General features: G+C 50.6%; 1 protein-coding gene across 2 annotated transcripts; it reads right to left on the reverse strand.

The window, feature by feature from the left end:
• Nucleotides 1–20681: 20681 nt before the first annotated feature.
• Nucleotides 20682–100887, reverse strand: RTN4R (reticulon 4 receptor). Of its 2 annotated transcripts, none has more exons than XM_075769536.1 (2): nucleotides 100168–100887; nucleotides 20682–22726 (listed from the first exon to the last, which is right to left on the reverse strand). In XM_075769536.1, the coding sequence occupies exons 1-2, from the start codon at nucleotides 100187–100189 to the stop codon at nucleotides 21297–21299; spliced, it is 1452 nt and encodes a 483-aa protein (XP_075625651.1). In that variant the 5' UTR covers nucleotides 100190–100887; the 3' UTR covers nucleotides 20682–21296. The 2 variants fall into 2 exon arrangements, with proteins under 2 accessions (XP_075625651.1, XP_075625653.1); XM_075769538.1 differs by having other exon boundaries at nucleotides 100164–100653.
• Between the last annotated feature and the right edge of the window lie 42473 nt (nucleotides 100888–143360).

The raw sequence follows: 143360 nt of genomic DNA on the forward strand, positions 1-143360 counted from the left end.
TTATCATTCATTAAATGATTTGAGAACTCAACAGAAACATTTTGATGCACTGTCTACTTAGCAGTGTTACTTCTATGGCTGTATTCTGAGGACAACCCTAATATCCTACCTTTCACATAGCAACCCTTTCCTTAAAATGGATGGGGAAAAAAAATCCTTTACTGGGTAACTACCATTTTTCCTCATTGTTTGCCTGATTTTCTAAACTGCATAGCAGCTCTGAAGAGCACAGACTGTGCAACAATCACCTAAAATTCATGTGCTTTCATTTTTGACAGGAACTTGGGATTGTCAGTAAATAGGTAAAAAAACCACCCCGATTTAATACCTTGCAACTTTCTAGACTTAGGAAGGACAATATTCAGCTGCATTTACTAAGCAGCACAAATTAGCTCCCTCAGTGAGAATCTCTCATGCTCAGCATGGAAAACATCAGTTCCTTTCAGAGGGGAAACACCTACCTCTGCAACTCTTAATTGCAACTGTTAATTGTTGGGCTGGAAGTGCTGGCTGGCTACAAACGGGAGCTGTAGATGATAAAGGCAAGATGAAAAGAGAACAAAGACAGCATCCAAGTGCAAAGCCTGTGTGCTTTGGGGGGCAAAGCCATGGGGATGGGCAGCCTGGGGACACAGCAGAAGGGTCAGTCCGAGGAGAATTTGGAAACGCAGCAGGTTACGTGTAGAAGAGCTGAGTTTGGAGACAGAGGGTAGAGTCGGCTGGGGGGTGAGCCCAAAGCATCCATGGGGATGTGCTCCTTGGACTCCATGGTGCATCCGTGCTTTCTCCTCTTCTCGCACCTTCAAGCTGCAAGCCAAGTCTGGGATCAGCTGCACAAAAGGGTCTCATGTGAAGGCGAGGAAGGAGAAGTTTGTGGTCGAACCCAGCTGGCTCAAATGCCGGGAGGAACGGTGTGGGGTATGCACGGAGGTGCAGGCTCAGCTCTGGCAGAACCACCTGCGCTGCATGGGTTACGCTCAGGCCACCCTTCCAAGGGTTTAATCACACTGGGGGAGATAAATGTGTTTTAATGATGAAAGCTGCGGTGCCAGGGCAGGCTTTTACTGAAAAGAAAGGATGCCATAGCAATTATCTCAGATGCCTATCAGAGAACCTACAGCTCTTTGCCACATTGTACAGGTGTTGGGAATAAATTTAACTTGGTTTGTCTCCATCTCTAGTCTGAGAAAAATCTTCCAAAATGGCACAGGGAAATAAGAACACTAAAACTGTTACGAAAACCAAGCAGGTCTCTGACTGGCTTTTTTCAATTAAAGGAAGAAAAGAAATCTCTTTAAAATTACTTTCATATGAAGATTTCATTTTACCACACAGAGTTTGTGATTTTTGCCTCTCATTTGATCTTTGTCCAGTTCAAAAACATGGGCAAGTGGAGGAGACCTTCTCATTTTTAAAAGGCAAAGCTTTGTTTTTAATTATTCATGATTTCATAGAGAAAGCTACCCTTGGAAAAGGTTTGATTTTTGTCAGGTGGCATGAGCTGGGAAGTCAATATCCACATGGGAGAAGTTGCATTTTCTCCATTCTCACATGTTTTTCGGTGGCCAAACAGAAGAAAAATCCACATACTCAAGTAAATGCACTTTCAAAGTCTTGTAAAGTTTTGTTTCTCAAAACATTTTGCTTAAAAATAGAAGCAGGGAATGAAAAAAGTAATTGAAAATTAGTGTCACTCCTTCAAAAGCAATTTCCTTCAAAGAAACACTTTCCTGAATAAAAAAAGATACTTATTTTTGGAATTTTTTTCATGCTACTCCAATTAACACCATATAGACACATACTCTTGTTTCTGAGTATAGGACAAATCTAGCCAAATCCACACAAATTGTTTTTATCACATTCCTATGGCATTGGATATGGATCTTTTCTGTCCTCTAGCACGTCTAATGTCACTACTTAAAAAATCCCAATGGCACTTTTCCTGGGTGAAGCATATTTATAACCCACCTCAACACAGAAGATATATTCTTCTTTAGACATTTGCTGATACCACTACTTTTCTTGGCATGCTTAGCAGAAATACCTTTAACAGCTCCTGCCATGAATCTGTCCCCCTCCCCCTTATCTTTCCTTCCCACACCACACCGAGGACTTATCTGGACAATGGTTTTACCATGCAGCCCCAGAGGCACAGCTGGAGGAAGTCTTGGTCCTTACACCACCAGATGGTATTTGCAGTTTGACCTTGGGTTTCTCCATACTAACTTTGGCATCTGGATACTTTTATCTTAAAATAGGTACTAAGATGGTTCATATGGTTGTCCTCTGGAAGTCCCTGGTGCTCTGGCTTGCTCTGCAAGGAGCAGCTCAGATTTGGGTAGCTACCTTTAATTTCTCAGCTCATCAGTAGCACTGTAAGGATATCAGTGCTCCATTGCCCATACATATCTAAGTGTGGGATGTGAAGAGGGAACGGTCACTCTCTGGACAGTTCCACCAGGGACTTCTGCATCGGAGTGAACATCATACACACAGCCCCTCCTGGGATTTGGTTTGTGCCAGAATTCAAAGCAGCTTTTCTTGCTCCACAAAAGCATGATCAAAGCTTCCCTCCCTTGAGCTGATCCCAGCAATATTCCTCATCAAAAAGCAAGGGGGAAAAAACATATTTGCCTGTGGTTGTCTTCTAAATAAATCCCCCTATCTCAGGAGGGTCGGGGCTGCTGTCTCACCCCCAATCAGCCTTGTTGCTGCCAGTAAGATTCTTCTTTTCTCTCCATCACCTTTAGAAAAAAATCCCCCTATTGTAGGAATTTGAGATGTTTACATCTGCTTATCTTCTTTCTGATCTCAGGATTCGTATAACATTTCAGCTCCCTCTTTAGCTGTATCATTAGTTCTGCACAGGTCACTGAGAAAAGCCTTCTTGCAGAGCTTTGCCTCTGCTGCCAGCCCAGCACCAGTGCCCCAGTGAGAGCATTCCCACCTTCCTCTCCTCTAGCCTCAGCTCCCTTTATTTATCTTGATAGCTTGCAAAAGGTCTCACATGATTGTTTTATTAAGCAACCCACATGGCAGTGGCTGTAGCCAGACCCTGTTCCTCCTGCACCTCTGTACGTAAGGAAGGTTACATTGCCTCCGAGGTCTGCATGGAAAGTTCCTGTAAAACATGATGTTTCTACTAAAGTTTCTCTTTCAGAGGCACTTGCACCATTTCCTTTCCAGGCAGCCACCTGGCACCTGCCTGTGCTGAAAACCTGCATTCATGACAGTAAATGGCAGTTTCTTTCCATCCATGTGCTCATCAGGCAGAGTGGAGATCCAACTCTAACCCCACAGCTAAGCAAGTTGTGCCTGATGGTAAATAAACTCCCTCATGGGACATTTATGATCTCCCCCAGAGCAGAAGCAGGTTTAAAACACACCTGCAAAATTTCAGGGGACCCCGATGCGCTGGTACACAGCTTCAGCCAGTGATGTTCTTGCTCAAGTGTAAAATTAAAATTATCTAAATGCAAGAGATCCAAGACAAAATAGAGTGTCCAAAAGCCTCCGAGGCTACTTCTCTAACTGCCATGATGGGTGCAACCAAACAGAGACCGAAGCTCTGACTCCAGTGGGTGTTGTGGTCCTTGACCCCACTCTCCAACCCGAAAGCTGGGTTGTGTTAGCTGCTGACCTCCTCCCATGGGTCATTGTCTCGTCATTCTCCACCCAGGAAAAAAAAAAAAAAAAAAATTGTCTTAGGGATTTGCATACAAAGTCATACCTTTATTGTCTCAGGGAAGTTACCCATGACATGGTTGTTTCCTTATGCACTTGTAAGACCACACTATATGTGGCCTGATTTTTATGTTCACTCAACCTATTTACCATTGTGTTAGACAGATGAGGTGGGAGACCACTTCAGGGTAGGAACCGACATTTCAATTCACCAGGAAGCTTCATAGAACCATAGAATCATTTTGGTTGAAAAAGACCTTTAAGATCATCAAGTCTAGTCTGCATCTACACCGTCATGCTGGACCATTCCCAACTCCTGCTTGTCCTCATTGATCCCATACACTTCAGTCCTACCATGATACACACTTGGGAAGAAAAGTCAAATGCAGCTGAAAAGCTTCTGTACATTTGACTTCTATCTCTTTGCCCCTTGAGGTCCTGGCATACCAGATCTGGGTCCTACAGCGGGGACTGTGTGTCAAACCCAGAGCCAGGACCAGTGCCCATGGCAGCCTGAAGTTGAGTGTGGTGTCTGGGACAGCCTGTCCTGGTGCCTCCAGGACCAGTGGAAGCACTCCACCGTGGTCCCACACAAGGCAGGTCTGTGTGGGGTACCCTGGGCACTGCCCTCTGCCTTGTCCCAGAACATCGACTGTCATATAGCCCATCACCAAACACCCCTTCCACAGCCATCTGGCAAGAATTTGGGGATTGAAGTCACTCTATGATGCCTGCCTAAGGAGGGCTGCATAGCCCAAACAGTAAGGGGCACACAGTGTTGTCCAAAGCAGAGAGGTGCTAGTGAGGCTGCAATGTCCCAGCTCAGCAAGTGTTCAGGTCTACCTGCTTACAGCACATGACCATTTGCTGTCCTGGGTTTGGCTGGGATAGAGTTAATTTTCTTCCTAGTAGGAGGTATAGCACTGTGATTTGGATTTAGGATGAGAATAATGTTGATAACACACTGATGTTTTAGCTGTTGCTGAGCAGTGTTTACACCAAATCAAGGACTTTTTGTCCTCTCATCCTCTCCCGCCAGCGAGGAGGCTGGGGGCGCACAAGAAGCTGGGAGGGGACACGGCCAGGGCAGCTGACACAGACTGAACAAAGGGATATTCCATACCATATGACGTCATACTGAGTATATAACTTGGGGGAAGTTGGTTGGGGGCGCAACCATGGCTCAGGAACTAGCTGGGCATCAGTCAGCAGAGGGAGAGCAATTGTGCTGTGCATCGCTTGTTTTGTATATTTTTGTATTTTTATCATCATCATCGTCATCATCATCATTGTCGTCATCATCATCTTCCTTTTCTGTTCTATTAAACTTTATCTCAACCCACTAGTTTTGCCCTTTTTTTTGATTCTCTCCCCCATCCCACTGCGGGGGGCAGTGAGCGAATGGCTGTGTGGTTGTTTTAGCTGCCTGCCGGGTTAAACCACGACACCTGTCCACCAGTAACAGCAGTTGTGATGCTCAGGGAGATGGCAGTAATCCCACAGCATCAATATTCCTTGGGACTCACTGAGCAGAGTATCAAAGGAAGAGCATCTTTCTACCAGCCCCATCAGTGTCTCATACCAAAGTTAAAATTGCCTTCTCTACCCTGTCCTTGATCCTTTTAAATCCTACCCCAATTTGCTAGCCGGGGAATGATGGCCAGCACGCTCACCTTCTGCAGATCCTTGTCAGAGCTGGTGCCTTCAACAGCTCACGTCTGCCTTGCACCAAAACAGCTAACAGTCATCTGCCTGTGCGAAAACACATTTTAATTGAGCATCCCTGCTCACCCAGGAATTTAGCTAAGTCTGTAAAGCTGCTTGCTTTTATCTGTATGTGCCATTCTGCTAGTCTTGATGTTATCTGCAAATTTTAGATTTATTTTTAGATAATTGATAGAAATATTGAAAAGTACAAAGGCTTCACTGTTTCCTTGAGATCCCGACAGAAATGTCCCCATTCAGTGACTGTTCTGTGTTGATTACTAGTATTTTGTAGTCTGTTGTCACTTCCCAACCCATTTAACATGGATTAGGTAATGCCCAATGCTAATGTTTAAAAACAGAATATGATGTCAGATGCCTTGCAAAAGCCTTTTATGAGTTATATCTGTCAGCTCCATGCTGAGGGAGACTTCAGTGCCATGAAGCCCAGCTATTTTGTGTGTGTCCTGCTTTATTCACGCCATACACAATGGTCCTTGAACCTCACGACCAAGCAGCGCAGAAGCAAAATTCAGACTTCAGGGTCCAAACAGGAATTCGCTCTGCCCTGAGGACTGGCCCTGCTGAAGCAGAGCTCCTGTATTCCCAGTCACTGCTCTTGAAGGAAGTCTCGTGGTACTCCAGCAGTAGCACAACCTTTCTGCAAGATTTTGACCTGCTCCTGCTGCTTTTTTCAGCACGCCCCTATGATGCTATCAGCACAGTGAATGGGTTAGTCATAGGGGGAGGGGAAAGGCGCTCTGCAGGGACCATGCTCAGCAGGTCTGCTGTTGCCCTGCTCCCCAAAGTCATCCTGGCTCTGACCCCGAGAACGTTGCAGCATCAAGCGATGCCTGATGCATCCCTGCATCCCTCTGGCCCTGTCGTGCCCTGCCTGGTCCCTTCCCACCGCGCAGCTCCACTCTCGCTGTCCTGCCCACCTACCAGCGTGGGGGGATGAAGGCAGCTCTGATGGTTTCCCTCTGGCAGCCTTGTCTGGGCTCATTGCAATTAATTCTTCCTCCTGTCCACTGGCTCTTTAAAGGTGTAAACACTGGGCTGTACGAGTGCTTGGCCGCAGTCCAGAGGAGCTCGATGTGTCAGGATGCAATAGGCACTTGCAGTGGGGATTTTTATTTTTTTATTTATCATCAAGCTCAGCTACAAACAAACCTTTAATTAATTCCTCCACAAAGTTCTGCTGAGCTCATGGCCTCCAATTCTTCTGGGAGGCTAATTAACCTGATCTTCTCCCTCCATGCTCCTTTCTCAAGATTGTCAGTTTTTACTTGTTAAATCTTAATGCCTTTCACTGGTGTAACAATCTGCTCTTGTTCACCAGACGCCTCTCGCCCCCAGTGCACAGGCTACATTTCTTTTTTGCCTATATGAGCTCATACTACAGCTGCTTGAAAAACAGCACAGCTCACACTTCTTTGCAGGAAAAATTGACTTTTTGCAAAATTTCCCCTTAGCACTGGAAAAGGAAACCGCCCAGGAATTTCAGTTTTCCACTAAAATTTTCAGTTTTCAAAAACTGTTGAGTTTTTTTGTGAAAGCTAAAGTGCTGTGGAATATGTTCCTGTTTCAATGTTTTCAGCAAAAACTTGAGGAAAAAGAAACCAAACTGATATCTGCACAGATACAGATGTACGCAGGCGTTTTGGGCAAAAGCCCATTTTTCGGGGGGGCACTCGGCTCCATCGTGATCAAAAGTCCATTGATTTCAGGCATGAGGCACCCAGGCTGTTTTCGACATGCGTCTCCAGCCTTGAAAAACATTCCCTGAAGCTGAAAAAGAGAAGCTCATAAAAGTAATTGAGATGTTTTGGAGACTCTGCTTTTAGTCTTCTTGTGCCTCAGTTCCCTGAGATTGATGTAGGAGCACTGAGCTTTCCATCCTGTCCCGGGGAGTGATACTGGGTGCAAAAATGCTTGCAAACCTTCAAGACACTGATGTGCACCATGAGCCTGTGGCCATGGAAATGCTGCAGGCAGAGGTGTGGGGTCCAAGTGCAGAGGAATGAACTGGCACCCCAGAACCGAGGAGTCAAGTGTGGGGCATGGCATCGCTGTGGGATATGGGTGTGAGACCCATGTCTGAACCTCGTGGGAAAGCCACAGCCACTTGGTTCTGTACAGAAGCAAGGTTAGGACAAGGTGCTGCAGCACTCCCCAAGTATAGGTGGGCTTGTTTAGCCATGACTCGCTGAGATCACCCTCTGCAGCAAAGCATACCGGCATTTTCCGTGGGGAAAAACATTGCCTGATGCTGCAGCCTAAGGACAATGACCGCTACCTAGAAGGGATAACATACAGCGTGAGAAGGAGCAGGGGGATGCCCTGGACCTTTCTTCACCTGCAGCATCTCTCTCCCCTGGGTGGCCTCTGGTGATACTGCTGTCCTGAGGGACAGAAGCAAAGGAGGAACCAGACCTGCGTCCCTTGTCCTCAGCAGAGCTCCCAGGGCTGCGGGAGAGGAATTGGCCTCCGCCTGACTCTCTCAGGGACCAGTGCCTAAGTGCAGGCTGCTATTTCCAAGCTTTTGCTTCCACTGGAGAAACCTGAAATAGAATCCATTTAACAGGGGGGTTTTTTGGTTTTGTTTTGTTTTTTTGGTTGAACACAGAGTTTTCCTCTTTTCAGTCCTCTTGAGGAAAAAAAAAAAAGTGGAAAAACACTGACATTTCTGTTGGGTCCAAACTCTTCTGGCCACTTAATGCCTCAATGATTATTTGCATGTTGGTGTCATTTATACCACTGTCATTAGAGATGGCTGGGAAATGCTGCCTGTTAGCTAAATGTTTGGGAAGGAAAAGAATAGAAATATCACAATTTGGACTTTTTTTCCTTTATTTTTCTTTTTTTCTTTTTCTTTTTCTTTCTTTTTTGTTTTTTTGTTTTTTGTTTTTTTTTTTTTTTAACCTGTGTGGCATCCTCAAAGCAGTGAAATCAGAGAAATTTTGTTCGCTAAAAGCGAGGAGGTTGGGAGCGAATTTCTATCAGTTTGCTGATAAGCCTGAGAAGCCAAATCCCATATGTGTTTTGAGTAGATTAGAGGGTAGCAGCCCCAAATTCTGCTCTCCAAATGCCCTGCTCTCCAAGCACCTGGAAAGCGCTGCCTACAGTGGCGTTAAAATAAGCTCCCTATTTTACAAAGGTCTTGAAAACATTCGGGACTGGCTGAGAAGCACTCAGATACCATAGCAATGAGCACCAGGCCATTTATAGTGCTATATTCAGAGCAGGGCTGGGTGGAACTGTCCACACATTAGACGGTGCCTGTGGACATCATCCAAAGGTGTGCTTGCAAGGAGTCTGCAGCCAGACTGCATCAGGAGGCAGCCCTGGTCTTCCTTCTTCTGTAGCATTTGATTGAGCATCACCCTATCACAAGGTTGCTCTTCAAGTCAGGTTTTCCAGCTACAGCTGTCCATCCAAAATTGACTCGGACCTGCTAAATTCCACTGTTAGTGAAACATGAGTCTAAATGCAACGAAGAAACAGGATGTAAGTCAGTATCAGTTTTCAGCCTTATTTGGGAAAGATGCTGATTGTTGCTCAGTTAAGGATTTAAATTCTCTGCATATTATCTGATGAGCCTCAGATGAAAATGCAGCATTTTGTGTCCAAATTTCACTTCTGCTATCACCGTTTAAGGCCACCTGTGGCATTTTACTCACTCAGAGCCTCCATTTCTCCCATGAGTCATGAGACTATAGGGCTTAGCCATCCCTAGAGGGACTGAAGTCTGGAAGAGAACTACTGCACAGGAGCTCTGCCTCTCTTCATAACTCTTGTGACACAGGGGCTAATGACTCTTAACCTCTCTGCTTTGGCTAGGTTTTGCTGTTGCAGGTTGTGGCAAAGGATGGAAAAGGTCCCAGGAGTCCTAACGTAACAGCCTGCCAGCCCAGCAGCATGGTCCTGGGTCTCAGGGTACAAATACCTTTCCACGGACTGGTCCCCATTTCCTGGTGAACCTCCTATGGCCAGCATAGCACCTGGAATTTGTCCTCCCAGGTAGCCTGCATCCCCTCCCAAAAGAGGAGACAACACCTCTGAGTGCAGGTGCCCAGATCTCAAGTGGGCTAACACAAGGCAAAACAACCTGGAGGAGGGAAGAGGGGGAGAACAGACTTAAAATAAAATTGTTGGGGAAAGCAAAAAAAAAAAAAGAAAAAAAAACAACAAAAACCCCACCACACACCCTCTCAAACCCTCATGCTTTGAAAATGTGTGAGTTTCTCTGAGGCTGCAGAGATGACAAAGAAGGAGCTCCAGGGAATGGGTATAGGGAGGGGACCTCCATGGAAATGAGAAAGCCCCATATAACAGCACCGCTTTGCAAAGGCCCTGCAGGGGTGGAGAGGGATGCCAGTTATGCCATCACAGCGTATTAGTGCGCTTTGTTTCTATATTATTATCCTCCTGTTGCTAGAGCCATTAAAAACTGTCCTCTAAATAGCTCGGCATGGTGATTTACTAATTGAGTTAACTTGGCTGCAGTGGCTCTGGTGCTGAAGGATGTGGTTTGTGATTAGATAAGACCATTGCCCCTTTCAGAATGAACAACCCATTAAGAGGTTTTTCTAGGTCATGCTAGACTGCTCAGCACAGCACTCTGCCAAGCCCTGCACAGCCCAGGGCCCGTGGCCCCAACCCAAGACAGACAGTCATTACACCTAATGAAGGTCTGTGCTTTCCTTCCCCTGGAGGAGGCACGGAGCCTGAGGAAAAAAAACCAGGAGCATCATCAAGCTGGAATCAGTCTCTTCTGCCTCAAAGTCCAGGGAAGGCCAGCTCAGGCTGCTTGGACTTGCCAGGTCCTGCTGCACACGCTCCCAGGGGAGACATGTACTCAGATCTCCCCACAAAATGAAACCCTGCTTGTAGACCTCAGTTCAGAGCACAACAACGCTGTGGCATGATGGTCTTTCAGGGCAAACCCCACTGGTCCCTCCCCTGCATTTTTCTTGCTGTTTCTGCCCCAGATCTACCAACACCATGCTGACCCTGGCCAAACCACTTGCTCCAGGAGCTGGGTCAGAATCTTCCTCACTAGGATACGTCTCAGATGCATCTCCCAAGCTGTTGTGAGCCAGCACAGATTCACACCAGGCAGGACCTGGCAGCTCCAGTCTGTCTCAGTTGTGCAGCAGTTGGTGCACAGAGCTCCTGGGCTGCCCGCAGGAGAGTTGACAGATTTGATGGATGTCATTGCTCTTCCACAGTGTTAGGTGAGCTTGTTCTTGAGTTCATATGTAGGCCAGCCTCCTTGGTTGTCCACACCAGTCAGCACTGGTGAGCATTTAGCTCAGCTTTCTTGAGTCTTCCCTTGGCAGGAAGACACAAGGCTGCATGGGGCTCAATCGCAGCAACCAGTAGTGCAACCTAGAGGCAAGTTGTGTGATGCTGAGGTCCCACCAAACTTCAAGAGCTGCACCACTCCATAGAAAGAGTCAGCCCAAAAGGAAAATAAGATGGCAGCATGCAGGTATGTTCATGTAGGTCTGCCCCAGTGTTTCTCAGACCCTTGTGTCCTCCAGCTCAGACTGACAAAGAGTTTGAGGCAAACCCTACATTTCTAACATCACAGAACTCAATACAAAGGGATTATTCTTCTCTCAGTAGTGCTGAGGCTTCCACCTTTGCCTGCACCACTATCGCAAAGGAGTGGCCAAGGGAACTGCAAGGGACTGGCACGGGGGAAAGCAAAGCTGGAAAAGAGCTGGGGACAAACCACGAGGAAAGACCACTGCAGCCAGGGTCCTGGAGCCACCATTCCACCAAAGAGCTTTCAGCTGTGGAGATGCATTCTAGAAGACCTCCCAACGTGAGCAGCTCCTGTGTCACACCTGTCTATGCCTGCATTGCTCCATAGTGGCAGCAGCAGCTGAATCTGCCCAGCTCAAAGCACAGAGGGGAGCTGCAGCACATCAGAGGAGACAAAGCTGCTCTCCTTGCAGCTCAAGCACCAACCAAGCGGGAGTACTGGCACATGAAATAAAACCCCATTTAACAAGAAGCCTGAAAGTTTTTTAAAAGTGAACTCATCTCGGATGGAGCCTGGTTCCCCCCTGTCAGCCAAGAGCTTCAATTGGCAGCCAGACGAGCACCTGTCAGGGCTGGGCTGGAGTCATTAGCAAGATCAGAGTCCTGGCAGAACAGCGGGAGGCTGGACTAGATGACCTAATTTGCGTCCCTTCTAGCGCAAAAAAATCTGTGATGTATTTTTAATGAAGCACACACAATAAGCTGCTAACATAATGTTAGAGGCTCACTTCAAAGCTCAAATAGGCAGGGAAATCAAGGTAAAAGTTTCTGAATTCATCATTATTATGTGTCACTCATCTTCACTATGACAACCCCTGGGCACACGAGATGCCTCCTTTCCAGTCTTTGGTACATGGTTTGGAGCCCATCCTCATTTTTTTCAAGCAAACCAGAAAGAACTTGGAATGTATAAAGCTTGACTAGACACCCCTTATACATATATGCATTGTTCCAGCTCCACAAAAGGTTTTGCAAGCAGCAAAATTTAGTGACTCTGGAGAAGGCTGGGGTCAGATCTTAGACCCAGGCCACCTGGGTTGCCTTTTGTTCTGCTGTCCCCTTCTCATCATATAGCTGGTGTCTGTAAGGTTTACGATTTCGTGAGATGTGTCAGGGAGCAGCGAGAGCAGGGCTGCTCCCTCAGGGAAAGCAAGCCAGGAGCTGAGCGAGATCCCACGGCTGGAAGGGGCCCCACCAGCCACAGCCTGTCCCACAGGACCTGAGTGAGGAAACAAGGCCAAAAGATGGTGGTCAGGTCCAGCCAAGAGTCCACATCATGGCAATATCACAGCAATGAGGCATGTCCAAGGTGATGCCAGGAAGGTAAAGATCAGGTCCAGTCAATCCACAGGTCAGGACCAGGTCCAGTGATCACCAAGCAGGTAAGTAGTGAAGTGACAGGTCCAAGGTCAAGCCATGAAATCAGCCCATAGTTGGGGTTCAGAGCAGGAGGGCTCCGTAGCCAGGCAGAGACGTGACCATGGCCAAGCTGTAGACCAGTGCTCCTCCAGCATGGCTCCAACAAGGACTGATGGCACCAGACTGAACATAAATAGAGCTCCTGGGCTCGTGGTTTGGGTGGAGATCCCAAACAAGGCTGGTCAGGACCATTAGGACCTATTAGTTAACTCGGGTTCCTGGCAAGGTGTACGAGCTGCACCAGTGATATAGAAACACACAGTGGAAAATGGGATGTCCATGTGTCACAGTTTTCTCCTTCCCAGAACTATTAGGCCACTCTGGCAGGAGAAAATGGATTTTTTTCCCACAAACACTCATTCCTTCTGGGATGGCCCCTGTTTCACCTGATGGTTGGAAATAATCTCTTAGGTTATTTAAAGACCAAAACTTTGGTGGAAATCATAGAATCATAGAATGGTTTGGGTTGGAAGGCACCTTAAAGATCATCTAGTTCCAACCCCCCTGCTGCGGGCAGGGACACCCTCCACTAGACCACGTTGCCCAAAGCCTCATCCAACCTGGTCTTAAACAGTTCCAATAAGTAATATATTCCAAGGGTGGAAACAAATCAGAAGCTGAATGCTCCTCTGACTGCACCTAAGTATTCTGGACCTCTCCAGGTTACAAAAGTTGGCCAAGAACAATCTGATCAAAGACCAAAGCACCTCTGAGGTCCAACCAAACCAAGACCACCACAAGAACTTACCCATGTAGAGTCCGGAGCACCTTGGTATTGAACCCATCTGGTCAGCCGCCGTTGCTGGAAACACTCCCAAAAGTGACACACAACCTCAAAGCATACACAGTAAACACCCCAGTGTACTTTCCACACCCACCCCTAACTCAGAGAAATTAGGTGTGCATAGGAATGCATTCCCAGACCTCCTTGTTTGGGAGACTTCAAGTTGCTTTCCCTTCAACACCCTTCATCCCTACCAGCCTCACCCCCACAGTCCCAGCAAGGTCAGTCTGGCAGCAAAGGAGGAGCACTGAGGAGCAAAAAAAATGCATTTAGCAAAATACAGAATTTAATAGTCTTGCTTGGAAACCATGTTAAAATTTCAACTTTTACTGCCCAAAGCAAATGGGAACATTTAGTCCCGGTGTCTTGAAGTCAACTTGAAATTCACGTGCATGTCTGACATCGCCGGGTGAGGAGCGTGCCTGTTACCCAGCCTTGCTGCATCTTGTTTGAGCTCAGTCTCTAATTGTCATGCAGAAAGGGACTGAGCCTTCCAGGTAACCTGGTGTTAATTTCACTGTGGGGTGGAGGGGAAGATGGAGACAGCTAATGAATGAGCAAAAGTGATTGATTCCTGTCTCAGTGTCAGGACACTGAACGGCTGTTTGTCAAGGAACAAGAAAATGTCACTGGGATTTGTAAGCGCTTGTAACTATTACATAAAGCACTTTGACTAAGAATCGCATAAGATAACTTTCCGAGACTGCTGCTTTGAGAGTGTGTTAATACAACCACTGGCTCTTCTTGACATTTCTGCAAACAACTTATAAATATTCTATGGGAGCGGCTGCTCGTGCTGCCGCTGTTGTTGCGGTTTGAATGGAAATACCGGGGGAGAAAAGAGCAGCTCTGCCCTTATTTAGCAAGCATGCAGCTAAATAAGAGTCCTCAGTCAGCCCACTCCAGGGCTTTGCTCCAGTGAAAACACAAAGCAGTCAAGCATCCTGCCCTTCTCCTGCTGAAGGAGAAGCTTGGACGTGTGTGAAGACCCAGCACAGTCTCCTACTGCCAGCCCCTCCGCACCACGCTGGGCGCTGGGAAAGAGGTTAAATGACTCGCCTGAGGTCTCACATTGTGTTTGTGACACTGCTGGGAATTGCAGCTCAGCCAGAGCTGTCTCTGTTGCTTTACCCCAAAGCTCAGAGGAACACAGAGTTCCTCAAGCAGGGCAAGCCAGTGGCGGGGAGGCTGATGTCTGGGGGGGGCAGGTCCATGTGTATTTGGGGACCGTCTGTGATATGTGCTGTGAAAGAAACATGCCATGCCACTCCTCCCAGACATTCACACACTAGTGCATAAGGTGCCTTCTGCTCGTGGGCAGCAGGGAGGATCCCCGGCCCGTTGGGGCGATGGGAGGGAACACGCAGCAGACAGGGTGAGAGATGCTGCTGTGCTCCTGGGCCACGTCAGCTGTCCATGCCATGAAGCTCCTGGTCCTTCTCTAGAGGTGCTAGATCAAACTGCACTGGAGAGGATTGTGCAGAAAGCAGAGCAGGATCTTACAGCTCAGGCAGCAGCAGACACACATGCAGTGAGTTGCAGGAGTGCTGGTTTACACTGACCACAACCAGCGAATAGGTGCAGCTTCACTGTTGTAAAATGTTAGCTACCCACTCACGTGGAAAAGTCCAGCACTCTCTCCTCATACCAGAGTTCTGCAGTCATTCCCTTTCTGCTCTAAAACCAAGCGATAATACTAAAAACCAGCCACAGAACAACAAATGCAAGTAGGAGCCAGCCACAACCACAGCACCAGAAAGGAGCTGAGCCATGAGCAAACCACTGCCAGCAGACTCGACCCACAAATAAACCACTGCAGATGGACCCTGACACAAGTAAACCATTGCAGATGGAGCCACCCACAGCCGAAACGCTGCGAAGAAGCCCAGCCTGTGACTCATCCCAGCTAGCGCGCCTGTGTTGGTGCCATGTGGAGTGCGGCAGCCTATCAAAAGCTGTGATTTCATCCCAAAAGATGTTACTGTTTTTATGCTTGATGACAGCTGGGCCTTTTTGGAACCTGCTGACCTAGAACAAGTCTCTCAAACTGTACTGAAGGTGGGTCATATCAAGATTTGAAGTGCCTCGTTGTTTAGTGAGTGGGCAGTATATACCTTTATTTTCATCGTGCCTCTCTTTGCCAAGTCTCCATTATCCCTATTTATAGATGCCCTGGGAAGCGATTCCATTAAGTCTCACCTGCCTCAGCATTTCCCCATGCGGTGCCCTAGTTACGGCACAAATCAAGGGGTCTCTAATTAGTGTTTCTGTCCCTAGCCGGATTCAAATATTTGGACTTGGCTTTATAGGGAAGGTCTCTGCATAATTTCACAGATTCCTTGCCCTCACCATGGTTGTACTCAGAGTTCATGCTACCTCCAGAGCTTCCCATCAGCAACTGGAACACCATGGTCCAATATCACCCCTAAGAAACCTTTGCCTCTCTTGCCTGCTCTCTGTTTTCCTGCCTACTCCCATCTCTCAATGACTCTGGGGTTTTTTTTTCATCCTTTTCTGATTTTGAGAAGGAGGCAGAACAACAATAGCTCTTCTCCCTCACCATCTAATGATAGGGAACTAATCCAGAAACACAGCTTCAAATTAGAAAACCTCCCAGCCTTTTTTATTTTTATGCATCGTGTTTGTTTGTAGCAAAACTCAACAGCTCAGATAATCTTCTCTGTGTCAGAGCAGAGACAATTGGAAAGACCACTTGCTCACAAGGTTTAGGAGATCCTGTTCAGGAGCAGAGATCTCAGCCCGGTGGAGTCACAGGCAGCTGGGCATTTACCCCATGATCTTCTATGAGCTACGGAGGAAGGATGGGGCAGAGATGCCATCTGCCCACAGCCAGGGTTACCGCAGGTACTTGTCCTCACAGACAGGTAACTGCAGGCACTACTGACACAGGTTTGTCCCTGACACAGCATTGACAGCTCTCAGCGCTGTCCTGGGTCATGTGAGATTTGGTGTTTCTCTGATGGTTCCCCGACTCAGAGGAGGAGTGGGGAGACTTCAGCCTCAGGTGAGAGAAGCTTGGAAACGTGGTCTCCAAAACTGGTGTGCAGCTAAGCAGAACTCAGAGGAGCTTCATTAAGCAGCCCCATGTATTTAAGCTGATTTCAGTTTGGAGACCTGAGTAATATTTTTCTAGCTGTTGGAGAGTCACAGAGCTGCTGTCTGGAGAAGCAGCTTGGAAATGGGAGTCCCCTGTCCCAGGGGAAGGGCAGGAGAGGCAAAGGCAACTTGCATATCCTCTCACATCCAGTAAAAGAGGGGCAAGAGGGGAGGAAAGCAGCTGTCACAAACACATTTGAGGCAACTGTACACTCCTAAAGTCTGAAGCCAAGAGAGACCGCTAGCTCTGCCTGAGCTTGTCTCCCTCAGGGCATTGCACTTCTAGATCCCCTGCATGCAGCAAAATGACTGATCCTGAAACACCATTGGGAAGGCAATCTGCTACCTGCAGCGGGCAGAGAACAAAGCTAACGAGGTCCAGTGCTTGGCCATGGTTAGCTTTGGTCTTGTCCTGCCCCAGCCTCTCCTGCCCATCTGATGGTGTGTTTCCAGCAAGGCTGATTCAGCAGCTGTAGCAACGAGGTTTAGACCCAGCCCTGTGAGGGACTTCCAATGCACAGACCCAGACTGTTCACCTTTTGAAGGCTTGGAGGGGCCCTCACAGGGAAAGTGAGGAATCCTCAGGAGAGCGCAGCTTACACTAGAACTGCTTGAGCTACATGTGCCAGAGCATCTCAGTCCTTTCCAATCAACATCTAGGATTTCTTATGAATCCGGGTGTTAGTTGGGTTTCTCTCACATTGCATTACCCCTCTCTTCCTCCCTGGCTTTGATTGAAAAGATCTTGCTGATGGAAGTGGCGTCGAAGCCACAGCATCCCTGTATAAAGTTTTGATCTCAGTGAATCACAGTTATCCATTAAAAAATAAAAAGAAAGCTTTCAAAACCAGTTTGATGATATTACTTTTACATAAAACGTGTCCATGCCAGATGTTGCAACTTGGCAGCATGGTAGACAGAGATGGGGACCTCTGGAGTGAGGCTCACCGTAGCTGTGCCAGGCACCTCATTTAGGATGGGACAACACGCTTTTGGACTCTGCCTCCCCATCCATAGGCAGAGGTACAGTCCCATCTCCCTGCCCTCTGCAGAGTTTGGGAAGATGGAGGGAGGGGGCAGAGGATGAGTACACTTCACATGTTACCATGACAAGGAGGGGTATAATCACCTCCTTGGCTAGCTTGGAGCCTGGCGGTGCTTACAGCTGGACCTGAAAACCTGGAAAAATTGTTTCCATTTTGGTACTACTGTGTGGACAAGTGTGGATCCGGGGAGGCAAATGCTGTCATTGAAGCAAGCATGAACACAATGTCTTTCCACCACTGCTTGAAGGTCTGTGTTGTTACTGCATCTTCAGTAGTGGGCACTGCATTACCAAGGGTCTGCATGTTGACAACGCGTAGGGGACACTAGGTGCTGAGTTGTGCAGCTCCGTGCTCTGTGATAGGGAGTCCATTCTTCCCAGGACAGCCTGGACTGCATCCCTCATCCATCCAGAGCCCTTCTGGCTTCGCGCTGTTTGCTTGGTTTATTTGATTTCACTCCTGGCATCAAGTACGTGAGCAGAAAATTGACCGTGACTTGCACAGCGAGAAAGGGAGAGAGAGAAAGTTTCATGAGATGGGGAACAGTCAACAATGTCCTGAGCCCTGCTGGGTAAATCCCATTTAACTCAGTGACATCTGAGTGTAAAATAGGTCTAGGAATATCTGGAAGATTTGTGCCAACCCCAGCAAAGCACAAAGCAGAAGTGAAACAGCCTTCCTTTGAAGTCCTTAAACTCTCCCTACCCTCATCAATACCAGAGCTCTCCCTTTGCCTCTTCCAACCTCCTACAGGTGTTCCTGCTGTCCACTGCATCCCCTTTGTCAATAATTTGTCATTCAAATGGCCTTCTAATGCCTGTAAACACAGAAATTGGCATCTGGACAGCAGGAAATCTAGGAAATTAGCACAAGGGACTCTTCTGGGCTTGTGGCCAATATATAGTCCTAGGAGCCACTGAAAGCACAGCAGAGTCAAGCTCTAGAAAGCAGGAAGAGTGTCACTGGGTTGGCATAAAGCAACTCCTAGACCGTTCAGGATAAGTGACAGTAATGCGCTAGTCTGCTTTGTGTTAACCAAGGGGATCATCAAAGCCAAACTCCCTGTGATGCTGATTTGGGCACGGACAAGCCCAGATCTCAGCTCTGTTCAGGGTCCATTTAGTTGCTGTGGGGAAATGCCATGACATGCAGCTGTTGTCTTTTTTTTTTTTTTTTTTTCCTTTTTCTCAGTTTCGTCCTGGTTTTTGCCACGTCATCTGGTTTCTTCATGCCCATACAGCTGTGGGCACTGGTCCAAGCATTTTGACCACAAGACTCACCAACCACTGTACAAGGGAGACACGCGGTGTGCCCTGAGACTATGACCAAAATGGGAATTTCCACAGCAGCCCATCACAGCATCCAGCAATTCTCCTTCTGTCTTTTCTATGGGCTTTGGAGTGGTGCTGGTGCTGACCCCATGGCCAAGTCAGGATGAGCTGCTCTCTGCTACTGTGCTTCAGCTTCAGGTTTGAAGCCCTCAAGAGTTTCAGTGATGCTTTTGGATGAGTGGGAGAGGACAGGGCCTGCTTTGGGCATGCAGGACCTTGGAAAATCCTTCAAGACTGGCATACAGGGGACAGATCCTAGCAAGTGTAGCAGAAAGCAGCTGGTAATGAACTGATCACTCACCTGTGTGTGGGGATAAGTATGCACACAAACTGGACATGCATCAGGATTGTCAAGGCTGTCTAGCTTACCAAGGCACTTAGGAATCCCAGCACTGACTTCTTGTTTCATCCTTTGGGCAGGACAATGTATTTGCACCAAAACATGCCTGGTTCCTCTGCAGAGGCTGATGCTGGTCATAGAGCTGGGATGGCAGCAGTCAGTTCTGCTGGGATCCCAGGGCTGTACTGCACAGCATCTCCTGCCCAGCAATACAGCTGGTACCGACAGCTCAGTCCCCATCTCACTGCCACGAGTGAGCTGTCCACTCATACGGGTCTATGCCACATCTTTTTGGCAGCCCCAGTGACGGGTTTGGAGGAGACAGGTCACAAATGCAACTGTTTAGGCATTGCCCTCCCCATGATTCACACAGGTGGAAACTGGCTGTGGTAGAAGTAGAAAGTACCTAGCTACCCCCCATGAAGTTGTTGCAGGTGGGACTCACATGCAGCCATGCTGGCTGCCCAACTTGCAGCATCACAGTCTCTCTGGGACGTGAGCTATCCGAGCATCCTCCCCTGCTTCTTCCCATCGTCACTGTTCCCTTCTCATGAACCATCAAGCCTAGAGCAAGGCTGGCACTAAGTCGTGGCCCTGCTGATGTCCTTCACTCCTGGCTTGCAATGGTCCCTCCCTCCTCCACGTACGGTTGTTCTGTGAAGCTCAGCACCAGTCCCAGTGCTGTGAACCCCAATGGTGGCCAGTGCAGCCTGGAGACCCTCAGCCTGCCTTGCACACATAGTCCTCTAGAACATGTCCCCAGGACCTTGGTACACCCATGACACTGCTCTTGCTCTTCTCTGGCCCACAATACATGCTACCTGCATATGACAGGCTGGTATTGCATGCATAGACCTCAATAGTCTCCCTGAAGAGAGGAACACAGAAGAAAATCTATAGTTTGATAAGAAAAAACAACCTCTTGGGAAACTCTGCACAACCCTGCCATAACCTGGAGTACATGCAGAGTGCACGGGGGGGCTGTCTGCAGTACAAGGAGTACACAGTTAGATCTAGGCACGTGCTTTATGGCCTACCGTGTACTGTGGGGGGACCCAGACATCAATGGTTTTATTTTTGTAGCATCCCAAGGTCAAAGATGGGGGTCATACAGAAGATGAAGTCAATTGCACAGTGACTCCATGAAACCCGGGTGGCACAGCCAGGAATGGACACCAGCCCTCCAGCACAGCCAGAGCTGCAAGGCCAGGAGCTGTCTTTGGGGAGATATGCCCTCTTTCATAAATCCAAGCCTGAGTGCTGATTCACTCTGGAACTACCTTCTGGTTCATTAATCACAGAGCTGAGCCTAGTTATCTGTGCCTATTAAAAGAAAAATGACCCTGCCTGACTTCTTGGGACTGCTTACTAACGTTCCTCTACCTGCAACCTGGAGTCCTCCGCTCCGATGGGCTGGGCTAATATTTCCTGCTATTCTGAGCATCCTGAAATATGAATGATGTTGGGCAAATGCGTAGAACAGTTTGAAGGGAAACAGGAGCATTAGCAGAGCATGTCTCATGCAAGGAAACCCTTTGTTGGCACCAGTTAAGGATTGCATAACCATGTCGAGTATGTCTTATTTATTACTGCCGTGCTAAATGCTCAACCTGCCTTCAGATCACGGATTACTCAACATCCTTTTAATTTTTCAGCTTTTTAGCTGGTTAGCGTACTTCACCCCTTGCAGATGACAACCATTTAGGAAAAAGAAATCTTTATTTTATATTTTTTTGTATACTTGTACACAAGTAAAATAAAATGCATATCTATATATACTGCAATCTTGTGAAGGAAAAGGTAGCATTCTTTAACAAATGCTGCCCGTAAACATGGTGTGATGGAATGAATACGGAAAAACTGCAATATTCATAAACATAGGATTAAAACAGCATCAAATTCATTACCTCTGCAAATGGGAACCTGCAATATTGTTCAGTGTGATGTCAAGTTACAAACAGATTTTAGACATTCTTTTCGGAGCATTTCTTACACTTTTTTTTTTCTTTTTTCTGTAAATAAACCTTATTTCTTTACCATCTGCTGTAGCAAAAGCTGCTTTGTGGGCAAGTGCAGTTCCGAAGACCAAAGGTATAATTCACAGGTTTCAGGACAAATAAATTATGTACATCTTGGTGTTTGTCTTTTTTGTTTTGTTTTGTTTTGTTTTTTTGTTTTTATAAAGGCATCCAGTTAACTTTTGTGTAACAAAGCTTTCTCAGGGTGGATGGTAGTTTTGCTTTTGTTTGCAACATTTATGGAGGTCAGCAAAAGTCTAGTATTAAAGTGTCATCAACCCAGGAAAAGAGTTAATTTTAGCAGAATAACAGTAAGCTCCACACCAAGGGGGGGATCAAAAGGCTTAGGCTGAGCTGTAACGTGGAGCTGTTTCCTTGCTGGGTGAGGCGGCACTGGGCCTTTGATTTGTTCTTTTTGGAGCAGCCCTGCCTCTTTTTGGTTGGGACTGTGGAAGGTTCAATAGGCTCTAGAAATTCTGGTTTCAACTTGGTCAATGGAGGGTCTACAATGCTGGGGAAGGTCCCAAAGGGGGAATCATTTATCTGCTTGTTGCTGCCGTTTTTGGAAGGGTCCGTCTCAACGTACTTGGTTTTGGACATGTTCTCCTTATCCTTGAGAGGGTTGTTGGAGGATGGCCGGCTGCTGTGGGAGGAAGGACCTGCCTTGCCTTTAGCTTCATAAATAAAAGACTTATCTATTTCTGGCTGGCAGCACTTCGAGGAGCCATCGTGGGAACCAAGAGGTGGGACCCCGGTTGGCAGTTTACCAGATCTGGTCTTAGTGCTAAAAACGCTTGTTCGTATCTGGTTGAAGGAGTCGACACATCCTTCCAAGTCGGCGCTCTGCAGCCTTTTGAGGTCTCTCCCTGCCAAGCGGGGGGGAAGGTGGCACTCCAGCTCTGAAGATGATCCTTTAAACTGCTTAAACCAATTCCAGAGAGACCGAGCCTGGCAGTCACAGATCCACTGGTTGCCATTCAAGCGCAGGTACTGGAGGGACACCAGGGGAGCCATGGTTTCCCCCGTGAGGACGGTCAGGTTGTTGTTAAACAGATACAAGGTCATCACTTTCCCAAGGTCATGAAAAGACCGGCGGTGAACCAGACTGACCCTGTTCTGGTGCAGAAGCAGCCGGTCGAGGTTGATTAGCCCTCGAAAGACGTTCTCTGACAAGCTCTTGATTTTGTTACCATGCAAAAACAGGTAGGTGAGGTTTGCGAGATCTATGAAGGTGTCATCCAGCAGGTTCTGAAGATTATTATCCTGAAGGTAGAGATATTGCAAGGAGAACAACCCTCGAAAAAGCCCTGTAGAGAGTTCCAGGAGCCCACAGCGATCCAGGTGTAAGGTGTGGAGGTGAACAAGACCCCGGAAAGTGACAGGGTTGATAGATTTCAGGTTCGTGTTGTCGCTGAGATCTAACTCCTCCAGTTTGTTGAGCCCATAGAAGGCTCCAGGCTCAATGAGGCTGATGTTGTTGGAGTGGATCCAAAGAATTGTCATGTTGCGGCAGGAGGTGAAGCTGGTGGACCTCACAAGGGTTATCTTGTTGTTGTGCAAGAAGATGCGCTGGCTCTGGATGGGTATCTCAGTGGGGATTGCTGTCAGTCCTTGCTGCTGACAACTTATTGTAATCTTCGGCTCACTGTAGCATACACACGCCCCGGGGCAAGACTCCACTTCTGACTGGATGTTCAAGCAAAGCACCAAAATCAGCAGTTTGCTTCCTAAAGGATGACAAAAATAGTATGCAAATTAGCCAGGGTCATGGGAGAGCGCTTTTCTTTGCAACTAAGAGATGAGCCTGAAAATCACCCTTCTAAGTGCGTTGCCACTAACCACAAACAACATGTGCCAGGGGAGCCAAACGATTAAAATGCAGAATTAAAAATGCTCTACCACACAACACAATAGCTAAAATCAATATACCCTTGTAGTGACAAAGTCTGAGAAACTCCTCAGCCGTTCACACTTGGGAGGCCTCTGACTGTGGTGTTGAAAGAGAATTATTGTCATCGTGTATTTGCATCGTGGGTCCTGGATGCACATCTAACATCAGCCCTGTTCCAAAGAGCTTACCTCTGAGCAAAGGGGATGTCTTCTGGGGGACCATTTTTCTCTGCCATGGGCACATTTAGATGGGAAAGCATCTGCCCAGCTGTGGCTGATGCCTGCAGCCACGGGGTTGTACTAGGCAGCTCTGCGTCCCATTCCAGCAGTGCCACCAGCTCCTTGCTTTTCAGGATCATTGAACAACTCTCCAAAACAAGCAGGTGTGCCCAGATTGCTCTCAAAATGTAAGATGGAAATGTGGGTTTTGTGAATTTCCATCAACAATTTTGGACTGATCTGGTCTGCCTGTAAGAAATAACTGTGAGAGATTCCCAGAAAAACTTACAGTTCAGACCTGCCTGTATAGGTCTCAGGGCCAAAAGCATCCTTTCGTTCTCTTGGTCAAACCTTTACGCCACATATTCTTGCTTCCCTTCCTCTATCCCCTTTTTTTTCCTTTGAATCTGTGCAGCCATCGAGGAACAGGAGAAACCAGCACATTTTTGCACAGAGGCCAGTGTTGTTTCTGGAGGAAATCACGTGCAATGCTTGATTCAGGGATTCCTCAAAGTTTGCAAGGCAGAAGTAGATTTAATGTATTCCAAGCATGCAGGCAGCCCACCAGGGTTGCTCCTGAGAGGAACATTTTTTCATGGTGATGACCACTCATTTCCCCAGGAGCTGGGCTGCAGAGGAATCACAAGGAAGCATTTTGGTTTACCAAATTCACCAGCCCCAGCTGGGATGCTGGACAGGGGCTGGAGGATGGGCAGCGATGGGCAGAGGCTGTGCAGCCATCATCATCTTCTGAAAGGGGACCTGGGGGGGAAGGTCAGCGTGAACCTCCGGCTGAGTGACCTGCAGAGAGACCTGCTGTTTCCTACCCATGGTGGGGAAGGCGGGGAAGAGAGGCAGTTTCAGCAGTGCTTTACCAGCAATTAGCAGCAAGCAATTAGATTGCTTCCTCTAAACCGCATACGGGAGATAAAATGAATGGGCAGGAACTGTATCAGTGGGAGGCTCCGTTTGTGAAATAGCACGTGCAAGCAGGGACACGTGTGTCTCCTTCCCAGCTCATCACAGCACCTCTGGCAAAAAGACACATTCCTCCCCATCGCTGGGGATCTCCAGCCCGGGGACAAACAGCAGCTTTCCCTCTTCGCTGTTGTGGGAGGATTTTTTTCTTCCTTGAAAGACTGAATGTTGATGCCTCATTACACCTTAAGGTAAAATAGCAAAGTTCAAAAAGTCAGGTAGAAAAGGACAATGATGCAGAACAGGAGAAACTGGGGAGACTGGAGAGAGCCTGGTCGCATCCAGCCAAGCGTGCACGGTGAAGCACGCTGGCTCCCACGGGGCCAAATCCTGGAGACAGCGGCTGCATCTCACAGAAAAGCCTGAAAGGCGAATGCATTGCTAACGAAATCACACCATCTCTGCATCGAAGTAGCAACTTCAAACTCCAACAAGAAAGGATTAAATCATACGGAAATCTCACCAAACTGTTCACTGAAGCAATAACAAACGTATTGGAGAAGCCAAGGCGGGAAAGTCACTTTTCTGCAATAACAGGCTGGAATCCCAGGCCTGAGTTTCAGTCCAGTCAAAATAATTCACCATGTGCAGCTAATAAATCTGTGCTGATCCAACAGTCCAATATAGGTGGGAGACTCCTATATATCATAGTTCACATAGGAGAAAAAAATAACAGCTCAGGATGCAGAGATAATTTGAGCCTGATATTATTAGCTGCTCAGCATCCCTGGAAGGCGGTGTGTTGAGTACAGTATTATGACACATTCTGGCTGGCTTGTCATGTTTTGACATATCACGTCCCATTGTATGGAGGCAAAGTAAGACGAGACAACTGAAATCTCCTGCTGGAGACATGTCACACCAAGAGGAGCCTCCTGGGAAATTAAAACAGTGCTGGCAACTCTCTGACCAGCACAATTCCTTCTCCAGCTGATAATGAAAACCTGTGGCCAGAGAAATAGGACTTTCTGGAGCCTCTTTCTTCAGTTTCATGATTCAGACGATGGGGTCCGGGGTGGCACTGGAGCAATGGGATTCACCTTGCTACACAACACCACCCGCTCCAGCAAAACAGCTCTCAGACTGCAGACAGGGGTGCAGGCTCCACAGCTCTTCCCAGCTGCTCCTCCCTGCCTTGGCAATACCGCAGGGGCTACAGCCTACTCAGGGAAAATCCAACCACAACCAGATGCATCCCACACGCCTTATAAATATGTGACACGCTCACAGCGGAGTGAATGCAAAGGACCATTCCTATGGGAGAGGAATCACGATGACAACACTGCTCTTCCAGCCCCAGCCAGAGAAGGCAAGTGCATAATAAATATCTGTATACACAGGGAGAGAAAGAGAGAACATGGAGCAGCCAGCAGAGAACGAACAAGCCATGCATATGAATACCACCCTGCCCTGTGCTACCCCATCCTGACAGCCATGCTCCTGCACCCTCTGGGCCACTTGATTGCTTGTGCCCCGAGCGTGCACCACCAGCCCTTTGCTATGGACAGAGCTGTGGGGCTGGGCAGCAAGGTCCTGTCCCAGCTCCTGGGCGCGTGCAGAGCTGGAGGCACGCTACGGCTTCTCCCCAGCACAGAGAAGCAGAAGGGAAGGGGCAAATCCTGGTCCACTCTGAACCACGGCTTTTTCTTCTCCTGCTGACAATGCCTCTGAGGCTGCTGGGAGCTGTGAGTCAGTGGCACTGATAGCCAGCTGCCAGTGGAGCAGCATAGGGAAATTAATTACAGGCAGGGCTAGCCTGTGTGCTTTAATTAGGGACCTGGTGTTCATGAGCTGCTCAGATTAGCTCCTTCCACCGGAGACAGTTACTGTCAATCATCCCTCAAAGCCTTTTTCCAGTTAGTTTCCTGCCGTGCAGCTCAACCATGTCCTGAGTGATCCATGACAAAGCTCAGCACTCAGCAGTTGTCAGAAGGTCCTGGCCAGCACAGTGGGTGCAGTCTACAGCCAGCCTTGGGAAGTCAAGGTGACCCTTTCTTCCTGAGCCAGACCGGAGGGACCATGCCTTGGCCTTCCCCTGCTCCTCCAACGGGCTTCTCCATCATTGGTGTTCAACCAGTAACTGTGCCTGGTGCTCAGCATGTCCCAGACCACAGTGGTCACCAAGTACAATGAGCCATCCAGAACTTGCACCAGAATAGTTTCATCCATCCAATTCCAGGCCAATATTACCTTCTTTTTTCTGACCAAGTGACCACTTTAGGACAGGGGTGAGCACAAGGCAGGGGCCTGGGACAGGAAGGTTGCTAAGACCTGGCATCAAGCGATGTTAATGCAGCCACACAGTTTTAGGATGGTTTGAAGCACAGCAGAGCTTGTTCCTTTCTGCCTGGAATTACCATATTTTCAGGTAATCTCCTACTCCAGCCCAAGCCCTGCAAGACCAAGACAGGCCAACAGTATCACTGCCCTGTGCCCCCAGGCTGGAGCCCAGCAGTTGGAAGAAGGCACCTGTTCTGGGGCCCAATGTCATGACGCAAAGTGCAGACCCAAGCCCCTTTATGCTGAGCTGAGCACTGCAGCATGGTGAGGAGCATTGAGCTGAGCACCACAGCGTGGTGTGGAGCATTGGGCAGCTCGGTGCTGCCCTGAGCAGAAAGGTCAAAGCTCTGGTTGAGCGCAGATGACAAGAATCCAGATGACCTGGGCAGAAAGAGCCCAGCTACTCCACAGTCTGGCTGGCACTGGCAAACGCCATCGTTTGTTTTCCTGGAGTCCTGGGTTCATCTCTGGCTGTACGGTCCTTCCTTTTCCAGGAAAAACACGCCCTGCGCTTAGGCCAGAAGTACAGGAGATATTCACTGGTGTCACAGGGAGGAGGGAGGTCAGAAGTCCACTGTGTGCCCGTTCCCAGAAATACATGCCAAGCCCAGCTCCCAATGGGGAACTACAGCATCCTTCCCTTGACCTGCCAAATAAATCCATCCTGCGTACACAGCGTGCTCCCACCACCGCTGACGCTGGAGCCTCCACCACCTGCAGGACTCAACCTTAGTGCCCATCCCTGAGAAAAAGGTCTTGGCGTGACATCCATTCCCTCTTCTCTTAGACAAAAGCCATTCCTACCCCTTCCAGAACGTGATTAAAACTTAGCTGGATAGTTCCAGTCAAAAGCAAAAGATGACAGAAAATCCAGTACCTGGAACCTTCAGTCCCTCCAAGACTTTGGCTTTGAGTTTAGCACTTGTTCCTCCAGAGCTTTCTTAAAAGCCAGAAACCTCCTTCAGTCAAACTGCCGCACTTCCCCTTTGCCATCTCAGAAGTGTTATGACTCATGGAACTGGGAAGCAATTAAAGTGGGTCCATTATCTGTCTTTCCGCTAGTCCCCTGTGCGATCGCATTGTCAAACATGGCAATTAGAAAGAAAAGGCTCCCGGGGCCTCTAATAGATGCTTTGCAAACTTTTTAAGAGGCCAAAGCAAAATGCAATTTTCTGTAGTTTGCAGAGCCGTGGCCTTTCTCTGCCGCTCTGCACTTGTCTCTATTGATTTGGAGATATTATAATGCGGCTTTCCTACAGTGGAGGGTCAATAATCATTTGAATTCTCTCCTGGTTGGACATAAAGGGAGTACTTTACAACACAAAGCCTTTTGCTGATGCACACGGCATTTTGCCTTTGTTTATAGGGAGACACTATAGCTGCCTAATTCCCTGTTCTGAACGGATGTTGTTTGAAATTCTGCTCATGGCTTTGAAAGACAGTCTGCAAAGCAGCTTCAGTGTCTCCTGCTTTGTCCTGTGGCCAACAGTGTGTCTGTGCGTGTGAGTGCATGTGTGCCAAAAGGGAGAGGGCAACACTTTTATGCATTTCCAGTCAAAGGTGAATTGAGAGGTGAATGAGGAAGGAGGATTGGTTTGGACTGGTCTCATGCCAGGCTGGAGTTTCCCTCCCTTCTGCTGCCTCCTCCTTCCCTCTGCTGCGGAGAGGAAGGACGGTTCACGATGGTGCAGCTGGAGTGGCTTTAGGGTGAGAAGGAGAGGAGAGGAGTGATGCTCTGCCACCACACAAGCACCTGGGAGAAGCAACCAGTGTTACAGCTCTGGGAACTGCGGACCAACCCGGGGTGGGTGCGAACAGAGCAGGTCTCAGCACACATGCCCGCTGCCGTGCAGCATCCCCAGGCAGCCGCCTGGCAGCCAGCTGCAGCAGAAAATTTTGGGGCTTCTGCAGGTCCTGTGGCATATCTGCAGCTCTGTGGGGATGTTGGGGTGTCAAGCACCCCTCTCAATGGGGTGACTGGAGCAAGCTGACCGCAGCTCTGTGTCTGCTCCAGGGCACTGAATTTGTCCCCAGGCTCGGCTGACCAGGTCAGGTCCATCTCCAAGGGCTGGAGCTCAGAGTCCCAGCTCACACCAAAACACCTACGCCTTGTTCCAGCGCTGAATCCCAGCTGCCTAAAAATAGACGACGAATTCCCTTTTAGACACTCTTGAGGGCCTGAGACGCCAACAGGAACACCAGCAGATTTGACACAGCTCCTGTAGGAGACCTGTGCTCTTCCAGCAGCTGGAGCTGCGTGTGATATAAACGGCAGCAGGCAGCAATGTTTAGGCACCTGAACCCCACCCCTAACTTCTATAGGTACAGTCCCTGATCCCACATGCTCTGGGACTGCATCCACATCCATTACCTTTGGGACTGTGGTGCTTTTCACTCCCTTTGGCAGTACAGCCTCAGTCCTGCTCTTTGGTATATCCAGCTGCTACCCTGAATGAGACAGGATTTCAACAGAAAAAATACCATATGCGGTCAGAAATGAAAGGTCATTTCCGTAATGCATCCAGGCAGGGGATGGAGGCAATAGATGTGCCATTTCCTAACTTCTAGGTGTTCATCTTTTCCACCTAAATCATACTCCCTTAATGTGATTTTTGGACTTAATATCGCAGGGATATTTTTAAGGGAAGAAGGTAAAAGCGAGTTATATCATGTGCAATTCTTAGAATCCATCCTCAGAAATCTCCAGAGGGGTTTGAATGCTGATTTTTCAGCACCGCTTAGGGCTGAGCTACATGACTCATTACGTGAGCTGAGTGCAGCACAAACCTTAACCAGGGCAGCTCCATCCGTTCACAGGCATGTGCCAAAGCAACTCCTGGACACCTGACGGTGCTCCCCATCCCTGCCAGGGGCTCTCCAAAGCTCCCAGCATTTTGGCAGCAGCCTCAGTTTAGCCTAACAACATTTGGGCAAGGTTATTATACTTTTGGTGGTTTGCCAGCATTTCCCTCAGCAACATCAGGGAGAGAAAGGAAAAGGTGATAGTTAACAGTTTATATTTCAGCCAATTTGAATACGAATTTGATGAGGAGCTGAAAAAAAAAAGTCTTTTCTCTAGCCAGAGGGTTTTCCTTCTGCTGAATTTCAAAGGCTTGCTGCAAGCCATGGAGGTGTGACAGAGTCTCAAAGAAAAGGTCATGAGAAACCTTCATAGTGGAAAATATCAAGGGATTTAAATGCAGGAGTCATTAGGTTGCTGTATAACAATAACACTAATATCAATTATTATAGTCTAGTAATGCTCTGTGAGGCCAGGAAATGAGAAAGAGAAAATCCCTCATTATAATACAAGAATGTGAGAAGAGCTGCATGGAGTCAGACAAGGGCCCATTTGGGCTGGTCTGACACAGTGGGCAGGAGCAGATGCGGATGGAAAGGCAGTACTAAATGGTGTGAGCACTGCCCCGGCATCCTCTCCAAGCCCCGGGCAAACAGTGGCCCAGGGCCTGCCTGAGGCAGAATTTCCCTGTCTCCTTAACAGACCGTGAAACCTTCTTTCCTCTCTCTCAGGTCCAAGCCCTAGGTCACTGTACAAATGCTGCTCCGGACATTTTTGCTGTACTTCTCTGCATCATTTCCAGGTCCTCCGCACCGTAGGGGTGGGAGGACAATACTTGGGATGCAACTACAGCATGGACGTATGCAGAGGTTTAGGTGCCCTGCTCTGTCCCTTACAGCTCCTTCGCTCTGCCTGCCATCGTTCAGCATCAAGCTGAGCTTTTCAGAGAGCCCTCCACAAAGTCCCCAAGATCACTTTGCAATAGCTCATTTAGAGCCCATCATTGTGTTTGTTTAGGTAAGGGTCTGGGCTGTTTGCCAGTGTACATTACTTTGTATTTATAAATGCTGAATTGCATCTGCCATCTAGTCTGTGGTTATGAATTTTACCGTGAAACCCCTTGCTGCAACAAATCATGTGCCCAAATATCCACTTTCCTTCAAGTAGAAATATTATCATAGTTCACAGTTGTGCCCAAATCTTAAAATGTAAGCTGACTGTAAGCAGTGACATCTTCCTGATCCAGCAGCCAAGCTCCAGCAGTAGTTCACGGAAATAAGGACTTGGTAAGCCCTACGTATCAACACATGTTAAAGATGTTCCTTAAAATGGTTTAAATAAAAAAGAGGAAAAATCTTTGCTTGCATCTTTGATATGAGATTATTCTCTTTGACACTAAAAAGTTGATCTAGTTATCATGGTTTCCTATGGATAGGCATAGGAAAATCCTATGGATATCCTAGGCCATGCTTCAATGAGTGCTCTTGCCAGCTCTGCTCTGCCACCTCACCTGGTGGGACTCAGTCTCTGCCAATTCCATCAGCAGAGGCAGAATTTTCAGCTGTTCTCGTGTAAGATAAATATGTGTGTTTTCCATCTGTCCTGCTTCCAACTATCTATTGCATATCTGGAAGGGAAAAGCTTATGACCTTAAAGTAAAAACAGGGAGAATTTCTGTGGATTTCTTACATGGGTTTATACCATTCAGTCCCGGGCCTGATACTGTTCAACCCTCGTCCTTGCCATGCAGATAGTGTGGGTCCCAGATGCTGCTGGCCCATCCAAACCCTCCCACTATTCCCTTTTTCCTCCTTTGAGGCGAGCTGGTTTCCCCACTGTACACAGAAGCGCGTCCCCTTTCCGAACGTGACCATGAATGGTTGCTTAACACTGGAATCACCGTGGCCACGTTCAGCTCTCCCGAAGACGTAATGCAAAGTCTTGGCGTTGCCTTGCTCCTGGCCTTCTCTAGTGTCCCCCCCACCAGCGTGACACCACAAAAGTCCCTGCACCAGAGCTTTCCCCAGGCCAGTCTCATCGTCAGCCTCTGTACTCAGCGGTGCACAGGGGGTTTGCAGGGATCTGGCTCTGAGCAGGTGAGTTTGACATGATAATGGTGCCAGTTAACAAATACGATAGCTGGAGGAGAGGCAAAAATCTCATGCAGACATCCAACGGAGAGGACAGTCTGTGACAAAGGCAGAGGTCCAAGACAAATATCTGATGTGGAAGTCGGATTGAGAGGCAAGAGGTCTGGGCAGAAAATGCCCGGTGCCTGCAACAAGCATGTGGAGCACCGGTGGCACCCTGGGGAAAAATGAGCGTGAAGGGGGGAAAAGGAAGAGGATGGGCAGGAAAGCTGTAGGCTTGCTGCAGGACAGCCAGCAGAACAAAGGTAGACAGACGTCCATGGCAGCCTGCAGGTACAAGGTGAAGTCTCCAAATCCACCTGTCGTGAATTCATCTTGGACAACCACTCTGAATAACTTGTCATCCTAATTCACTACAACGAGCTGCAATGGTGCACTTACTGCAAAGCTGAGCTTGGCCAGACTGAGCACAGTGAGCTGAAGTGGGCTCCTTCCTCACAACCTGGGAGAGATGTCACACCTGCATTCTTTCCAAGTCTCGGCCACCAATGGCCATGGTATTATCATAGCTATCCCTTTTGCAAAGTGTCATATGACTAAAATCCATACCCAGCCCAGCAAATCCTAGCAGATCCCAGGCTGTCTAAGCAGGCAGACCAAAAGAAGCTGTGACCGGTCCCCAGCACAGTGGGTGATGGCATCACAAGTGGTCACGATCCTCGTTTCCATCTTATCCAGATGGGATGCATCCAGCACACCCCATGAACAGGATGATCTATGATATTGCCACCAGTCAGTCCTCATACTGTGAAGAATGAAGTAAGAAAATATGCATTGTGAATGACAACTAGCTCCTACAGAAGTTAGTTTTGTCCGTGCCATATTTGTAAAAAATCAGGGAAAAACAGGTGTCAAAGGAAGTAAATTCTGGTTCCTGAGATGACTTAGATCTCCTGTGGAGCCCAAAGTATCTCAGGAATGCTTCAAAACATTATTACTAAGAAGCAGTTTCCTGCATACCCAGAGCTGGCACTGGTGAAAGCACTGTGTGCGAGTGACTCACGGAAAGGAGAGGTAAAGCTCCAGATGGCATTTACACCTGCTCTCCCCCAGCCATCTGGGACTGCACCCCACCTGGCAGCTGCAAATCCCACCCCCACATCTTCAGCACTGGAAGTGCCCCATTGCACTAGGCAGCATTTTTCTTGGTTTTCCACTAAAATGACACTTAGCTTTTGCTTACAGACCCAGCATCTGCAGATAATGTGGAGTGGAGGAATGAAGTCTAGGAAAGAACCTGGAAGGAAAAGTTGTTCCAGAAATTTCCCATGGCCTTCACCTTGCAGCTGAAGAAGCAGCTTGGGAGCTGACGCCCCAAGCAACACAAGTAGGATGGGGAGAGGGAGAGCGTTTCAATTTCAAGTTTAGACGCAACCACTTTTTCAAAGAACAGCTAGAAATGAAAACATGAGAGCAGACACGGGTGACTGAAGATCTTACTTGTCTACCCTGCTCACAACTCGTTGCTCTCCTTCCTGAGCCTGGATGATCAGAGCTCTCCACACCACCCCATGAGCTGTCACCTTGAACAGTGGCGTAGCAGAGCCATGCGATGAAATGTAAGGTCTGTGCCATGAAGCTGCCTTACAGGAAGCTCTGTGGGGCAGAGGCAGGACATTTCTCAGCACTCCCTGGACACCTGGCCCCTCCATCCGCACGGTGGGACAGAAGCCCAGTCTAGCCACGCTCCCCCCTCTGCCTCCTTTCCCCCGTCTCTCTTGGCATCCCTCCCAGCTCCCTGGCACGCATCCCCGCTACATTCACATGGCTCGTTCCTTCATTCCCAGATAAAAGCTGGGACTGATTTTTAATAAGTGTGCAAATTCAACTGCCGCTGTCTTTATCGGGTGTCGGCTTTGTCTCCTTTGCAGTTTCAGCATTAGACATGCTTGCCTGCCCTTCTGCAGCTCTCTCATCCACTCTCACCAGATAAGAAACACGGCACCCACAACTCTATAAACATATTTCTCTGAGATGTGCAGACTCTGCGTGGCCAAGCTAAACAAGAATACAATAGGATGCTAATGATACACCTTCCCGTTTGCGTGGAAATCGGGAAGGGAGCGACAGGGAAAGGATCCCAGCCTGCAGCCGAGACAGGGCTTGCGCCTCACCGAAGGTGCCTGGCTGAGCTGCCCACATCTCTTACAGCAGACATCTGCCCTGAGACCCCACAGTATACCACCAAGAATCTGCACCAGATTTCCATGCTGAAATCTCTCAGTTCCACTTCCAGCCTTTGGGTCTCATTACAGGAGATTACACATCTTCCTGCTTTTTAATCAAGGTGGATATAAACTCCCTATTCAGACTTCGGCTTCCCCCTCTTTATCCAGAGATCATGTTCATCCATTTCACCACTACAGGGCATTAAATGTTCATAATCACCTGTTACCCAATACGGCCCTTAAATCAATTTTAGAGTCGCTGCCCTCGAGCAGGCAGTCTCCCAGCCTGACGGAGTGGCCTTACATTCTGCGCTCGGAGATGGATGGCCGAGCATTTAGTTGTATTAAAATTCATGTTGTTTCACTGTTGCCAGTCTACCAAGCAATTGCAATTGCTCTGCATTAGAGACTTGCCTTCATCATTATTTATCAAGGAAAAATTTGAGTCCGCTGCAAACTTTGCGGGCAACTAATTTATATATATTTTCCAGATCATTCATGAAAATAGTGAAATACACCAGGGTGAAAGCTGAATCCTGCAAAGCTACCATGCAAGCAGCTTGTTCGGCAATGATCCTCCAAAAACAATCGCATTTTGAGAGCTTTTAGCTGCCTGTTTCTTAATCCATTTAATAACTGTCCATTGATTCAATAGAGAGTATATTTTCAACCAAGTAAATCAAGTGTCTGACATAAGTCTAAATATATTATGAAAATCCAACTGCACGAGCAGACACTGTGGGTTTTTTTCGTCCACTTCTAATACACCAGGACGTCAGTCCATGCCTGGGGCTTGTTGGTGTTGTGGCAATATGATTAATAAATAATAGTGACAGCAATGTCTTTAAAAGCAATATCAGAAAAAATTGACAACTCGACTGGGTTTAAGAATACTTTCTGGGAAATCTACCAGTTGAAATTAATGGTATTTCTATGCCTCTGATCTTTAGCTGTGTTAACATCTCCTCTTTCTCCCGCAGCACTGAGATCGAACCGAGCAGCCTCTCCTTACCTCCCGGGCTTTCCCCCTCGCTGCTTTAAGCCAGCGGTGGGCACTGGCCTTCCCTGCCTCTGGGACTCCCCTGGCTTTCTGATATTTATAAGGAATTAGAACTGGGACCTTGTCAGCTAATTTTGACAGTGTTTCCATGCACAGTTCTTAGGAAAAGGCTTGCACATCCATCCACGGCTGGGTTACTGTCACTCTCCATATGGATGGATCCACTCCTGATGGATGGTGTCACTTCAGCTGGGCATCCCTCTCCGGAGATGCTGCTCACAGCCTCCACAGGCAAGTTGCTTAAGCACTCAGGATCATTTCAGAGAAAATAAAAGATTTCCTTAGCAGTGACTCCCCGAGACTTGTTTTTCTCCAGGACCGGGTATACATGTCGCTCTACCACCGCCCTGTCAAACCAATAACCTTTCCTTACTCTTCCACAGTCTGTCATTGCTGTCCCACTGCTGGCCTCATCTGAGAAAGGGCTGTTGTAGCAACACATTTTGTTTCAGCCCCTGAAGCATATTACTTAATTAAAAGAACCAAACCATGAAGCTTATTGAAGGCAATCTTCATCCTATAGCCAGGACCTGCAAAACTCCACGGGGACACAGACCCTGCAGTTCAGTCACTCCATGCAGAGCGGTTTTAGTGCAGCAGGACTAATTTCCCCTAATACTAAGTGGCTATTAATATTTCATGATACTAAGTGAACTTTTTTTCTATTATTTCATTTGTCATCTTTATTTGTTTAATTCACCTCCTTCAGCACTGCAAGGGAGATCAAGGACCAACTGCTGATTTGGGGGAAATATGAATCATGTCATCAAAAGAATTAACTGAAGTGAAAAAAAGGAAGAAATTGGTCAAATTATGAATAGAAATTACATCAGAATCACAAAAATGCACCTGGGAAGCTCAATCCTGCAGGATACCCCTGAGGTCAAGAGCAAAGTGCCAAAATGGCACCTGATAGGAAGGCGAAGCAGAATTTACAAGCAGAATTATCTCATCTCTTACAGCCTGGAAAAAGCTCATCTCAGCATATTCACTGCTACTTTCTTCAGGATTTCTCACACTTGATGCAAGCCAAGGAAAGAGAAGAGTAAATCTTGTGGATTTGAAGACAGAAAAAAAAAAAAAAAGACTCCTCATTTTCCCCTGCTCTCTTTCCCCTGCCAAAGTGGAGGCAAACTCTCCTTTCTCTGGGGACGTAGCTTGTGCAAGGACAAGGAAAGCAAACCCCACCGCTTCCAGCGGGCACTATCCAGACAACACATTTCAAAAAAGTGTGCTTTGTGCCAGCCTTGGCATACAAACCTCATCAGTACTCTCACCTCCCAAAACCAAAACTCCACAAAAACTGCCCAGAAAACCACCTCAGCCCAGCAAACCCCCTCCAGCCTTGCGTGGGGAATCAGGCCAGGGATCTCACGCAGAGAAACCACGAAAACTTCAGAGTAAATCTAGGAATTTCAGATTGCCTTTTTCTTCTGGTGCCTCTGTCTCTGCCTTCCCTCCCCTAGGTATCTTTCCAGAGATGTAGCGTTAAGCAAACTCGGACAATCTCACCTTGATTACAGAAAGTCAGAAAAGCTCCTGCATTACTGCTTACATCCTCACAAAAACCTACTTGCACCCTGGATTTGGATGCTGCCGTTTCTGCTTCACCAACCTTGGGCTTGCCTTGCTATTTTCCTTCTAAGATGTTATTTGGGGTGACACCCTCTTCACCCCCACCTCTTGCTGAGAAAACAGTCCAAAACAGCTTCCCTTGTTGGACAGCTTGGTCAAACCAGCACCATGCAGTAGTACCATGTAACAAGCAGCAGCATCCTGACGCACCAAGCACCCAGAAAAGCACACAGAGCAATCAGGCTGGCAACAAAGGAAATTGTGGGCAAATTCCACACTGACTGATAAAATGTCACCTCGGGGAAGGGTGTCTTCCCAGTGCTTCGAGGACCAAGCCTGTGCTGTTTCCAAAGGGGGGCAATCTCTCCTTGGCTTTGCACCACTTTTATCCTGGTCTTTGCTGAGGTGTATATGCAGCGTCTCCTGCCTGCATCCCTCTCCTAGTCACCACCACAGAGTAGCCTTTCTTCTTCACACTGCCACAAACCTAAGTCTTCCTCTGCCCTGCGCAAAGCCTTGCGCTTCCCTTCGCTCACCGTTTTGTACTTCTGCAGGGTCTGGCTGTGGGGGAGGTCTGTGTCCTGCCCCAGAGCCGTCCGCGCTCCCCGTGCCTCCAGCCGTGTGTTCACGGCTGCTGGGTTCACGTAGGTCTTGCATCGATGAAATACCTTCTGGATCCTTATTCTTCCCAGGTGACAGCATCCTTTGCTGAAGTCACCATGTGTCCCACATCCTTAAGATAATGCTTTCTGAATCCCTAAATCCCCTTTATTATCAAAATATTCCGGCTCTTTTCCCAGCAGTCTAGAGGTCACCTTTTCCATTCCCAAAAGTATGATGTGACATTTGCTAATGTTAAAATCCAGCAGCTATTTCTTTCTCCTCTCCTCTGACTGAGTTTAAATCCTGCTGAAGGTGACGCATGCCTCTTAGCCCTTGTGTTAGTTGCCAGTGCCCAGAGGCTATTATCAAGGAACGGGCTAATCCCAGATTTGGAAGGTCCCTCTGGGGTTTCCTGTGATGGGGTAGGGGGTGGGGGTGTCTGATGACTGAGTTTGTTCAAAATCGCTGCCTGCATTGAAATCAAACAAGTTCAATGTCCTCCTGTTCATCTTCTCTTGATTCTGGCCAGTTCGCACAATGCAGCATCCCCTCATCTCCGGCTGGCTGGAGAGCAGCAAGGTGAGTGAAACAGCAACAGTGGCTGGTGCTGGGACATGGGTAGCTCTTACAGTGGAAAACCTCCCCTAAACCTGTCAGCACTGAAAATACAACTGCAACAGCACTTCTCAAACTCATCTTGGCTGCCTGCGAAGCCAATGGCACATGAACTTTCTTCCCACTTACCAGCGTGAGGGTGCACGCTTCTATCTCCAGGTGTCGATGGACCTCAGCATGCAGGGGTTTGCTTGGCCAACTGAGTATGGAGAGGCTTGCAGGTGTGCCTGTTGCTGTAAAACCATTTCACCAGTAAGCCCAATGTGGTGAGAAACCTGGTTGCTGTATCCCCCCAGTGCCTGACTTTGAGGCAGAGACCTGCACCTTCATCTCCAGTTGGCCGGGCAAGGCAGGCAGATGGGACAACACACGCTACAGCATCAACCCACTCCCTCCTGACGCGTTACGGGAAACAGCAATTCGTGCTTGAACTGGAGGGATAACTACAGCTGGCTGAAAGACCCCAGCTGAAGCTTAATGTTAACTGGTTGGTATATCGAGAGGAGGACGTATGCTGTGATAGGCCATTGGGACCACGATTAGACCCAGACTCATTAGGTGCTCTCATTAATAATCTAGATGAGAATGGGAGAAAATAGCAGGTTAATTAAATTTGCCCCTACTGAGCTGCAGAAGCTTTCAGCATTAGTGGGGATAGATGAATGACAGGGAGGGTTGTGGGAAAAAATGGCAGATTGATATAGGCTAGAAAAATGCAGCTACTTCTGGGGAAAATGATCAGCCTTCCAACTAATCAGTGTGAAGGGGAGAGGCTATAGATAAAAGAGCCATATCTGAGGAGCTGCCAGAGAGCTGCACGATGATGACTGATAATGAGTGAAGGGAAGGTGGTTTACTTGGGAGTGAATTTTTGCTCTCTGCTTGCATTGCCAAATGTTAGTTCTTGCCTGGGGCTCCTAGAGACTATCGGAAAGAATACAATTGTTATTATTGATCGCCGTTACAACAGCTCTTAGGTTCTGATGTTCTTGCTTAACCAAAACACCAAGAAACTTATGGAAGTGGCGAGAAAAAGAGCATTATCCACAGGTGAACTTGGAGGACCAGCTCTGTGCACAGGTTGAAATGTCTTAATTGTGTGTCCTAAGGGCTGCAGAGTCCTGGAAATATACAGGTGGAAGCCGTGTAGCACAGTAAATTTACTGAGCTGAAGGAGGAGCAACTGTCCTGCCATAGCAAGGCTCATCAACAAGCAGATATGAAAGGCCACAGGGGAAAACATGTTGTCCCTGCTCTCTGTTTCAAATCTGAACCTCAGAAAGGAGCTGTGCAATGGCAGGCTACCCCATGTAGTCAGGTTGGTACCCACATGAAGACAGAGCTGCAGAGAGCCAGTGAACCAAACACGCGCCAGGTCAACAGTAGGCAGCTTGTTTGCAAAGAGCTGGGAAAAGAATAAAACCAGAACGTTTTGGACAAAATAGTCCCAGCGCAATTTCTGCATTAGATGATTGGAACAGAGCATCTGGATGTAAAGCCATCGCTCAGACCAGCACCACAGGTCAATGTTATTGGGCCTCTTTTTTGACATCCTTATGCAAGGGAAGGGAAGGACATCTGGTGCTCCACAAAAATAAATTTTTCAGGAGGAAATGTTTGGAGAAAAAGTGACATCAAAATATCACCTTTTAGAGGTATAAATGCTCCCAGGCGATGGCAGATGATAACAGAAGTCCCCCCCTCTAGCTCTGTACCACACATGAGTCAGAACTTCACCGAAATCCGCCAACTTATACCAGCTGCAGTCTGAGTGGTTGGTGAAATAACAGCAATGAAAGTCAGGTCCTGTGACACACAAGAAATTTCTCTCCAGAGGGGAAGCAAATATAAGACAAAACTCCTTGAGAAAGAGGGAGACTAAGTGTACTTAAAACCATTTCTAAAGGGAGTAACTTCAAAAAAGAGGCAGAAGATATTCAAGGCAAATGTGGAAGTCTGACTACTTAAAACAGCTACTGAAGAACAGAGACAAGGCAACATGGTAATTTCTGGGAAAAAAAAAAAAAAGAAAGTTAAGGCTTGACAGTAGCATTAATGCACAAAACCAAAGCAATTTCTCTAATGCTGGCAAAATAATTTCTGCATGTCGAGAGGAGCAGACCCACAGCTTCCAGAACCACGGGAGCCCGCACGCCTTGAGGGGAGTTCAGCCATTCCTGATAATCACAACAATGTGAGGGAAGCCCATGGCTGAAAGACATTTACAAAAGACTGAGAAAAAACTCTAAATAAGAAAGAAAATTAAAAAGCACTTGCAATAAGGGACACGTAAGGTTTCTGCTAAGATGCCTGTAAACATTGGTGCATCTGAGACTTGCACGGCCTTGCAGAAATTAATAAATGGGTGATGTAGGGTACTGATTAAAAAAACCCCCTGTATATATAAATAAATGGCTGTCAGCTACAGACCACTCATTTGAATACAGATTGCATATCCACTGATCAGATCACATCCAGACACAAGCAGTTCAGCAGAGGAGACAAATGAAATACAAGAAGCATGAAATCAGCATTTTTAACTTATGAGCTAGTAATAAACTACCAAATCCAACAGAAAAAACCCTCAGGATAATAGGGATACACCAACAGGCTTCAGTTTAGTTCCGTGTTGGTGGATATGAAAGATACTGAGAACATGGGGTACTTTAAACATACTGAATTGGCTTTGATGGAGAGGAAGATCACACCCAGCCTTCCTCACCAGTGACGTATCCTCTAAAGGGGCACATCATCACCTCTGGCTCTTCTGCATTTGCTTCACCCACCCTTCTTGTAATAGGTCAGCTGGACCTCTGTAAATGTACCATCAATCACCCTGTCTCTGTGGACTATCTGAAATAACACACAAAGTTGAGGAAAGGAATCATAGCTTTGTCTAAGATCATTAAGAACATTTCAAATCATATTTGCATGAAATTTGAACTAATGAATGCACCGACATGAGATCAAGAAGGACCAGCCTTTAAGAGAAATGGTCTCAGCTGAACTTCAGATGAAGTCACTGACCCGTTATCTCCAAAAGAAAGTACAAATAGTTTGACATTTTAGAGTATAGCCTCTCCAGTGACTCCGACATTAGAAAAAGAAAACAACTTTAGACTACAAGAAGAGTTTGCATCAGCTGCAGAAATCCAGACTGACTGGAAACAACCAGGTCAGGTGCCATCCCAGTCACATTCACAGCACTGGTACGCCAGTCTGGACTCTGGAAGAACTGAGTGAGAGAAGGTGGCCAAGTACAACACTTTCCAAGCAAAAGCAGATGTTATGGACTGCCTAGCTAAGTAAAAATGAAGAAGTAAATTGAGATAGTCTTGCATATAAAGAGTACTATATATTTTTAGACACCTTTAACAACAGTGAGTTAATGGACAGAGCACGAGAGATCCTAGGAAAATGGAAAGACTATTTAAAAGGGTGGAAAGCAAAGCCCCTGTGTATAAATTGTGATGTTAACAACCAGGAATACGCCTCTTAAGACGATCAGCTGAAGCTCTCGTTACAGTGTCACCAGATGATGCTTTTCACACAGACTGGCCAGGCTCTGAAAACTGGTGAGCTCCCACAGCAAAGTGGTGGCCGTGCGTATCTGCCCAGGGAGAAGAGCCATTCCTCAGTAACTACTCAGGGCTGGTCCAAGGCACGTGTATCCCGGGAGCAGAGCTGTCAGATCCCACGTGCAGGCTAAAAATCATCAGTTTCTAGCAAAAGGCACCAGTGGCATCAATTCATGCTGATGATGTAGGAGCATCACAGCACAAGGAGAGGCTCCTTCATGAGTGCCCTATGTAACTTGAACATGTGTACCTGCCCCTCACTGGCAAATTCACAAGCTTAAAGCTATAGTTGTGCATCACTAAGCAGTATCTCAATGGTTGGTGGGAGACTCCAGAGGAAGGGGGGCAACTTTAGGCATCTGAACTCTCCAGATCATGACCACATCCAAGTGGATTCGAGAGGAACCGATAAGTACGCTGAAGGGCTGGATCAGTAACCTTAGCCGGAAGGACTGAGAAATGAAATATGTTGAGCATGGGTCTGCCATGACAAATACAACAAAAGCTTGCAAAGAATGAGGCAGGAGATGAACCTGAGACTGGGACAGAGAGCAGAAGAGAGAAGGTCTATTTCAGTCCGTGCTCAGAGGACTGCTTTTGTATTTGACATGACACATCTGGGAACTGAAAATCAGAAATGCTCCACTGAGGAAGGATGAGGAAAAAGGGCTCCCTCCCCTGCTGTGTGCTCAGGCAATAAGCTCATGCTGTCCTCTGCTTGCTCCCTCAGGATCCTTGCGCTGCTGGCTGCATCTGGACTCCGAAGGGAAACTGCAGAGCACCGTTCCCCCCACCCAAATTAGTACATCACTCGGGGGTGGCCGTTGAAAGCCGGGAAGCCAGACAGCATGGACCACGGGGCTTTCTGACTCAGTCTTGGCTCCTTAATCTCTCTTTCAACCCCTGATGGCAGAAGCACAGGCAGGCTTCACCCTCAAGCTACCATGAATTCAAAGTTGGATTTCATTCCTTGCTGGCCTGATTTTCAGAGGTATTCCAGCCCCACAGCTTCAGGTGGGTGCTAGTGGAATTTACAGAGGTGATGAAGCTCGTTTATGACAGGCTGCACTTGCAGTCAGAGCTGCAGGGGAGAGGAGCATCCTGCACGAGAACGCCTCAAATACCCCGCAGCAGCCTGGGTGCTGCAGCCCCGCATGTCACTGTGCCGTGGGAACATACCCTCCCTCACCCAGGACTGAAGAAAGTTATGAGATTCACTAACTTCAGGACTTTTCATGCTCACTGAATACCTAAGAGGCTCTAGGAATGCAGCACATGGATGCTACATCCCCTAAACAGTGAGGATAGCTGCTCTACTCTGTTATACAGCAGGATCGTATGGCTCAGCACACTGCAGGCGGGGGAGCTGGTGCTGGTAGAGTGACCAGGGCCAGAGAAATATCTTCAAGGTTAGGCACCAAATATGCCAGGCTTTGTGTTGAGAAATAATTAAGAAACGCTTGAGTGAAAAGATGTCAGGCCCCAGAGAGAGGGAGGTCATCAAGGGTTTGACATCCTTTTCTAAAAGACATCGTTTCCCAAAGAGCTGCCACACAACTGTGCACTACGGCTGCTACAGCAACCTCTGCCCCAAGCCGAACGCCAGTCCTTGCTCCACTTTCTGCACCCAAAACCACCCCAGCCTCACGCAGAAGCCAAAACTGCTCTCATCTGCAGGTAAAATATTTTGGGGGAGGGATGACATTTTATTACGACTCCCTTGACACTAACATTACAGACAAAACCAGAGGGAACTCTGAAATGCTTTTAAACTAGAAGAATTCAAAGGAGGAAGTCAAAATATTACTTGTGGTTTCCTTGACAGAATGTGACCCCGACGATGACTTCCTTGAGTGAGATTATAGAGCTGTCACTCACTGCCACCGCAAAACACGGAAATTAGCAGATCAGGCTGATGATGAATGTCTTGTCATGACGTTAAACGTAGACTGCTTTGATCCCATTGCCCCCCTCACTCGTACGGCTTAGGAAAGGCAAGCGGGGGGACACGAGGGGCAGGAGTCCCACCTGAGCCCCACGTCAAAGGGGCCACACATCTGTGTGGCCACTCATGTGCTGCAGATCTTGCTAACTTTCAGGATTTTATCACCTATCTTAAGATATTTAGCTAATTTTTTGAAATCCCAGCTTCTGGATTCAGGAGTTCACCACAGCTTGCTTTCTAATGCTATTTTTTTTTTTTTTTCTGGCAAAGACGATGAAAATGCTAACTCTTCTATCTCCCCAAACCTCAGAAAGAAGGAGGTGAATTAAATGTCCCAAAATGCGTGCTCTCTGAGAATTTCCTTTCCTCTTCAAAGCTGAGGTTTGTAGCTGCTGTTTGCAAACATGGTGGATGAGGAAAGGCTCAGCAACTGGCTCACAAATCACAGCACCCCCCCGAAGAGAGTGACACCTCTTTCTTGAGCAACAGGGTGCCATTTTCCATCATCTTCTGATTTTAGCTGTCCTCCCTGTGGCTCCAAGCAGCATAGTGTGGAAAGAGCTCGCGAAGGTCTGAAAACCAGCCGAAGCCCGAGTACACGCTGTCCTCAGACTGCAAAGCAGTTAGCAAAAGCGAGTTCGAAAAATGGGAGCAGAACGCACAGGGATCGTATTGAAGAGGATGGTTAGAAAGGACAGCGGGGAGGGAGGAAGACGCTGACAACCCACCAGCGCAGACTCTGCTCAAGGAAGCGCGGCACAGGCATTGCTTAGTCCGACCTGTGGGATTTGATTTAAAGGGCTGTGCCTTCTGGAGTCCAGATGACCAATAAGTGCTCGTCGCTTTTAAGAAAGCCCTTGTGCCTTGCAATAATTCACGGCTGATTGGCTACATTTCCTTAAAAGAGCTCATTTAGAGTTGATTTAAGCACTCCTGGGGAGGGCAGGCATGCAGGAGGGGGTGCGGTGATTTACGGACCTGGTGTCCGTGCAGAAGCAGCAGAGGCTGTCCTGCCTGCAGCAGCGATGCTGGGCACTGGCTGGAGGGTTACTGTGGAGAATGTGAGGGCCAGGGACCCCCCAGAAAGGGTCCTGGAGATGATCCATGGCAGCCATAAATCTTAACAAAATCCTGTTTCCCACTCTTTAAGGGCCAGCTCCGATGCAAGCATGGATTTGCTGTGTATCAGAGATCCCAGAGATTAGAAGATGTTTGCAGTTGCATTTCACTATTCTAATTTGGGGGAGGGGATCTGATCAGTCTGGGCTACAGACTCAGATACAATTCAGCTGAGAAAGTGCAGGTGTTTAGAAAGAGAATCATCATGCTCTGGACTCCATGGACTGTAAAGAGTGCAAAGATGACTTGCTTAGATGTAGACATTCAGGTTTGGTCAAATAAATGTCACTGCACAACCACGTCAGATGTACATACCCATATTGGGCTGATCCGTTGGTGTTTGGTTTTTTATTAAGTGGCATCTCCTGTAAGGGCCTTCAGTGAGAACTTACGTGAACCCTGAGCGTAGTAGGTTTTGCTTCGCTAGATGCCTTGCTGCTTTACAGACCCCGCTCTCTGATGTCTCCTGGCTCTGCAGATAGCTGCTCGGCTGTGGACAGCCTTGGAAGCAGAGGCAGGGGCTCAGTAATGTGTGTAGGCAAACCCCCGATTGCTTCCTCTGTTCCTGATGGTCGCACGGCATCTCTGCTGAGCATCATGCCCGTGACAGAGATGTCTGAGAATGACTGAGAGGTAAGTGCTCTCCAGGACTGTCCTGCTCTTCATTCTCACCCACAGCCTGTTGAGGAGCACAGTCATCCCCAGGAGCTGGCTGGCGGGTCCCTGCAAAGCTCTGTCTGCTGACAAGAAGTAGAAAAGCAGGAATAATCCAACAGAAAACAAACTTTTAACCACATATATCCTCGTTCTGTAAGTGTGCTGCCTCTCTTAAGCACTCTGGCTTATATTTCTATACATTGCTATCTGGAAGGACTGGAAAAGAAGAAGAATAGAGAATAGGAATAGCAAGGAAGAAAAACATCAGTTTAGAAATGAGCAGAACAGGGAGCTTTCTGCTGTGCTTCCCTCCCTGCGTCGAGTCCCCCTCTCCATCACCACCCTCCCAAATTGAGAGCAAGGCCAGCCAAGCAGCAAGTTACTCCACGCTTGCCCCAGCGAGGTGCAGAAGAGGACCAGTGCCTCTCTTGTGTTCATTGTTTCCAATCCAGGAGCCTTATCTCGGATTCCTCCCTGGATGAGGACTGGAGAGTTGTCATAACTGGGACTGGTTTCCATAGCAAACCCCGTGTTTTCAGATGGAGAGGCTCAGCCTGGCATTCACTAGCGCTGAAAAGAAAAGCATTTATTCCCCCATAAGCATGAAGGACAGGGAGAAGTCTAATGCCACGTGTGGTTTATATTTTATGAGCTTCTTCAAAGCAGAAATAGCCTGCTAGTGAGTGCCTGCTGGCAGCTTTTCTCTCTCTAACTCGATACATGAGTTGAAGCCTTTGCGATTCAGAGCTGAGCCTTGCTCCCTATTTATCGGTTTGTTGGTTTCACGCAGTATCTGAGGGTCAGCGGTGGGCCACGCTGTGCACAGAGGGAGGATATGCTGCTCTTGGTCCACGGGCATTGCCGAGAACCAGAGACAGAAACCAGCACAAGGGCAAAACTGACTTGACGGCACCGTGACCTCAACAGCAGGCATGGGAGGACGAGATAGAGGGCCAGCCAGTGGACATGAGATGGAGATGACCAAGAGTGCTGCGTCCAGTGCAGGCAGGAAAACAGAAAGCAAGGGCCAGGGACACATGGAATTAAAAGCCAGATTCTGGAAAGCACCTGGGCAGGGGTTGGATATTGCCAAGGCCAAAAAAGATGAGAGCCCATGGATTAAGAAGGGTGAGGCACCCTCACCATCAGAGCTATTCTCAGCCCTGCTCTGTACCACCATCCCTGATGGTAGTCATGCTCCATGCTCCCAGGGAAGCCAAGACTGGAACATCGATGCTTTACCATCTTAGAACAACCTTCAAAGTAGCACAGGGGCCACACTCACCCTCCAGCATCTCTGCTTCTCATGCAAAGCGGCTTGCACAGGCACGTGCCCATGTTTTGGGCTCTGACTGCACGGCTGCGTGGAAAATGGTGGAAAGGATACTTCCCACATCCAGCTCCCCATGCACGAGTCCCTGCAATACTGTGCTGGTTTTGGCTGGGATAGAGTTAATTTTCTTCATAGTAGCTAGTAAGGGGCTGTGTTTTGGATTTGTGCTGGAAACAGTGATACCACAGGGATGTTGTAGTTACTGCTGAGCAGTGCTTACACAGAGCCAAGGGCTGTTCTGCTCCTCACACCTCCCACCAGCGAGTGGGCTGGGGGTGCACAAGAGAGGAGACACAGCCAGGACAGCTGACCCCAATGACCAAAGGGATATCCTATACCATATGAGGTCATGCTCAGCACATAAGGGGCTGGGTGAAGAGGAAGGAAGAGGGAGGATGTTTGGAGTGATGGCGTTTGTCTTCCCAAGTCATCGTTACACATGACAGAGCCCTGCTTTCCTGGGGATGGCCGAACACCTGCCTGCCCATGGGAAGTGGGGAATGAATTCCTTGTCTTGCTTTGCTTGTGTGCACGGCTTTTGCTTTAGTTATTAAGCTGTCTTTATCTCAACCCAAGTGTTCCCTCACTTTTACCCTTCTGATTCTCTCCCCCATCCCGCTGTGGGGGGGATAAGCGAGCAGCTGCGTGGGGCTTCGTTACCAGCTGGGGTTAAACCACGACAGATACATAAGCACTAGAACAGCATACGGCATTTCTTAGAGCTAATCAGTGTTGTAGATCCATTGATTTGTGGTTCTGCTGTGTGAATCCAAATGGGTGAGTTATTTCATCTTTTTTCCACAGCCATCATGACTATAAACCACTTTAAAAATTAAACCTATGCTCCCAGAAGCCAGAGTTTTCAACAAAGAGATGGTGTTACAGAAGGCTGGGAGGGAAAACTTGTTTAGTCGACAAAGGAGAGTGAGAGATAGAGACTGCCAAGGCCATAAAGGGTTACAGAAAGCAGGAGAAATTATTTCTCCTCCTCTATGAGTAGGGATCACAGCTCACTCACACAAGCTGTGTACAGCCAGTCACCGTGGTGTCATCTGCAAGGCTTTGGGGACTGGGAAGAGCTAGAGGGTGAGGGGGGCATCTTTGCCTGCACAGGGGCCAGACCCCTGCTCCCAGGGGCACATAGGAATCAATCCATTTCTGGACTGGTCCTTGGCATGCTGGACTGAAGAGCACCCCAGGAGAAGAGGGATCACCCACCCAGCCCTGACCCAGAGCAGTGAGGGTGTTCGCCCATAGTGACAATCCTTCGGCAGAAGCTCTTCGGCAGGACTTGTGCAAATGTCCCTGTCCTCCGGAATGAGTTATCACGTCTATGCAGAGCAGACAGTGCAGACATTTATTCCTCCTCCAGATGGAGAGATCTGCATTTGCAGTGGACATTAAATTCGTAGCAAAGAAAAAAAGAAAAACCGTGCTGCAGACATAAACCTCCTTCACTCAGCCGGAGAGCACAGAGCGCTTGTGGGGCTGTAGAAGGGACATTGTCAGGCCCATAAGAGACAGGAGGGGACAAAGGGGTTGTCCCCGCAGTGGTCTCACTTTTCTCATAGCAACACTAAGGGGAGAAGAAGCATTTAGCTCTTCCTGCACCTGACATCCTTGTGCAGAAAATGCACCAAAGCATTTGTAAATGTGCTGGCAAGCATCGCCTCAAACCCCCCATTGCTTTTTCCTGGCTACGAAATGAACATCTTCAGTCACAGATCGGGGCTGAGCATTTTGCAGGTAGAAGGGAACACTGTTTCCCAGCTTGGTGGGGGCAGCTCGCAGTGCAGCCCCGTGCCCAGCTGCATTTTGGGAATGGTCTGCTTCCTCCTTTCCTCTGCCCTGTGACATTCCCTTTCCCATGGGAGGTGAGAACGGCCTGTCCTTCAGCCCCATGCCCAAGCCCTTTTCCATGGCTGGGAACAGATCCCCATGCCCTGGTGCAGGAGGAGACTTCCAAACCCATTTACAAATGCCCGTTGATTAAGCAAAGGCGATAAAGGAGGGAAGATGCTCTTTTATGTATTAATTACATGTCAACTCATTTGCTTTGGAACTACACCGGGAGCACATGAAGAATTACTGCATTAATTAGAGGGTAAATGACCCCTAACTCATAACAGTGGTCTCCCAGCTTTGGCAGCCATTTGTTAATAGCAATGAAAAGCACCAGATTTCATTACAGAACATAACAATGAGAGACCATGCTTTCAGGGCTTCAGCATTCCCCTGCCAGAGCACAGGGAAGGTATTTGTCCCATTGAAATCAGCAAGAGCTGCTGTCTATAACGCTCCTAGCATCTAATGCGTTTGATTTTAGGACCAAGATCTTTTTCCTCCAGCTGAAATGTCTGTAGCGTGCCGTCAATGCAGCACATCAGAGCAATGACCAGGGGCAGCTTTCACTCCTCTGCGGCTCTTCCCAAGCCAGAGACCCAGCAGCCTGTGCATTCTTAATTGACAGAATTAGGAAGCTTATTTGAAGAATACTTGAGTCCTCAGAGTCTAATTTCCTGCTGTATAAATAATACATCAGCAACAGCAGTCTCCAGGAAAAAAAAAAAAAGAAAAACAACCAAAAAAAACCCCACCCCACCCTAAGAAGCCCAGATGAATATTCTAGCTTCCATCACACTGTGAAAATCCTTTGCAGAGGTTTTTCACAATAGCCCCCAACTGCATTGTACCATTTCTCGCCTCGTCTGATTTAACGAAGGGGATAGGAGCTGAAAATTACACACGCGGGCCTCGCCGCTGCAGGCGCGATCACACCTTTTGATGAGCACAGCGGCTCTCCGGAATAAATGCTCCAGCCTCCCAGTACGCAGCCTTCAGCTGTATATCCAGTGAAGCCCACCACCAGCATCGCCAGGAGCACCCCCAGCCCCGCTCAGCGGGCTGCAAAAGGGCCCACGATAGCAAAGCACCATGAATCTCCCACCTGATGCCAACCCCAGTGCTCCCAGTTCAGCCCCCACCGCTGCCTTTCCCTCCCGTGGCAGCCTCAGGGCTGGCACAGCTTCAGGAGATCGAGCAGCAAGTGCTTATGTTATTAAAAGCCATGTCGCTGTACATACATATTCACGCGTGGGGAGAGGATGAGAACTGCACAGGCATCTGTAATTTTGGCAGATCGCAACTTTTGAGGGCTGAATTTGCAACTGCAAACTCCCTCACCAAGTCCGGGTCCAGGGCGAAACGTCAGTCTGGCGTATCAGACTGGAAAGCGCAGCTCTGGTCTTGCCGGACAACTCCTTGCCCCAGCGTCATCCCATGCTCGCGTTTTGCATCCTCAGACCATTTTGCACCACTGTTTAGCGAAGCTGCAGCTGACACCTGGACTGACTCTGATTTACTCAGCACTGGGACCTCTACATTTTGATTTCATTCTTGCTTCATCCCCACTCCACTCTACAGACGTTGCTGAGAGATGCAGGGAAAGCAGCTGCATCCTTGCCCATCTTTGCTGGGCAGTGCTGAGCTCCTGTGCTGTGGATGCTGCCAGCAGGGACCCATCACAGGTGTGGGACGAGGAGCTGCAGCATTTGGCTGTTCAGGGGTTTGCCTGCCACAGCCATGCTGTCTGCAGGGCTCCCACAGACCGAGAAGCAAACAGGCCTCCAAAAGGCTAAAAGGAATTGAGAAGGAGAGCTGCAGGACTTCATCGGAAGTGTTTCTGCAGCACAAATATTTGTATTCCTCTGATGTGGGATTTACAAGCACACACTCGACTCAGGCAGGGAGAGCCTGCAAATATGAGCAAGGTCTCTATGTACTTACCACTTGCTCCTGCCTTCATCTGTCTCTCCGGCTTTCTCTCTTGTGCTACCTGTTATTTTTTGTGCGCCTGAACCAGGGAAATGTGGTTTCTGGCAAGCGAGCCAGTTAAGGGGTGCTCTCACTAGAGGCAAAGCAGGAGAGCTCGGGGTGCCCAGCCACAGTGTAATTGCTCACAGCCTGTCCCTTTGCTTCCCCACAGCACTCGGGGCTGGAGAGGTACTGCAGCCTGTCCCACACAAAGCCATAACGTCCCACGCAGGGGTACGTGGGCAAGCGCACAGGGACAGAGGTGCCAGGCACCCCGAGCCCCTGCTGAGGATGCACCCGGATGCATGGAGCCCCGGCTGTAGGCTGAGGCTGCCCTGCCACAGGCAGCTCCGCAGGAATCTCTGCTGCCTGCACAGGCATTTCCTTCAGCTCGCCCTCGACAGGCAGCCCCGTAGTTTCAAGGGAGATCCCTTGTTCTCACCTGACGGGCAGAGTAAAAGGAAGGGCTGTGGCAAATGGAGCTGTTCCTTTCCCCACGCTCTGCCTCAGAGGACCACAGCACCGTCTCCGCCTTGGAGAGATGAAATCTGGAGCAAACGCAGCAGACAAAGGGGCCCGTTTGAAACAGTGCTGCCGATAAATAATTCATGGGAGAGAAGTGGTGAGTCTCAGGGGAGCCAGCGCGGGGATCTGTGAATCTGGATGAGTTTGCAGTGCTTTAATTATGCAAATTGACAAATGTCTCTAGACTGAGAAATTCTGCTAGTCCTGCAAAAGAGCAAGAGCTGGAAAATGGCAAGAATTTCCCAAGGCCGTGTGCTTAGCCAGCTGCCAGCCACAGCTGGCAGGGTGAATCTCACCGAGGCCTCTCCGGAGCTAGCTGTGCTCTGCTAAAGGGCAGCCAGCAGGATCCCGTGCAGCGGGTAGAGTACAGTGCCTTGAGAGGCAAATTCGCTGATGGTACAGAACTGGGAGGAGTGGCCGATACAGCAGGAGGCTGCGCTGCCATTCAGCCAGACCTGGACAGGCTGGAGAGTTGGGTGGAGAGGAACCCAATGAAAATCAACACGGGCAAGTGTAGGGTCCTGCACCCAGGGAGGAATAACCCCAACACCAGTACAGGTTGGGGGTGACCTGATGGGAAGCAGCGCTGCAGAGAAGGACCTGGGAGTCCTGGTCCATGACCAGCAGTGTGCCCTCATGGCCAAGAAGGCCAATGGTGTGCTGGGGTGCATTGAGGAGAGCATGGCCAGCAGGTTGAGGGAGGTTCTCCTCCCCCTCTACTCTGCCCTGGTGAGGCCACACCTGGAGTTCTGTGTCCAGGTCTGGGCTCCCCAGTTCCAGACAGACAGGGAACTACTGGAGAGAGTCCAGCGGAGGGCTGTGAGGATGAGGAGGGGGCTGGAGCATTTCTCAGATGAGGAAAGGCTGAGAGAGCTGGGGCTGGTTAGCCTGGAGAAGAGAAGACTGAGAGGGGATCTGATCAAGGCTTATCAATGTCTAAAGTGTGGGGGTCTAGAGGATGGGGCCAGACTCTTCTCAGTGGTGCCCAGTGACAGGACAAGGGGCAACAGGCACAAACTGGAACACAGGAAGTTCTCTCTCAACACGAGGAAAAACTTCTTCCCTCTGCGGGTGACGGAGCCCTGGGACAGGCTGCCCAGAGAGGTCGTGGAGTCTCCTTCTCTGGAGAGATTCCAAACCTGCCTGGACACCATCCTGTGCCACCTGCTCTGGGTGATCCTGCTTTGGCAGGGGATTGGGCTAGATGATCTCCAGAGGTCCCTTCCAACCCCCACCAGTCTGTGATTCTGTGAATCTGTGAGAGGTGCAACTGCTCTATGTAGCCGTGGCCTCAGCACTAACCCCTCTCTTGCACCAGCACCCTTTGCTCCTGGGATGAGCCAGCTCAGGGAGTGAGAATGAATAGCCAGCTCAGGGCTGTTGTGGGATCACAGATTATGAGTTTACATCAGGTAACTTCAGCAAGGACAGCTGCGGATCCCCCAAAGACCCTTCCTACTGATTAGCTCAGCTGTGATAAAGGCGAAGGGTTTTGCGGGGAGATGCGGTCTCTGCCACCCCTAAACACATGGGTGGGAATGTGGGACACTGTCTTCTGCATGTCTCAGAAATTGGTGCTTGGTCCTCTGTTGCAGTCTTGTGGCCGCAGCCCAGGCGCTGGCCCCAGGCTCCCCCGTGCTGGCCACAAGCCCTGCATCAGAACACCCAAAGGGCAGAAGACCTGCAGTCGCCTGCTGAGGGATGCTCACTCATGCCCGGGCGGATACAGGGGCTATCCATCGTGGCTTGATGAATCAAAGCCTTTGCCTTTGTAAGAGACTTTTGTCACACGGAGCTTTCGGAATGCCAAGCCTTCCTTGGCCTGGCCACAGGCCAGGCAGAAATAGGGCAGAAGGAAGACGAATCTAGGGCACCGGGGGCTGGCAAGCTCCTCAGCAGCAGCTAGCCCACGTGGGGTGTGTGGAAATCAGCTCCATTACAGAGCAGGCATCCCCTGGGACCCCAGACACTGCCTCCTCGTTCCCGTTCACGACACACTGTTTGTCACCAGAGCAGATAATTTGGTGCCTGATCCGGCCTCGTTAGGATGGAAAGCAGGACTGGGTGTGGGCTGCTGAGAGCAGGACGGTCGCAGTGAATCCCATCAGGGAGAAGGTCATCTTGGGCTTTTGGCCATCGAGAGGAGGGACCCGAGGCCATGGATGCTGTTGTCCCCACTCCCCCCATGGCTCTGGATGGTCAGGGCTGTAGAGATGAGGGGCTGGGTGGGACTCAGCACCCTCCTCCTCTGCTGCAGGCTGGACAGTTACAGACTCCAACTTCCCTCTGCAAACCACTGACCAGATAGTTATAATTTTCCCACTGCATTAACAGTTGCTGGTTTCATTTCTGAAAACTGACTTTTCTTCTGTTTTGATGAAAAATACTTGATTTGCTCTAAAAATATGCAGTCCTCTGTTACCCAAACCCAGACACTTTCACTGAAAAATTAACACTGCTTCTGAATTATTTTTGTGCTTGTCTCTTTGGAAGAGGGTGGGAGAAGAAAGGAAGGGAACTGTATCATTGAAAAAAATGGGAAAATGTCAACGCAAACAATATTTTATGCAAAAATGCCCGGTTTGATTGAAAATCTATTTTCTCACAAAATAAATTTTTCATGAAAACTGTGTCAGAGCCAAATCCAAACAGGGACAACTTGGAGCAGAGACAAGCCACCTCGTTCCACTGATGTTGATTTATGCCAGGCTGCCTGGAAGCAGGAGCTGGTGGCAGCTGTCTTGACCTGTCAGGGGCAGAAAGAAGTGGTTGAACCTCCCAATCCCAAGACAAAGCAGGGAGCCACGTGGCTCTGGTTTTTGCTCAGGTTCTTCCCAGCACTGTGGCAGCCACAGCATCATGTTGCTGGCTGTCCTGCTGCAAAACCATCCTCTCCTCTTGCATTTTTGGCAGCATGGTGGTGGGGCAGGATGAAGGTAATGGTTGAGGTGAAATGCAAGGTCTATTCAGGGATGATCTGCTGTGCTACAACCCAAGCTGACACAGCTCAAAGCAGGAACAGTGGGGCACAGCCCAGCACCACGTGGTCCCCAGGAGCCCGTTGATTCTCAGGTTCTCCATCCCCAGGAGAGATGGGAAAGGTGGTACCCCAGAAGTACCATACTCCGCTCTAGGGCTGCAGAACAACTCATACCAGGTTTGTCCCTTTCCCAATGCACCCATCACTCTGTGGATGGAAAAAGCTGCTTGTGACTGCCAGCCCCCAGGGCTGCATCAGTAGCATGTGACACATCCCGGTCTGCAAATGCCTGCAGAGATGTTCAATCCAAGCAGGATGAGCGACTGGTCCCTCAAAGGACTCGGGATATTCTGGCACCAGCTCTGTGCTGGAGGCAGGATGCTGGCAGCTGGATGACGGGGCACCCAGATCCCCCCTGTTCCTCAGGCAGTCTCCTTCAGGGGCTGGCCAAGTGAGGTGCTGGTATGGTAAAAGACTCATCACTCACTGCAGGCTGGGAGCTCACAGCAGTCACCAGGTCAGAAGCTGGTGTCTTGCAGGCGTGGGGTTTGCCAGCTGTCTGCCCTGCGCATTGCACGGGTGGCTCCGTGTCAGGAACAGACCCGGGCAAAAGCACACACCTCCCTGCACCCCGGGCGCAGTCACTGGAGCCGCTGCTCATGTGGGCAACAAGGAATGAAGACCAAGAACTACATATGAGAAACGTGTTCTGGCCACAATCCCCTTCCTGGCGAACAGCTCCCATGTGCAGTGGGTTATCCCCTGCACCGCCAAGCAAGGGTTTGGATATCGCACTGCACCAACAGCCCCAGGAGAGCTTGCAGCATGCAGTAGCCTTGGTTGTATTTGGGTAATTCTTGGGTGGATATTTGGGTATGTTTTCAGGTCTCTGCACTCCCATTCATCTGCCACAGTCATCAGCTCTGGGAACAAGTCACCTCCAGCCACTCTTCCAGCTGTCCTTGCTGTGGCAGTTGTGCTCCAAGATCAGAGCTGAGACACATGTGCCCACGTGCAGAGAGCAGCAGAGAGCACAAAGGGGCCATGAGCTTCTCACCATGGTACGTCCAGGCCCAGACCTGCCGTAAGAGCACGGTATGGTCCTACTGCAGAGCCAGCATTTGTCAGACACACCAGCTCCTTTGCCCTGAAACCAGATAGAGCTGCAGAGCTCCCGGCTGGCTTGAGCCGTGCTTCTGATGCATTGCAGGAGCAGGTCCATGCTGGTAGCCACGTTTGGGACCACCGAAGCCTTTGCAGGGTTGCACTGGAAGCTGTGGCTCTGGCAGCACAGCCGGTGAGTCCGTTCCCCTCCTCCTCCCTGGGGAAGAGACCGTGACGATCTCTGCCAGGTCCTTGGGTGAGCGCAGCCTTATTTTGCAGTTCTCTTTTTGGGCAGCTTGGCCAGCTGGAGAGAAAGAGCTTCGTCTGACCTTGAGTGAGGATCAGAGGCTGGTGCAAACTTGCCTTATTCGGCACAGCCTAAAGAGGCGAAGGCCCCATTATTTTCTGCCTCAGCACTGGAGACAGACAGCAGCGTCTTAAAACAGGATTCTCTCATCAATCATTTATTGGATTTATGCAGCTTCACTTAGGAACCTGATTTATATTTCCTCTCAATTTACTGCATTTGAATTGTTTGCAAATAGGCACGTGAATCATCGGTTGGAGCAGAAAAAAAGCTATTTTCAAGCTTCATTTAGGCCATTCGAAGCATTAATTTTTAGTTGCAAAGGCTATTTTTTGCTAAATTGGTTTTTAGATCTTGTCTTCCTTGTGCTGGGTTATAAATTTAGTGCTGCTGGAGCAAAAATGATCAGAATTGGATTTTTCAACCTTCTGAGGCAGGTGCAAGGGCCCCATTCTGTGCTGGGTTGCACTGCGGCACCAGAGAAGATAATTTGGCTCTTGCTGTTGAGACAGAAATACCCGTTCCCCCCCCTCCCCAGCACAATTTAGCACAAGATCTTGAGGACAAAGTGAAGCCCTGTACACACCCTCCTGTCTTTCTTTGGCATCAGGGTTGGATTTTTCCTTCAAGCATATTCCGAATCCTTAAGCGACCCTCCAAGGCCATCTTTGGTCTTGGAAAATCACCTTTGAATCTAGCACGGGAAAAGCCTTCAACTCAGCTCTTTTAAAGGTGAACTTGTTTCAGGGCCACAGCATCCCAGCAGCATGTGTGGGTGTTTGGTGGATGATGTTTTATTTAAACACAAAGGCATGAGATTCCAGCTCATTTCAAACAAATCCTTTGGTGGGAAAATATGCACATATTTTTGACACAAATCTGTCCGCGGCTCCATTAATTCTCTGCCAAAGTGCTTTACCTGCTGGAGCAGATGATAATTCAGCAGTGTAAACAGAGTCTTTTAATTTCATTTTGGGATCACGAATGGAAACAAACTGATTAACAAAAGCAGGGTAAACAATGGTTCTGTCTCCTCCTGTTAGTATTAATATTCACCTAGTATTGATGCTGTTCTCCCAGGAGGCTGTGTCAACACAGCGAGCTGGGTGCTGCGGTGCCCGCGCGTTGTGCTGAGCCAGTCACATCCAAGGACAAGGTTTGGTGCCAGGAAGATGGCTTTTGCAGCATGCACGCAGGGAGACTGCCTTCTCCACGGCGAGGTACACCAGCCGAGAGGGGAATGCATCCCCTGGGCTTCTGCTGCCTTCCAGGGAGCTCCATCCCCCTGCGGCTGCCCCACCATCCCCGGGATCTACATCCTTGCATCCCGGTGCTAACGCTGCAAGGGAGGGACTCGGAGGTGGGACGTGAAGCTGCCTGGCAGGTGAGCCTTCAGCCATCCCAAGGGTTTTGCTCAAGGGCAATGGGAAGGGATAAACCCGAGTCCCTGACAGCAGCCCAGGGTGGCAACCCCAGCCTACACGCTGACACACACGCTCTGTAATGCTCCGGCAAGGCAGAAAGCAAGCAGTGTTTGGGAGGTGCCATAACACGTATAAATGTGTCAGTAATCTGCTGTAAATTATTTAAGCACGAGCATGGGGGAGTGCAAAAATGTTATCACGGCTTGAGCAAGGGCAGAGGGAGGTGTTCAGAGCTCTTGGTCGGGACACCTCCACCCACGTTCCAGACCCAGGAGGGACCGTGCACCCATCATCCACAGAAGCACAGGGAAGAGTTTGCTCTCTCCATGGGTCGGGACTGGGGACAGCGGTACATCACAGCTGCTCCCTCTCCACACCACCTAATACAACAAACATATGTTCAAGCAATAAAAAAATAACCAAGATGTGACTCCTGCCTGGACAGCAATCCACCACAGCCAGCTAGCTGGAATTTGGACCATGCTGAGATGAACAAAGGGGTGGCAGACAGCTTGTGGTAAATGTACCACTGGCTCCTGGGGAAGGGGAAGGGCTGCAGGACAAGCTACAGAGATCTCCATTGGAAAGTGACACCTCAGGAACCCTGAAGGAAGGAAGTACTCATACCCAGCCTGGTGTGTTTGGGGACAAGAAGGAGAACAGAAAGAAAACCCTGCAGGTCTTGTAGGAGGTGGTAGCTCCTTACAAGAGATCAAGGAGGTGAGAGGAAGGGACAACATCTATACCAGACTTTGCTGGGCCTGGGAGTTAAGAAGGTGATGTCTAGACCAAGAACTCACTGAGATTAAGGTTCCAGAGAGATCTTAGAGCCCCTTCCAGTCCCTGCAGGGGCTCCAGGAAAGCTGGAGAGGGGCTGGTGCCAAGGGCAGGGAGTGACAGGCCAAGGGGAATGGCCTGAAGCTGCAGGAGGGGAGATGGAGATGGGATGGGAGGCAGAAATCCTTCCCTGTGAGGGTGCTGAGGCCCTGGCAGAGGTTGCCCAGAGAAGCTGTGGCTGCCCCTGGCTCCCTGGCAGTGTTGAAGGCCAGGCTGGATGGGGCTTTGGGCAACCTGGGCTGGTGGAGGGTGTCCCTGCCCATGGCAGGGGTGGGACTGGGTGGGCTGTGGGGTCCCTGCCCACCCAAACCAGTCTGCGATTCTGTGATTACTCATACAGATACCTGTATACATAGCCTGAAGCCCATGACACTTTGGAGCCAAATAACAGATTTCACTGGCTGTTGCAGACCACTTACTTCATCCTGGGGCACTCCAAGATGTTGGAGGTGTCAAGGTATTTGCTGACCTGGGTCAGAAACCTGTGAGAGATTCCTGCTCAAACTGTGGCAAGTCAAGGTCAGGGGGGACAACACATTGCTGCTGGAGGGGGTGGAAGTAAATTCAGGGTGAGTGCTGAAGTACAGAGCTGTACGGCAACACCAGAGCTTTGCAGCAAGGGGACTACGAAACCATGAAAAATAAGGTAATTTAGAAATTGTGTAATAACACTGTAACCACCTGTGTGCTAGTTTGTTGCAATTTAATTTGAATTCCAGGGTTGTCATAAATATTAAATAAACAATGATTTCTGAAATACTCTTATTGCAAGTTCTTTGTGAAGTAGTGAAAAGGTTCCTGTTGCAAGAAGTACTGATAAGGAGAGGGAAAACCCAGCTCAAACTGTGAGAGGACACCAAGGACCTCCTATAGTGTGTAATCTGCAAACTGTTAGAATATGTTCTTATGCAGTTCAATTACCTCTTGCAAGAAGAGGTAAACGGGTTGAAAATCAGCACTTGAGGGTCCCTTTTTGTTCATCAAAGAGATTTCTTCTCAAATCACCTTAAGAGCATTTCGTTAGCGGGCCTGCAGATGCTCAAGGGCTAGCGGAAAGACCCCAATATAAGGAAGCTCCAACAGTAGTAGAATAAAAAGATCCTTGAGATGATGCCTGTGATGTGGATGGAAACAACTCCAGAGTCCCCAGGACATCGTTGGATCCTGCATTTGAGCTCCCTGGTTCCCCCTGCCAAGGGCACACCGGAGCAGTCAGCCAGCCCAGACAGGTCCCTGGTGTCTCCACTCTCATTTTGCCCAGGAGGATATGCTGGGAGGGGGGTTGTGGTGGAGCAGAGGCCAGAGAGCCATCCAGATGGAGAACTGGGAGTGGAGCTCGGTTTGCAGGTTGGCTTTACCTACGTGTTATGTCCTGTTAGCTTCTTGTAATGGGTTCATGAAGGTTGTCACTAGGAGGATCTCTCTGACTTTGATGACATCAGCCAAGCTTACTTTTACTCTTTTAACCCTGTGAAGAGGTAGGCGTGATCTCCAGGCCAGGCTGGCACACGCAGGATAGCGGTTCCATGGTGAGAGCATCTTGCTAAAGGCACGTGGTGGTCCAGCCAGAGCGACTCCCACCCCAGCACACACAGTGAGAGGCTGGAACGCTGGGACTGATGCTTGTCACCACCCTGCGAGGGGCATTTGTGACCCGGTAACATCGGACGTCCTGGCTACAAAGAGAAATGTCCTTGGGAGGAGATAGCCAGGCCCCTCCAGCTTGGAGACAGCTCGAGGAAGGCGAGTTACAGTTCCCATCACACTCAGCAAAGCTTCCATCTGATACATCAGAGCACAACAAACTAGGAAAGCCAATACAACTATTGTTTGGGAGCTTTTGTTTAAAAATAATTCATACTGTTTCAGAACATCTGCAATGCTTTACGCTACTTATGTTCGCTGTGTGATTTATACACATTTTACCAAGCAGCTGCATGGTCTGTCTGTCTTTGAAAACTAAGCAGTTAGCACCAATGTACTGTGGTTTTTCACACACACGCACACGCATGCACAGAATAAACCAACCAGAAAAAAAACATTCGTGGGATGCTTTATTGTAATTTTAGAAAACCGTTAAAAAAAAAAAAAAAAAAAGACCGATGAGAGATAGAAAGAAATCTCAAGCTTCTAAAAGTTAAATCCCTGCTTCTGCGATGCTGAAGCAGCTCTGAATCTGGGTCTTAGCTGCTGCTGTGAACCTTTAATTCTTTTTTTATACAAGAACTGGCATATTGAACCAGAACAAAGATCATCAGAGCTTTCATCCTGTCTCTGACACAGCCAGCAGCCTCCACTTCGGTAAGAGTAGGGGAAACAGGGCAGGAATGTGATACACACTGTCAGAGGTAAGAGTCAGCGGTTTGGAGACTTCCAAAATCGGGATCGCACACAAACTATCCACTTGATGGCCACCAATGGATCCCAGAAAGCCAGTTTGCCTTTCCTCTCTTTAAACTCTCTCTTTTGACTCCCACAGCATCCTGGGGCAAAGATTTCCAGAAGTGATGGATGTGCTGTGAGACCCCAGCCTCACCATTTTCCTGAGTGCTAACGGTGTTAAAAATAACGACTAATTACTCTCTGCTCATCTGCCCTGCCCCACTCATTGCTTTGGAGACCTTCGTGTAAAAGGTCTCCAAAACCATGATAACCTCTGCATGGGTCCTTCCCCGTCCGAGACCTATTTTGTACCTCTGATCATCCTGGCTGCCCTTCTCACAGGCTTTTCCTTTACTGCAGCATCTTTTCTGAGGCAGGGCAATAAGAAAGATATGGATTATTCAAAACACGGACAATACCATGGGCTTATTATATATATATTAAAAAATCTTCTCTCTTAGTGGCATAAAATCTTTACACATTCAAAACAAATTGATTCCTTGTTAACATTAAAAAGTGATCTCAGTTTTCAGTGCACGAACAAAGTTGCTGTAAAATTCTTGTACACACAAGCTGACATTTCCAAACGAAGCAGTATAAAATTAGCCTCATACTCCCAGCCACAGGGAATTAGGAAGGATTTTCTAAAGCATTTAACTGCTTGAGGAGCCAGAGTCCCAACAAATTCAACCTTCGAACTCTGATGATGGGATATGGCGAAATCAAAGCCCCTTGGCTCTCTCGCTGGGAGACTCCTCAGTGCGTCAGAAAGCAGAGTTTATTGCTCAGCAAATGTGTCTGCATCATTCCTATAGCAAAGTTCTTCCTTGGGCTTTGGCACTGCTTCGCAGTATGGACGAGTATTTTAAGGACTAACCTTAAGAAATAAACTCCTTCAGAAGAAAAACTCTCTATGGAAAAGCTGGGAAACTGCTAAGAAACTAATTAAAGAAACAAGCACAAAACAACCACTTTAGCAGCACAAGCCTATAAGATGAAGAGAAAATGCAGACCCACAAGAGTAAAAGAAATAAAACTAATTTAAATTTTAAAAACATCATCTTTCCCCCAACCCCCCCCCCCCCCCCAATTGCTTTGTTCTTACCCTGATTTCTCTGCACATAACGGCCTCTGGCCACAGCTCAGCAATCACCGTTTCACACACACATCAGCAGTCCTCTGCAAAGCTGGGTTTGAAGCAGCTCTGTGCTCATTCAGACCACCAGATCCTCCGAGAGGGTCAGGAACAGTGTCTGGGTAATGTATGTGCCTTCACCGGGGATCTTCCTCCTCCTAGCATGCAGTCCACTGCAGGGCACAGGACGGAGCCCACAAACCTGGTTGCTGACCTCCAGCAGCTGTGTGTGCCACGGGGGTCTGGCCTGGCAGCAGACAGGTCAGGGAGCTGCAGGGAGAATAAAGCTGCCCCTGAGGCAGCATCCCTGCCTGGTCCACAGTCACTGGCTGGAAAGCTCTAGGAGACAACCATGTTCTCTGACCTCCTGCATTGCAGAGACAATGAGACCACCTGGATTTAATTCTGCTTCAAGCTCACAGCTGATCAAAAGGGAAATGCAAAACCTGTCCCCTGAACCTGCCAGTGACAGCAGACCCACCATGACCCTTGGCACAGCAGCTAGCTCCTGCTCCTGTTAAACAACACGTGCTCCTGACACCAGCCCTTATCTAACCTCTGCCCACCAGCCTGAAGAGCCCTTTTCACTCCGTCTCCTGTGTGGGCATTAGCAGACCTGAGCCACTCCGACAGGTCAAAGATAGGTATCCGAGCTGGAGTTGGTGTAGCCAGGGTGGGCATGGGACCCACAGCTCTGTGCAAGCCCCTCTGCAGGCAGAGGACCCAGCCGACTGCCCCTCTCACCTCCTGGCAAAGAAGCCTGCCCCACAAAGGTCCGATCTCCTGCATGGTGCTGGTGTGACCCTCTCCTCCAGTTTGGTGTCCTCTTGTGCAGACCTAGGGTGCCTTCTGCCTCCTCGGCCTCACACTGTCTGCATTTCTGGTGCCACTTGGCTCAGCTGACTTCAGCCAGGGGACCAAAAGCTTAAAACAGCAGCGCGGCCCAGCTAGCACCATCACACTGTGTCTTCCCAGAGCAGGAGCAGCACAAGCACGGCACAGGTGGTAGGAACCACGTGTGGAGGCTGTGGTCTAACACCATCCATGCAAAGGCTGGCCCAGGTCTCTGGGAGCCCCATGACAAGCACCAGCTGTGGACGGCAGGACAGGTCCCTCGGGAGGCAGGTGCAGCTCGTGTCTGTGCTGAGGACAACAGGCTGTGTGGGGTTGGCAGCGTTTGCAGCCACTTCACAGCCTGACCCTCACGCTCAGAAATTGCAGCAAGATGGGAAAGGTCAAGCACTAAGAGTCCTTGATGCATTTCTTTACAAAACCACTCTGCAACCTTAAAACACTCAGCCTGCTATTTAAAGAGGGGACTTTCCCAGGTGACAAGCTTGGCGCAGAGAATAGGAGAGCAAGGATTTATTAGCTTTCCTACACGTTGTCTAGCAGAGCTTTGCTGCTAGCATAGCCCTGGTCCGGCTTCTCCTGAAGGCCATGGAAATGCCTGAAATGGGTGTTGCAGACTCTGTGGAGGGGGGAAGTCCTGAAGAAAGTGTGGCCAAGCATGGAAAAGGAGGAGAACAAGCAGTGCTTGCTTGGAGGTATTGCGCAGACCCAAGTGTAATTGCCTGTCTGTCAGCTGGAGTAGGAACAAGCTCCTGGCTAAGGGCGATATGGACCTGAGCTCAGGCTCATTCCTGCTTTCTGCACCAGCCATGACATTGTGGGTGCCTCAACCCACTGCTGCTCTCCTTGTTGATGGGGACAATGAGGACAACGTGAGACCGTCATGTAGAGACATGGACAACAGGGTAAGTGAAGCTCAGAGTCACCGTATGCCTTGGGAAGGAGACAGACATCAAGAAGCTCAGCATAGGAGGACAGCGGGACCTGTGGGTGGACCACGGGTGTGTGGGTGTTGTCCCTCCCAGGATGGAGGTTCCTTAGGACCTGAGCCCATTCTGTCTAAAATCAAACACTGTTTCCCACCCACCCGAGTTTTGTCTCCATTCGGACACCTGCAAAGCCATCACTTCTGCACCTTCGTGCCTCTGCTCACCCTCCGCAGCCCGGCCTGTCTGCCGGGGGCCAGCGAGGACAACGGCAGCAGAGGAAGGGTCAGGTCACTGCCAGGGGTCCTGCCTGTCCTGGGAGCCCAAGGGAAAGCCATCCACCCATGGACATTTGCCACGGACAGTGTCTGCGATCTCAGGAAGGGTCCTGAGCCAAAGAAGAGGTGCTGACCTCTATTAGCAAGGCTCCTGGTCCACTCCCAGCCCTGCTCAGATGTTCCCCCTCCCCACCCTGAATGCTATGAAAATGCTGATTTTTCACTTTGCTGGTGTTTTTGTAGTGAAAGGGAGTATTTCTGCAAAACTCAGGGAGCCCAGTATGAACAACGGAGGAGGAGTCAGCAGAACTAGTGGGATTTCCACTAGACAGATTTGCAGGGCAGGGAAAGAAGAGGGAAAAATTTCTGTGCACGTGTACATCTGCCTTTGCTACGCGCCACGTGTGCCTGTTGTGCACACACCTCCAATGTCCCTGCAATTTAGGCACCTGCTACTTAAAAGCGGCAATTAAAACTGTCACTGCCCTCAAGACAGGCCACTGCAGGACTCTAGCTCAGCATCCCAGGATAACCATGTTCAGCAGGCTACTGGGAATTTCTCCTGGACCTACCACAGCTCCCAGTGATGACACAAAACAGGGGGGCCGGCTAGCCCACCGATCTGATCCTGCAATCCGCACGGCAGAGTAACGGGCTCTGGGAGCAAAACAGGAGTGATGACTTGGGAGGGAGCAGCCGGTGGCTGAGCGGGTACCACGGCCATCCCTGGTCCCTGCAAGTTGGACACAGGTCCCAGGTCAATTCTGGTCCAAGTCTTGGTGCTGCTGAGCCTTGGCACTGGCATGTTATCCTCGTTATCCTCATTACCCTGGCCTCAGCTGCCTTTTCTCTGCCAGCAGGAGAAATGAGCTGGGGTGCTGAGACCTGATGCAGGACTGTCGGGGATGCACAGCGCCAGCGTGCAGGGTTGCTGCCTTATGGCTTGGGCTGTAAAGTCGTTCCCTGGTTGGGCCACGGTCTCCAGCTCTCTCGGGAGGTCTAGGGCCCTGGCATGTCTTCTTTCTCCAGCTGAGCCTGGATTTCTGACCCCTCCTGGAGAATGATATTTCCCTCCCTTTGGAGGGAAAGGACGAGTAGGAGTAAAGCCGGTTCACCTCTATTTTGACCATTTCAACCACCTCTATTTAATGCCTGGGCCCAGGCATTAGCTACACCTTGAAATCTCCAGCGAGAGAGCGGAGGCTGCAGGGCATCACCTCCGTCCAGGCTGGGAGGAAAGGAGGCCAAAACTCCCCCATCCCGTGCACCAAGCCATGGGTAAATGCGGAGGAAGCAGGGAGAGAGGCTGCTGCTGTCCAAGCAGAGGAGAGGAGGGGAGAGCTGCTGGCCCAGGGGCACCCAGCTTCACACAGAGAGGAATAAAGTACAACGAAACTTCATTGTCCGTGTCCAAACTCATCAGATCCAACTCTTCCTGCTCCCCAGGTCTGCGAATCTCCCAGGGCATGTCTGAAAACAGTAACTGCTCATCAAAAATGCAGCATCCAGCCAGCGTCACAGCTCAAGTCGCAAGTGCTGGGATTGAACGCCAGCAATAATCGTGATCACACATCAGTGGCCTTCTGCAAGTCCAGGAGGGAACCGGCCCATGCTGCAACACCAGGCAGGCAGCATTACAGTATTGCTGCAGTGCCAAACCATCCCAAGCGAGTTCGGAGAGAGGCACAAGCCGGGTTACAGCCAGGGGGAACAACCCCCCACTGAAGAGGGGGAGCAGTCACAAAGAGCCTGAAACAAGACCAACAGCTGGGAAAAATGGTGTGAGGTTGAAGATGCGCGATCTGCCTCTCCTCTGAAGAGAAGCTAAAGGAGGTGACCCGATAACAGCACCTAAGCACTTTCAGGGAAGAAAACTACAAGGTACTCCAAGGCTCTTCAGTCTAGCAGAGGATGGCAAAGCAAGGTCCAGTGGCTTAAGGTGACAGCCAGAGAATTCAAATCTGAAATGAGATGAGTCACAGTGATTAACCACAACCACAAATGGTGGAGGGAAACGGCAGCTCCTCCATCTACTGGTACGTACAAGCTGCATTCCCACACCCAGTCTTGCAGGTGTAGCAGGACCAGAGACCTGTACCAGCCCGCAGTGCACCTCTCACGTCCCTGCTGCCGAGCCCTACCAGTGGGAAACAGGAGATCTTGCCCTCTTAGAGAGCTCTTGCTGACGCACAGAAGCAGGCAAGGCTCTGGACCCACCCTTGCAAGCGTTCCCCGTTCTCCCACAGCACGTCTGGGGTACTTCACTGGTGGCCTTGCACATCATCTCTCTTTCAACCAAGCCCCACAGGAAAAAGCCTCGATTGACCGATGTGAGGGATGTGGCAGCCAGTCCCTGCAGCATGGCTGTACTTAATACTTACAACTCTTTCATTACATGTCCCAGCTCTGGATCCTCAAGATGATTCTACAGCCCTGTATGTTCTACAGCCAGTGCCTGACCCCACCAAAACTGGCCCTTTCAGGGCAGAACTTCTACGTTCATGGTCCCTTCCCCTCCTAAAATCAGATCGTAACACGCATACTCATGCAGGGGCACACAGCAAGCCCCAGCGATGCAAACAGCACACAGCTACTTCTCCCCAGCGCCTGCTCGCTCTTGCTGCGCTCTCTGCTCCCAGGCTTTCAGGATTTTGCAGTTCACAGTGCCCCGAACTCAGTGCGGCCAGCGAGACAAAGCGATGCAGATGCACACAGCTTCCCCCTGCTCGAGGAGGGAAGGAGGGTTTTGCAGCACGTGCGCCATGTGGCAAACGAAACCTGCCACCTAACCTCCTGAGCACACTCTTGCCTTGGCCTCCATCACTGTTTCGTTGCCAGTTTTGCCCTTGGCCATCTTTGTCCTGGGCCATTTGCTCGTGAGCTGAGCGTCACCCTATTGTGCCTGATTTTCCAGGCACTCTGCATCGCACACTGAATTGTTTGCAACACCTCCCAGTTTAGCACCATCTGCGCCTTTCATTGCCATGCTGCGTGTGCCTGCCTCCAGCTCGCTAATGAAGCTGTTAAATAAGAAACGCCAATTGCTGTGTGTGTCCCCTGCACCCCACGCACAGCCTCAGCACCCCACTCTGCGCTCTGCCATTACCCATCGTCGCCCTCTGTTTACAACCCCCCGGGCAATCTTTGCTCTTTATGACAGCGCTTACAACCCAGGCTGTTAAAACTCAGTCTGAGACAAAGATTTCATGTGAATCCATAGCAAATGCTTTAGTAAATCTCAGTCTTGCACAGTGTCTTCATTTCGTAATTTCCGTCTAAGGGGTTGAGCCAGCTGAGATGCTTTTGACAGAGCGTTTAGAAAATGCAGCACTCCTGAAAGGGACCACAATGAGGAATCACATCTGTTTTGACAGCGGTCCCCAAACAAACACCTCAACACAATTTGCTTTAATTTCCTTGTTTCCTGAACACTCAAACATCTATTCCAAAATGGATCCCGTAACTTCATTTTTATTTATTGGTGCAAAGGAATATATATTACTTTGCTTGGGAATTACAGAAAACAAGACACTCCCATGTTTGCAAAGCAGCCAGGATTGTATTTCCATGGGAAAACTTAGAGTTATTTTTGTTCTTCCTTGGGAGATCTGGGGCGGGGAGAAGAGGGGGCTAACACTGAAATCTCCTGCAGAATATAAATGCTGGTTTTTTCAGCATCTCTCCTGAACAGTAATCCAGTTTTCTTAGCAGGATTTATTCCCTATAATCCTAGGGTATGGTTTGCCCTTGTGTCAGCTCTTTCCTCAGCCCTTGTTCCTGAGCTTAGCAGTGACAGCAGCAACCCCCTGAAGCGGGGCTGGGTCCCAGGTTGCCGAGAGGTCTTTTTCTCCAGTTCTCCCTTGTCTACTGGAGCTGGATTTAGCAGGAAAGGGCCCCACACTTGTCTGGAGATGCCTACTCAGCACCTGCACAGGTTTGCTGAGGTCCAGTTGCTTGTCCAGTTCAAGGACATAGGTCTCCCCTTCCACACTGTCCTTCGAGACCTCACGCCACCACCCAAGGTTTGTCACGGAGCCGCTCAACAGCAGCTCTGCACTCCGAACCAGCTGGGACACAGTTGACTTTGGCCCAGGACACCCAATATCTTCCCCCATTTTCTGCTTCAGCAGGAGTGAAGGTTGGCACTCAGACATTCACTGCTGCCGTGGGCCATCCTAGCTGCCCAGCCAGATCAGCACCAACTTTTTCCTGCCCCAGCCTAGGGGAGACCTCTCCATCAGAAAAAGTACATCGTCTTCACCTGAAGACAGCAAAGTTACAAGGCAGGGACAAAACACAGCTGGGGCTGAGGAAACCACCCTGGCTTCCTGCTGGGTGTAAAGGGAAGGGGTGATCCTACAGTCTTCTCCGTGGCCAGGTGAGCATGGGCCCTGCAGCATTACAGATGTGAAGGTGGTCCAGCACTGGCCATGGCCAGCTTGGATTCCCAGGGTGGGAGAGCTCCAAGACACGACCAGAGAGGATCCTTCGGTCTGGAGAGGGAAGGAGAATTCACAGCTCAGCAGAACACAACAGGCATCCAATTGGCTAGAGCACATCTTCTGTTAGTCAAAATAAAATGTAGATGCTTAATTATTAATCAGCTCATATGCAAAATAGGTATCATAGCAGAATGGGGGAGGGGGAACGCATTGTTCCTTAAGAATAAATATTTAACATGATACAGAACAGCATGAATTTTTAAAGACGAGTTTTTATAACTGCTGAAGCTCCTGAACTGCTAAAGAAGCAGAACATCTTCTAGCAGCAATGACAGCTTCTAGAGTGGGCAACAGCCATTTCCACACAGGGACTGCAGAGGAGGAGGAAGGACACGGGAGCCTGGGCCCCAGGAATAGCAGCATTGCAACCACCGTCCTCCTACACCCTCAGCAAAGCAGCTCTGAAAGTGCAGCTCCAGTTGGTGGGGTCACCTGAATCGCAAAGGGCTCAGCCTGCCCTGCTGCGTCCATGAGGACAACCCAAGAGATTCCTCTTGATTTCAGGAGTCTGCACAGTGGGAGCAGAGGCTCAGGGAGCTGAGATGCTCCAGCCATTTGTGCTTTTTGGGACGTGTGATGAAGGCTCATGCTCTCTACCCTGCATGGGGTTGGTGGTGCTGATGCAGCACCCAGTGTCCGGGACCCTGCTTACACCCACCCACGCTCTCACCCGTCCCTTTCCCCGCTCCTTCCGGTGCCTCAGCACCCATCAGCTGCTTGGGCCCTGCCTGCAGCTTCAGGAATGAGTCAGGGAGTTATTCTGCCGGTCCCTCTGCAGGGAATACACTCTGCTCCAGCCCTGCTCAGTCCACACAAGTCTCGCGGCCCCAGCGCTGCCAGGCACTGAGCCCAGAGGAGCCTTTCCCACCCCTGTGCTGCTCGGGGCAGCTCCTGCTGGGATGATGCTGCTGCAGCCAGCAGCTGCCGTGATCCCCAGCTCCCAGATAAACTTCCAGATAGGAATACCTGGTGTGTGCTAGATGGGGCTGGCACTCAGGACCCTGCCTTCCCGCTAGGTAAAGCCAACAGAGCCAGAGCAATTCCACCCGGCAGCAGCGCAGCACTCTCCTGCCTAGGGCACCTCCACAGCAGGGCATCACCTGGGGCAGCTCTGGGAGGGGACAGAGGGACGCTGCACCAGGGGACAGAGAGGAGAAAAGGGCTTCTGCAGCAGAGATCAGACCCCACGGCTCTATCCTCACCCTCCTACGGGCTCGCTGGCTGGTTAGAAGAGCTGTGGGGAGCAAAACAGGAGCTAACCTGCCCTTTCAGCTTTCTGCTTCGGTCAGACAAACCAACGGAGACTGAAGCCACTTTCACAGGTAGGAGCACCAAGAAATGATGCTGGCTGAAGGGACACCTTGGGGCAGGTCTCCAGTGCTGGGGCAAGGGGCAGAGAGAGCCCAGCAACAGCAGTACCAGATCCGAGTATGGATGCAGGGAGGGACAGGAAGGTGAAACATGCCCATGGTGGGGGGCCATGAGCATGGAGAAAGGCTGTGCATGGGACAGGGCATCTGCAGGAAGGTCACCCAGGCAGGGCAGGGAGTCTGGTGGGAACTGGTGAGATCTCTGGCCCCACATGCTGCATTGGATGAGCTTTGGGAAACCTCTGCTTCTTAAGTTGCCCACCCACTGGCAGAAGCCAAGAGGCTTTGGATACCACCTCTGGCTTCTTCCCAGCACAGACTCAAGGTCTTCTTGCAAGCAGTGCATGGAGCAAGCTGCAACATCATCGTGAAGCAGCAGCAAGATTGCCTCTTCCCTGCTCCTGAAGTGAAAGCGTTAAAGCAGCTACACTGGTGAATGATCCCACTGCTGTCCCTGCTCCCAGCCACTTCAGGACAGTACCCCTTCTGCTGATGGGCCACATGAAAGCTATTACATTCTCCCTTGATATATACCTCCCATAAATCCAGGGACTATAAATTAGGGTAACCTTCTGCTTTAAGGGCTGTCTGAGCTCTGCAAAGACATCCCAAAGTCAGGCAGATCCTCACCGAAGACACAGGTACTCTGTCCTCACCTCCCTGGGGGACCGTGGCCCCAGGACCAGAAGCAAAAGCACCCAGGTTCAGGGGCAGCCGTGCAAACTTGCTGCATTTGATCAGGGCTTGAGCAAAACCCTAATTTCTGTCCTCAGAGGGGAGGGGAGACCAAAGCTGGTGTCCCTGCCACTCCCGCTGTCCCTAGGATCTCTCACCCCTCCTTGTCATGCAGCTCCTCTCTGCCGCTGTCCCCATGCCTCTGGTTTGGATGAGCAACTGTCTCGCTGTCGAACAACAAACCGCCGCTGCACCGAACGCATGGGAATGAGCACCACGTCCTCACCATCGCCTCTCAGAGGTCAAAGAAGAGGGCTATAAAAAAGATGCTGCACTTCCCTGCTCATCTTTGAAAGCACGTTACCCTGTAATGACTCTGCACTGTGTCTGGGCAGGAGCAGACAGCTCTGGGCTAGCACAGAGCCTGTTCCTCCCCTCTTCCACCAGACGTGAGTGAGTCACTGTGGCCTTACACCGTGTGTTTGTGCTCAGGATCCGGCCCCACAGCTGACCCTTACTCCACCAAGACTGCCCAAGCTCACTCTGCCCTGTCTCATCCTCCTGTCCGCCCCTGCATCCCAAACGGCATCCCCGCTGCCCACATGGATGCTCCAGGCTGCGCTGGGAGCCCCAGGGTTGCAGGCACCAGAAAGGGAAACAGAGAGACCACACTGGGATTTCCCTCACTGGATCCAGGTCCAGGCTGCTGGCAGGAGTGATGCTGCTGACCACAGCCCCAGGGGAACACATTCCATGGGTCACCCACTGCCCTGGAGCAGCAGAAACCCCTCACAGAGTTACACCCCTTCTACACCAGACTTTCACCTGCTTCCTTCTCACTTTGCCCTTTTCTTCCCTTGGGGCATCTCTCCTGCCTGCCAGCCACCGTGTGAAGTTGTGGGCAGCAGTGTGAGAGCTGGACCCACTTTACAGAGCCCACCTTAGCCTGTGCGAGCCCAAGGCTGTGGGAACACAGCAAACTGAGCCCTCCAAGCACATGGCATGCAAGGTTGATTTGTCCCTCTGGGAGGTCAGACCGGGGGGGGAGCAGAGGGGTAGAGACGCCCCTGGAGGGTCTCAAGTTGCCCCCCAGCAGAGATGCAGATCTTGGCTGCGTGAGGGCGCCAAGGCTGCGGCAAAGCCAAGTTGGCCACAAGTGACAACATCTGCACACATCTGCAGACAGTTTGGGTCCCAGAACATCTGCAAGTGCTCCGGTGACAAATGTCCTGTGTCTGGCAGGACTGCACTGCTGTGCATGGCAACTGCACCTGCCATGACCTTGGAGCCATGGAGGGGACAGAACTGTGAAGATGATGGCCAATACCACGAAGACGTTGCCATGGGCCTATGCCACATGGGACAACACTTGCCAGCCATGATCCAACTTTCTGCCATGATCTTAAGACACATGTGCAGGGCATGAAAGAGCAGATTCCCATCGCCGTGCTGCCATGGGCTGCTATAAACTCAGAAGGTTCAAGGCAAGTGTGCCCAGATCCACATGCGATTGATACCTTCTCCTTCCCAAGCTACAGGCAGGTGGCACCCGGGGTAAAGAGGACAGGACCTAGATCTAGAACTGGGTCTAGATCACTGCATGCTCCCCAATGAGCAGCCTCAACCCTGGCTCTGGTGCTGCCACCCAGCATGTCTCATAGCCAAGTCCAGGCAGAGGATTAACACACGCCAAAATTCAAACCTGAAACTAGGCAGATCAGCTTCCCAACAGAAAACAACCCCAAGAACCCAGCCTGCTCATCTGCTTCTGGATGAGAAATCTAATAAAGTCATTGAGGTGAGTTAGGGCTGGGCACCATTATTCTCCCCCAATTTGTGCTGTCAGCCCCTTGTAAAACATGACATACGACTCTGAAAATTCATCTTGGGTACCAAACAGAATTTATTCTGCTGTAAAAAAGAAATGTGCAGAAAAAGACAGTGAACAGCATCCCAAGGACCTCCATGCCACTGAAAACACACACGCACTGATCTCAGCAAACAATTGATTTTATTCCCCACCGCCGCCATCCGTCTCTGCTCCATCCATTGCCTGATCTGGCTGGCAGGAGAATATGAGTTTTAAAGGTCACCACTTAATGATGTTAAGGAGCCATCCTCCTTCCCAGATAAAATACTGATCAATCTGTAATATTCTGACTGGACTCTGCTCATGAAGAAGATACAGGGGGATTCTGCTCCCTTTTATTTTTCAAATATACTTAAAGTTTCTTCTGAAATCAAGCTGATAACTGACACTGGGGACAGACACAGGCTGGCACTGGCACATCATGTGTCCAGTTTGCAGGCAGGAAGCCAGCAGAAGGGGTGATGAAGTGCAGTTTGGATTGCTCTACAACATAAAGTGCTATTATATCCTTACATAACTTAATGTATAAATGTTCGCCTGTTGCCTCTCCTGTCACCTGTGGAGAATTAGAGCAGTTAGAGCAGCCCTGGACCCACTTTTCTCCATGCATTTCACACTCCTGGGCTCCCAGGCGGCCAGGGGTCTACGGCACCGCTGCTCCGTGCTCAGCGAACTCATAGAGCTGGAGCATCACCTCTCGGTACAGCTCCGGGACCCCGGGCAGGCACAGGGACAGTGTCACCTCTGAGTGTCCCATCCCGGGGACTTAGTGCCACTGAGGCAGTGCTGGGCTGCGAAACGCATGTCGCTCCACTCAGGTTTTTTATGGACCACTCTGGCGAGACATACCCAATTCTTTGCTGAGCCATTTCCAGGCTGCTGTCAAAGCACAGCAGCCAAGACGAGCGTGTTTAGCAGGTCTGGCTCCCTACGGCAAAATCCCTGCTCTGAGACCCAGCCGCACCTCTGTGCCCCATCTCTGCCTTGCAAGGGAAGCACAGGCGAGCCCTGCCACAGCCCAAGCCCCGGACCTGGGCTCCTCTTGCTTTAAAAAGCAGCATGATTTAAACATTTGCCTCCCAAGCCGTCTCCAAACCCGGGCAGCCTGCGGCAGGAGCGAGCGGTCCCTGCTCAGCACTCGGTGCAGAGCCGAGTGGCACACACCGTCTCACACCTGCACGTCCCTCCAGCCCGCTCCACATCCAGGCTCTCAGCCAGAGATAGCCCCCTCCTGAGTAGCCTGAGAAAAAGATAAATAATTTGAATACACAGTCTTCAAAATGAAGCAAAGAGCTCCATTTGAAATTATGCTGAGGAGTATTTAATTTGCTTTTGGATGTGCAGCCTGAAACAAGCACTCTACCAGAGGAAGTGTGTTTATAATTTATTCAGCAGCCAGCGCATTTCAGAGTCTTTCAGAAGTCCTCACAAAGAATGCCACAGACGGGAGGTGAGGGGGTGGGGGGGTATTTTATTTATTTTTTATTTTTTTAAACAAAGTGAGCAGGGTCAACTCTGAATTTCTAAAGCATCTCAGAGGTGCTCAGACTTTTAAGGCTCTCCAGAGATAGCATTCACATCTTTTCTTCCATTCTTGCTCATTTTGCTCTGTAAAGTAGATCCCTCCAACTTTGTTTTAAAAACAAAACAACACAAACCTTCCTGCCTTGCTCACAGAGCAACCAGGCTCCCAGGTTCTTTCAGCAACAACAAAGAGCAAATTAATATCCCAGACCTGTCTTTATTCCCAAACAATTCCACGTGAAAATAATCTATCCTTTACTAAACTAGGCCAGGAGCTTAAAGCAGCCAAGGAACCTGGATTGTGTGCACAGGCAAACAAAAACAGGTCTTTTTTTTTTTTTTTTTTTTTCCCCTTTTCCCTCTAGCTGGATTTCAAATGAGGTAGATGCAGTTTCAGCTGAGGCTGAACGAAGCTGCATGGCAGAGGGCTGGAGAGACCCTGAGCCCACAGAGACCTCCGGGTGCATCGTGGAGGGTGGGATGTGTGGCGTGGCCTCCCGGACCTGCTGCCCCCACGATGTCCTTGTTTCCCCAGAGCCCCCAGCAGCACCTTGGGGACAGGGCTGCAGCCAGACCTCCAGCTGCCACCTCTCTCCTTCCACAGCACAGGAGGAAAAAAAAAAAAAAAGTGACAAAGCATTTTGAAGATCCCTTAATTCAGAGCTACCTCACAAGGCTTCTCCCAGAAATGCCTGGCAGGGACACTGCGTGATTGTTTCAACCCGTGACCTATTTTAGATGAAGCTGAGCAGGGTTTCAACTCCTGTAGTCACTGACAGGGGCTCCTTGTTTAAATACCATCAGCATTTTACAAGCAGCCAGAGTCCCAGACCAAAGTCTGTGTGAGATTGTCAACTTGTCCAGCTATCCAAGGCACAGGAGAAACAAGGGATGAGGTTTAGCAAAAAATGTGACCTGCAATTCATGTTTGTTTTACCATCTTCTGGCAAACAGTCTCCAACGTTATAACCATGCCTTCAGCCCTTTGCTTTGCCAGAGTAAAGCCTACTGCTGAACAGAGAGCCCACTGTGGCCTGCAAGCAATGCACAAAACCACACCAGCCACTGTTTCCAACAGATCTGGGCATCTGCAACCCCAGTGGAGATCGCAAGGGTCCGTTTGGAGAGCTGAGGGGGATCCTCTTGTGATGGGTAAAGGGAAAAATCTCCCCTTCAACTGAAAACCTGCAACAGCACAAATACAAGCTGCCCAAGGCTATCAGCCTGCCAAAGCGGTCTCCTCACCAGACACGCAGCCTGTTGAGCGCTCAGAGCAGCAGAATTCATACAGCTGGGGCATTTACAACTGCTTGCCAACAAGGAATTAGTAACTCAGGGCAGGAAAGGGTCCCCATGGAGCTGAGACAGCCACAGCCACTGTCGCCACACTGGGGAAAGCAGAAAACATCCCGATGTTGCCCCTGATTCTCCCCAGGCTCAGGGGCCAGATCCCACCAGCTGCATCTCAGGCTTTAAATAATCAAGAACAACCAACAGTCCTGGCTCCCGGAGTCAGCTCACGCTCACAGACCTCCACACAGGCATAGAGCATCCTCCCGCTCAGGAAGAGCGAGCAGAAATATCGTTGCTGTCCACCTGACCTGGGAAAGCAGCTTAGGGGTAAGCACAGGGATGAGAGTAGCAGGGAAGGGGCCAACACACCAGAATTAGCTGCCCATCGGAAAGGGGATTACATGCTCCGGCATGCCCTGGGGGCAAGCCAGCGGGCAGGGCTGGCAGCAAGAGCTGCTGGGGGTGGGAAGAATCAAGAAGTGAGGGCTGGGCTGGCTGGTAGGAGGCTGGGGATGACGGGGCACTGCAGCATCATCCCAGCTCGGATGCTGCTCGCAGGTGGCAGCTGCTGTGCAGGGATCAGTGCAACGGGGAGGAAGCGGGCCACGCACGGAGCGTGGCATCTGCAGTCACCAGGGGAAGCGACCACTGTTACTTACGATGCACAGTCATCAGGGCGCTCAGGGAGCTCTGAAGGGCATGGCGGGGGGGGGTGCAACTTGGAGACACGGTTGCGTGCCCAGTGGTGACACAGCCACCGAGCGGAGGGGCAGCAGAGATGGCAGGAAGTGAGCAAATAGGTTTTTGCCAGAGGTTTCAGTGATGTGGGTTCTTCAGTGACCTGCCCACTCTCACCTGCTTATCTCCTATTGCCCACCAGCCCATGCCCCCCCACCAGCACGCCAGCTCCATGCGTGATGGTGTCACGACGCTGCACCCCCTCTCCCCAGGAAGGTCTCTGCTGTCTCTGCTGGTGGTGCTCCCATCTCCGAGCATCTGTCCCAGCTCTGGGGCAGAACTGCTTCCCAGCAAGGTAGAGGCAAAGTGACAAGCTATGCTGAGAAGCTATGCTCCATTCTCCTCAAAAAAACCCCATGATACTGAGCACAGGATCTGAAGATGAGGAAGTGCTCGTATCCACAGCATAGGGGAGGAGCACCTGACAGAGCAGGGACTAGCGGCGAACGAGGAAGAGGTGCATTTACCAGCAATATCCCAACTCTGAAGCAGTGTGGATAGAACAGAAATAGAAGCAAGAAATGTGACAGATTAATGGTCTAGGGCTGAAATATGAGATTAGAAATTTCAGAATATGCCTGCATATTCCAGGTGCTCTTTAAATTTGTACAATCTAGTTACTGTTATGTAAAATTTAGTTGCCTAAGAAATCCATATAGCTCCATGCTCTCAGCAGCCAGAATGGGGGTTTCTTATTTTCACGATCTTTATTCAGGATGGTTTTAAAGATTGAAATATGAGCTCTCCTGGGTAAAGGGTGTTTACTAAAGCAAGTGCCGCTGTTGGGCTGGGAGCACAGAAGGACATGGCCAAACAGCAGATGCAGGCAGGGTCTGCGCGGCCAGGCTCCCTCTGCTTCGCCCTGCTGCCGCAGGGTCCGTGGAGGGCTGCGAAGGGTGCAGGGCAGGCTGCCCAGGCAGCCCTTTTGGCTGGGATAATACCCCCAAAACCACCTACTGGGATTCAGCATGTCAAGACACACAGGTTCAAGGAAGAGCCGAGCCCTTGCTCAGGCAGAAATTACAAGGTTTGTTAAACACTGGGCAGCAGAGCCGGGCTGGCACCGGGCGAGCAGGAGGGTTCATCACACAGCACCAGAAGGACTTCTGCTGCTCCGCTCTGCCCTGTGCTGAGCCGGCGCTTGGGGAGCACAGTCATGACCCACAGACCACCGAGGACAGCCAGCACCATCCCGTTCCTCCCCTTCTTGCTCTCCCCACGAGCAGCCAGCATGGAGGGGTGGAGAGAGAGGAAGGCTCAGAGGCAGCGTGATGACAGGAGACTCGCTGACGCTCGCTTTGAGCTCTGGCAGCACGTCCTGAGAAAAGCCCAGCCCTTCTGACTGATCTGCAAGGACGAGGGGATCAGGGCTGATCCCGTACTAGGCAAAGAGCCCGTTTGGGTGGGAAGGAGCTCCGCAGCAGGGGCTGCATGCGGAACGCCGTCAGTCACATCCGCGGGCAGCACTCATCCAGGCAGCGCAGCACCTCGCTCAGAACCTCCCTTCTCGCTCAGCCTGTCCTGGTGTTGGTGCCTCCAGGGAAAGGTGGGAATGCAGCCCGGGATCTGCCAGGCCTGAGGGCAAGCAGGCAGCTTCTGCATCGTACCACGGAGAGGGCAAGGAGGCACCAGCCTGCGGTCTGTGAGCCCAGCCCTCGCAGGCGACCGCGGGACCCCAGCGCAGCCTCTCAAGGGGAGCAGAGCTGCTCTACCATCTTGCCCCACTCACCGTTCCCGCGAGCATCCTGTGGAATAATCAGATGCTGAAAGGCAAGCTCAGGAAATCTCGCCTGCAAAGCCATTCGCGCTCCTCTTAAAGCTATCGGGCAGAGCCGGGCATGCCGTGGAGCTACAGCAGTGAGTAATCCCCTCAACAGACACTCAGCCTCGCAGAAGCAAAGCCACCAACAAAGGGATATTTAAGGTTGCTACTGAGCACTTAATATAGTTTATATTTACAGCTTAATGGCTTTTCAGCATCACTAACTTCCATTCCAACAGAAAGACTTCTACTGTATTGCCTCAGCTTAAGTGCTAACTACATCTTCACATTAATAAATATTTTAAAACAGTGGAACTCTAAACTCCTCTGGCACAGAGCCGGCATCTGCTCAGCAGGAGTTTGCATTTGCACATGAGAGAAAACAGACAGAAAAACACCTTCCGGATCCCCAGGACCACATTAGCAAGGAACCTTCCCAGCCCTACACCAGAGCACCTCTGCCTGGGGGAGAGCCGCCTTCCCTCTCCTCCGCCTCCCAAAGCGGCGGCCGCAGGGGGTCCCACAGACCCTGCAAGCCAGCTCCTCCTCTGAGGTCTGTATCTGGACACCTGGCTGGCACGGAGGGCAAACCAGGCTCTGCCGGCACGTCCCTTCCCAGGGATGCTTCCTGGGACTCACCCCTGGGTTGATGGGGCCAAACCCTCAGCTCTGTCCCCCAGGTGCCCCCGCAAAATTCCCCTTCCCCCCATTGCACCCATACATCCCACACCCTTTCACGCCTGAGCCCTGGGTGCTGGTACCTGCAGGGGGAGGCCCTTCTGTGTGGTACCCCTGAACCCCCCGACCCTCACGTACACCCCAAAGCCTCCTTCCCTCACTGCTGAGTCCAGCAGATTCAGACCTCGGAGCAGCTGCCTGGGCACAGCAAGGAAATCTCAGGCTTGCAGCAGAAGACAGGCAGAATTAGCTCTAGAAAAAAAGCTTTATCTCTGTCTTTGCTCAAGCCTGACGGGGGTCACAAAATGAGCAGGAGGCAAGGGACACTGTGGGACTTTGTGGAACAGACCTTCATGGAGTTAAGGACCATCTCAGACCTTCCAGCTTCTGACCGCAGCGCATAGCGCATGCCTTAAAACCACCTTCATCAGCATGAATTCGCAGTGTGCAAGAAGCAATCCACATGACAGAGAGCCATACCCACATGAACTGCTGTCCAGGCAGAGGAGAGGGAGACAAAAATCAGACGAGCAGGCTATAGGAAGATCTGCACACTGTCCGGTGGAGACCAGGTTGAGCAGAGGACCTGAACCACCATCTTCAGAGGGTCCTCACAAGCCTCTCTCCAGGACTCTCCCACAGACACTGCTCCTCAAGGTCTGGCTTTTCCCACAGAAAGGTCTCAGAGTGCGGAGTTAGCACTGGCTTAGCAGGTGGGCTTCACTGCAAGGCTTGGGACAGGGGAACGGGCAGGAACACGGTCCCCCCTGCCAAACCACAGCCCTCAGAATGCACTGCCCCACCTGCAAGGCCAACGGATGGGTCATCTGAGGGTACTGTTCCTCATAAAGCTCCTTCCTGAGAGCACTGAGGCAGTTTAGCTCAGGGAACCAGAAGAAAATACAGAGTGCAGCAAGATGGACCCGCTAGGGCAGGCACAGGTCCTTGCTGCAGCTCTTAGTCTGCGAATTGCCTTAGTTGCAATATGGGTCTGTGGCCACAGGCTCCATCAGTGTCCCTCCATCCCAGCTGCATCAGCCAGAGGACTTGAGGGCCTTGGCCCCATCACCAGAGATGTCCGCCAAGCCTTCTGCTGCCTGCCACAACACCCAGCTGCTGGCCGCTAGCCACGGGCTGCCTGCTGCAAGGTGTCCCCAAACCATCTCCAAGATACTGATGGAGCTATAGAGAAAGGCACATGGTGTCCAGCCCGGCTTAACTGATACCACGATCAGGAGCTCAGGGACTTACAGGAGATCCCTTGAACCACACCGGAGGGTGGTTCTCCCACACTGAGAAAGCTGCCAAGGAACAGCCCCAGCGGGGACAGGCAGGGACTAGGAAGGGACCTGGCACATGCAACAGGCTCTGCTGCTCCACAGACATCCTGCCCCTCGTGAGCCGGAGATGCTCTGCTCCTCCAGAGACCCCACTCCACGCAAGCAAAGCAAGCGCTTACAGATCAGGGTCCTGTGGACCATGGAGCTGGGTCGTGCCGAGGAGCCCACCTTCTCCCCGCTGTTAAACACGAATTCCTGCACAGCCTCCTCAGCCAGGAACGAGCCTGTCCCACACTAACTACGTCAGCCTTTTCAAATTTAAAGCTTTTGCCACAAACTGGTCCTTTGGCTCGCAGCGGGGGATCCCTGTTGGCGAGGGAGGCAGTGAAGAAAGCAGGCAGAGGTACCGCTTCCACGTGCAGCAATGGGATGGGGGTTGTGTCCCCTCTGAGGGACCTAATTGCACAAGAGTCTCACACACACACACACACACACACCCCCCTCTGCGAATCCAGCAAGCGAAACCATGGCTGAAAACAGCAAGCATATATCAAGCATAAGCTGGGTCATCTCTGCTTTTAATTGTCTCCATGGTTTGCTACAGGAGGGAGGATAAAAAACCCAAACCTACTTTGCTCTCAAGGATCCAGCTCTGTAAATGGCATTATGCCTCAGCTCGTATAGGAAATTTTACAAAGCTCAGTTGAAGGAAAACCTTGACTTGTACAGTGAGAGATAAAAATCCTTAGCGTTCACAAATGAATGTACCCATCTGCTGTGCACTGCATTATCTCTCTCAAAAAGAAAAAAAAAAGTAAGAAAGGAAAAAAAAGAAAAAAGTGAATTGAACTTTGGATGCTTTTCATTTCCCTACAATGTGCAGCAAACTGTGATTCCTATTCATTAAGAGAGAAGATTGACATTCATTATAGTGTGCATTAAATTCCTCATTCTTCTTCTACCCTCAAAATTAGTCTACAGAGGGTAGTAACTAGTAATTTCTATATTGAATTTCTAGTAACTACAGTGGGGTTTTTTTCTTCCAAATAAGCAAGGCAATTATAAAAAGACACACTTCTTCCTGAAATGGTAAAACAGGCAGTGCCATTTGAAATCTCTGTTGCTTTCCTTTACAGCTGCAGTTAGACATGTGCACAAGCAGCTCACATGTGAGCTCCTGAATGAATTTTGGAAGAAACGCCTATACCCCAGAGCACAGGCAGCTCTGCTGTAGTTGCAGTTCTCACCCAAAATGTCCTCCAGCTCTGGATGCGTGCAACCGCAATATATTGTCAGATACGGGAGCCCCATCAGCCCTGCTGTGCACGCATGGGCTATGGCAGGGAGGTCACAAATGTGCCCATACCCGCACCGCAGGACGGAACACATGCAAGAACTTTGCAGCCGAGCTCCCTGCAAAGGTGCCTCTGCACAGATGAGCCAGGAGTTGCCTCCCCCATCACCTCTTCTTCCTCAGGTGAACGCCAGAAGAATTAGTCCATCCATGATGCCTTTGCTACACCTTCACTGCTGGCCAAACACAGCCAGCTGACAAGTACAACAGCAGAGACAGCACACCGCTCTCCTCCCAGGCATCACCCAGCCCCAGGGGCAGGGTGCTTGCAAGGACCCCCCCAGACTCACGGTCCAAACCCAGCTCCAGCCACCACCTCCTCGACTGCACGTGGGTCACCCTGCTCTCCCCCAGGACTGGACGGTCTCACATGTAGCGTAGCCACCACTGAGGTCCCTTGTCCCTGGAGATGCAAGAGAGCTCTGTGGCAATTCAGATGAACGTGATCTTAGCAGTGGTGTAAGGATAAGCAATTAGCTTTTGCGGTTTTAACTAAGCAGCCCCATCTCTCCTCAGACAGCAGGGGACCTGCAGACATTGCAGACAGATCAGATATCACACGGCAGATGTGGAGAAGCAGACTATCTCCAGAGCCAAGCAAAGCAGCGTGAGGAAGGCTGGAACAGGGACAGACACCCCTTCAGCCCCGCAGCCCACAGGTTCTGATGCTGAATGCATGTACAGAAAACCATCTTGGCTTGCACAGGCTTCCCTGGTGGCATGGCCAACCTCCAAGGGTGCATGGAGGGTCACCCATCTTCTATGCAGCTTTTTTAGCCAGCCCGGGGAGCAAAGCACATGGGATGGAGAGCCTCTGGCTCCCCTCGCCATGCTCTGGAGGACATCCAGCCCCTCCGGCCAGCCCGAGGCACATCCAGAGGCAACGCTCTCCAGGCAGGACCCCGTGCTCCCTGCTCCAGCCTGTGCATCCTCCTCTGTCCCAGGTGTAAGGTCCAGCTCTGCTGCCCCAGCACCCCTCAAACAGCCCCTGGGCTTCAGCTGGAGCAAGAGCTGTTCCCACGTGCCTGGCCGGCCGTTTCCTGCTCAAGTAATTTCCCAGCAGTGCTGACAGTGTGGGAGCATTATGCAATTCCAGGGGACACGCTGCAGGGCCTTAACCTGGTCAGTAATCTGTGAAACACTCATTGGCACGTGCAGCCCCTATGCAAAGCCCTCTGCCATCACCCACCCAGCTCATCGCTGCTGCTGCGGGTGGTCCGAGGCCACAGCACAGCTCTTCAGCAGAGCGGGTGCCCCACTCCTGGGTCCCTGAATCTGGACCTGTCACCCTCCCTGGAAAGGGAGTTACAATAGATAGTGGTGGCTGGAAACTTCAGCATAGGCACCCGAGGAGGTGGGCTGGGGTGACCCCCTTGCTGGGGACAGGGGACATGGCCACTTAGCGTGTTGCACAGTTGCCTCAGGAACAGCTGGAGACGGCCAAGTCAGCACAGCTGGAGAGGTACACGTGAGTGCCATCACCGCAGGAACCCCCCTGCTCCTTTCCAACCCACCCGCTCTCCGTCTAGACAGCGAAGCCTGAAACCAGACTTTTTTCAGCGAGACACAGCAGCTGCATGTATTTTGCTATTTTCAGGCCAGACTCCAAGGTCCCAACCTCTGTCCCTAAGGGACAAACTTGTGGCCATCGGAGCTGCCCTGCAAGGCACCGGTGGGGCCAGAAGACCTGGCATCACAACACGTGCTCACGCAGGACAGGGAATGATCAGGACAGGGTGTGGGTGCCAGGAACGGACATCGAAGGACACGATGGCTTTATGAGGGACCGAACAGTCTGCCGGCACAGACAGCAGAAGACAGATCAGTATTTCTGCCCCAGGGCAGGTGGAGAATAGAATCTGTTATAGAAACCACCTGTCTGGAGCCTGTCAGGGCTTTAAGATGCTATCTGAGGATTATTTAGATTTTGCATCTTTGCCTAGTGAGTTCTCCTTTAGCCCTGCTGATTTGTGAGCACAGCACCCAGATGCTTGTCACACACATCGTCTCATCAACCCTCAACTGACACAAATTGGAAGTACCGCAGGGAGTGAAAGGTAGTTTGGACAAGGCACGCTTCACAATGGGCTCAAACATCACGTTATCGGGTTCAGCCAAGTAATAAACCTTGTCAGGGACATTCAGACCTCTGAACCCACGAAACAAGGGACACAACTGCCTTCTTGCTCCTGAAGAAACTGCACCATCAGTGCCAACACATGAATTGAGATAGCTTTCCTAAAAGCAGGCTACCTCCTTTTACTGGCTTCACTCCCCCCCCCAGCAGTAATGTTATGTCCCTCTTAGCTATTGCCCTTGATGTCCTAAAGACAGTGGAGACCATGAAAGCCCAGCCTCTATGGACAAGAGGGGCAGAGGAGTAGGTCTGTCTTGGTCTGACACTTATCCCCAGGGTACGGGCGCTGTAATGTGAATTGAAATGCTGCATCCCCAGAGGCAGCATATCACAGACGTGGGTGACACCAGCACAGCATCCAGGTCTGGGAGAGGAAATGCTTCCTGAAATGGAAATATTCCTCAGCGAGCTATTGCAAAAAGATTTGGAAACAAAGGAAAGGAAACTGCTCCATGTCACTTGGAAAGCCTGTGAATCTTCCTTGCCAGCTCCCAGAGGACAAGCGGACGATAAAGCCCCTGTTGTCAGGTCCCTGAAAGGACCACCCATGGGATTTCCTTGAAATGTCTCATCTGCAAGTAGGGCAATTCTCTCCACAGCTTTCCAGGGACATAAACTCACTACAACTCAGGATTTGAGCTCCCCATCCAGGAACCCACCTCCTCCTTACATCTGCAGCTCAAACCCCAGCACCCTTTCTCTTTAGGCAAGTGAGGTCCCCCCTTCTGAGAGGCGATTTTTCATCAGGAAATGTGAATATGGTGTAAGCTCCATATATTACTGCTAGTTTCAAGAAAATTTGGTCAGGAAGGGGTGCCTCTGGACCAGGAAGGTACTTCTGTTCAAGGAGCATAAAAAGTTCAAAGTTTCCCTAATGGTTAAGGCACTCACCCAGGCTTCAGGCCAGTTCAGATCCCAGTTTGCCAGTGGGGTCAGAAGCATGCTGCATGCAAGCTATTGCTGTGAGGTGATAGGACTCTAATCCCCATCTCCATTTTGAGCTATTCTGCTTTGTGTAAATAATCCAGCATCTTTCAGTCCAGAACGCCTGCATAGCCATGGGGTGAGCTGTCTCTTCTGGCCACATCTGGTACGGGGCTTTCTTCTTGCCACAGGGGCTTGAACCAGTGTCCCTTGGCTGACACCCGCCGTTGGCCATAGGCTCTCAAGTTGCACAGAGCAGGGAAACCCATCCCTGCACTGCTCTTTCCATCCACATTGCCCATACAAAGACTGTGATGCTTTTTCGGTCCCCAAGCAGCCACAGGGAAAGGTGGCAACACCCCCGGCTCTGGCAGCAGCTTGAACCCTCAGCTATCAGCCGTGAGGTCAGCAGCTTTCCCGTGCAGAGCCTGCACGACTCCCTTTGCTGTGCTGCCTTGCTCCTGGGGGATGAGGGATGAGCGGGCAGCGTCCTCCCCACCTCGTCCCATTGCTCCGCAACTCGGTGTCCATCCCTGTCCTGCGTTCCTCTCCAGTGCTCACAGCCCTTCTCCCGGAGACTGCCGTGTTTATTGTTTATTAATTAAGGATATTTTAATACACCTTGTGATGGATTTGTAATGGCTCTTATCTGAATTTACAGGGAGTTGCAGAACATGTAGCAGACCTTCAACATTCTCTTAATTAGCACCCAAGCAAATAAGAGCACGTTAGATCTGGAGATCGTCAGGGCCTCACGCTCCCCTTCTTAGAGCCACTGGAAATGTGAGTGTAATTTCAAACAGTTAAGGCTGCTTGGAAGGGCACCTCCAAGGTATTTGTCATCACTTTCAAAACCCTTATTTACTCTCTGCTGTTTCCAAAAACCCCTCTGGGAGCTGGGAAATGAATCTATTTTCCTATTGAAACCCATCACATGGACATCCTGCCTTGCTATTTTTAGGGATGCTTGTGAAGGCAGGCTGCGCTCTGCTCTGTTATTTCAGGGTCTTGCTAGCCTGGAGCTGCCCACGCTGGCTGCTCTCGGACGGTCCTGGAGGAGAGCCCAGCTGCACACCTTGGCTTGTTCTTTGAGAGTTCCTGCTCTGCTGGCCCTGAAGCATTTGTCCTAAACAAAGACAGATCTGTACTGGCAATTGTAATAACTCTGCAAAAAGCTGCAGGGAACACTCTGCACCAGGGCCACACAACCAGAGCCATTCACAGTGCTCTTCAGGAGTATTCTGCCTCCCCGAAGCCACGCTTGAAGCCGGCACAGTCCACATAGGTATGGTGGAAACGCTGCAGAAACAGGCCTATCCGTGCTGGCAGGAGCTCATAAAAGCATCAGAGCTGATGTGGCAGGAAAGGCTTTGACATGGATGGTCCGGCAGCCAGTGCAAAGCCCTCCAGGGATGTTGATGCAGCCTTTTGTTATACACCTGTGCTGAAATCCATCTTCTTTGCACAGTCACTCCTGCCTGCACTGTAATCACACCCTTTTTTTGGCTCCATAGGTACCTTCCAGGGGCAGCCTGTAAACTCAACTCCTCATCTTAGTCTCTGGCCTGAGCTAGGATGGTCCTATCAGTCACTGCTAGCTTAGACAGCTGGGATTCCCTTCATCTTCATTTGCTGCACATTCAACCGAACGGGAAGCTCCCTCCCGCCGCAGCATCGTCTGGATCTGACCCTGGAAGCGCTCCCCTCCCTCGAGGCAGAGGAGCCCTCTCCCTCCGGCACCAGCTCTGCCGCTGTGAGATGTGTCACCGCTGACAGCTCCCCCGCCCAGCACCCGGCGACCGAGATAATCCTCCTTACGTCACTCAGGAGCCAGCTCAAGTCACCGAAACATGTTCCACCCATCACATCACATCAGTTTCGGGGAGGCTTCTGCTGACAGCGCAGCACAGCACGTGAGCTCCAGGCGCTTCCAGAGCACGGGATCTCCTGCTTGCAGCGAGCACCTAGAGAGTCCCTGGAGGACCCAGCTCCCCATGCTGTGGGCCGGCAGGATGCATCCCCAGAGACAGAGCATATGCCACTGATGCCCACTCCCCTCCCGAGACCAGGCAATCCCAGCTTGATGCCCTGAGTGACATTTCCCAGGAAAAGAACAGCACAGTAAATTCAAAGGTTAAATTTGCATATTTCCTGGTGCTGCTCTGAAGAGCCAGTGTTTCAGGAAGAACTGCTGCCAACCTGCTGCACAGGGAGCACAAACACCCTGTGCCCACTGGGGCTGAGGGACCCTTTCGGGTGGCACCGTGCAACTTCTTAACGGTGGCCTCTAGTTCTGAGAAGGAGCAAACCTAAGGACCAGATGCAGCGGAGAGGACGAAGCTTTGGCCATGCATCTGTAGAGCAGCCCAGGTCACCGAGGAGGAAGCCAGCACTACCGCTATTACCCCATGTGAGGGACAGCCAGGGCTGGATGCATCCTGGGAAGAAGCAATGGAGGCACTTCTGTATTAACTAGCACGACATCTGCTTTCAACAGCGTGCCTGGGATTGTATCGCTCCAATAATGTGTCCAGGGAGGCCACAAAGAGTCTCCACAAAAAGCTCCAAAGGCTACAGGCTCAGCAAAATGCGGCACATTAAATAGTCTTTATAGTGTGTGCAGAAGGACTGTTACAAATTCAAATGAACAAGCCGCGAGTGAATCGCCCGAGAGGGAAGGGTTGGCTTCAGCTAAGCAGAAGCAAAGCAGCAGTCAGGAAGGGCTCTCAGTGGGACAGGGCTCAGGCTCAGCCACAAGCCTCTAAAAGACAGGGAGAAACTCTTCTGCAGCAGACATGGTGGGAGAAACAGAGGGCCTCCCCTCTGAAGTGTGGGCACAGGACCACCCTGCAGCACCAGTGTCCGAGCTCAGCAATGCCATGTAGCTCAGCATTAGTCCTTCGGTAACACTGAGCAATGCATATCCACCATTGATAAATGTGTATTCAATACTCATATTTACCTACCACCTTTTGTTTCCCAAGCCTGGTTTCTGCCTCTCCAGATGTTTGTGTTATACTTCGAATAATAATCCACTCCCGCATCTCCTCAGCAAGCTCCTCTGAAGCAAGAAATCAAGGTGGCAATGCTTGAGAGGGAGCAGGCGTGAGGATGCAAATGCACCCAGAACTGTTTGTTGGGTGAGGAGAAAACAGGGTATAATGAGCGGTGGTGCTGAGGCTGGTGGCACCAGCTGCTGGTTTTCCAGAAGGAGCTACTCTGGTGGGCGCTGGTGATGACCCCTTTGCATTCCTGCAGGCAGCAGGGCTGTCTCGTGGCCTCAGCTCTCCTCCATCCCTGCCAGAAGCGGGACAGCCTGCAGGTTGGCATTGCTGGATGTTTTCCTGAAAATATAAATACGTGGCCCTTGCTGCACCTTCTGTGGATGTTCAGCAAGACCTTGTGGGAGGCAGCTACAGAGGACTCTCCTGCTAGTGAAAGACTCTCCTCCTACGCTTTTCTGCGTGTTGCCATCTGGCTCTTGTATCAGAAGGAACAGCCAAGCTATCCTTCTGTGCCATTTGTCACTGTGCTTTCTCCTCTATACCGGCCCATCTTTTCCATCTCCCTTTGACATCATGTAGGTCCAGCCCCTTTGAGCTCTCTTCATGTCAAACTCTCTTTGTGTCCTCAAAAATGTAGATCTTTTTGGAGAGAAGGGAGTGGAAGGAACCATGATTCTCCAAGGGAGGAGGCACCACTGATTTATGTACAGACCTCCCATTTTCTCCTCATCCAGATTTTATCCATTCTGGCTGCCAGAGCCCCACACCGAGATGTGCAGTCATGCTCCCAGCTCCCAGCTGACAACCAGGAGCACCACTAAGCTTTTCTCAGTGCCGAGCCTCTTGCCTCATCAGCCCCCAAACCATCAGATCACACAGGGCTCAGCCCCTGCAACAGATAGCAATGCTGACTGCTGCCCAGGTGCTTGGCGGAGCCTGCCATTAGCCTGTACTGAGCACAGCCATTTGTTTAATTATTTTTGTTCCACATCTCCGATTTTCCTGTCTCTTTTGAATGACAAGCAAGCTGCAGTCCCTTCCCCTTCACAAGCCACGCGCTTATCCCATGATCATTTCCATCCCTGTCCCATGGTAGAAACAAAATCAGCCCCTCCTGCAGCGGTCACCATGCCCTGCTTGCGTGACCAAACACACGTATGGCCTCTGCTCGCATAGCCCCACACGTGTGCACAGTACATGCATCCAGGCATGTCCACGCTCTGCGATGGGCATTTCGGTCTTAGGCTGCATGAGTGTGCACTTGGCCCAAACGATTACGTCCATCGCCTCGTCCTTCCCAAGCCTGAGAGGTTTGGGGGAGGCAGGATGGGGAGCTGGTGATCATGCGCGCTGCTCTGGCAGGCTGACTCCAGCCTGAGCCAAAGGTGGGTCAAGGCTCTTTTACAGGAGCTGTTGGGGTGCACTTGCAAACACTGTTCAACTCCTTTTCCTCTCTGTCGATTTTGACACTCACAATGAGGTGCAATTTTCCTTACCGCGTCATTTAGCTCCCATCATACTGAGAGATTCCTGTGCCATTATAGCCCTGTCTCCCATTATCACTTCCCACGTCTCCTGGCGCCAAGTGTCAGGCTCATTCCTTTAATTCACAGGATCTCTCAGTTCAGAAAATGCCTGGTCTGCTCCAGCCCTGCATGCAGGGAGAGCTTGCAAGTTTTTTTAGCAGTCCAGTGCTGCGTTCCCCAGGCTCAGAGCGACAGGACCCGGTGCCTGCGGTGCTGCCAGCCATCAGTTTGCCCAATCCCCTCCCCTGGGATGTTCGATCTGCACTCAGCTTCTTAGGAACAGAGGGGATGTGGGGACAGGCGGGGGGACGCAGACATGACAACTGTCACCCTCCTCTCTGGACAGAAGGACAACGATATGCTGACGAGGATTTATCAGGAGGGGTGCGTGCCTCGGTCACACCCTGGGGCGGTGGGAGACGCTGGCCCGTGGCCCCTGCATGTCACCCACTAAATCATTTGCCTGACAGCAGGTCAGCAGCAGAGCTGGACCTCGTGCCCCAGCCGGGCAGCCCATGCTCTGCTTGCTGGCCCGTACCTTGTCTGCATTGCAGCAGACAGCAGCAGATGCTCAACTACACCCATCTCCCACCGGCATGCAGGGAAGGGAGAAAACCCCACGCTCATCACTGGGTTTTTTAGGAGTTTTGACAGCAGCAGTTCCCCCCCATTGAGCCCATGCCTTGCAGGGTGGCTTTATGAGCAGGAAACAGGGCACAAATGTCCATGACAAGGGAGTCATGCTCAGATGAGCAGCGGCGAAGCCTTCATTTTAGGAAGAAAGGAGCAAGCTAGAAAGGCTCAGAAACCCAGCCAAAACTGGCACAGCTCGAACGCTTCCAGAGGGTCCATCTCAGCTGCAGCGAGAGGAGGAAAGAGGGTGCAGGCAGAGAAATGAGCCCACAGCACACAGAGATCTGCCTTGGCTGGCACCCACTGGGTGTTTGCCAATAAAACAAGCTCAAAAGGCAAGCACGGAATACGTCAGAGGGTTGGGATCCCCCTCTGCACCAAAGGCAGAGACCGTGCAGTGCCGGGATGCCGGGGAGCTCAGCACAGCTCCTCTCAACGCCTGCCAGTCCTGCAGCCCATCCATCACAGCGCAATCCCAAGGCATTTCATGTAATCCTACACAGGTGGCAAGGCTGGAGCAAGCAGAGTCTGTTCTGGGGGATCCTCATGACAATAAAAACATGCCAGGCACACCTGGGCGAGAGGCAAGCCCAGCTCTAACACCCACGCAACACGCACCGTGCCAACTTGCCACCAATTCACGCACGCAGCAACGCGCGGTTGGTCCCTTCCCCACGTGCCGGCTCCCAGCACCAACGTACCCGCTGCCGTCTCTCCCAGGGGAGGGCAAATTCCCCCTCCATCTGACAGGAGAGTGCCAAGTGGCTTCTCCACTCGCTTCCCCGTGCAGGCTGCAGCCACAAATACCTCTTCTCCATGAAAAGCAGCATGTGTACATGCCCCAGGTGGACCCAGGTCGAGCTCTACCAAGCTCATAGTAAATCCAAGGTCCTCAGGAAATCACCAAGCAAACTGCTTTGAAGAAGACTTTGTCCCTGCAGCCCAGCTGGCCACCCAGAAGCTTAGGATTAATTGTAAGCCTAGCAAAACTCTAGGAAAGCCAAAAATAAATACAGTGAAAGAAGAGCATTTCCCACTGGAAAGCCATGGCCAAGGAAAGTCAGTCTCTTCTGGGCTGGTTCCCAGGAGGCAGCTCACATTCATTTATTGTGCCACTTGTATAAACATCTCTCTTTGGCTGTGCTGCTCCCTTGGTGCTCCCTTCCAACCTGGGAGAAAAAGGGCCCATTATTCAGGCACAACCCCGCTCCTCGAGCAGGGAAGCGGAGCCCAGGCAGGCACATCGCTCCGGCGCCAGCAGCAATCCCAGCCCCGCACAGAGTCTCTTCCCAGGGCTCGGACCACCCTCCGCTGCACGCCGGAGAGGATGCAGCCTTGGGAAAACTGGAATAGTGCTTGCTGAGCTGGGGACGCCATTTAAATAACCAGTGCCTGATTTCCAAACACCACATTTCCCTCGGACCACAGCCATTGCCCAACAGCAAACAGCGCGTCGTGTTAGAAATGGCTCTTCCTAAACAGACCGGGAGAGATGGCTCATCTGTCAGTGGGTAACACCAAACCCAAGGCTGTTACCTCTTCCAGTGTGAGGTGCAAGCCACAGGGCATTGGCCAGGCTCTGCCTCCAAGCCCCAGCCGAAGTCCCACACGATGTCAGAAATTGAGGCTTAGAGCTGACATGCCAAAGCCTGCAAGAGCTGAAACCCCCATAGTGCCCAGACAGGCTTGGCTCTCTGCTAATGCTGGCTCACCCAGAGGGCCTAAAATTCATTTTGTGGATTGAAATTGAACCAGCCAAGCGAGGGATTCGGCAGCTGTCGGTCTCCACAGAGGAGTGCAAATGGGGGGGGAGCAGGGGCTGGGGCAGAGCGATGCAGCCCACCAGCCCAGCCTGGGCAGCTCCCAGGGACTCCCCTTCGCGCAGCTGGGCGCACGGGCAGGGGACGTCCCACACCACGGGCAGGGAAAGGCAGCACCAGCACGCTGAAATCCCATGCTGGTCATGCACTGCTGTTGGTCTCTGGGAAGAGCTGGGCTGCTCTGCAGACCTTTACGTGCTCCACGGACAGCCCAGAGACAGAGTCAGACAGAGGAGCAGGGCCAGAGCAAAAAGGCAAGGCAGATGCGTGACATGGGGAGTCAGGCAATGCCCTCCTGCCCGCCCGCAGCTCCTGCAGCAGGTGACCAGAGGCAGCAAGGTAATGCCTGCCTGCAGCAGGTAACACCTGAGCAGCAAACGGGCTCATCCCTGATGCTCAGCCCAGGGACATCCCTGCCCTGCGTTCATGTGACAGCAGATCTCAGCCTGCTCCCACTGCCAGTCCCGCTCCTGCCTCACATCTGGCAGCAGCTGCCATCCCAGCCCGCGGGTGGTGGTGGACGGTGAGCAGGTCCAACGAGCCATCTCCACGTCCAGCTTCCTCGTGGCAGCGCAGTCTCCCACCATCCATCACTATGCATGTGGTTAATGCTACTGCTCTGGACTGTGCGCTGCTGTAATTACCATTATTAATTCCCCCCTCCCTTCAGGATATATTAGCTGCAAATTGAGAAAAGAGGGAGGGAGAGAAGTCCTTGGACTTGATAAATCAGCTGCTGACAAAGAACCAACGTCTGCGCTTCAGTGTGTGCCCAGCACCGTGCTCCCTCCCACCACCGCCTCCCTCCCCTGGCTCCCCGCCACTCCACCGCGTCCCCCCCACCTCCAGCCCTGCTCGCTGAAGCAGACCCTTGTTAGCAAAGGCCGAGGGACTTGGCTGCTCTCAATTAACACCGCTTCTGCCCAAACCGAGCCAAACGTTGACTGCACAGGCATCCAGGACAGAAACAAATGCCCCGAACACAGCTGGCACAATGCACTTGGAAGTCACTGAGGGGCTTGTGTTTGCGGTTGCATCTCTCCAGGCAGCCATGCCGCTTTAAGGAAAGGTCTGAATTCACACCAAGTTTGTTAAGCCGTGGCAAACCTCAGCTGGTTTCATCTTCACCTGAGTTAAACCCAGTCTAGATGAAGGTGAGTGGGGACAGCATTAACAAACCTGTGATATGAGTGCCCGTGTGCAGCCAAAGCAACTGGCCTTCATGGTGGCCAAGGTCCCCACAAAGGTCCCGGACCTGCTGTTAGCAGAAGAGCCAGAGGAAGCCGTTCCACCTGAGCTTATGGAACAAAAGCTGCCAAATCTCTTTCATCCCTAGGACACTGCAGACCCTCCTCCTGCCCCCAGGGCAGCCATTTCCAAAGCACCTCCCGCCTGGGTGCACTCCACAGCTCGCAGAAGGGGATGTGCAAACGTTCGGGGCTGCAGCTCCTCAGGTGCCCAGGGCAGCGGCAGGAGATGCCTGGCTCCCAGAGCGAGCCCCTGTGCTAACACTCGGTGCTATTACTCCTGACAGCGAAAGTGGCCTGATCCAACCGGAGGGGAAGGCGACCGCCGGTGTGAAGCCTGCTGATTCTTGCAAAAAGGCTGCTGACCTGTGCAGGACAGAGAGCCTGGCGATAACACCAGAGCAGCTTCACATCACGCGAGACAAACGGCTTCAAAGCGCCCTCCAGACCAGGACACGGATGTTCTTGTGCAGCACGAAGGGAGGTGGTGAGCAGTAAATACCAGCCTGCATCGCATTACCCACCTGACAAAACGGGCTGCTGTCAAATTGCGTGGATGCTGTGAACGACGAGAGCGTTCGCAGTGCACGGACTCATGCCTTTTCTCTGAAGGGAAAGGGACAGACAGCCCTCTAGTGTAAAGCCAACGCTAACCACGTTTGCACGGGCATGGAAAGCATTAATCACAGCCGGATCCATGCTGGATGTGTGTGTGCGCTTGGGAAGGGACCTGTGCCCAGGGAGAGGGGTTTGCTCTCAGCTGCTCGGGCTGCCCCTCAAAAACATGCTGATGCCATGGAGATGTGCAAGTGTTAAAGGTCCCGGTGGCTTTCAGATGATCGTTTTTCTCTACAGACATGAAGACAATCTTAACAAACTCGGCATTTGCTCTTAGGATTTCAGAAGATGCCTTTTGTCAGAGAAGGGCATGAAGCCTTGACAGCCTGACACCAGCGCTCGCAAAAAGCTTCTGCAATCCTGACTTGCCCGGCAGCTGATGGCATGTCTCTGACAAAGCCCCCCGCAGTGCCTGGAAGCAGGGAAAGCTGAATTTGGGGCCTCCAAAGATTTTTCCTTTCGTCTCCCTCCTCCCTTCTGCTTAAGAGTCAGACTGAGTTCACATCTCCTCCCCGTGCACGTTGCTGTGCTATGCACATGGTGTATTGTACGCGGCTCTGATCATCACTCACAGCCTTAAGAAAGACGCACAATTAAAATCAATATTTAAAGTCATCAAACAAGCACACACAAATTTTAAGAGCCACACAATTCACTCTGACATAACGACGCAGGGTGCAGAGTTGAGAGCTGTGCTGGAGTGCCAGGAGCATAGTTCTGCCCACAGTTTTCAAAATTTAACGAAAACACACCAGTTTTAAACACTTTCCCAAATCCAGCTCACAAAATCTGTCACTTTGATGTGAATGGTCCCAGTCTTAGACTAATCAGTCACTTTTACTTTCTCTTTAGTAGCTAAAGACGTAAATGAACTCCCAGCAAACTGCACAGCTTCAGGAGAAGAATTTAGCAGCCAGATGGTTCTTGCAAAAGATTTGTTCCTAACAGAAAAAAAAAAAGTTAACCCATTTCCCCAATGAGCAGCACACAGGAGATGATCTGACACATCAGCAAGCAATTCTGAACTGTTAGCTTAGAACATCACTTCTACCTTAAAAGTACCCCTTCTTCCTAGACCATCATGTAAATTATAATTATCACTAATAACTGATCAATTAGTACAACTCCATGCAAAGCACTATAATTATCCCGTGCACTCAGGGAAGAAAAGAAAGCATCAAATTTGAATGCAAACATTCCTTTGTTTCCACCGGAAGGTGCAACACAGAGAGATAAAAGAAAGCACAACTGTTAAAAAGGCAAGCAGATTCAAAGAGCCATCTGAGGGAACACGTCAAACTCCCAGGAGACAGAGCAAAGCTGTGATGGGCGGGAAACTCCCATCCAGGCAGGGAACATCACTCTGCTGGTGGGACGCGTTTGCCTTCTCTGGGGCTTTTTTCATTTCCGTGTGGAACGCAGGTGTGGATGGGGATCAATACATAGCTGACAATAAAGACTCTCCAGACCTTCATGGAGACCTCCTTGGATAAAGTACAGAAATGTGCAGGACAGAAGAGTTTTTCTGAGTCAGCTCCAGGAAGAAAGCAGCAAAACAAGTATAATTTGGCAAGAGGACTTTGTTCACCCAAGGGTGTTGATGGTGGAGGGCAGAAGGCAACCCATGTCAAAGGCTAGCTTCTCCTAAGCTGTCTGGACTGGAACTTGTCCAGCAGCACGGGGAACAACCAGTCAGTGGGGTGAAGCACGGTGATTTGGAGAAGGCAGGTGCAGGACAGGAACCCTGGACTTCTTCAAATGTGTCTGGCCCGCTGCTAAATAACACTTCAGTACAGTGAGGAAACAAGTGCATGTAGAGGTAGGTATCTGTTTACCTAAATGTCCAGGCTTTTTGAATGAGTGAAAGAGGGACAGTATTAAAAAGTATTTATTTGGTACAAGAAGTGGTGCATAAAGTTCTGCACCTGGGGCAGAAGAACCCCGTGCATCAATACCAGGGTGCAAACCATGAGCAGCAGTCTGCTGTAAACGGCCTGGGAGCTATGGTGGACACCAACGTGCGTATGAACAAGTGGTTGCTCTTACCATGAATACGGCAACTACATCCTGGGCTGTGCTGAGAGGAGCGTGGACAGCAGAGTGGGGGAAGTTATCGTCCCTCTCTGCTCAGGACTGGGGAGGCTGCACTTCAAACACAGTGTCCAGTTGTGGGCCCCTGAGTCCAAAATTAGCTTGGGGAAACCAAAGAGGTCCAGTGGAGGGTGAGCTAGATGGTCAGAAGCCTACAGCATATGTCCTACAAGGTCAGGTAGAGGGAGTTAGGATGCTTGAGTCTGGCAAAGAGGAGGTGAAGGGACAATCTAATTGCAGCCTACAGCTACTCAAAAGGATGATGGAGCTGAACACTCCTTTGTGAGGCCAGATGACACAGCAAGGAGCCATGGCCAAGAACTGCAGTTTGGGAAGTTCAGTTCGGACATAAGGAAAAGCTTTTTAATTAGCTCCAGTGCTGGGAAAGGCCAGCAAAATTCCATCACTGGAGGTTTCCAAGGCCTGGCTAGATAAAGCCACAGCAGACCTGATCTGACGTTAGCAATAGCCCTGCTCAGGGTGGGAGTCTGGACTCTCCAGAGAGCACCTCCCACCAGCACCTCCAGGATTCTGGGATTTGGCCATGCTAAACCATGTCCTCAGAGAGGTGTCTGCCACTGCGCAGTGTCCAGGAAAGGTTTCCAGCGCAGGGTGTGTTTGAGGACTACAGAGTTTCTGGGAAACTCTGCTTTGGCTAACGTTGATGTGGGACACCACGCTGGGAGAGCTGTAACAAGTACACAGAAAATACATCGAAGGGCTTCACCCCCAAACACAGTCAGAAAAGCAAACACACAGACACAGGACAGAAATGTCTGGAAGTGTCTGCTGCCCTCCCCAGTGGCTCTGCCAGGGACCCCGACTCTCAGGTCCTCCTTGTTATCTCCCTCAACGACTGCTCCAAAACTCACGGGGACACCCCAGCCACTTACTCCCATCAGGCATATGGGACCCAGGCACTATGTGCACCATGGCTCCTGCTCCACCACCGCCATGCCTAGTGACAGACAAGAGGTACCCTGACCACGCCAAAGGCATATGGGCACTCCTGGTCCTGACCCAGGCCAGGTGACAAAGGGATTGAGCAGCCTTGGGCAGACATGCCAAGAAGTCTGAGCTGTGGAGGAGGAGAGGATATCTCCATCCTTGGAGATGACATCCATCTTTGACAGGACAAGCCCCTGAGCAACCTGATCTAGCTTTGAAATTTTCTCTGCTTTGAGCAGGAGGTTGATTAGACACCTCCAGATGTCTCTTCCAAACTATTCTATGACTTTATGGAAGCAAATATTCTGTGACCCCTCCAGAGAGGACCCTAACACTGCTGGCTGGCTGGAGGAGAAGAGTTGCAGCCTGCTACTTGCCAGTCATCAGCCTGATTCCTCATACTACTGAGCTACCAAGAAACTACTAAAAATCACAGCTTTGCAGTACTTTCTTGCTTCCAACTTCCTCAATGTTTTGCACATCTTGTGCAATGCTTCTGCTTTTCTTGACAGGCAGGAAGGCTACAAAATAAAACTCAAGTACTTTTCTAATCCCCTGATTCCAGGAGCAGAGATTTGAGAGGGACAATAAATACTGTAAAATCTGCTGGTGCTATTGATCAGCTCCAAGCTACAATGCAAAGGTTGTGAGGAAGGCAGGCCGGACCAGAGAGACAAACCTGCTGTTGATGCAGCAACACCCCTAAGGAGAGTATCATCGGTCTTGTCGCTTGACACTGTGTCACTGCTAAAGAAGTGATCAGCAATTGCACAGACCTCCACATTTCAGCTCTGGACTGGCCTTTAAGCATATTCTGTGTCCCTTGGGAGATAACTCAGCATCACTCTCCCAGCGTTAGAGCTGGAAAAGCTGAAACTAGATCACAGAGAGGCTCATTGACCTGGTCAAGGATACAATGAAGCCAGAAGCAGGGCTGAGACCAGACTCCAGAAGCCCTGACTTCCAGGAGCTCTCTTAAAAGCAACGTAAATACGGACGGAGCCTGTGCAACACCACATGCAGATGTGTTCTGCCTTACATCCAGACAGGGCCTTTCCACGCGTGCTGCACACACACTGTAGGAAATATCTGTGTCACTTTGACGCCACTCTGCTCTGAGCCTACACATCGTCACTGAACGCCACCACAACGGATAATCAGCCACCCAAGACTCATGCTGATGCGTGTTCTGACAGCGTAAGACAGCAGCACAGGCTGAGGTGAGTTTACACGTTAGCAAAGTCTGTATGAATTGCTTTGGCATCTCTGTGCAAACATGGAAGGATTCACCTTTTGCTTCTTTTCGCTGATTATGACTTTTCAGTACAATTGTCTCCCTCATCCCTTGGTCTCTGGAAACCTCCAGGAGTTGCAACCACAAGCGTGAAAGGGGAGGAGAGGCTGGGCTTTGTAGATCACAAGCCTCCCTCCTCCCTCCCACACCTCTGTGTGTGTCGGTGATGGAGAAGACCTGAAACCCTCTTACTCACAAATCCCAGACAGATCCATCTGGCTGCAGGACACAGCACAAAGCTTTCTGCATGGACAGGAGGGAGAAGCCCTGGTGCAATTACCAGCCCTTGCAGGCACCACACTGTGATGCTGCCTCTTTGCAGTGGTACGGGATACTCCTATTCCACTGTGTGCATAAAAAAAAAAAAAACAAACCCTCTTTAGGAACATCAAAAGAGGAGCTTGGCACTCAGAGATATGTCTTAATGAAGGTGACAGCAGCAGAAAGCATTGCAAATCCAAGGGGAAGAGAATGCACACCTAATTAGTCCGACTCCTTTCTTCTTCTCCCTTCGGTTCCGCCTCCGGCTGGATGCGCAGGGTGAATCCTGCACTGGGACTGCAGCTTCAGCCTCTCCACCAGGATGCACCCTGCAGCACGGCGGGGCTGAGCTGTGCGAGCAACTGGCACAGCAGCCGTGTGCAGGCTCAGAGCAGAGATTAGAGCTCAGCTCTTTGCAATCTTCCCTGTCCTGCTTTGTGCTGAGGCTCTGGCTCAACTGATTTTTCCCCTCCCTCCTCCTCTCCCTCAAGGCTCAGGCGGATGGGGAGGGAAGGAAGACACTGCGTTTTCCAGGGTTGGCAGCAGCTCCCCACAGCCAGTACCACTGACAGCCAGTATCACTGTGCGTGCAAGGTGTGCAGCAGTGTGCCTGAGAGCTGCCCTCCGGAGCATCCTTCCCCTCCCCTGTCCCCATCTCACAGTCTCCCTCGCTGCTTCTGAGTCGAAGAAGGTGGAAAACTCACAGAGGTGCTGCTGGATTTTCACATTTTGCTTATTCCTTTGGAAGGCTTAATGGCCAAAGCCGTCGTTGGTGTCAGAAGAGGATTACACAGGCACAAGGCCTTCGTTACGAGCACACTGACTGGCACAGAGTTATCAAGACATCTGTGGGGATGGGAGTTGTGGACCCCCACGTCCCCTGCCGCAGAGAGCCACCAGGCCGAGTGTACGGACGGACAGCCATTCCCCTGCCCTCTCCTTCAAGCCCCCTGAGCAGGGCAGGTAGCAGACGAAAGCAGAGGGAGGCATCTCTGTTGTGCAGCAAACTGCCGCCTTCCTCCCCTTGCTCCTTCCCGCCACCGACGCCTTCGCACTTTGAACAGCGTAGGCTCCCAGGAGGGTTTTACTCGAGCAAAGCCCAGAGCATCTCAACACGAGATGCAGGCAATTAATAAAGGACGTGGCTTGTTAAGACAGGACTGCCATGCTCCCCGTGCTGGCGGTGAGCAGCACAGGCACATGCTGCCTACAAGCCACAGCAGTGGAGAGAGCAGCGGCAGCTTTCTCACCATTTCTAATTAACTTATTTTCTGGACCAGCTTTCTCTAGCGCTCTTAGCGGGGAAAACATCACAGAACCAGCACGGACACAACGACATCTGCACTGACACAACGCCCAGGCACGGAGCAGTGCAACAGCACCTTCACCTTTTTTGTCCCAATATTCCCCTTTAGAGGAATTCCTCCCCTTCAAACACACCCTTTGATTATCCCACAGAATATAGGTCTGAGCTACGAGCTGCCTGGTGGGGAAGGGGGGGCCAAGCCCAGGAAATGCTGCAGCACCTTGATACAAGATGAACATTATAGAGAAAGGAAATATAAAATAATACACTGACGAACGGTGTTTTCTCTCAAGAAAAAGAAAGAGCTGCTCTCACATCAGTGAATAAGTAGTCTCTGAGGTTGGTTTGGGTTCTCATATTACAGAGTTTTGTGTTTTGGGGTTTTTTTAAAAATAAATTTTATAAAAGAATAAGCATGGAAAGACCTCTTTCAATATAAATACATTGTGCTAATGAGGCAGTAAGTGCTGAGAACACCAGGCGAAAGCTCTGCCTGTCCAACTGCCCCTGATGGCTATTTCTGGCTTACAAGGCACTTGAAGTATCCTGGCAGCCCACGGTGGGAAACGTAGTCCAGATACAGTAGGACGGTCACTCATCTAAACGTAATCTCCCAAGGTTCATAAGGACTTTACAGTCACACCTACCAGCAATCCAGGCTACCCAGTCTCTCACGGGAGCAATTCATAAACTGCAGGAAAAAAAAATAATAATTCAACCCCAAACCCCTCAAAGCCTTGTTCTATAAATAAAGCTGCTGTAACACAGTTTTTATATTTCATTATCTTCTGTGTTATTTCACATGATGCTGGTAGCAGCCGGGAATGTCAGAGTGAAGAGAAAGTGCTGTGCTGCAGCAGGATCGCGAATGGGGGGGAGAGGCTGTCCTGGGTGCCTGTACCACACCCATCACCTGGATACTGTACTGCTGACAGCCGTCCTACAGCATCACGGTAGACAAACAGCCCGCACCACCAGCTCGGCACCGTGACTCTGTGCACAAGCACACAACCACTGGGTTCAAATCAGTGGGTAACCCATGCACGGGGCCACGGTGCAGGGCACAGCAAATGGATGCTGAAATATCGGTAATCCCTAAGGGCCCGCAGGAGAAGCTGTCGTTGCAACCTGCTCCCATGGTGTTTCCCAAACAGGAATAAACTGGCTATTTCAGAATTAAAAATGATACAAATTCTTTAAAGGAGGCGGTGTGCCATTTGGATCAGAGCTTGGTTATGTGCCTTGATCATCACAAATAAATCAGAGTGCCCTCCAAAAAGAAAAAGAAAAAAAAAAAAAAAAGAAGAAAATATTTGTGTCATTGATGGGAACAGCAAGCAAGCTGGGGGTGGCACACACGGGAAGAGACTCCGTGCAAGCAAGAGGCTTTGCATGCCAAACGCTCCCTTGACCAGCAGCCTGGACAGCGGTGGAGCTCCTGCAATGGGTTGATCGCTCGAGTTAAAAATTGCAACCCGTGGGCTGGGTTTCCAGCAAACACACCCGGGTGGCACATGCTTCTCCAAGTGGTCTGAACCTGCAGCGTGAGAGCATGTGTTCCTCCAAATCTAGGTCTTTATTCCGGGTTTCACTCGGAGCAACCGCAAACGGCCAAGGCGGGACCGTAGAGCGGGGCAGCTCCAACAGCAGCCGCAGCCCCCGGCTGCTGCCGCCAACACAGACCCGGCCCCATCCCTCCACACCGGCAGCCGGGAAGCAAAGGCTACCGCCGGGACTGCCAAAGCAGACGCAAAAGGGCTGTTTTCAGCCGGGGGATCCGGCTGTGCCGGGCCGGCCCCGCCGCATGCCGTGTGCCTCTCCCCCGGCGGGGCGAGCCGACGTGGGGGTCCCCCCCTGCCACCCCCAGCTCTTCCCAGCTAACGGACAGCCGGGCTGAGACGAAGCAGGGGACAGATACCCCGAGGGAGGGGCGCCCCCGCCGCACCCCGGTGATCGCCGTCCCCCCGGGGCGCCCAGAGCCTCCGCGAACTTCCCCGGCCGGAGGCACCCGCAGGCGGCCGGGCCCGGCGCGTTCCGCGGCTCCTCCGCCGGGCTCGGGGAGCGGGGCCGGTGCTCGCACGCCGGGGAGCTGGGAGCGGGGGCGGGGGGGAAAGCCGGGCTGCCCCCGTCCCCTCTCGCTCCCCGCGGGCGCAGCGGCTCCGAGCCCCCGCGGGATGCGGGCTTGAGAGCGCGGGGTACCCCTTCCCCCGGCGGCGCTTTGCCTGCTCCAACTTCGGGGGGGGGGCCGGGCATCCCAAGGCCGGGCGAGGCAGGGGGCGGCCGACCGGTCCCCCCGCGGTGCTGGGGCTGGCGGGGGCTCGGCCCGCTGCTCTCCTTCCATCCCGCTGCCTCGCTCCGCGGCCGGAGCCGTGCCGTGCCGGGGCGCAGCCCGGTGCCCGCTCCCCCTCCGGCCTCGGCTCTTCTTCGCTCCTGCAGACGCGGCGCTCCCACTCCCCCCCCCCCCCGCCCTCCGCCGCCTCTCCCGGGCCGAGCGCCCGGCTCCCGCCGTGCCCCGCCGGCCGCGCTCAGCTCAGCCCAGCCCAGCCCAGCCCAACCCCCGGGGTCCGGCCCCTCTCTCCCGCGGCAGGACTCGGCCGCTCCTGCCGACTCCGCCGAGAAAAAAAAAAAAAAAAAAAAAAAAGTTGCAGCGAGGGAAGTTCCCGGTGCGGTGCGAAGTTGGGGACGTGGCCGCCTCGCCCTGCCCTGCCGCCCCCCAGGGAGCGGGGGAGCCCCGGCGAAGGAGGGGTGGGGGGGGAGACCACGGCGGGGACGCACCTACCTTCAGCTATCGCCCTCTTCATCTTAGGGGTCGGGGAAGGCACGTCTGGAGGCGCAAAGTCGAGCGGCAGCGGTACAATCCTTGCGAAAGCGGGGCAGATCCTCGTGCAAAACTTCAGCCCGAGCGCGGAGCGGCGGCGCACGGGGAGGGGGCTCTCCCTGTGCCGGCGCCCTCGCTCATCGGGGGAATGAGCAGCCCCCGAGCTGGAGTCAGCATCCAGGCGAGGCTCCCCCTCCCTGCCTGCCTGCCTGCCTGCCTCCTCCCTCCCTCCCTCCGTCCGTCCTTCCTTCCTTTCTTCCTCCCTCCCGCCCGCCGCACGCACGGGGCCGGGGCTGCGGCGGATCCCGCGGCGGCAGAGCCGGCGGCGGCGGCGGGGAGCGCGGAGCCTGCTGCACTGTATCCCGGGAGCGAGCGAGCGGGGCGCAGGGATGGAGAGGCGATGAATGTTTTATGGGATCATGTGGTTTGACGTGAGAGGAATCAGCCTAGATCGGATTTACTGGCTGGAGGAGTGAGAGGGAGGACGGGGGAGACGGGCACGGGATGGATGGAGGGAGGGGCCGCTCCGGGGGCAGACGGAAAGCGCAGGGGCCGCTCCGACGGCAGCGGGACCTCGGCGGAGCCCCCCGCGGTCATCGGCGGCCGCGGCCCGGGCAGGGCAGCGAGGGGCCGGGAGGCTCCGTGCGGCTCATTCCTGGAGGAGCGGTGCCACCTAAAGGAAGCCGTGGATAGGGACGCCCGGGCGGCTGCGGCCATCGGCCCGGCCCGCTCCCCCTCCTCCGCCTCCCGCGGCAGCCGCGCCCGCACGGCCCGGCCCGGCCCGGTTCGCTCCGGCAGTCCCTCCGGGAGGCAGCGGAGCCCGGGGTGCCGGAGCCTCGGCGGGTGGTTTTGCCCCTGCTGTGGCCCCCCGGAGCCGGGCTGCTCTCGGGGGGGGGGGGGGGGGGGGGGGCGGCGGGAGACGCCTGAAGCCGCAGGTTTGGTTCTGCTGGTGCGGTCCCCGGGGTAAGCCTGGTCAAGAGAGGCCCTTGGGCAGAGTGCGAAACCGAAACAGAGAGCTCTTCCTCCCCTCTCGCATGTCTGAGCCCTCTCACCACATCCCAGCCCTGCTCTTTCGGGATCACTCTCCCCTGTACAGGAAGGACAACAGCTTACCTCAGTTTACCCAAAAAGCACGAGTTTTACACTGGTGGTGGATGAGGCAGGGGGTGAAGCTGGCTTTCCTGTCCTCCTCAGCCCTCCTGCCGGCTTCCGTCCTTCCCTGTCCTGGAGCGGACAAGTGCTTGCTGCATAGGCGGCTCCCATCTGCAGTTGTCCTGGGAAGCAGAAAGACGGATTTTTATTAAGTGAACTAAAGGAGGAGGGAAGGATCATGCCAGAGAAAGCCAAACATCTTGGACATGAAGACATGGTGGCTCTGTCCCTGCTAGTGAGAGTTTTCAAACTGCTACCAGATATGTGTACATACCTTTATCTATGTACACATAGGTATATGTATGCTATTGAATATTCATTCCTCTCTTACAGCTTGTCACCCTAATACTGACCATCTCTAGAGCAGCTTGGACTCAGGGCTTGTGTCACAACCACATCTCTTGAAGGCCTACCCAGTTTGCATCTCTCCGTGTAGGCATTGTTCCACGATGAGCCAGGAAACTGTTTCTCCTGTGTACAATAACCCATCTCATCTCCCCCAAAGATCTGTGGGGTGCTTCATGCTGACACCACAGTCACCTATGGAAAAAGGAAATGAAACCAAAGGAAGGCTTTGCTGGACATTTGAGCTAGGTGGAGGTGGTTTACCAAGTGTGGGCTTTAATTATGCAAACAGCCTCCGCTGTCCAAAGGTACCAGGGAAGTATGGCTTCCAGATGTCTTCTAGGTATCTTTTGCTGACATTTTATCGGTCATCCACAACCAAAATGTAAGAGCAGAGCAGGGGAAAGGCTGCCGTTAGGATACATGGGCAGATCAATAGAAGCTGAGGTGCAGAGCTTCCAGGACCAGAGCAGGAGGGTTGCAGCTGGCAGAGCTCTGGAAAGGGCCCCAAGTTGGGCTCAGAGCAGGACCTACCTCACCTGCAACTCTTTTAGGACCTTCAGAGCCACCACCAGAATAGAGACAAATCCAACTGTTCTCAGTACAGGACAGAACCTCCCAATTGTAAATACAGCCAGGTTCTCATGCAGTAACACTCGTCTTTGGAGGCTTATATTTTGGGGACTTGCTGGGAAACAGCTGGAAGCAGGATGTGCTTTGAGGAATGCCCACACAGGAGCGCTGGTGCCAGAACTAGGCGTGCGAGGAGTCTGGGGGCAGCTACCTCCAGCGCTCAGCTCAGAGGCCAGGTGGTGTGGCACCAGGAGCCAGGCTGGGGAAGAAGCATAAAGGGGGAGTTATGAGGGCTGTGGGGTACTGTCTTCTACTTGGCTAAGCTCTGTGAGTTCATATCCCAAAGAGGGGTGCAAATAAGGCTGTCCCATTATGCATCACCTAGTTATCTTGCCTTACAAACCTTGTAAACCTTTTCACCTTGGTCAGACAGTGCGCCTTCCCCTGCATCAGACTCCTCAGCCACCGACCGTTCCAGTTCCCCCTTCTCTTGCTAGAGTTTCCACTTGCAGTCGTCCACCTCTGAAATCCCACCTAAAAATAATCCAGGAGAACTGTAGCCACCCAAACAGCCTCTAACATGGTCCAAATGTAAAGGTACAGCTTAATGCCTCAGCCCCTCTCCTCCATTCCCCTGGGGATGGGAGATAGCACCTGGGGGGGGGGAGGGCAGGGGGATATCTGCCCCTCTGAGCACCCTCTTTCTGCCCCTCCAGAGTGCAAGTGTGCAGGGATGATTCCCTAGGTCTGTTCCTTCCCACACCTCCAGCGTGCATTGCAGCCCAGCTTAGGCATGCACCTACCTTCTCTACTGCTTTTTGCCTTGCACGCCTTGTTCCCTCTACTTGCTCTGCATAAGTGCGATCTCCATCTGTATCCCTGCCCATCCTGTATCCACACTTGCACCCTAACCCGTGAGCGCTGCACCCCTGCCCTACCCTGCACATACCACAGCTTGGCACCGTACAGCCCCTCTCTGTGCTGTCAGTCCTGCGCACACAGCACAGGACAGCACTTAATGAACGTGCTGCCGGGGGAGCGCTGTGCCCACACGGTCAGAGGCTGGGACCCTCAGGTGGGACCGTGGCTTTCGGCACAGCTGTCTCCTTTGGGTGCTTGGGCCAGTCTGTGGCAGGTCTGCTCTGAAGGAGCAGAAGGGATGTCTGGAGGTGTCAGGGATAAAGGAAAGGTGGGGTCTGGGAAGGGACAAGGAGCATTCCCATGCAATCTGCTGGCAGCACACCTTGTTGTTGATTTGTGGGCATCTGGGGAGGGAGGATGATCCTATCATGCCCTGCTCTTTCTGCAGCGTCAGTTTAGGTACCACAGGTTAGGAATATGCTGCTCCTCACTTTTAAACACACCTTCAAGGACTCATGTTTCAATAGTGCTCCTGACTTTACCATCCCAAGTGGTGCATCAGGAGAGAGAGGTCACCTACGTGCAGAGCATCAAAATCGCTGCAGATAAAAGGACCCCGGAGGTGGAATTGTCTGGGAGAGAGCTGGAAGGTGAACACGAGCACTGAAGAAGTTAACTGAAGCTATAGTCACAAGACTGAAAATTGCAGGTTCTACCAGGAAGGCAGCCGTCTGCGTGTGGCTGTTTGGCTGACATTTCTGAAAGGTTAATCTTGAAATGGAGAGAGCACATCTGTAGAAGGATGGGACTGACTTTTCTTGCAGATCCCTGCACCACTTTGGGCTGGTTTGAGACCCAACAGTTCGTTACACAAAGGTCACCATAAAGTAACATGGTGGCTGTGACCTTGGCATGCAAAGTGGAGCTCCACAGGACGGCGGGTGTCCTAGTGCCAGCTTGCTTTCCAAGCTCATGTTACAAGGTGCAGGAGACTGGCTCTCCCTCTGTGCCTGCATGTTGGACGTTGGCACTTTCCATTTCCCAACATGTCTAAGCATTGTCTAGCAAGGACTGGGTGAAGGAGAAGGAGTCTCCCAAGGGGGGGATCTGAGGTGGCTTGCAATTACAGCCTGAGTAATTCTGTGCAGCTCGTTTGCAGCCTGGAAAGGAGCCAACATTCACCGAGATCAAGAGACACCTTGCTTTGACTGGTTAATTACATGTTCGTCTTTACCTAATGTTTAATCACACTTAGATCAATTCTCTTCCTTTGGATTGTGAGTCTTGTTTGCAAAGTGTCAACCGTTGACTTGCTCTGTTTAACCCTCATCTATGGGCAGAGTGGCTTTAACATGTGTTTGGGGCACATTCCTGGGTCTAAGGGTGCTGAGGAGAAGGTGGAAGAGAGAGGTGGATGTGGAGAAATAGAGAGGGCCGATAAAATGGGAAAACATTGCCCTTTGCCATGCTCACACCCATCTCTTTTTTGGAACAGGAACTAATGGAGTGGATTCCTGAATCCCAATATTAAATAAAGGGTAGCTTTTACCCTTGTGCTGAGCCAGTAAAGGCTTTCTACCTTCTTCCCCACTGCCTTGTGGCTGCACCTGTCGGTGCCTGATGTGGATGTGAGCATCTGAAAACGTCTCGTGGAGGAACAAAGAGGCAGAAAAAGGGCACTAAAGGACCAGTTTCTTTGCTGTTGTGCCTAGACCAAGTTCTGGAACTGCCTGTGCTTGCAGGAGACAGGAGCAGACATGAGCACATGGTACATAATGCAGCCTGGGCAACCAGCAGGTCAGGGAATATTACCTTCTCCGCTAGATAAGGATCCCTGGGGACCCCTGGAGAAGTCATCCTTCTGGAGATCCAAGACGACCTTGTTTTGAAGTAGTTTTCACCTGCTCTGAGGACAGGAATAGGCAGACAATGGGTCAGACTCTGGAATACAAATTTGAAAGGGCTCCCCAGACCCACCAACACTGGGACTATTGACATAGTTTATGTATTATACTGTCTATGTTGTCTTATATGAAGGGCACATAGATCATGGCTCTCTCCTGGGCATTTTCAGCAGCTGAAACATGTACCCTGCAGATTGTCCAAACATGGAGGCACAGGGAGGCTCTACATCAGCAAGGGTCCTTGGCCAGGTTTGCACGCATGAGGATGAACGGTGCTGACATGATTTATCCAGACACCCAGAGTAGTTACTGCTCCATTTTCAAGACTTGCACTGATGCACACCAGTGGGCAGGTAAGTTGTATGCTGACAGAGTGGCTCCTCCAGCAGACCAGAATACCATGAACACAATATTGGATCATCCTACCTGCACACCAAATATGTATATATGCACACATACATATATATGAACAGTCCCAGGTTACACGTCAGGTCTGATTTCTTTCCTGCAGTAGGATACCGCACTGAGCAGTGTGTCCTGGGTACCAGAATGCCTCAGACGGCTGTACGAGCAAACAGCACACTGCAGGGAGTAACCTGTAACCAGTAACCAGAAGACTAAACCATGGCTGGCTGCTCCTAGACTCCTTTGCAGTGAGAGATGTCATGCCAGAGACATGCCGACTGAGTCCTGGGCCCTGGTGTGAGCTTTGCCTGGCTTGAACCACCCACCCCCGCTATGCCGGGCATGACACTCCATCTCTGTCAACTGTCTCAGCTCATTACCGTATCACGTTAGTTCAGGAGAAGGCACTGAATAGCTGTGTTGTTCTTATGTGCTGTTTCGCTCCTATTGCCATGAAAAACTGCACGAGAGCCTTGCAGAGCCTGGATGGGCAAGGCAGAGCGAGAAAAGCTTCCCCTCTGTCAGTGCATCCACCTCCTGCACAGCCAGCGATTCCCCACGGATGCTACCTCTCCCAGGAAGGTGAATTATGAGCCTCATAGCTTCTGCTTCGTGATTTCTCTCAGATTTCAGGCCTCTTCTGCCTGAGCAATAGGGTCGGCTTGGACGAGTTGTTCCTGTAAATCATCTCAGTGCTCGCTTCTGCCTGACACATCAATCCCTCTCGTCACGCAGTAAAAGGTTCCCACCTGGTCCTGGCGGTGCTGCTGAGATTAGGATGTGCCAGGAATCCTTCAGAGCATCATAGGGCCATGCAGGAAGGGCCACAGATTTATTCAGGCACGTCTTGCAGAAAGCTGCTCAGTTTCGAGCTTTAGGGGGACTTAGCTGGATCAGAGCTTGCACGTGGCTTGGAGTTGCCCTGAGCTCGCTCTGCACTGACTGTGAAGCTACTGGGACCGGTCAAAGATGCTCATGGACTTTGAAGAAGAGGAAGCAAAAAGCCCTAAGAAGTTTCTTAAATGACTTCCTGGCCAGACCCTTGGTTCAAAGCAGGGCCCTCCACAGTGAATCTGGGTTCTTACAGACTCTGCTGAGAAAGGCTCCACATCCCAAGTGTCTACATCAATCTCAAGGGGTAGATTGGTCCCCTGGATTTCTGGGCAAGGTGGGTTTTTTTCTTCCAAATGCTGGACTGGATAGGATTCATGACTGCATGGACCGTATGAGGGGAGGAGATTTTCATCAGCATGTGTAGAGTGAGGCAAGAGGAGAGGAAAGAAGGGCAGCCAGACACCAAACATGGACCAAGGGTAAAACCTGCTCCTCTATGGAACTGAGCCAAGGGAGCCAGTGCCTACATGTGTTGACCGCAGAGTGAATGAGGTCTAGGTTGAACTGTGCATGGCTGTCCATCCCACAAACCAACCCAGTGACCTGGTCCAGAGGAGCTCAGCAGAGTCATGGCCTCTCCATTTCTGCACAGCTGCTCTCTGGCAGCTCTCATCCACAGCTGTGTGAAGGCCAAACATCTGGACAAATCATCCAAAACAAACAGGTATTTGATGTGGAAAGCCCTCTCTGTGCCCCTTCAATAAGACCTGGTGACCCGATCCTGCACATACTCCATGGCTATTCCTGGATCACCAACGTGTGTTGGACACAGTGCCCAAGGAGTGGGAAGAGTCCCGAGAGCAGCAGTTGAAGAATGGCTGCTCCATCACACATGATTCAATTGGGGTCACCTTCCAGGTCCTATAACTGCTCACAGGTCTGCTTTCAGGAGCTCTGCTGTTCCCAAGTACACTGCATTGATGGTGTGGGCTGTAGCTCATATGTTCTTTAAAGGGGTCAGACTTTTGGTGTTCCTCCAAGCCAACAGCGATGGTGCCAATCCTGGATGGACGTTGCTGCATATTGTTTCTCTGCCTTGAGTAACTGAGACATGGTTTCTCCTACTTCATTTGTGTTTTGTTTGGTTTTCAGTTTAAGATGACAAGGGGTTACTCTTTTTTTTTTTTTTTTAAGGCTGACTCCTACTCTCTTAATCTTGATAGATGTCCTGGCAGGGGCAGTTGTAGGGACATGCAGAAAGGCTACTGGGGAGCACTGGCAGAAAATGAACATCTAATTCGTGACTAGGAGCATCTGCCCTTACAGCCCAGCTCTAAACGTCACATATATTTCATGGAGGAATGAGAGCATGGCAGTACCACATGACCAATCAAAACAGCTCTGATTTCAGATCTGCAGTACTCCCAACAGAGTTAGCAAATGAGTTGCAGACCGGGAACTATCTGCAAATAGTTTCCAATAATGAATTGAGGTGCGAAAGCTGCAATCTGCTCCTAGACAATCTGTAAACAGAGGGAAGGAAAATTCACCAAAATAAATTATTCATTTCAGATTACTCTCCTAGTTCATGTCTTAACTTGAAACCCTCCGGGGCCTGCAGAGATTTCCAGGGATGCTCCTATACCTTAAGCAGTGCTGTGTTGGAGGCAGCCACAATGACAGTGAGGCAGGTAAGGGTGTCCTGTCTCCACTTGGCCAGCACTCATCCTCCCAACTGATGTGTATTTGCTACCGAACGTGAAACAGCCCCAAGGGTTGTCCAGAGACAGTGAAGGTAAGACTATTCCAGACCAAAATCTGGACTCTCTCCCTCTTTCTGCTGCCATCATCAGAGAGAGATGGAGGAAAGATGATTTACAAAGATGACCAGAGGGCTGGAGCACCTCTCCAATGAAGAGAGGCTGAGAGAGTTGGGGGTTGTTCAGCCTGGAGAAGAGAAGGCTGTAGGGAGACCTTAGAGCCCCTTCCAGTCCCTGCAGGGGCTCCAGGAAAGCTGGAGAGGGGCTGGTGCCAAGGGCAGGGAGTGACAGGCCAAGGGGAATGGCCTGAAGCTGCAGGAGGGGAGATGGGATGTGAGGCAGAAATCCTTCCCTGTGAGGGTGCTGAGGCCCTGGCAGAGGGTGCCCAGAGAAGCTGTGGCTGCCCCTGGCTCCCTGGCAGTGTTGAAGGCCAGGTTGGATGGGGCTTTGGGCAACCTGGGCTGGTGGAGGGTCCCTTCCCACCCAAACCAGTCTGTGATTCTATGATATGATTCTATGAAAGGGAACCACCCTGGAGCAGGAACCGAAACAGAGGTGGAATGAGGAAGGGGGAGGAAGGAGAGCACACAGCTAAGGCAGAGAGAAGCAGGGCAGGCTGGAGGCAGGTCATAACTGCAGACTGGACCAAATCAAATGGGACATACAGGTGTGCTCCATCATGGCATGGCATTCCTGAACAAGGGCATGTGTTCTGGATGCTGGAGCCCACCTGTGTGATGAACCAGGAACTGCACCCAGCCATCCTTTGGAAATCTTCCAAACAGCCTTAGGAGAAGACATTGGCCCTTAAGAAGAATGAGTCCTCAAGAGTAGCTTGAGGTTTCCTGAGGACACATCTGACCGGACAAACACCACTGACCTCAGGCAGACCATTGAGGTGATGGGGACTATGAGCCAGGTGTGTTTGAATGATGTGAGGGATTCAGTGTCCCATGCCCATGCACTCTTTCTGATGAGTGTAGGACTTGGCATGGCTTGATGCGTGAGAAACTGGCTAAAGAGTAGAAACACTGTACATGGTAAAGAGAAACATATGGAGCTGGAGGAAGGTGCAAGATAGGAAGCGGGGATATGGCAGTGAGTATTTGTTCAGTCATCTGCAAAGATTGCTCCCTCTGAAGTGGCTTGAGCTGTTTGTGGGTTCTCCTATGCAGGACCTTCAGCTGGGACAGACCAGGTTTAAGTAGCTTTATCATGTTGGTGCCCCATGGATCTCCAGATATCGCAGTCTGGCTCTTTTGTTTTCTAAAAATTGTAGTGCAATCACAAGTCTTCAAAACTCAACATGTAAACCAGCAGACTGGACTGGAGTGCATTAAAGTGTTTCTCAGAAAGATGTGAAAAAGATCTTCTTTTATTAGAATTAAGCAATTAAACAAAATTCTTGTGCCTGTTTTCCTGAAAACATAGTGTGGGGGACATTGGGCTGACCTATGGAAGTGCAAAGTTCAGAGCAGAATCTTCTACCCCTGATCATGCCAAACTGGGCAGAAGACTTGAGGAACAATATATTGCTCACAGTATAAGAAGATTTTAGATTAAACGTGGCCCCCGACATCTCCTGGAAAGAATGTGTGGCAGGTTGGACTTTTTTAAACCTTATTTTCTGTCCTAAAACTTGCTCTGTATGCAGGGGAGTGCGGTAATACTTGAACAGTGAGCTCAAATCTGGTGCGTTTGTCCTTGATCCATTTTGGCAATTATCGCCCCAAACTACCGTGATGTCCCCTAATGCCAGTATTTGCCCTTTTGGAGCTAACACTAATCACCAAGCCACAGGATTACAGTTGCATTATTGCTGCTCTGGACCATAATGATTTTTGAGGAAGATGTGTGCTGAAACTATCGAGGCTTTACAAAGACAAAGATTTCAGCTTTAAGAAATAACCCAAAGAAAATGCTGGCAACGTTGTTCAGCCAGCTGTTAATGAAGACTTTACAAATATCGCTGTCAAGGCAATGGCTTTGCTCTGTTGACAAAAGGCAGGTGAACATTTGAGCACCTGATTCTCAGGGATAAACTGGGAAGTGGCGAGAGGAACTCATGGAAGTGAGCATTTTGGCAAAAAATACTGCCATGTACAGTGAGAGGGAGGTGGTGGCCTTGGCAGTGGCCTGAGCCTAGAAGACCTCCTGTGATTAGGCCACCTCATGAACCCCACTGATCTGGTGGCCACTCAGTCATCCACCCTTTCCTATTTCAGTTAAAAGGCTGAAGAGATGACTAAAATCCTGTTCTTGCATAGTGTGTCCCCAGGAAAAATGAAGTGCCCACGTAGTTTCCTAAAGAAAGTGGTTTTCAGGAAAAGACAGAAGGCTGGAGGTAAACATAATGCTTCTCTGTGGGAAGACTCGGCGTCCCATGGAAATCAGTTCTTTTCATTGAAAATTTGTCTATCTGAAAACCAGCTGCTCAATTTAGAGACCTAGCAGCGGCAGTAAGAATTGTGAGCCAATGTCCCTTGTTCCCATCTCCTATAAAACCAGGACTCCTGGAGGCTGTGATAACCAGTTCTTGACCAGGTGAAGACACGCAGGGACACTCATGCCTTGCTAGCTGCTCATCAATGGTCAGTGTCACAGTGCATCATCAGAGGTGAAGTCCAACCATGAATGCTGGAGGATGCTGTGAGAATGAGACAAACACAAACCTCATCTCCAGAAAAACCCTGACACAACGCTTCTGAACTGAAGAGTCTCCACAGTTGCATCCATGATGTTCCTCCTTGCCCTGACTCCTGGGTGCTGATGTTTGTGCCACCCCTTGGCTAAGGATCGTAAATTGGGCAACTCGAGGATGCTGATTTGCGGGGTTTTTTTTGTTTGAGAGATCTCAAAGCACTAGAGAGCACCGCACAATTTCCCATGCTGCAGGCAGAGGTTCAGAAGCTCTGGGGAGCTGGTGCAGGTGTTACAGCTGTGCCTTAATGTGAGCTTAGGGCTTCTCACTTTTCCTCAGATGCAAGTCGCCCTGCTCTGGCATTGCAGGTGCTCTCCTTGGACTGGGAATAACAGCACTCTGCTGCTGCCTCGCTGGGGAAAAGGTCCCGTTAGATGAATAGCCCTTAAGCAAGAGGAAGAGCGCTTGTACACGGGCTGTGTTCAGGTGGCCAGACCAAGCCGTGTTTGAACTAGGGTGCCATATGGCACAGACACAGTGCTGTCCATTACTTTGCAATGAAATAATATTTTGGTTTATGATTGTTTGCAATTAGCCTCCTGCAGCAGATGAATAATCTGTTCTTGTTGATTCGACAGAAACGTTGCTTGGAAAGGGGACAAATAGCATGTTCTGCCTCACCCAGCAATCACAGGCATTAAAGGAGAGAAATACGGACACACCAATAATTCCCAACGACAACTCCAGTAAATTTAGCAATGCTGGGATAAAGCAAGCAATAAATGCAACAAACAGTGATTGGAGGAGCCACAAACCTGCTGCCACAAGGCAGATCAGCCACTCGCCACTTGAGCATGGCTGGAGAGAGGGGTCAGGGAGGGGAAGGGGCAGACCCCTGCCCCAGGCTGCTCGGCTCTGAAGTGTGACAGCCAACGGCACCGCAACCCCGTGGGAGAGATGCTTTCTCGCAGTCAGAAAATATAAGCCATTTTCAGAAGGCGAACAGATTTTGGTTGGGAGGTGAGGGAAGCGGAGGGCCAAGAATAGAAGGGAACAGTGGGCGTAATTCTGACTCCCTGCTGCATTCAAAGTAAAGTACAGGACAAGTTTCAAGGAAACAGCAGGACAGACCTGGAGGGAGCTGGCAGAAAAAATGTAGCTTGGCAGGGTGTTGGTGATCCGACCGAGCTGTCCCAGAGGAAGCAAGAGAGCATCAATGCAGGCACATTGTTTGGGTAGTACACAGGCGAGGTACATCACTGCACTTATCTCAAGCAGGGTACAGCCATACAAATGGTAGTCCTCTTATTAGGGACTGCAAAGGAGAAACATGAAGCAGGAGAAGATGATCCTGGGTGACAGCGGTGAAGTGGATCTTAAGCACAACAGAGCTGAGCATGAAACAGAGAGAAATCGTTCAAGTCACTGATAGTTGATCACTATCAAAACATAAGCTTTTCAAATGTGTGTGTGTGTGTATATATATATGTATATATATATGTGCTCTTACAAATCCATGCACGCACGGGCATGCTGCTGAGCACGCTGGTACACAGAAAACTGCAGAGCACAGCTTAACGCCATCTATGCGGTGAGAACGGGAATTGCATTAGGCCTTCCCAGAGCAGAAGGGATGGCAGGGTGTGGGGAGGACATTGCCTTCTGCTCCGCTGTTTGCCTCTGTTCCTTCAAAGTGCAGCATTTTAGCAGCTTGGCATGGTGCTGCCAGATGGCTGGCATGGACCGTGTGTGTGTGTTGGCCCGTCAGGTAAAGCCAGCAGCTGCAGGGCACAAGGCTGAGAGACAGATGCAAGTGCCAGGCAAGACAGCCCTGAGCACTTCCATGCTGCAGGAACTGCAGCTTTGGCTTCTTTTCTCCGCGAGTGGTACCTGCAGGGCAGCGGGCTTTCCAGTGTGCCAGAAATAACCACTTTTGCTATATTTGCACAGCACTGCAGCTTTGGATTGGGCACAAGCTGAAACAGCAGTAGATGGGCTAGAAGCAGAAGGCAGTGTTAAAAATGTGCTGCTGTCCTGGGCATCTTGGGGATGATGGGCATGGCTGAAGGGCCCTTTGCTGGGAATTGGTGTGGAGCAGAGGAACCGTGGTGCCGAGGTTGTCCACGGCCGGAGCTGCAGCTCTGACGGTGAGCAGGAGTGATGCACAGGGAGCAGGGCAGGAACAGGGTAGGTATGGAGGACACCAGCTCCTGGCCACCCTTGGCCACCCCTGCAGATGCTGGCATGCAAAGGAGAGCAGTGAGGGATGGGAGGGCTCTGTGAAAAGCCTCAGCATTTCAGCACAAGGAAAAGCTCCTTCCCTGAGCGGTGGGGAGATGACCTACCTCTGCTCCTGCACATCGCATCCGGCGAGAGGAGCTGCCCTGGGGACACAAGCCCTCGTACAGGATGCGTGGGGGACCGTGGTGGTGGAGATCTGCCCCCTGCTACTGCCCAGAGCCCTGGGAGGAGGGCAGGACTTGCTGCTGATTCCTCGTTGTTCCTCCTCCGGTTTTTCCAAAGCCCAGAGCCCTTCTGGCCCCGTTGGCTAATGTACCCACCTGAATGCCTTTCCCACACTTCACAGTCCCGCCTCTTCCTTTTGCGGCAGTTGGTTCCATTTTCACCTCCGCTGCAGCCCCATAGCTGCAAGCAGCCAAGGACAGCAATTGCATCCATGAAGGAACCCGTGTGAGGATGCATCCCATCTGGCTTTAGCTCCTCTTGTGCAATTAATCACATCAGAACTGGAAGAGGGCAGGTCCACGGGACTAAACAAGTCCTCTAGAAGTTGGCCTGTGTGTCTTGTTGGTTGTCTCGCCTACACTAACCGTGGCTGAGTTCCCACCAAAGCAGCAGGGGAGGGCTTCATGTAAACACTCCTCTACCTTCCACAGCTCTTTTCATGGCAAACCTCTTGGATCTGGTCTAACAGACATGGAGAAGGGCTGTCAGTCACGTGCACTGGGAAACTGCAGGCCGGGAGGTTCTTGCACCACTGCGTGAGTGTGGAAGGACCTTCAATGTCTGGACAGACTTTGGGGCTGCTCTCTTCCCCAGGCTCCACAGAGTCTGTGAATCACACAGAAAACTTGAATGTCATGCTAAAGCAACAGAGAAGACATCTCTGAAGGGCATCTTACCGTGTATGTGTGATAATATGCTCTGAAATATATAAAATAGTTTCAGAGTGAGGAAGATCACTGATAGGTTTATCAAAATTTACTTGAAAAACTGTTTCAAAGCATTACAAATGTAGCTTGCAAATATCTGGACGTGTTTGCTGTTCTCTGAGAGGAGTGGGTGGTAGGTGCCTTTCTGCAGTGCTCCCAAGGAGCTGCTGTGAATATCAGAGCTTTGCAAACCACACTTCTGAAGTACCCCTGAAATGACAGCCCTGCAGCCTGCACGCCGCTGGAGAGAGAGGATGAGCTCCAGGAGGACAGGAAAGTCTTTTTAAGTCAGACTGAATATCATCCCACCAGCCCTTCAATTCATGGTCACAAGAGCATTTTTTCCCCTTTAAATTGCACAGAGCATCTGATGAGCTGCTGCAGAGCTCACGGCTGGGTTGTCCCCCAGACCAGGGATGGTGATGCCTTGGGAAAATAGAAAAGCAGGGAAGGGGACCTCCCTCAGCATCCACTGTCAGGATGTTGTGGCTTCCTCCTGGGCCAGTTCCACTTTACTGGGAGGTAAGGAGGACCGAGTGGGTTTTCCTGCTGCCTCTGGCTGGTCCCTTTTGAAACAGGGCTCAGGCAGAGCTGAGAGCACATGTAAAAGAGGAATGGGGCTGGGGGAAGTTCCCAAAACTGCTGACAACTCATGGTGGCTACCACCCAGATGTGAAGTACCCAGTGGGTTTCCCAGGCAGGCTGGTCTGGGTGTCCGACTGCAGGCAGGTAATGCAAGTGGGCTCTGATAACCGGGGCATCTGGAGAGCCTGTAGGGATGTCTGCAGCCATCTTCCAGCCAGGCTTTCTCTGTTCTCTGCACCACATGGGTGACGAGCGGCCTGTGTGGCTCATGGCTCCTGATAAACACAGCTCCCCATTCACTTTTAATAACAACAAGCCAAAAAGGACCGATGAAAATGGATTTTTTTTTCCCCTTCCTTTTTTCGGGAAACCTGGCAAGATGTCAAAATGTTCCGCTGCCACTCTGTACGTGGAGAGTGTTGCCCAGCTTTTCCGCATGCTCCTTTGCCAGGCCTGGAGCAACTGCAGATCTTCTTTTCAGCAGCTGAACTGGCAGTGTAAGCGGGAGGAGAAAGCTTGGCTATCAGTCATCAGGAGATATTAATCGCTCCCACAGAGGTGTTTACTGGAGGGGCGTATGTGTGTGCATGCGTGTGTATGTGAGATGGGAGATGAACTGCCATTAGAATTGCAGATCGTGCACTTGTTAGCAAAGTGCCTAGACCCTGCTTTACAATTTGCTAATAATAAAGCATTTGTTCCCAGGAAACAAACGCCCAGATTTATGTCTTACTCACAAAGGACTCCAATAGATATATTGATACCTTGTGAATCTGCAGCAGAGAGAGATATTGAAAAGCGGCTGTTTACTTGACTCCATCAAGCTCCTCTATTGATATCTGGGAGGCATTTATTTCACTATGGATAGACCACTTAGAATTGCTAACTCTCTGTTGCCAATACGTCCCATATTTAGGGTTATTATATCACCATAAAATAGCTTTATGGAGCTATGAATATAGGTACACATCAATATCCACAACTGCAGCCACTGCTGTTTCATTTGCCTGAAGGTGCTGGGAGAGCCCAGGCAGTCCTGAAGCCCAGGGGACAGAGAACAGAAGTTTCAGAGGATAAATATGCAAAGGAGGAGCTCTTGGTGCCTTTCACCTGCCTGGGTGTAGAGCCCAGTAGTGCCTCCTCTCTGGAGAGCCGGTGTGCAGCCAGCCTTGCTTTGGCACTGGTGGCACATCTGGACATTGCAGTAACACCGATGCTCTTGGGCTGGCCGGGAAGCTGCCAGGCACCAAAAAACAAGCACATGGGGCTCTAGTCTTCCTCTACAACCATGGCTACACAGCCATGGTTAGGGTGCTAGCATGTAGGAGTGTGTAGGGATGGAGGCTGTTTGTGGTGTCCAAAGGATAGGACGTGTCGGAGCACTGTTATTTGTTCTCCTGTTTGGCAGGCGGTACTTTGCTCTGGGATCATTTTCCAGAAGACCGCAGCTCCCAAGGGAAGTGCAGTGTGGAGAGAAGGACCTCAGGTGTCAGCAGGAGGAGTTTCTTCTGCAAGGGGAGTCTCAGACGCAGGAAGGACAGACAGACAGTGCTGCTGGGATTCCAGGGGAGGTTTGTCCCATCCATAGCTAAGACCTTACACAGCCAAAACACCCGTGTAGGGTCTGGGCTCTCCCTTCCCACCCCATTCACGTGTTCAAAATCTCTAACCATATGCTCAGGTGTACCCTTATTTCCTGGCGATTCATTAAATCTGGAGTAAGCTCTGCAGGTGGCAGGTCTGAATGCACAGCGCTGTAACTGCTACCAGAACGGGCCTCTCCCAGGCTGTCTTAGGCATTGCAGCTTACATCCTCTATTACATTTTAGCTGCTAAATAATGCACTAATGGAAAAGGAAACCTTAGCCAGGGCATCTAGATTAAGATGCAGAGCAACCACAGCTTTTAGCTTTAATTTTCTGGCTCCAAGTGATGTATTTCTTAGCTTTATTTCTACATGTCTATGTATTTTTTTGCATGGGCTTTCCAAGAAGAGAGGAAACAGATCTTGACTATAGCACTTGAACTTTTGCTATTAACATTCTCCCTCGCAATAAATTTTTGCTTCACGAGGAAGCTGCTGGATCTAAGAAACCAAATGCAGACAGTACCCAAAGCACAGAAAGGGCTGGGAGGTGCCTTCAGCTTTTTCAGAAAACTCTGTTAAGATGGTATTGCTCTTTGATGATATATTAGCTCTATCAATCTATCTTTCTGCTTACTGCTGTACTCACCTTTGAGGAGGAGTGGCCTTTCTATTTATGACCCAAGAGATTTTTATTCTGACTATTAAATTAATAATTAGCGCTTCATTTACCCGGGATCTCCAATGCCCAGACAGTATTGATTTATCAAAGATGGGTACAGTGGAAAGATGGAGCCTCTTTCATTGAAGTTTTGGGCAGAGAGTCAACAGGGCTTCTTATCTATTCAAAGGTACATTTCCCGTGCAGCAGTCCAGGGAGAGCAGGCTGGGAGAGAGGAGCCAAGGCGGGTGTATTGCTGCAGGCTGCTCAGCCCTGTGCTGGTGAACTGCCCTGGCCAGGGCACTGCAGCCCATAGCACCCCAAAGCTCCCGCTGGCATCTCGTTCCCAGCATGGCACCGTCATCCATGTTTCTGCTGCTCTTCCGATCCCCATGGACAGCCCGTGCTGAGAGTCCTTGGGGCAGGAAACACCTTTCCTGCAGGGCTGTGCTGCCTGAGGGGGACTCCAGGCTCAGGACACTCCCCGTGGCTGGGCAAGGAATAGCCAAGGTCACCTGTTTGTTTTAACGAGAGCTTGCGATTCCTTTGGAGATCTCCCAGCTGCTTCAGGAAAGAAAAACGAGTATAGGAATTTGGCTAGGGAAACTACTCTTACTTACCTTTCATATGTCATAACTAATCTTCTTTCACCTGATTTTTAAACCAGAACATAACTCACCACCAACCAAAAGCTGGCTGATCTAATCCTAAGCATTCAGCAATTCTTTTATTAGAAGCAACTGTTTATGAATTAATAAAGGATCACTAAGAAATCATAGAATGAATCATCATAGAACCCCAGCCTGGTTTGGGTGGGAAGGGACCCCACAGCCCACCCAGTCCCACCCCTGCCATGGGCAGGGACACCCTCCACCAGCCCAGGTTGCCCAAAGCCCCATCCAACCTGGCCTTGAACACTGCCAGGGGTCCAGGGGCAGCCACAGCTTCTCTGGGCAACCTGTGCCAGGGCCTCAGCACTCTCACAGGGAAGGATTTCTGCCTCCCATCCCATCTCCATCTCCCCTCCTGCAGCTTCAGGCCATTCCCCTTGGCCTGTCAGTACACTACACTTGGCAAACTTAATTGAAGAGACTGCCAGTCACCAAAGCAAGAGACAAGAGGTTATCCAACTCAACATGAGCATCCGCAACCCAGCACAGGGAATCTCCTATCCAGTCCTTTCAGCGTCACGTTGCAGAATACACCCAGGACCAAGTACAGCTGGAGTTCAAGCCCATGGGAGTGCACTAAGGGCATGAAAACAGCAAAGGCTCAGCAGGAGGCTCTGCTCATTTCAGTTGGAGCTGAAATGTGGGAAGGAGGATGCTCTGAGCAGCCGTGCCCAGAGCACAAAGGCTTGAGCAGAGAGAACGAATTGCTGTAGATACACCGAGTGGCAGAAGCAGCACATTGGCACAAACAGCTGTGCAGAGGATAAGCAGACTTAGCGCGGCTTTTGCTCACAGCTGTCCAGCACAAGGGAAAACATATGTAAAAAAGAAGTCTTTACAAATAATCTTAATCTAATCTGTAGCTGCAAACTCTCTACACTTCACCACAATCACACGTCATACGCAATGATGCAAAGCGTGTCACGGTGCCATGTGCCGTTCACAGGCTGGCTCGTAGGTTTTACAGTGCCACACGGCATGTTGTCTCTGGGTCAGAGCAACCGGGCCATTGTCACACTGGGCATCTGCATCTCGCCTGCAGCATCGCCCCGGTACTGCCAAAGAGAAGTTCACTGAGGATCCACATTGCACGCGTTTACAACATGCCATCTTGAGATAAAGACTGGACACTTTTAAGGGATTAATAGACTTAATTTATCTACAACAGCTGATCATCTTTCCATGGAAGAGCAGTTCCCAGTACAGCATGGTCCCTTCAGTGGAGTGGAGAGAAGTTAGAAACTGCCCTGGGCTCTCCACTTACGTGTTTTTTAACCTTCTCTCACCAGAGGCTTGTCTCTCCCCATGGAGAGTGTCTCTGCACACCCCAGTGCCTAAAGGCTTCTCCTGTGCTCTCATTTCCACCAGCAGTGGATCGGATGTCTGCATTTTCCTTTCTGCATCTCAGGGGTGCCTTGTGAGACTGAATTCCCAGCTGGGAAAGCATCCTCCTTTTCCATGCTCGGCTCCCCGACTTCGCCAGGCACCAGCCCTGCACTGGCAATCAATTCTGTACCGCAAATCTGACCGGCTGCGACATCCTGAGCAGGGGAAAAGGAGGGACCAGCCTGGCTCTGAGAATAAACAACCCAGCCAAAGCAGGTGGGGTCACCCAGAGCCTGCAGCAGCACCCAGAGCACGTAGCAGGAACAGCGGTGCGTTTGGGGCAGTTCCAGAGACTGGAGTCAAGGGATGCCAGCTGTATCTCACCTTTCTAAAACTTCTGGTCTTTGGTCTGTAGAGCAAGGTCTGAAGACCTGACTGTCAAATGTCCTAATGGCAGGAGGCAAAGGCAGAGCCCCAGATGAGCGAAAGCAAGCATTGCCTCCACCTGAGCACATGATTTTGAGGCCCTTTGGATGTCTGGTATCTGATGACTTGGTGCTAGGAGCAGGGAACTGCAGGAAGAGTCAAACCCAAGAACAGATGGTGCTACCGCTGCCGTTGTTTGTCAGACAGGGACAGCCCGTGCCCGTCCAGCTCAGAAGACCAGGCGCCCAAGGGAGGGGAGCACCCGGCTGGGCTGAGACAGCAGCCGAGAGCAGAGCAGTCGGTCTGCAGGGAACAGCACAAGGAGCCGTGGGGATACATCTTCTCTGCTGGGGCGTCCTGCTCTCCTGGGTGACCCTCAGGCTCCTCTGAAATAGCCCTGCTCGGCGGCTGGCACCCTTCCTGCCAGCAGGCATCATCTGCCGGCTGCCGCCTGAGCAAGTGCCGAAGCCTGGCATGGCAAGCGTAGGGAGGGTTTTCCCTTGCGCTGGTTTGAGCTGTGCCTGTCATGGGCTGTTTACTGTGCGAGTCAGGAGAAAGGAGCGCCAGCTGCATTGCCCCAGATGCCTCCCAGTAGTTAACAGAGTCGTGAGCAAACTATGCTGCTGGAAACATCATTGAAAATTCATAAAATGACAGAAAAAAACGCAAAAACTTTGTGTTTGAAGCTAATTGAACCAATATTAATTGAAACAAATTTGCAAATATAGGCCCAGGCCCCAGCTCCTGCACTTAGGGGACTTCTTAGATGTGAGAAGCAGCAACCAGTTGTCTGGCAAGAGGGGAGCTGAGCAGCATCCAGGATGGTCTCCAAATAGGAAGCTTTTACGTTCTGGCCTCGTCATCCCAGATGGACTCAGGACCTCCACAGGCTTACGCAGAAGCTAGTCCCCAGCTGGTGCGTGGTGCAGACACGCTGCTCATTTTCTGCTTCAGGGGCCCTGGCTGCTGCCATCCGGAGGGTCAACGCAAGTCCTACAAATAGTCCAAACAGCTTGGAGTTAAATTTACAAATGTTTGTGGCTACTGGGGAGTCAATGTATCTTTTATCAAGGCAGCAGGGCTCAGTTGCAGGAAAGGAAGGAGGAAAAGAGGGCAGAAGGAAAAAAAAAAATCTGTATATTTCAAGGATATTGGGAACAATCTCTAAAAAAACCTAATGATTTTTAAATCAATTCCTCATTTTTGAGGAGTTTGTTTTTTTTTTTTTTTTTAAATAATTGTTGAACTCTCAGGTTGCCTGGGCTTTCACAGGGGAAACAGAAAACCCCTTAGTATTCTGGGTAAGTAGCAAAGAAGAATGGGATTTACCCATCAAAATCTATGTATCTTCCATCTCTGTGCAAGCACCTAAACGTAGATTCCACAGCAAAGTGAACCTACTATTCCTAGTATTCTAAATACTGATGAAATATTCAGGATAATGTTAAACTTGACAAAAAAACCAGTTCTGTAAGTGCTAAGGGCCATTTCATTTTTACAAGTATATAATAAGTTTGGAAATTACGATGCAAACCAGAGTCCCTGCGCTCCAGGCTGGGAGGGATCCTGGCTGCGTGACCGAGCCTGCCAGCAGCCAAAGTGATGATTCAGGCCACTGCCTCTCTGCTGTGCTGCGGAGAAATCGCCAGAAAAAGACACATTTTTTTGTTATGGAGCAGCATGAGCAGCCTGTCGGTTTGCTGGGCTGCAGCAGCCATGTACAGCAAAGCAGCTGGATGCACGAGAACTGGGCTGAGGAGCACCAGAGCAGGACATCCATCCCCCAGGGACATTAGAAGAAACATTTCCTGGGTGGTCAAGTCTAGTGTGGGGGAATAGAGGTCTTCTGTGTCAACAGGGCACAGGATTTGGGTCTACACGGGAATCCTTGTCACTGGAGAAGAGTGACCAGCACCCTGCCAGAGCTTGGAAGGACCGGCACATCCACCTCACCCCAGGGGAGTGCACACACATGCACACCCACCCACAGAGTACACCGACCACCCTGCACCAGGGGGTGAGGAGGGAAAGGGAAATCCTTCATTTCTAAAACCAAACACCTTCTGCACCTGTGGACACCCAGAAGAAAATCAACACGGAGCATTTTCATTGCTGTTGTTCCTCATCACCTAATACATTACAGCAAAAAAATCTCCTAAAGCTACACCACTTTGTCCTCTCACCCCACCCAGTACAGGAAGGGCGGAAGGAGGAAGGTGGGGATCCCTTCTCTGTGATGTTGACCGTGTTTGCTGTGGAAATAGAAAGTTTTGAGCACTGAAGCCACTCAAGAAGCAGGAACAAACATGCTCGAAAAGATAAAACCTGGCCTCTAGAAAAAAATTTCAGAGGATAAAAAGTCAGGATATTTCATGACTATCAACTGCAAAGAACTGCTTCATGTTTCATTGTTTATATTATTTTCTTGTATTATTTTCTAAGTTTCCATCATCGTCAATGATCCATTTTACAAATATGTCACAGATGAATTTGTTCTCCTTTCACCTTTCTTATTGGTTTTCCCTCCTTTTAATATGTATTTCCCTATTTCCAGCTGTGTTGTCACGGATTCAGCTTTTAGACTGACAAGCCTATTTCCTCCTTTCCTCCTTTTCTTGCTATTTCTTATCACATTTCATTTCCTTCTCCCAACTTTCTCTCCCCTTAGGCCAGGTCTGTGCTGAGGCTGCTGTGGCTCTTCTCATTCAGAGGGAATGAAAAAAACTTGATGGGGGGGGCACTTAAAAAAAAAAAAAAAAAAAAAAGTGGTCTGTGGGGAACAGCCTGGCATGAGCACTCCAGGGCAGTTCAGCAGGCTGCAGTTCAAAGAGAATTCAGCAAGGAATAGATTATTATTATCTTGCAGATGTGTTTTGGGACATAACTGAGCATGGGTGCTGAGGGACAGCAGTACGGGATGTGAGGGTGCGCAGCAGCAGAGTGACCACAGAGGATTTGGATCTGAGCTTTCCTGGGGCAGCTTTGGGGATGATTTCGGAGAGCGGTAAGGTTGAGGGTGAGCATTCATGGTGGAGTGGGTTGTAGTGAGCTTGAAGCCGGGATGAGAGTGGCCCGAGCTTTCATAGGAACAGCTGACAGGAGTCAGTCCAATGCCTTGGGGCGAGTTCTTGGGTTGGAAAATGTAATGCACCCACCTGACAAACAGCCTTGGCAGTCCTGCAGGCTGGAAAGCAACCTTAGAGTCTGCACCTTTTGGGGCTTGGGTGGCTACCACGTGGGTATGTTTTAGGGTGAGTCCTCTGTGTATAACAGCAGTAGAGCTTAATTGACCGCAACGTGGATCTAAGCTGATTCCACCACCAGGAAAAATCTTCTTAAAATAAATAGGGCACCTACGGGGCAATTGTCAGTGAATTTGGAGACATGACCTGATGTGTAATGCAACAGGAAAGTAGTCCAGGGCAAATGCATGTGGGAGGGAGACTGACCGAAGCCCTGCTCAGCAGGGCAGTAGGGTGGCTGAGGAGGACAGTCCTGGCTGAGAGCTCCCTTGGGGTCAGTTGAACCATCTGTGTGACATCTGACTGCACTTAGAGACAAGAGGAAGGTCCTAGGGACAGTGCGGGCAAAGCAGTAGCACATCGGCAGTGGTTCAGGTCTTGTGTCAATGACTGCCACAACGCAAGAGCAAAGACGGGGTTTGGAGGCCACGCAGCTGCCAGACTGTGTTGAGTGTTGGTAGTGGGTGTAGGAGGAGAATGATGGAGCTAGAGGTTCTCTGGCTTGGCCACCTACAATACAGTGTTCTGCAAAACCACACCTAAATGTTGCTAAAAACCCAGACTTTAAAGCCAAGTCACTTTTCACAATTAAATCCCTCCGATGCCTCTGGCATTAGCCTTTCCCTCCTGGCTAGACTCAGCACGTTGGGCACTCACAGACATTTTGTAATGATGGGTTTGAGGAAATCCAGGCACCTCCCAGAGCTTGAGCCTGAGCTTTTCTTAGCCAAGCTTAGCTTGGCTACATGCGTTATGTACCAGCGGCTCTGCACAGCGGCTCAGAACCACTGCAGGTTTCCAGTGGTTTGCACGCAAAACAGAAATCTTTGGCCCATTCAGATTCATTCTTGGAGAGTTTCCATGGATGTCTGATCCCGGGAAGAAAAGCTTCAGGAATACACCCGCCTGGAGCAGCTGAGTGCTACTGTCAGTGCTCTGGGAAATGAGGCAGTTAAGGACATTCAGAATAAATGTCAAGAAATTGCAAGGAGAGTCACCTGCTCATTATTTTTATAAGTTCTTGCTGAAAGAATGCTTCTTTAGGTAGCAAATGATAGCGCCGTGAGAAGCATAAATGTCATGTCTTTTTTCTTAATTCACACTAGGCAGAGGCATCTGCCTGTTACAAGTTTCTGATAATGAAGGGCATGTAATAGTGACCCCATATAGCATAAGCGAGCCCTGTTTAACATGCTCATGCTTCCCTAGTTGTTCATTACGAAGCTCGCTGTGCCTGATGCAAACTCATCCATCCCGTTATTGCTCTGCTTTATATTTGGGAATCACTTGAACAAGTTGAGAGCTTTGGTCTTTGAGGGAATACGTTTACACTTGAAGCACTTGTGCATTTATTGTAAGTGGTGTTCGGGGCGGAAGGGTCATGGCTTCAATCAATATGATGCAGCTGGACTTACAAAACAGGAGGAAAGAGCATTGCAGGTCCTCAGTTCCCTCCATCCTGGAGACGGGGCATTTGTAAAGACATGGTATTTGTTTGCTCCGAGTATCACTGGCAGAGGAACAGTGCATGGCCATCACTGGGGTAATGAGGCCTCTCCCAGCTTTCAGTACATGCCAGGCAGGCAGGAGGGCAGTGGGGCAGGGAAAGGGGGATTAGGACCGTCAGCTCAATGCAGGGCTCGCCCGTGCTCCGGAGCTGGCTGGGGGCCTGGAAGCTGTAAAATAAAGCCAGACCAATGCTCTCCCATCTCACGTACCTGTTCCTCAGAGGGGGAGCATGCCCTGCAGCCTCCAGAGCCTGGCCAGCAGTTCCTCTTTTGTCTGTCACCTTGTATGAGGTCTTTGGTAAACTCCCGGCATCCTCTGCTGTTCACCAGACTGATCTGCATGCTTCGAGTGCTTATGGACATGTTGCCTCCTAGAGCAGTCAGAGCAGAAAATTTCCCTCGTGCCAGGGAGGGTTGCAGGACTGGCATGGCAGGTCCCAGGTCTATATGGTGTCTATACAGTGCTCCTGGGTCTGCACGGGGGCAATGGAGGAGGCAAAGCAGAGCTGGTGGGGAGGGCAGGGGGAGAAAGGAGGCTGCTGTGATATTCAAGAGCAGGGCGGGGGAGATGGAAGGGCTGAGAAGAGAGAGGAGGGATATTTTCTCTCTGCTACATCTGTTATCAACTTGCCTAGAATTCAGGTCTGTGAATCAGGAGGTGCTGATGGAGATCACCACACGGATGTGCAGCTCGGAGGGCTGATCCTCCCCTGCTCCCGAGCACAAGGCTTTGATCGTGCTCACCTGCTGCCTCAGAACCAGAGGCAACAGTCAAAGCAGAGATGTGAGAGCACTGCTTGCCCATCCGGAGAGGAACAAACATGTGGCCACGAGCGCCATGCAGCTGGGTCACAGGCCTGGGGATTTCATGCTGCTCTGAGCTCACAGCTACCCAATGTGGCTGCGTCAACTTTCTTCTATACCAGCACCAGGGGATGTTTGTCGTTAATATTACATTTCCAAGGCATAAGACTGGAGAGTGTAGCAGAAAAGAGACCGGGAGAGAAACCAGCTGGTTTGAGTGTGAGCTGGACATGAGAGAACCAGCAAAGTTTGGCAGAAGTTCAGCTAGCTCTGGAGATGACAGCCAGTCTTTCCACCATTGAGACCTACCACCACATGTTTTGTCTGCACTCCAAGGGCTCTGCAGGACACTGACCTGCTAGATGTGAGACCATCAATAAAGCTTTTCACCTAGAGCAATGCAAGTTAGATGCTTGTGAAAATGGTCCCATTCCCCTCTTCTCTTCTCTTCTCTTCTCTTCTCTTCTCTTCTCTTCTCTTCTCTTCTCTTCTCTTCTCTTCTCTTCTCTTCTCTTCTCTTCTCTTCTCTTCTCTTCTCTTCTCTTCTCTTCTCTTCTCTTCTCTGTCCTTGAATGAAATATCTTTCTACATATAGAAGTGTTTTGAGGGACCGACTCATCCTCAGCCTAGCACAACAAGGCATTGGTATTGGTGAATACCCCTTGGCATGTCTTTCACATGAGCCCATGACTTTCCTGGAAGCTAGCTAGCCTTTACAAGGCCTGAAGTGCCCCTGCAGCACATAGCTGCTCGCTGGCTGCAGCACGCCTTCCTCTGCAGTCAGGCTCCAAAATCTTCCCTGACTTGGATCGAGGGACATGGGGGAGACATGGGAAGTGTTTCCCTGCAATGGGTGCTGGAGCTGGTACGGTGTGGGAGCCGTCCAAGCACCTTGCTGTTCACCACCAAAATGACGTGATCAATGAAAGTGTGACCACAGGCGAGGGATGAGCCAGTTGCCCCAGTCTAGCCCCAGGATGCCTATTCCCCCAGCACCTCCAAAAGCAAAGCAAACCATCTGCTTTGCCGCAAGAGGCCACTTCTGCAGGCAAGAAGTGATGGGAGCTCTGAGATGCCATTTGCGTGGGCTGCCGCTCTCTGTCTCACTGCCGCCCCCTCCCCTCTTCCTTCAAACGTTTTGATTCATTTTCTTCTTACTTTACAGCAATGGGATTCCCAGTCCTAGATGGTGATTAAAGTGCCTGCAAAGCTGGCTGATGGGTCTTTGGAAGTGTTTGATCTCTATGTGCGTTTGTGCACGTGTGTGAGGAGATGGAACTTGGGGATCTGCAAACACCCGTGGAAACCCCCCACTGCTGCAGGCGGGCAGCCTGGGTTTCAGACAGTGCCTGTTTGTTTTATTTCTCCCTTTGACAGTGATCTGTGAAGGCTGCCTTAGTCCTGGCTTTATGCTAATGGACCCATGCCGAGGAAGGAGTGGAAGCACTCCCCACCTTTTTCAAAACATAACCTTGCTGTTCTGCCTTTTTCTGCTCAGCTGCTGGGTCTGGAGGTGGCTGAAGCTGTGAAATGGCACTGCAGCCATTGAGTCTGTTCTGGTTTCTGCTGGGTCCTGGACTGAAGCCTTCCCTGCCATACCTCTGTGCCTTCCAGTAGTGCACTAAGCAGTGTGAAATGCACCAAGTTTGGTCTTGTCCTGTTCCAAAGCTGAAGCGTGTCCGGCCTGGTATTTCAAGGAGAAACTGTCTGTACTTCCAAGCTATGTCTACGCTTTTCTCAGAGGGAGGAAAGCACGGAAATGTGCCTTGTGCTTGGAGCAGAAAGAGGGACAGCCCATGCTGCTGCAGGTCGCAACACCTTTGGTCACTCCAAGGAAAGCTGCATCGACCATCCAGTGCTGCCACGGTAGATAGGCACGACTAAACAAGGTTTCATGAGGCAAGGAATCAGTGGAAAATATTTTCAGGGGCAAAAAAAGTCAGAACAATTCTGATATAATGAAAGACATCTGGAAGATAATATTTTCTTTGTATTTTTCATTCAAACATTTCCCAATTTTCTTCTAATTGCAGTGCATTTCTCAGTCATCTCATCCTTCCCAGCTTTCCGACTCAGTCTTGCCATGCTCTCTGTGCTTTTCCTTTCGGACCTGTGAGAGCCACTCCCTGCCCCTGTGCTGCAGCCAGTCGTACGGAGCCTCCTGCTCTCCCGCCCAGGGAAAGGGCTCCTGGCTGCTTCCAGGCAGCCTGTGGCAGCCGTGTTGGAAGTCAGCCTTCCCGTGGCTGGCAGTGGACATGCAGTAGGGCCACCGATGCAGGAGGTCATATTTTCAGCAGGAAAAACATAGGCAACTTTTGGAGGTGGCCTGCACACATAGTGATAGGCACACACATCCTTTTTTCCTCTACCCTACGTTGCACTACCAGATGGTTATTTAAGAAACAGAGTTTGGGAGTTTATTTCTGTGCTCCTCAAAGTCTGCCCCATTCCCAGCCCTGTTTGAGTGTGTAATGGCAAGCAGCAGACTGTCTTGGCCCCTGCTAAGAAAAATGTTGATTTTCCTTGCTTTTAGCAGTGGACCTCCAGTCCCATCAGTTTTAGTTGGGGTTCTGGCTCACAAGCAGCTATCTCCACAGACAGGGAGAAGAAAGCTGCCCATCTCCTCCTGGAGGCTTGCACACGCAGATGCTCCAGTGGCAGTTCTGGGGCAATCTGGTTCCCAGGGGTGGCCAAGGGAAAGGACCGGCAGCATTTTCCATGGCAGACAGCTCCAGGGAAGAGACCCAATGCCTCGCTGCCACTTCCAAGCAGAAACTGTCTCTTGGGGATGACGGCAGGGTGGAAGCCAACAGGGCGTTTCCTGCTAATCCAGCTCTGCATGGGGCTTCTCTCAGAGCAGCAGAGACTCCAGGGAGCAATGTGTCATTGCCTGCATCTCTGCGATGTAGCCTGTAGGTGGGAAAACATGTTCTGTTGGTAGGAAAACTCCCACAGTGTCTTTTATTCAGCAGAAAACATCAACAACTGCAGCTCTGCTGCCTCCTGACACAGTCAGGCAGGTGCTTGCTTGCTTTTGGACCTCTTACTGATTTGATGGCTGGGGAGATTCACTGGCAGTTGCCACCTGTGTCCACAAAGATGTCTTCTTGTCTGTGACCCTGAGCAAGAGCCATCACACCTGAAAAAAGTGCATGGCACAGTCAGCGTGAACATGCCCCGACAGATCAGCTCCAGAGAAATTCAGGCTCGCTTTCCAGCAACCCACAGCCTGATGCCACCAGGACACTGCGATGCCCACAGTTGTTTCAGCAACAGCAGTCGGCAGACATTTCTGCAGCTTGCTCACAAGAGGTGAAATCGGACTGCAGGGGCATGACAGTGTGGGCCAGCAGCCAGCCCCACTCTGCCCTGTGGAGGACGGGGGGGGTTGTACCCCTCTCCCTTTGCCAGGCTTGTGGGGTGCATATAATACAGTGTGAGTCAGCAATGGAGACAATCCCCCCGCCGTGTTCTCCCTGATTTTGTCAGCCCTCGGGCACCACTGCGATGCTCTGCATAGACGGGATGCCCCTCACCATCCCCACAAAGGACCCTGCGCTGAGCAGGCAGCCGGGGGAGCTGGGGAGATCACGCTGCCCATCACAGCTCCAGCTCAGGCAAGGAGCCCGTGCACAGCCAGGCTGCTGTCGTGATTCCTCTCATCGGCACTAATTTCATCAGGGATGAAGCCCAGCTACAGCTTTTGTCCACAAAATAATCTTAAACTTCCCCCTCTGAACACACATTTCCTTTCCAAGCTCCCCAATTCCCCCTTTGTGGCTGGTTTGGAGGAGGCTTCTCCCACACTGTCCCGGTCCCAGCACTTACTGGGACACCTGGGACCCAGCTGCCCGGGTCAGCATCATTCCCAGACTCAGTCCCTGCCAGCGTGTCCAAGCGGGCACGGCTGAAAATTTAATCAAATTGCTGGCACCCCGCACCAGGCCGTAGCCTTCCTGATAGCACTCGAGTAGATGGAAATGTAACATTTGAATGAATGGCCCTTTAATTATGCTTTATCTGCCCTGCTCTTTTGCTTCCCGCTGCAGAAAGCCAAGTGAATGTTAATGGGAAGTAGCTCTGCAGGGCGGCTCACAACCTCACACCTGCTTGCTTTCATGCTGCTGGATGCCTGTGCAGAGTATTAATTAAGCAATTAAGGCAAAGGAGGTGTCTGCTGGTCTGCAGCCCTGGTGAAATGCTCCCTTCAAGGACTTCGGGCTCTCTTACAGCACCTGCCATTAGTGGCAATCCACTGTAAGCTCCTGGGACCGGTGCAAAAGGCTGGCAGGAGCGATCGTGTCTTAGTCAGGCAAATGCAGCATTTGAGCTGCACAATGAAACCGGCTCTTTCAGGGATTTCATCCGCGCAGAGGCTTGGCCTGACCTTTCCTTTCCTTTTTTTTTTTTTTGGGGGGGGGGTGGGGTGAAGCTCGCTCTGCTGTGAGAAAAGCACCATTCGAGCAGAATACAAAAGCTTTAGAAAAACTCCCATAGCAAAACCTTTCTAAGACCGTTTTGTAATCTGCGGTTCGGAAACGAATGCCGCTGTACGCTGGCCCAGCTGAGCTGTCTTTGAGAGCCCTTGTCACACAAGCTGTCCTTGGGCCAGGCTGGCAATGGAGTGGTGCTGCATCTCTGCTGCTCCTGGAGAACATGGGAGATGCTGTCTAACTCTAGGATTTATCTCACCGCTGTGAAGTGGGGGGAGGAAATGGAGATAAGCCATCAGCCAGGATTTGACCTGAGACCTTGGAGATTTCACTATTGTCCTTTTAGCCAAATGCAAGACAGAAGATGAAAAAGAGCGAAGACCTTCAATAGGGATTTGTTAATTGATGGGGCAGGAGGCCTACAATGGCTAACCTGGAGCCCCGTGTGCAGGATGGGAGGGAGGGATGGATGGATTCCTGGAGCTCTCCGGGGAGCCTTTCCAACCCCAGCTGCAGCCTGTGTTTCTGCTCCTTGAGGAACCCTCTCTCCTCTTACACTGTCCCTGTGGACAATCCTGGGCACTGTGAAAAATAAAAGAAAAAAAGATACCTGAAAGATACCTGTTCATTACTAATAATTTCATTGCTGAATCCCAGGGAGAAGCAGGTCTGGGGACAGAATTTTTTCTATCCAGCTGCACGCAGCCTGAGAGAAGAGGAATCTAGGGATACAGCTGGGCATCTCAAAAAACTTTACAGTATTTTTTGTGCAAATAGGGAAAAGACCCTAAAAGAGTCACAAGTGTGAAAACCAGGAACAGTGGCCTAGAAAATATCTCCTGCTGGGTTAAGAAATTAATTTACAGTCACTCCTTGCCTTCCAAATGAGGGGTGCTACTGGACATCTTGTATAAGGTCGGTTAAAGAGCAGTGACCAGGATCACAGACATTGGGAGGGGAATTAAAACCTGCAGCCAGTCTCCTTGGACCAAAGGATTGTCCCTTTTCAGGTACACTGATGTTTCCTCTCTTAGCTTCTCTGAAGTTTCTTTGGCTTTTTCACATCCCAACTTTTCTTTCTCTCCTGAGCTTCTCAGAACTGAAGTCAATTACCTTGGCTCAGAACAGCTGATTTTGGCAAACGACCAGCTAAGCCAATGTCATAGACTAACAGATTTATGTTGCAAGGGACCTCTGGAAGTCTCTACTTGCCTCTTCTGCTCCAAGCAGGGCTCACTCAAAACCTGGACCAGGTTTCTCAGCGCCTCACACAGATGTGTTTTGAACATTTCCAAGGATGGAGATTCTCCCCACCTCTCTGGTCTTGAAGGTGAAGAATATTTTCCTTGTGTTCAGCAGAAATTTTCCCAGTCGCAACTCCTGCCCATTCTCTCAATACTCACTATGCACCTCTGGAAACAGTTTGTCTCCATCCTCTCCATAGCCCCCCTTTAGGTAACTGTTTTCAGAGCATTTCCGCATTTTATCAAGGCCACTCTAGTTTTGATTCTGCCATTCATTCCAGCTGGGTATTATTCACAGGGGTGGAAGCATCCTCTCAATTCTGTCCTGTAAAGCAGGAATCAAAACTCAAAAGAGGATCAGTCTCAGGACAGACCTATCTGAACAGCCCTCCTGCTTTGACAGAGAGCTTGTTAGGAGCTCCCTGAGAACAGCCCTTCGCCTACTTGCACCCCCATCCTCTTAAAAAATCTAGAGTATATTTCCCTAGTTTGCTCAGAGAACATCCTGTTGCACTGTGTTAAAAGCCTTAAAGTCAATATATTTCACATCTATTGCTTCTCTTTATCCACTGGGCCAGTTACTGTCAGAAAAATTGGTCTGATTTGAAATGATTTGTTTCTGACAAATCCCAGATGGTTCTTTTTCATCACCTAGAGATATCATATGTACTTATAAACTGAAGGCTTTGTACTTTGTTCTTTCTTCTTTCCGATATCAAAGCCAGGCTGAGCCAGTGATGCCATTTACCCCCTCTTACTGCTGTCTCCATGCTGCCCTTCTTCAGTCCTCCCGCGCCTCCCTGACGTGAGTTCTGGAAGATATGGCTCTGCTTAGAGATGAAAGCAGCTGGGACAAGCTTCACCTGGCCCTGCCACCTTCTACATGTCCTGCTTCACCATCCCAGGGACCAAAGTGAGTCTGACCAGTCTGCAGTTCCCAGGTTCTCCTTCATCTCCTCTTCTGAAACTGGCTGTGACAGTAGGTTTTTTACAGTTGTTGGGGACCTCCTCTGATCTCTTTCATCTTTTAAAGAAGGTAGAGAGTGGTCTGACATTGCCATTAGCCAGCTCTGAGCACCCCAGACACATCCTGCTTTGTTCCATAGGCTGAGGTGGGTTGACATTTCTCAAGAGGTTCCTGACTTGATCCCCTTCCACTGCTGACAGTTGTTCTCCTCCTGGAAACCCTTCTTTGAGCATAAAGGCCTGGGAGACCTTATCAATGGAAACAGATGCAAAGGAGAAATTGATTTCCTCAGCCTCATATGCATCCCCTGTCACTAAATTACCCATCCCATTCAACAGCGTACTCGCACACCCCTTGTTTATTCCCTTTTAATGGTAATACTTGACCTCCCTCAGCGTTTTCAATTCCAGATGAGCTTTGGCTTTCCTAACACTCTACCTGCATGCTGGAACAATGCTTCTGTATTCCTCCTGTGTAGCTTTTCCCACCCCTTCCACCTCCTCTGTGTCCTTCTTATGTAGGAGCTCAGTCAGGAGTTCCCTCTTTAGTCAAACTAATCTACTGACTTGAATGTTGGAAAGAATGGTTTTCATGCTTGGGGGGAAGTTGTCCTTAAACACCTGCAAGTGTTCCCTGAGCTCCTTTACCTTTAGAGCTACCATCCATGGGATCCCACCTACTGGTTCCCCAAAAAAACAGAAGTCTGCTTTCACCTGCAGACCTCCCCTGTCTTGTGGTCACTGCAGGCAATGCCAATATCATTAGAACATCTCCAGTCAGCTCTTCCTTGTTTGAGTAGCACATCCAGGAGGGCATTATCTCTGGTTTGTGCATCCAAGAAGCTGTCCCAGACATCCTCCAGACACTGCCTGGAGTGTTTATGTCTTGTTCCATTGCCCTGTCAGCAGATAAGAGAAAGACTAAAGTCTCTGAAAAGAGTGAGAATCTGCAATCTGGAGACCTTCTTAAGTTGTTTGAAATAGATGCTGTCTACTCCCTCACCCTACAGTGGCCTGTAGCACACTCCCACCACAATGTCACCCTTAGTGGCCTCTCCTCTGAGCCTGACAAGCAGCGTCTCACTCAGCCTGTGACCCCTTCCATAGAAGAAGTTCTATACACCTCCTCAAACAAAGCATATTCCCCTCCTCTGCCTCTCTTTCCTGAACTGCCCATATCTGCCCACTGCAACAAGCTTTCCCACAGTTATTCCAGTAATATCAGAGTTTGATGTCCACACATGGAGCTCTGTTTTTTTGCATCCAATCTGTTTGCATGATATGGGTCCCCTTTGACTCTACGTTGTACTTCCCAGGGGCTTCAAGCAGTTTCTCATACCCATCACACTGTCACAGGGGTTTACCACCTCAACCTCCATTCTCTTACTCAGCTGCCAGCAGTTATCACCATCCCACAGCAGTTGAACCCAGTGCAACCCCCTCTTCACCAGCCTGGTGAGCCTGTTGGTAAAAAATGCTCTTGCCCCACTTTGTGAGGTGGATCCCATCCTCGCCCAGCTATCCTTGTTCATCACAGAGGGACACATGTCATATGAGCCAAAGCACTGTCTGTGACACCAACCAAGTGTTAACTCATGGGGTGAGTCCTTTCCTACCCAAGTCTTTCCGGTTTACCTTGCGAGACTGAAGAAAATAATATCTCGGTTTCTACATCCTTCTCTCTCACCCTTGCAGTCCTACAGTCATTCTTGTTTTCTTACAGGTATCCCTTGGCAGTAGCATTGTGTCCATACTGATTTGCAACAAGGCATAACAGTCTGACAGCCAAAAAAGCCTCAGCAGCATCTCCAGAACATCCAAGATCTAGGTCACTGGCAACCTACAAACCTCCTGTGTGGTAGCTCAGCCCAGCAGATGTGTGCCTCCATCCTCCACAGGAGGGAACCTCTGATGACCGTCACCACCTGCTTCCTCCTGCCGCCAATACTTTGTTCAGGCCTGGCTGAAACCTCCCTTCACGGGGCTTGGTCCCCTTCCTTGGCTATGAAGGGTCTGCACCAATTTGCTAACAGCAGGCAGAGAAAGGTAATTTCCCATGCTGCCCGAAGTCACAAGTGTCCTTCTCCCCCATCATGGATGTCTTCATCCAGAAGTCCTTCTAGCCCCATCTCTTGCCTTCCCTCCTCCTTTGCATCACAAACCTCAGACTTTTTTGACTCTTTAAAATCTCTGCAAAAACCCTGTCACTCTTGTGTTCATCCTCCCTGCAAGTGCAGTCTGCTCCCTGCCCCCACAGCTCCTTCATCTGCCAAATAAACATCTCAAGAGGTGCCCACCTCCCACCCGGGAGCCCACCATCACCCCCAGGCACCAGCCTCTCCCTGCAGTTACAGACCACTGGTGCAAGCCCTTTTAATGAGGGACCCAACTACTAGGAAACAGCCAACAGAAGCAGTTAGCTGGAGAAACCTCTAGACGATACCAGAATAAAACAGAAGCAACAAACTAGATTTAAGAAAAACAAAACCTAAAACAACAGCTGGAAAAATAGACATAAAAAGAGAGGTAGATGGACAGAGACATAAGTCTATCAACCAATGCACCCATAGAACAACTGCATGTGAGATGTGGGAGAAGAGAGAAGAAACAGAAAAACATCAAAACCCCCTAACCTAAATGAAAAGAAAAAAAAAACCAACGAAAAATACCCCATAAAAAACTGCTGGAGGGAACATAAAAAATATATTAAGAAAAGCTGCTGCTCTCCTCCCCAACAGTATCAAAAAGAATGCCTATCTAAAAAATTAAGCACTAGTCATTTCACCTTGCCCTGTGCCAGCATATCACTCTGTGTACCCTCAGTTTCTTCACCTAAAGAATGGCCGGTGTTGTAGCTAACGCTGAATATTAGCGACAGGAGCAGGAAAGACTTGCACAGGTCTGTGGTGTGCAGGGCGACATGCTAGTACAAATAAAAAGGTCAAAATCCAGCACACTGAATCCTGCTTTTTTATACTTGGTGCTGCCAGCTGGGACCTACGCAGCATGTTGCATGTGCTGCTAGCCTGGTCTTCCCCTGGTGCTATTGTCATCATGGGTGGAAGTGGCTGTGCTGGACAGGGTTCTTCCTCATTTTCTTGATCAGCTGCAAAATAAGAAGGTGAAGGGGAAGCTTTTTCTATCCTCACTGAAACAGCATATTTTTGAAACAGAATTTATATATATATTTTTATATAATTTATGTAAAGTATATATGTATTTATATATTGTATACATCTGTACCTATATGGCCTCTAAGATGGTGACCTGAACTATAATAAATTGCAAAGTTTTTAATGTACAGCATTGATCTGAAAAATGTTTACCTGTTCCTGCATTGCACACTGCAGTCTGCAGTAGAGAAGCTGTCTGTGTGAACCCTGCTGATGCCCAGGGGTGCACCCACTGGAGATTCAGCTCCTTTTTCATGAGTATTTCCTATGCAAATGCATCCTTCAGCAAGGTGCCTAGCAGCTGATGAGAGGCTCACCATTGCTCATCTATCACAGCTGGCCTCAGTGTAAAGGAGCAAGATTTACCGATTCACAGAATCCCAGACTGGTGGGGGTTGGAAGGGACCTCTGGAGACCATCTAGTCCAACCCCCTGCCAAAGCAGGATCACCCAGAGCAGGTGGCACAGGATGGCATCCAGGCAGGTTTGGAATCTCTCCAGAGAAGGAGACTCCACAACCTCTCTGGGCAGCCTGTCCCAGGGCTCCGTCACCCGCAGAGGGAAGAAGTTTTTCCTCATGTTGAGATGGAACTTCCTGTGTTCCAGTTTGTGCCTGTTGCCCCTTGTCCTGTCACTGGGCACCATTGAAAGCAGTCTGGCCCCATCCTCTAGACACCCACACTTTAGATATTTGATCAGACTGATCAAATTGATCAGATCGATCAGATCCCCTCTCAGTCTTCTCTTCTCCAGGCTAACCAGCCCCAGCTCTCTCAGCCTTTCCTCATACCAGAGATGCTCCAGTCCTCTCATCAACCTCGTAGCCCTCCGCTGGACTCTCTCCAGTAGTTCCCTGTCTGTCTGGAACTGGGGAGCCCAGACCTGGACACAGAACTCCAGGTGTGGCCTCACCAGAGCAGAGTAGAGGGGGAGGAGAACCTCCCTCGACCTGCTGGCCACGCTCTCCTCAATGCACCCCAGGACACCATTGGCCTTCTTGGCCATGAGGGCACACTGCTGGTCATGGACCAGGACTCCCAGGTCCTTCTCTGCAGCGCTGCTTCCCATCAGGTCACCCCCAACTTGTACTGGTGTTGGGGTTATTCCTCCCTGGGTGCAGAACCCTACACTTGCCCGTGTTGATTTTCATTTGTCCAGGTCTTTCTGAATGGCAGCGCAGCCTTCTGCTGTGTCGGCCACTCCTCCCAGTTCTGTGTCAGCAATTTGCTGAGGGTGCACCCTGTCCTCTCATCCAGGTCATTGATGAGTACGTTGAATAAGACTGGACCAAGCACTGACCCTTGGGGCACACCACTAGATACAGGCCTCCAATTAGACTCTGCGCCACTTATCACAACTCTTTTAAGAGTTTATGAGTTTATAATCTCTCAGTTTTCCAGCAATTCTTGCCAGAAGACCCCAGACCGAGCGGTTCAGTTCTGGAGAGCTGCCTGCCTTGCAACGGGCTGGCAGGCACCTTGAAAGCCAGCCGGTCTGTCTGATGTCAGGGTTTTCTTCTCCCAGAGGAACAGGCTGCCGTGTGGGAATCCACAGTACCTGGGAACTATTCTCACAGCAGGGCAAAGTAAAAGATGAATAAAAGTAACTTTAATCCTTCAAAGCATGGATCAAACCTCGATTGCGCAGTTTGTCAGAGATACAATACAGGAAACAAATATGTGCTCAAATGTTCATGTTTACTGAAGATCCTTTTCTTTAAGGTGTCTCCTCTAGTGATTGTGGAGAGATCGTGGAGTTGATCCAGACCAGGATGAGTCAGACCTGCTCCTGGGGAACGCACATGTCTGTGGTGGGTCCTCTCGCTGGACGGGAGCTCTGAAGCCTTGCTGATGCCCTGATTAATTCCTCGGGAAAGCAGGGCTCTCCAACCACAGTAGCAGCCTCTCTCCTCTCTGCAAGCCTGTTTATTTCTTGAGTACAAATGAAGAGAACTGGACACTGGGGAATGTCAGCATGCACAGATTTATTGCTGAAGAATATGGAGCCGTTGATCTCTTTTTCCTAAGCCTTCAGAAAAAAATATCAATTCTCTTGTTGAGCTTTTCAGTAAATCTGTCTTACATGGGGCTGAAGGAGAAGTGCATGACTATGCCATTTGGGTTGCTGAGCACTCTGGAAGACATTGTACCTGTTCACACCACACATGACATAAGGTCAACCAGGAGGACAGCCATGGAGCCAGTCCTGCCCTGCTTCTTTGGGGAAATAGAGAGTTTTCACAGCAGCATTACTAGCATGGTGAGAAAATGAACTGTCAGTGGAAACAGAGCAAATGACAAACAACGAGTGTGAATTTGATGTTATTCACTGGGCAAATGTTTGAACTTGCTGAAATTCATCAAGCTTCAGGCACCTGTGATTGTTTTGGCTGTTCCCAAGCACCTACCCAGCCCAAGCCCTACGTCACAGCAAGAAGCCAGCACAGATTGCCGTGCTTTGCCATCAGAGGCAAAGCAGCCAGTTCCCTCTCTGCAAGGACAGCTATGGCACCAGCAGGTAGGCAGGACCAGTCAGGTCCTCCTGACATCCCTGTGAAAGCTTCAAGCGCTGCTCAGCAGGTCAGTACAGTGCTCATGCTCCAAACCATTCCCATCATGGGGAGGTGTGCCCTGGGATTTTGCTGAGGAGCAGAAAAAGACCCCTGTCTCACAGAAAGGATGATGAATCCCATGGGTGAAGCATTTACAGCTAAAGTAATTCACCGGTTTCCCAGTCAAAGTCAGTAGTGTTCATAAGAGCATCGCCATCCCTACTTCACCAACCTGAAAAGGTTGACCAGGGTTGGCAGCTCGGATGATTCAGTCCTCAGAGAGCTGTTATTTTTCTCCCAGCCCCAGCAGCAAGAGTCAGGGGATTACATGAGACACTTGGTCTTGAATGAAAATCATATCAGAGCCAAACTTGTGACTGCAGAGAAAAGCTGGAAACATGATTCCTAACAGCTCCAAAAAATAGAAGGCAAATAAACAGAGCTGGAGTTTATTAATTTTTAAAATCTCATTATTTTTGGACAGCATAATGTTTTCTGAGACCTGAGTCAAGTGTTTTGAACGCCAGGAGTTGGTGAGGGAGCTGCGGTGTGTCTCAGTGCTCTGCTGCCCACACTCATTGCAATCAAATAATGAGCTATAGACAGGCTTGTCTCAAAGCCACCGTCCAGGGTGTCTGTTCCCTGACAGTCTGGTGTGTTGCCGGTGCATATTATTTTTTTAGTGTGATGGTGTGCTTGATCTCCAAGAAGAGGTTGTAGAAGGAGTTGAATCAAGAAGCATGGCACATCCACAGACTCACCTCAGCATCCCAGAAGCTCAAATTAAGTCTTGGAAAAATGAATTTGTTGGCTCTTAGCCTGGCTGACTTGGTGGCCAGCTGTGCTGTCCCCCATCTCCCCCTCCGCCTGCACCTCATGGGGGAGCAGGTCAGGACAGGACCTGGCAGAGCTGGTCAGACCCCAGCCACGGTGTGAGCAGCAGGGCTGAGCACAGGGCGGAGGCAGAGCAGCGGAGTGGCGAGCTGATGCATTCCCCATCTGCAACTTGTTCACGAAGACACACGGTGGGCTTCCTCCTCCTGCCCCCCTCCTCTGCCCCCGACGCTATTTGCCAGCTCTGCTTGCCAGCCTGCACGGTGGACAAACACTACCACCATCTGAAGCAGACCACGAGCAGCTCAAAGGAGCAGCTGCACAGACGAGGCACTGCAGCCTGTTCAATGCAGCACGGTGAAAAGGAATGCATCCCTTCACTCGCCTCACCCAGAGCATCCCTGGGAGCTCTCGAGCTAGCAGAGCTCTTGGGCAAACGTCCTCAGGTGACAGCAATGAGTGGGATGACTCAGAGATTGCCATGCTGACACGAAATGAGCTTGTTCTGCAGCCTCCATCTCCTCTCTGAAACTCCCGCCCTGGCATGAGCAAGCAGGAAGATGAGGGGCTTCTTCAGTAGGAATTGCCCACAAGGCTGGTGCGGTCTGAGCTCTCCTGTGTCCTGCTGGGGCCCACTGCTCGCAGGTGGGCCAGGGTGTTTCGCTGGAGAGGATTATTCAGGATACAAGGTACATGCTTTCATCAGACAGTCTTTCTAAAGTGTCAAAGGGAGGGGTGAACGGTCTTCGGTGAGGGGGGGAAATGAACTGGAGATTATAACATAAGAGATGTGGAGCATCGTACAATTCAAAGAAAGGGTTTGAAGCGAGTGTTAACCATTTGAGCAGGGATCCAAAATGGATTTATAGGAAATTCCGGAAAGGAAGGTGTGGAGAAGGGAAGGCAGAGAAAGGTGCACATTTCACACCTGCATCTTTGTGCCCAGCAATCTGCCAGCCTCTGGTGCAACCAGGAGAGCGCACATCCCTGCCCACCACTCCTGTATTGGCCAGAAAAATGGGCTCAGCAACATCCTGTCCCGATCTGGTTCTGATCACCCTGGTCCTGGCCTCACCCCATGCCTGCAGGGAAATGCAGGGAGCTCACGGCATCATGGGGTCCATAGTGCCAGTGAAATAGGTGCTCTGTATAACCCTAGGCTGAAAAGCATTACTCCATTTGTGACATGAAATTTCGCAGCCAGGTCATGGCAACATGCATTTGTGTGTGTGTGTGTGTGTCTGATGATGATGGCAGTGTAGCCCAGAAAATGTAATTTTTGTCACTCCTAGTAGAAAGCCGAAGATGCTTTATTGACCTGACAGTGTGGAGTCTCAGGACCGGTCTGGTCTTGCCTTGGCCTGAGCTGATTTTAGCTTGTTTAACAACTGCCTAGCAATTAAGGAACTACTACTATTTTAGCTGAAGTCTGTGCACACCATATATGTTAATGGCATAAAAAATCCATGAAATAGAGTCCTTTATGTTAAGCGGGGCTGTGGGAAGCTACTGTGCAGATTTCAAACTTTAGCTGGGAGTTGATGATGAGGGAGCAGAAAAGAATAACACTGGGGTTTCCCAAACCAAGGAAGAAGAAACCCCACCATGAACATTAGACTTCTCCCAGCAAAGGACTGAGGATGCTGGTGTCTCCCTGTGACTCCTCACCACCTCCCTGCCTAAGGAAGCCTGGCACTCTGGGCCAGGTCTAAGTACACGCAGACCCAGAGGGACACTGAAAGGGTGAGCACAGCACCAGACAAGATGACAGACATTGGGAAGTTTTTTGTATAACAATTTTGATTACATTACTAAATAGGGTTTTCTGTATGAATTTAGATGACTTGGACAATTAGACTGCCAAAACATTAACTGGACTTAGCTCCATATGTATGGTGCCTTCCCTTTTGCTCGTAATGAGACTTTAGGCGTAAGAATACATAGCCTGGAGGAGGCAGGCAGACCCTGAGCCCTCAGGGAATTACGGGGTTTGTCCCCTGAGGTCTGTTCTCCAGCACCAGGACTCAGTCCTAACATCTCCCAAGCTGTCCTGGTGCAGGTGGGTGTTTGCGTGTCCTGGGCGCTGTCTCTCCAGCTACACACTTTGAATAATTCAGCCCTGTGTTTTTTCACATACTTATTAATGTTCTATTGGGAATTCACAGCCAGCAGCATCTTGTCGGCTATTGACTAAGACAATATTGCAGAACTGCCAGGAACAACTCCAACCTGACCAGCTATCCTGCTCCTGCTTAGGCAGTGGCCATGATCACCATCTGCTGAGTAAGCTCGGCAGTTTGCTGATACTGCCAGAGTCTTCAGGATTACCCTTGACCAGTTTTGGGATTTAGTTTCTCTGGGTCATTCCAGATTCCCACATCTGGAAGTGAAGTGGTCCAGACTGGACAGGAGAGCCCTTTGTGTTGAATCCATAAGTATCTAGCTGTGCGCTTGAATGCGTCAGCCAAGATGAGCGTGACCAGTTGGCCCAGTAAATGCACAGGCTACACCCAGGGCTCTCATCTCTCCCAGGAACTCCCATGTCTCACCCTGGACATTGTAGCAGTTTGCAGCTTTGGCTGGAAGGGCTAAGTTTCCACCACTTCTGCTCCGCACAATTTGCCAATGTGTTTGGGAAAACTCCTCCCTCTTGCACCCCTTGCCCCTTCCCCACTCAACCCACAGCATGAGCTGGGAACAGGGTCAGCTCGAGCATTTTTCAGCTCTCCATGCTCCAGCCTAACTCCTCCCTGTGCCTGTCTGCCAATTCTGGAGTAACTTGGCTCTGAGCAACTGATTTGGGTCCCATGCCCAGGGCTGGCAGCAGAGCCCAGGCTGCAGCTGGTGGTGGGGGAAAGTTGTTGGCTCAAGCCAACAAGGTCATGAATAAAGCACTGTTTTCCTTGAAACATCCTGAGGCTGCTGCTTATGGAGCACGGAAACACCGGTGTGTGCAGGGCAAGCGCAGAGTTAGTTGTGTGCATGAACTCCCAGGGTTTTCTGCAGCAAGTGCCTGGAAACGCTTCAGCAGGAATCATGGCTCCACTGAAAAGCATCAAAGCATCTCCTCTTTGAGCACCACTGCCTTGCACTCCACTTCCCAGCATGGTCCTTTGGGGAAGGATGCACATGATACACACCATTGGGGTGGGAAAGTGGAGCAGAATGATGATGCCTTTGCCCAGAGGGTTAAATCATACCGTGGTCCTGCTGGGTGCCTGACCTTCACTTCCTACCAGAGTGATACACAGGAATAAACCCCACCAGGAAAAAACATCATTCGTGAGCCCCACGGCAGTGAGTAATGACCTTCCCATCCCATGCCCTTCCCCAAGTGCCAAACCACCTTCACCCCTGGTACCCAGGGCACCAAGCCTCGGTGGCTCACACCTCTGCTTGCATCTACCCCCATGTCCACAGCACACACAGTTAACTGGAACCATACACTTGCTGACAGTGAGTTTGGACCTTGTCTCGCCATTCTCCAACATTGCTCCTCTGCCACATGCTGCTTGCCCTGCCACCTGCTCTGGTCCTGGTCTCTCCTCACTAGCAGTGGTTCAGCAGTGAGGATTCAGACCTGGCTGTCACAGACTCCCCATGGCTGCTGCCAGAGCTGGCAGTGATCTGACAACCACATGGCACCGGTTCACGGGCTCCTGGAGGGAAAGGCAGTGGCTGGACCTGTCAGGAGTTACCTGCTCCACATGTCTCTGGCAGGAATATGATAAACCATGTTGTAGACCCCAGCACGTAAGGGTTGGGGATTCTTTATGCAATACAAACAGTTCAAGAGCCAGGCTTCTGTCATGTCCCATGGCTCGTGGTGGTTTGACTGTAGGAGGGAGTTGAGCCATTTCAGGAGGGCTCACAGGAAAGGACATGTGGTCTCACAGGTCCTGAGTCGTTAGAAACTTGCAGATTGGCAGAATGGAAGCAGGAAAAGTTTGCCTTCAGCACAGAGGAGATTCATAAAATGGATAAGAGTCTTTGTGATGGGTCAGTTGGTCGTACAGGACCATGTGCAGGGGATGAGGAGGAGAAACTGGCAGAAGTGGTGGGTGAGACTCCTTGTTTTACAGGACTGTAGCCTGAAACTACTGTGGTATGCCAGCTGGAAAGTGTCCCTGGTACAAATGGTGCTGCCAATCTGGCAGACATGGAAATTTAGATGATGTCCAAATATGTCATTACAGCCAACCAAACACAGCAAGCAGGAATGAGAAGTCTTCATGAAACCATAACTCCCTGAGGGCTCGGGGCAGGTTTGTGCATCCTGCTACCCACCAAAGGGCACGTGGTTGTCAGAACAGGGCACCAGAAGAGGGGTATTTCAGTGCCAGTGTCCCCAGTGGCATAGGCAGAGAGGATATCTCCTCCCTGCTCCTCCTGAGCATCCTCCACCTCCTGGCCATGAACACGTGAGCTCTTCTGGCATGACACCTCCGTCATCACCGCGCCACCATCCTTCCATGGTGTAGTGAGCTGATCTGAACTCCTGGCTGCTGGGAACTTGGCCATAGTAAAACACATTTTTGCTTTTTAAGGCACAAACAATAAGGGGTTCCCATCACCCTGTACTGATCTAATGTGGCCTATTGCTTGGACGGTCTTTGGCATCCACCTACCCGGATGTAGTTTTTATTTACCCCCAGATCTTGAGGGAAAGTGTTGAATAAGCACTGATCCATATCCTGATCTGCAGAAAGCCTGATTTTCCAGGAACTTTTTTTGTGAGATCTGTTAGCCAGTTCTTAATCCATTTATCAAGTGCTTGACTGATGCAGTTTGGTGTTAATTTCAGCCAGGTTTCCTGAGGAAACAGGAATTATGTGATATTACTGCCTGTCAATCCCGCTGTTGCCACCTTCCGTCAAGTTCAGCTGAGAGAGCGAGCTCTGAGAGATGCTGTGTTCTTACAAATACCATGAATGTATGTAACCAGGCTAGAGAAAAGAGACCCAAATTAGTGCTCTGCTGAGAAAGGCTTCCTTCTGAGATCAACCAAATTGCTCTACACACGAGGAAGCACACAGGAGGCAGCCACAGGAAACCAAGCGTGATCATTTCTGCTGCCTGTGGAGCTATTTTTTAAACAGAATACTCCGTGATAGTAAATCAAACACCCAAGAAAATGTTTAAGCCTCTCAATTTGAGAAACAGATTAAGCTCATGTAAGTGCTGCTCCTGGAAAAAAAAAAAAAAAAAAAAAAAAAAATAATAATAATAATAATAATAGCAGCAGTTTCCTGGGCTGGGGAATTGAACTGGCTTAAAACAAACCATTCAGCTGTAGTTCTTTGGTCAGCTTCACGTGGGATGAGCTCACTGGCCCAGTTTGCCTCAAATCCTGGTGCCAACAGTGAAAGTATGCCACCAGACTGGAACATGCAGGCTGGCGTGGGGTAGGCAGCACTGCCTCTTTTAGCAGGAGTGTTGGCTTATGCCACCTCTAAGCAAAGCCCCACTTATCAAATGAGCTCGTGTCTTCACCAAG

This window comes from Balearica regulorum, chromosome 17 (genome assembly GCF_011004875.1).
Source record: "Balearica regulorum gibbericeps isolate bBalReg1 chromosome 17, bBalReg1.pri, whole genome shotgun sequence".
Taxonomy (NCBI): domain Eukaryota; kingdom Metazoa; phylum Chordata; class Aves; order Gruiformes; family Gruidae; genus Balearica; species Balearica regulorum.

What these genes read in the sequence shown, in the direction of transcription:
- RTN4R (XM_075769536.1), bottom strand. Translation starts at nt 100,189, where the DNA reads ATGAAGAGGGCGATAGCTGAAG. An exon ending in GAAGAGGGCGATAGCTGAAG is followed by an intron (nt 22,727 to 100,167) that starts GTAGGTGCGTCC and finishes GTCATCCTTTAG; the next exon opens with GAAGCAAACTGCTGATTTTG.